This window comes from Epinephelus lanceolatus, chromosome 5 (assembly GCF_041903045.1).
Source record: "Epinephelus lanceolatus isolate andai-2023 chromosome 5, ASM4190304v1, whole genome shotgun sequence".
Classification (NCBI taxonomy): domain Eukaryota; kingdom Metazoa; phylum Chordata; class Actinopteri; order Perciformes; family Serranidae; genus Epinephelus; species Epinephelus lanceolatus.
Genome location: NC_135738.1, coordinates 36,628,469 through 36,750,364, shown reverse-complemented (window position 1 = coordinate 36,750,364; position 121,896 = coordinate 36,628,469). Strand labels below are relative to the sequence as shown.

General features: G+C 40.5%; 1 protein-coding gene across 1 annotated transcript; it reads right to left on the bottom strand.

Annotated features, from left to right (window-relative positions):
- Positions 1–15,342: 15,342 nt before the first annotated feature.
- On the bottom strand, positions 15,343–88,276 carry syt9b (synaptotagmin IXb). Its single transcript, XM_033635907.2, has 8 exons — positions 87,633–88,276; positions 55,526–55,701; positions 52,768–52,985; positions 51,874–52,414; positions 27,959–28,079; positions 27,614–27,785; positions 27,014–27,143; positions 15,343–19,247 (listed from the first exon to the last, which is right to left on the bottom strand). Exons 1-8 carry the CDS (start codon positions 87,778–87,780, stop codon positions 19,170–19,172), a joined length of 1,584 nt encoding a protein of 527 aa, XP_033491798.2. The 5' UTR covers positions 87,781–88,276; the 3' UTR covers positions 15,343–19,169.
- Between the last annotated feature and the right edge of the window lie 33,620 nt (positions 88,277–121,896).

Below are 121,896 nucleotides of genomic sequence, written 5' to 3'. Positions count from 1 at the left end.
ACATGTCTGCATAAGCAGAATTAACAACAAGCCTAACTGTAACTGACAGCATTTATGATGAGGGCATCCAATTATTTCTCTGCAGCCCTCTTTTCTCAATCAAACTCTAACACATTGGTACATCATAATTTGAGATACATTTGTAGTTTATGTTAGAAATATATTTCAGAGCAACGCTGGCTCAGACGTAGAGTGGATTGTCCAGAAATCGGCAGTTCGATCCCCGGCTCCTCCAGCCCGCATGTTAAAGTATCCTTGGGAAGATACTGAACCCTAAATTGCTCCTGATGACTGTTCCATCGGTGTGTGAAAGTGTGTGAATGGTTACTGAGTAGCAGGTGACACCATTAATTGTCGCCTTGGCTACCAGTGTGGGAATGGGTGAATGAGACATGTAGTGTAAAAAGCGCTATACAAGTCCAGTCCATTTTCCATTTATTTCGTTGTTCCTCACTCTTCATGAACATGTTATTTCCCCTTTTAATTTAGTCCAGTAGCCGGAGAAAACTGTTGCCACTGAATGTTTCTGCAAGCCATAAATACATTATATTTACTTTCAAACATTTCATAGGGATGTAACATAAAAAGCTGTGTCACTCAGGTGAGACACCTGCCAAGCTGCAGACCACAGTTACGTGGCTGTTGGTAACTCTGAACCTGTTGTGTTTTAGTGGGACATTGCGGCACGTCCCAGTGGCGTTTGTGGCACCAAACCCAGGTGTTTTTTATTGATATATTGCGGCGTTTCCCAGCAACGTTTGAGCCATGGAACCTGGGTGTATTTCATGGACACAGCACAGCCTTTCCCAGCAGCATTTGAGCCATCAAACCTGAATATGTTTTACCAACCTGTCCCTGCTTTTCCAGCTGCTTTTGTGCTGTCAAATGTGGTTATTTTAAGCAAAAACATGATCTTTTTCCAACTATAACAAAGTCATTCTTGTGTCTAAACCTAACCAAACCTTTGCCACAGCATTGTTTAGAAACATACATTTTTAACATATCTGCTATGAAATAATATACAAATGTAACATATTAATGGTTTGCAGAAACGTACATTGCGAAAAAAAATTCTGCCAATTGCATTTCATCTGTATCATGACTAATATTATAAACGCTGAGAGGAGGAGAGTCTGTTATCTATTTGCAATAAACATATTTTAATTATCCACTGTAACTATTCAGTAAAATGTGAAAATCTCTGAGCACCAGGAAGAAACATAGTTTGAAGTGAGATATACTTACGTAATGACACTTTGTCTAAAACATCTGGCCTAATAAATCATTTCTACAAAACATTATGAAACATTATAATCACAACCTGGATTACTGCATAATGAATTTACAAACAGAATATCAAATGATGCAGATGCCTGTAATTATCAAATTTAAATAATGATTCATGTGCATTTAGTGTCTGAGCAGTGAAGTCCATTTACCCTACTATGGAGGTTTTTAATAAATATGCAAATGTTTGGCAAACAGCTTAAACATATTCAAACATACAGATAAAAACCCACACAGTTAGATCGATGGTGGTAACGGTAGTATTAGTATTGGAGTGTGCATATACAGGTGTCCCAACTTTGTCTGGAGTGAGAGTAAAATTACCTCAGATTTTACATGATCAAGTCTGTGTCAAAAGCTGTAGAGAAGCAAAGGTGTGGATCTGACTCATAGACTAAGGTGATGCCTCACTGATAACCTGTCACTCCAAGCGGCCACACCCTATATGTAACTTTAAAATTTAAATGGGTGAAATGAATTATAAAAAAAATCACCCCATACAGTTCTTATGACTGTTGATATAGAGACCAAAACCATTTTTAACCAAGCTTTAAACATGGTGATTTCTGCTGTAAAATTGTTTTTGTTTTGCAGCCGGCCTCAAGTGGCCATTCAAGGGACTGCAGTTTTTGGCACTTCTGTGTTGGCTTCATTTATGAGCCCAGAGGATGCTTCTGGGTTTAAACATGAGTACATTTACTATTACAGTTTACCTTTTGAGGTGATCTCCCTTAATTTTGTATTTAGAAAAAACATTCAGTAAAATAACATATTTGAAAATGTAAGCAAACCTATTAAGACCGCAGTGTTTTACAGTGCTGCTGTTACACTGTGCTGCCCTGTCTTCTTGGTTTGTGCTGTCAGTGTCCCCTTTGGTTCTGCAACATTATCAATTATAAATTTGTTTTTCATTTCTTGAGAAAATAGATGTGTGAAGTGAGAGCTTCTGAAAGTGTCAATTGCTTGAGTCTCAAAGTCAAAGCATGAGAGTTGCATTTATATGCAAACACAAACTCTGAACTCTACTGAAACATCAAGAGTTATGTAACAAAGCTTACGGTCAGCTGATCCAGCTGTGCCATTGTCATTAGAGACCGACATCCTCTTAGATGATGATAGTGGAAAGCATGTCTACTTTATCTTTTCTCAATTCCTCTCTCCTCACTCCTTTAGGAGAAGGGGCTAAGATGCAAGGAAAAGATGCAGTAGAGGTAAGGTAAAACATGGATGCCATTATGAAAGTTAGTATGGACGCAATGAGTCTAGAGCCATGCCAATGGCTCTGTGAAGCTGTTTCAGGCTCAACAGTGCCTTGAGTTAAATGCTAACAGCAGCATTTAACTCAAAGAGACATTAGCATGGTTTTTATGAGGTATAATGATTACCATGTTTACTATCTTAGTTTAGCCTGTTAGCATGCTAATTACACTACTTACACTAATGCTGCATTAGCCTAATGTTGGCAGAGGGGAAAGAAAAGAAAAATTGAGATTGCTCATGCAATAAATGCTTATCCCCAGTGCTAGCCTTGTAGTCATGCCATAACATTTATCAATTACTCCATTAGGTTTTTCTTGCTAACTGGAAGTTGTTAGAGCTGTCAATAAAAACAATCTCCACCACCTCTAAATTATGACTAGGGAGGTTAACGTGAAGGTTTTTCTGAATTATATGACATAAACATGGCTTTAGCATTGAAATTCAGGTCAGAGGGAATGAAATTATTTATGGAGGTAAAACTGAGATTTTCAGAGCTTCCTCTTGGATGCGTCCTGCTTACCTGTAGCTCTAAAGTCCTCACCTGTGTGCTGTGCCCACAAACATCCTGAGCCAGGCTGTTTTTGTGCACTGTTTGTACTTTTCCTACAAAAAGTAATGCACCAGTGTTCTTACATATCATACATAACCATGAGCCAGTAACCCACATATTTAGGGGGGCTGCGGTCAGGTGACTAATTTGCTGACAGAAGTAAAGAATAAAGAAGGAAGTGGTCCCATAAGGTTGGAGGTTGTGGTGGTGGATGGTCAACAAAACATAGGACTTTCCCCCAAGACTATTTGCAGGACACCAGTGTTCAGAACTCTGATAGAACTCTGAGTTATTTTGAGATTCGTTGTCACCATGTTTCTTTACCTAAACCTAACCACAGTAACTGTACTTGCCTAAACCTGACCTCCGTAACTTTACATTAAGAACATTACATCATTCATGGGGCACTAATTTGTAGGTTATGATACGAACTGTTATGTGTGCATTTTCGTGAATATCATACAAACCATGTATAAAGATACGTGGCAGCAGCAAACTAAGCTGAAAATAAGAAAATCCAGGCAGTGGGGAGAGTCTCTGCAGATAAATACATCGCCACACACCTCTAGAAGGTCATGATTGATAGGGATGACTTTTATATGAGCATATATACATTGTTTTTTTCATTGTTCTCCTGCCTCGCTTTTGGCTCATCATTACTTTGCCACTTCTCCTGGTCTTAATACTATTTTATTGTGTTACAAGATGAAGATTCACATTATTTTTACATTAATCAAATCATTCAGTTACCCTTGTGCTTTATGTGTATGCACCTGCTTTTGTTCTGTTTTCTACACCCATGTTTTCCCTTTAATTTTTTATCAGTCTGTAGTTGTACTGTGTATCCTTCCGTGTTTTCATAAATTATGTAAAGCATATTTTCAGATAACTACTGGTGTTTTGCAGGAAAAAAAAGGTAAACATGCTCTCAGTTTTGATTTTAATTTTTAATGAGTATGAGCCAGTGGTGTAGTCTAGTTTATTCTAGTGGGCATACAGTGATCCTGCAACCCCCCCACAAAACTTAACCAGCCAAGGACATTTACAGCCAGGAGATTTGACCTCAATTCTTTTCAGCACTCCAATGACGCTGAGAAGCATCATCCATCCCATCATATGTTTTAATTTCTAGCCGTGGTACTGTGCTATGCTAGCTTTCTGTGTATTGTGGTGCACACGCTGATGCAATGAGGCAGTGAAATGTGATGTTTAAATGGGGCTCAGACATCGATCAAAGCAACACTTCAACAGCGACTCTGTGATAATGTAGCTGGTCAAGCTGTTGCTTGTAGTGTGAACACAGTATTAGAAATAAAGGTGCTACTTAGAACCACACAGAGCTCTTTGGCTTCATCATAGATGAGCCTTTTTTGGTTCCTGGTAGAGCCTTATTCCAATCAGGAGAGACTTGTTTTTATAGTAAAATGAACATTTATTAACATGTGTACATAAGAATGAAAAATGTGAAAAGTCTTTGGTGCTTAGACCTCATAGAGATGGTATGATTCAAGGAAGGTGATGAGTCCATAGTCAAATAGGGAACACCACGGTGTTCAGATGCTGGTGGTGGTAGAGGTTGTGAAGATGAGATGAGAAGAAGCTGTGGGGAAGATGGAGAAGTGCTGATGATCTGGATGAGTAGAGGAATGAGCCTTTGTTGAGCTTGTCCTGGACTTTGGATATGATAGCTTGAGGTGAACGGGGTGGAGCAGGGTGAGAGGAGAGAGAGTGGGAGGGAGAGCGTCTTCCTGATTAAACTTACGCTGAGCTTCGTATAAAGATTCCACCTGGAACCCTTTGAGAGGGTTCTACCTAGAACCCAACAAAAGGGCTTATGCCTACAACAATCTGTGAAGGTTCCACCCTGAACTCTCTCTGGGGGTTCTTTCCACCTTCTGAATGTCCTAACATGAACCCATCCAGGGGTTTTTACTGAGAACCCTTTTATATTCCAAGGGTTTCATCTTGAACACACCCAGAGGGGCTCTAAAAATAGTAATTGGTGACATTACCCATTGACCTTCCTCTAACCTAATAATGGTTTTGGTTTAACAGGTTAGTCTAAGGCCAAGGGAACCGTGTCCAGCAGCCTTTGGCCTCATGAGGCCCATAAACGGTCGGGGCTGATGTGGTCCAGTGTGACCCACAACACTCATGGTGGAGATTTGGGAACCAAACAAAATGCCAGGTCTTAGGTACCCGTTAAAATAAATAAATGAATAAAAATAACTGGCAGAACATGTGGTATTGTATAGTATGAAATGATAATAAAGATGTCAAATATGGCAGGAAAACATGGGTAAACATTTGAATATTTGAGGGTAAGAGGGTGAGGATCTTTTAACACCCATGCTTTCAACAATCCTCAAAGAACTCTTTCTTCCAAATAGGGCTCTTTCGATGAAAACAGTTAGAACCCTTAGTCTTACAAAGAATCCTTGAAAAAAAGGTCCTTTAGAAATAAAAGGTTCTTGGTAGAACCCCAGCCCTTCTGGAAGAACCCTTTGGGAACCCTTACTTCAAAGAGTGTACTGTTTAGTAAGGAATGGTTAGCAATATGACACAATTATCCTAGCAAGTTTAGTATTCTAACATCATGATAGCAGATACCAGTGAAAGTAGCTCCTTGTTTTTCTGTGTTTTCTGTGGTAGCAACATGAAAACGTATTCACCTATCAACAGCTCACACAGCAGTGGCACACAGCCATGTGAGTTCACCAGAGCAGCAGTCGCCCTCTCTTTTCTTGCCACTGCTGCTTCCACCAATTGGCTGCTGCTGTGCTTACACTGAAAACAATGGAAGCGCCAATACTGCTCAGTATTTTCAGTACGTTAACCTAAAAGTGAAGATGCCCAGATCAGTCCTTTGCAGCAGGTTATTGAGTAACAAAATTTCAACAGACAAAATACAGTATAGCCTGTGGCAAAGCTGTTCAACCTTTCCTGAGACATTTTTGGGCTTTAGATGTTTTCAGGATGCTCGCTCTGAGCGCCCACAGCAGCCATCACAAGAGGAGTGCAAAATATCCACAGAGCAATACACACCTCTCCAAAAGTGCTTTGCAGCAGCTTTCCACATATTGCCTTCGAGAGCTCAAGAGGGATAAATTAGGTGGACAAATTGGCACCATATGCAGCCTGAGGGCTCCTCTCTGTTGGATCATGTCTCGTGCCTGTTGATAAGTTGAATTACATGCAAGATGCACATCATCTTCACTAATGCCCCTTAATTTTTAAACAGGGCCCCGATTTTTCAGTGATCTGTGGGACCGTAATTCAAATGACTAATAATGATGTCACCATCAGCATAAATTCTGTCTCAGCATTCTGTCTCACTGGTTTTATCTACAGCAGAATCATCATGGAGGCACTTAGTTCCCCTGAAATTGAAGTGTCATCCCATTGTATTTGTACCACACACAGCCTCAGACAGAATATTATCCCAAACATCATTCAGACTCCACATCACTGCTGCTTTATAGTCTCACTGTTGGCTCAGCTATCTCATGCCATGAGAGTCTTGTTCCTGTCCTCTCTGCATTGTCGTACTTTAAGCCGCAAAACAACAAAGGAAATCTTGTTGAATGGCTTAATAAATGTTTTTTGGAACATTTTCTTCTCATTATGCTTCAGCAAGGGTATTCGACATGGGCAAAATAACAGACAATATGAGGGTTATGACAGGTCAAACTGCAAAGTGTCTCTTGCAGGCTGTGAAGATGAAGCCTGTTTTCGTCTTTGAACATCACGACCCATTACTGTAGATTGTGAAGATAATTCACACCAACAATAACTGAGATGACATATAGGCACCACATGTTTCAGTGCACTCATGTTCCTACGCTTACATCTGTGGTGTGATCATAACCTTTCCCCAGGCCAGTCACCAGAAGAAAATGTTGGCATTATACGTTTCTTAAAACCACAAATATTATGTTACATTGGCATGCTTCATAGATATCATATAGCTTATATATCATCATATCATTCCTTAAGTAATGTAAAAGCTGACTTTCTCACTGGGAGGTGGAGGGGGCGATGGATGGCATGTCATCAGCAGCAGACAGTGTTCATGACATTTTAGTCATTACTTTAAGTCAAAATGTTTTTTTTTCTCTTCAGGCTATTCCAATTAGGCTAATACAAACATCTGAAATTAAAATCAAGGTGACAGGTTGTATAAAGATTTCATTTAGACAACTATAAATTATTTATACACACGTACAAAGTTGCATTTCTCCAGCAGTTTTTGACAGGTTTAAAGGATAATTTACAAGCACATATTTACTGATAAGAAGAACTAAGAACTAAGAAAACCAATACACCGTTTTTTATGAGCTACTAGACAGCTGAATTTCCCTTTGGGGATGAATTAAGTTCTATCTATCTATCTATCTATCTATCTATCTAATTTGAAAAGCTCAAAATCTGTATTTAGGGTTTGAGACAACTAGACAACTTGGCTTTGTACCCAGTTCAGACAGTTAATTTATAGCCAAGCCCCATAGATAATACTATAAAACTTCTCGAGACAGTCCAAATGTAAGTGGAGTTCTGCAGGAACAAATGTGAAGACATGCCGGCTGCTGCTCTGCTGCCATTCACCAGCAAACAAGCGGAGGTAGCTGCTAACAGCCATTTTAAAATAGTCTACCTCTAACAGTTTGCTTCCATCTCATCTTTGTCATGGAAAAACAGGTTGGTTGATGAATAATATTTGTCGTAGTTTTCATTAACAAAATTAACACTGGCTGCAGACCACTGCAGACTGCTGTTTAAGAGCAACAAACAACAAACCTGGTTGTAATTTAGCGTTGTTGTTGTTTGTTTTTTTTTTCAGCTTTGTAGTTAGATTCCTTTCCTCTGGAATCTGCTGTCATGCAGCCACTTCTCTGCATGCTGTCTTTTAAGACTCGATAAAATAGATAAAGTGCTCACTAGTGTTCCTGTGTGCTTGTCTTTGTCATGATATCTTAGCAACAGAAGTCTTTGTGTGGTAATGATACAAATAACTTAACAGAATATGTCTGTGTTTATAAAACTGTAAGGTCACACATTGTATAAAGTATTCTTTGTGTTAGAGCTAAGATAATGATGTTTTTTCTGCTTTTGTCTCTCAGTTTCACTAAGTATTCACATAAACTTTGTTTTGACAGTGTCTACTGTGCCTCTAAACTCCAATCAACTATGCTGTTATGTATCATATTTATTACAGGGATCTCAGATCTTGGATTGTTGTTGTTGTTGTTTCCTGACCAGTTGACCATTTACGAAATTGTGTTCGGCCTTTCAGTCTTTCCCTTTTAAGCACAGTGTATATGCAGTGATAACAGTGAAAGATTTGTTTAGAACTTGTAGTGAGAGATTTTTCAGCTGAAATGAAGACTATCGCTAACAGATTTTATCAGATGTAGCTAGCTGGCTAATTAAAGCTACTTCTCTGATTTGGTTAGAAACTCTCAGAAAATCTCAGTGTTGCCAACTTGGCGACATTCTCACTAGATTTAACAACTTCATAAACTAGTGACAAACTTAGTGACTTATTTAGACCACCAGGGAAAAAGAGAGAAATATGTCCATTTCCATGCCTCGGAGGGTAATCACAGTCCATGGCTTCCGAGCCAACAGCACCGAGTCTCTCCCCCTCTCTCCTGCACCAGTCAGGGGCAAGCAGGAGGAGAGGAGATGCCATTGCAGCACTCAAGCAGCTTAGTTGTAGTGAGTTTAAATGGTTATGTTGACACGCTTGCTCCTTGAATTGGAGAAGCCAGAGAACTGTCATTGCATGCAAATGTTTTTTGAGGATTCTTCTATTGAATCTAGTTCAGCAAAGTTGTTTAATGCTTTCATTATGCAGCCCGTTCTCATTCCAAAATACTGCCACTTTGTTTGTGACGCCAAAAGCCACCTTTTGCCGCAGTATGATACACCGACGGGCGGCATTAGTTTGTAACATGGTTGGACCGAACCTTTCGCAGTGTTATGATACACCGCCAACTGCCCAGACAGCGTCTTGCAGCTGTATGATACGCCACTGGACAATGTCAGGTTGAAATGCTGCTGGTAGCGACATAATGTAAAGAGCTCAAATCCCTATAGGGTGAGTGAGAGGGCTGGTGGATGGGTCAAACAAACCTTGGACTTCCATCCAGGAGGCCGGTATTTGCTTCCCGTATGAATGTAGAGCCAAACTATGGTGTTTATCGTCTCAACCTAATCGTGTGCTTTTGTTGGCCTGCTTGGTGTTGGTTGCAGCATCAACAGCAGACACAGGAGGATACCTAGCGTGTAAAATGTAGATGTGAAAGGCCACTGACAAAGCGGCAATATGTCATGACTTGGGATGAGAATGTGTTGCACTATACCAAATGAATACACACCAATGTCACTAATATGCAAATGAACACATGATGATGACACATGACACATTTCATCTGGAAGGAGATAGCAACACTGCTCAATCTTCAAGTTACTTTTCAATGTTTCAAGAGCATCCCTCGTTCTTGTACTGCAGTGTCACACTGTCTCAGTTAGTTAGCTAAGGAAGCAGGAGTGTAAATTTACACAAAAAATCCAGTAAAGAGTAGAACACTATTGCTCACATAGTGGGGAAGTACTACACAGTGGATGTGATAGTTGTAGACGTGGCTTTCTTTTTTACCTAAACTGTAACTCTTCATACTAATGTAGTTGGTTAATGATATGCAAATGCTTGATTTATGCTTAATGCATCCATCAGGGTAATGAGTGACTGCACTGCCAAAGTGTTGAAACACATCCCTTCATTGGAGGAAGGTTCCTGTTTTGTGCATTTTTGCCTCTCTGCACATCCCATATTTTCCAACTATGGGGACGTGGTTGGGCAGAGAAAAAAAGAAAAGTGCTCAAGACTTGAGTGTTGAATACACTGCCTCCTATAGTTTGGAAGAATATAAGTTGCGGTGAGGAAAAACCTGCACGGAGTATAAACAATCCAAACATTTCCTCATCATGATTCTGCGTCAACTCCTGTCCGTGCAACCGTCCATGCAGAAAGCATAACTTAGGCTTTACCCTTAGCCTTGTTACCATTGTAGATAGTAAGTCAAGCCAAGTCCATTTTAATTAGTGCCAAGTCATAACAAAGGTTATCTTGGGACACTTTTCATGTAGTGCAGGGCCATACCCTTATATTTGATTTTCAAAGTCCCAACAGTTGCCCCACGAGCAAGCACTTGGCAACAGAAGCATGGAAAAACCTCCTTTTAAGAGGCAGAAACCTCAAACAAAACTAGGCTCTAGGTGGGCGGCCTTCTGCCTCAACTTATGAGAGAGGAAGAGAGAAGCACAGCAATAACAATAGTAACAACAACCACTACAACAATAGAAATATGTAATACAGTAATAGAAATATGACTAAGTGACTAAGACTAGTATATGATAGTATATGTATAATATTATATTCTCTTGAAGAGGATATTTTGGATCTTATGGGACTATGCCTGGTTAAATTAAATTAAAATATGTAAATATATATATAGCCTATATAACAATAGTAGAAATATGACTTATAAAAATAACAATAGCAGTTGGCGTCAAGCAATACCATTGCAGCAGACGCAACCATGATCCTGGGGAACCTGTGTGCCAAGAAAGCACTAAGAGTCCAGGTGACTTAGTGAGTCAGACATGCCAAGGGTTGCAGCTTATTTTAGAGCAGATAAAAACAGCTTTTTCCATCCTTTACTCTTTTTGTTGTATTTTTTTATTAAAAAAGGCTGCAAAAAAGACACAACCCTTCATATTATTTCTATATACAGTATTATTCTTATCACTTAGATCTGATCACCTTAGCATAATTTTCAGACAGTCGCTGTTCAGGGGAGGTATTTTAAATTTTGTATTTAGATCTGTCTAAGTGTTTTAATACACTGAAAGAAGGAAGGCCTTTCTCTTATGCTTTCTGCTTCTGGCCAATTTACTAGTTATAATAATAAATCCAATGTCCTTCGGTCTTAAATGTATCATGGTCTTCTACAATGCCACAAGATCAAATAAAGATAGATATTTTGGGGAAATCCAATCATCGCAGCAATAAGGCATTACAGTGAACTTGTGTTTTGCATTAATGAGCTGTCGGCTGCAGCTGTTATTGAAGCACAGTCCAGTGTTGCCAGATCAGTTTAATGTTTCCCATCCCAGTAACTGCTCAAAATCTGCACAAATTAATAAAAAGCCCAAATATTATCTATAATAAATAATATGATTGAATTCATAGCAAAATACTGTGGTTCATATCCATTTTTAAATTGACATAATAACATAAACTATTTAGTTAAAGAGAATAGTACACATGATCCCATGCTATCCAAAGGCCAAACAAATAATGATGTAATGTTGCAAGCATAGGCCACAAGCTTTCTGTTACAATGAAAACACAGAATTGCAAAAACACTCCAGCTTGTGTGTTCATAGGGTCATAAGGTAAGCTGCAGGTGAGTGATGGTATCTCATATCTCCTCTCAGCAGGGTGAATAAAAATGTTGTCATATGAAAATTGTGCTAGGTGACTGGATGTGTTTGCATAACTAAAGAATACAATTTATAAAAGTTTTTAAAATATACTGTAATGTTTTAATGTATTTAAAAACAGTCCAAATCCTTTCTAATTGCCTAAACCCATTTTACTGTGCACAACACAACCCAGAACCACCCAGCTGGGTAGAAAACTGTCCAATCTGGCAGCACTGGCACAGAAGGTTAATCAAATTGGGCTGAAATCATATGGGTGTCATTAGTGAGACTACACAGTGCCTGTGAGTAGGAAGTGTGTGGTTTGCTGCACAACAGCAGACAGTCTAAATGTGAAACTTCAAGTTTGCAAGATAAATTGTGATTACTATCACTATGTGATTAATTGTGCAGCCTAACTTGACTTGAACCTTTTAGAGTGACCTCACCAGGAAACATGTGACATAAAATTACTTGTTCACCTGACAGGGACCTCTTGTGGTGATTCTGACAGATCTGACATCAGAACCTGTGATTTGTCTCCTGTCTCCCACCAGTAGTCATGGTTTCTTTCAACCATAGCCCCTGATCATTCTTTGACCTAACCTGAGTCATTTACAAGTGTAGAATGTGTTGTCAAGGGTCAAAACAGGGAGTCGCCTACCCAAAGTGGAGTAGCGGGCAGCAGCACAAGTCAGCCTGGCACTGGAGAGAGGCACTCATCCATCTCCACCCAAAAGAAAAATATAGAAACTCACTTTGAGTAACTGTGGAAAGCAGGTTACCATCATAGAGCATGTAAACGCTACATGGAGTATCTTGATAATAGTATGACTGCAGCTGCCAGATTATGCTGGTATAACTGGAACTAAGAGACTGGAAATGAGACACCTGCAAAGTCACATGAATCTGAGAGTGACAGACAAAGCTGCAAAAAGTTGAGGACACATGAAGCACTGCAGAAAACAATATAACTAACCCCCAGCTAAATAAGTGGTTTCATGAGCACAAGCCTCCCGTCCATGAGTAGTAGCTGGAGCCTATCCCAGCTGACACTGGGCGAGAGGCAGCACCCTGGACCGGTCACCAGACTATTACAGGCCTGACACCTAGACAGACAACCATTCACACTCACAGTCACACCTATGGCCAATTTGGAGTCACCAATGTCTTTGGACTGTGGGTAGAAGCCGGAGTGCCTGGAGAAAACCCACGCTGACACAGGGAGAACATGCAAACTCAGCACAGAAGGGCTCCCCCACCCCTGCTTTGAACCCCCCAACCTGGGTTTGAACCAGAATCCCTCTTGCTGTGAGGCATCAATGCTAATTACTGTACCACTGTGCGAAAATATATTTTTTTGATTTTGGAGTGACCTCTCCCTTTAAAACTGCACGAGTCAATATTTTTGCAATCTGGAAATCCATTGGTAAAAAAAAAAAAAATAAAAATAAAGTTTCTTCCTTTACCTCTGGCACTGCCCGGTAGTTTTTCGACTAACAGAAGTGCAGGGGCCTTAGGGGATCGCTCACCCCCTTCACTTCCGGCGGTGCCCCCAGTGTTACACTCCTACCTGCAATTCGAACCAAATGGCGGTAGACAACATGGATCTTTCAGAAGAGCAGTTCGACAACATTTTCGCGGAAGTTGCAACTCTACTTAAAGTTGCAAATTTAAAACCTCTGCAGCGCCTTTGTTTAAGGTATTTATTAGAGGAACACAATGTTTTGGCATGTCTGCCAACTGGCTTTAGGAAAAGCTTGATTTATCAAGCTTGGCCAACTGCATGCTCGCTGTTAGCAAATATATACCCCGAAAAATGGCCCGAGGACGCTACTGTTTTGGTCATCATAACATTAAATTTAATGTTAACGGGATAACGTTAGAGTTGGGTAATATTATAAGGTGAATTACCGTTAACCAACGATGAAGTTAACTTAAGTGTTAAGACTTACCATTTCGAACTGCAGACATGTCTTGACTGGACTTCTTTCGGAGTATAAAAACGTTGCCGCTAATGCCCTTTTTTTCCTGTCGTGAGGCGTGGAAGGTGTGCTGGTGGATGCACAACGCTTGTAGGTTGCGCTGTTGTTCATGTTTTTCACGTTGACAAGACGGCGTTTTGGGTGGAGCGGTCGCTATGGACGCGGAGCTTGCTGTTTCTGTAGGTACACATTTCCTGGTGACACCTGCATGTCTCGGCCCTGCCCCTTCCATTGTGACTGGCTAAAGCGCAGCATCGTTCAACCTCAAAGCCCCCCACCCCTTCTGTAGTCATCTTTCACACAGGGCTGCCGACAGATTCTACAATGTAAATTGCAGAATCTGTCTTGAGAGATTAATATTTTTGTGAAACAATGGATCAAATGATTATGTGTAATGGGAAAGTGGTTACTTGTAGTGGCAAATCCACAGAGGGTAATGAGGGCCTGCAACTTTACTGTTTCTCCCTACTATCCTTTTTTTTTCCTTTAAGATATTTTTATGGGCATTTTTTGCCTTTAATTGATAGGATAGAGAAGTGTGAGGGGGAGAGAGAGCAGGAGAGACATGCAGCAAAGGGCCACAGGCTGGAGTCGAACCCGGACCGTTGCGGCAACAGCCTTGTACATGGGGCGCCTGCTCTACCACTAAGCCACCAATGTCCCCCCTACTATCCATCCTTGCCTCCAGCAGCAGCTGTTAAAGTGAAAAAGCTTTGATGAAACCCACGGTATGCTACCTGACGAGCATCAGCAGCAATGTTATGATCGCAACAGCTGATGCCAATTCAGCAGTGAATTCTGCACAACCCTAAAATTGTGTCCAGTCATTGCAACTTTACTGCATATTTGACTATTTGAAACGGATAAAATCTCAGTAGAGCTGTTGAGACAATGTTGAGCTAGTTCAGTGTTGGTGTGAGATTGTTGGGACTGTTTAACAGCTCAGTGTTGGATGTTAGCTGCTACTGCTGTGTTAGCTTGTGCTAACCAGGCAGAGAGAGCAGGAGGAGAGCAGCTCATGAAGATGGTCCTTCAGCGCTGCTTCAAACACAAACAGATTCTTATTTTGAAGAATGAGTGATGTTTATAATGGTGGGCTACGAACCCAAGACGGCATTGCAGTTGTGCTTGCAATTCTCCTTTGCTCCCACAATTTAATTGTAAACACACCTAAAAATATTGCAACATGCATCACAATTATTTAGAAAAGCTGCCGTGATGTCACACATTTCAAGCCAAAACAATGACGAAAATAGTCTGCAAAATATTAGTAGTAGTAGGTGAACATAAGGAAGCTTTTAGCAGTTCAGGAAGCCAGATATTTCCCCTAAGGAGTCAATGAATGCAGAGGTAAAAATAGGGCATATATTGGACTTACATTTGTTGGGTGTGCAAAAACACCCAAAGACAATGTTGCCACATGTCTCCTGGATATGTAAACAGGCAGCTGCCAAATATTTTCCATTGACAAACACGTTGCTTGTGACACTAGCTGGTCTGGAAAAAAACAGAGAGAAAGAAAAATCTGTCTTTCGATGAGTGCAGCTACAGTACTACAGTTGGTGATTTGGAAAAATCCAAAGAACATCATCAAACATACACCCACACACACAGACACGTGGACGTTATGCTTTTTGGCGTCTCAGCCCCCATGGGGTCTTATCTCTGTGCTGGCCTCATTGAAGGTGCGTGTGTTGTCAGAACTCTTCATAGGTCTTTCAATCACAGCGGTCTGATGTGAAAGCTCACAGCACAGGTGTGAGGTGGGAAAAAAGGCCTGAGGGGGGATCTGTGTGTGTGTTTATATCTACCTGCCTCATTCAATCTCTCTCTGAAACATTTGCTTGTATTTCACACTTCCCAGAAATCAATCCATGCTATATATATATAGAAATATTTATTAATAACATCTGAATGGACAATTTACACAGCCTGCCTTAAGTTCATAATACATCTTGTGTTTACAATTTGGTTAGTATCTCACAACAGAAGAGATTTAAAAATGACTCACAGAAAAATGATGCATGCACTGTACCTTAAAACACAGAGGAAATTGTCATTGTTATCTGTGACAGTGTCCAATACAAAGACATAAACAATACTGGTATTAATCTCAGTTTTGAAAAAAACAAACACTGACTTATCAAAACAACAGCAGGGTGTGGTCTAAATGGATAACATTAAGTCCCATTACAGTTGGATCGGGCTGCTGCAAGTTTTTTTCAGAATGGAAACAATTCAGTCACTTATTTCATGGCAAAGGAAAGACTAATCCCTACTGACAACATGATTCTGAGTGATCATTGTCATTATTTGTTGGATTTACAATGGCAAAGCCCCCCATCACAAAGGCAAAAATATTTACCCACTGGTTTGATAAAGTAAACCATAAAACAAGGCTTTTTAAAGAGTGTACACCCGCATCTGGAACCATAAGAGAATATTGTTGTTTTTACATTTTTGTCTCACTGTCTTGGATTTGTCCATCATTTCTATCAGCCACTATCACATTGTATTTACTTGCTGAGATCTGGGTACATGTCACCATTGTTAGGATGTCAGGTTGGGCAAAAATAATGTGCAGTCAGATTGGTCAACAGTTTATCCAGAATATCTAAACCACTTGATTCTGAGGTCAAAGCTCCTGAAGAAAGTGCATGATAAAAATTGGTAACAGTACCACATTCCACATGAAAATTACGCACAACTGAGTCAAGTACAGTAGGGGCAAAGTTAAACCAGGAAGTAAGTCTGTAAACTGTTTACAGCAGACAGTTCAGGTAACACATTGGGTTCATCTTTTCTTTCCAAGCCCCCAAGGACCCTACAGCTCTTCTTATGCCCTTTTTGCACCAAAATTAATGTGTATAGCGCATATATGTGTTTTTTTATAATGTGAGAAACCCTGATAAAAATAGGCGATAGACTCCTTTCCCGGTGCCAGTAGACCAGAGGGGTGTAAACAGCTCTGCATTAGAGGAGTATGCCTCTGCTTTTTTACTGGTGTGCCACGTCCTGTGCCATGAACACCCCAATAAACAGGGTTAGTAAACAATAGAAAGCAGCATGGAGGCCAGTGAAAATGATAAGGTGGTTACTCTTTTGTTACTTATTCAGTCTCTCTTTAAATCTTGGTGCAAACTTTGAAACTGAGTTTGGCCGCTACTTTGACTGAGATTGGCAGCATTTAGTGGTAGCGTGTCATTGAATCACACCAGATGAGGGGCAAAGATTAGCACGTCCACACGAGTGTAGTATTTCCATCACTGCCAATCTGAGCCTGTGACTACTGCTAAGTTATTTGTCCCGGGTAGAAATAGCAGTTGTAACCTTTCCCACTAAAGACATAAGCCAGATGTTAGTGGGTGTTAGTGGGGCCAGAAATTCCCTCAAGAGTTGGTGGAGACCAAAAATTGAACTAAGGAGTGCACCTGCTTTTGTCTGTCCCACTCACAGAATACAGTATGGTCAGACAGTTGAGAACAATAACAACTCTCTCTCCAGCTGAAAACGATAACAACCAGACTGTTGCCTCGGGAGCAACATGATCTAACAGAATTACAAGAAATGACCACAACTTCTTGGCGTGGCATTATGTGGTGGTGGCACAATTCGGTTTAGGCACAAAAACTACTTTGGTTAGGTTTAGAAAAAGAGTATGTTTTTGGTTAAAATAAGTGTTTGTTATGTATGTATGTCATAATGTGACGTCAGTACATCATGTAGCGAGAAGAATGTAAGTATGTTAAGTTAGAAGAAGTCAACGTTGACTTATTGTTTTTACACAGGACACAAACAGTGGTCTCCTTGGTGAAAGTCCTGCTTTGTTTGACCCATCCACCTCCTGGACCTCCTCCTTACTCTGACTTTTTCCACTCTTTTCACTATCTATGGGGTCGTAGCATTAACCACCGCTCACTGCATGACGCCGTTGAACTAGGGAATTCTTGTGTCCACCACAACAAAGGATCCTGATTGACTTTCCATTGGCACTGTTTCTTTGGTGCCAGCATGTCAACACATTATGTGCCGCCACCACCATGTTAAGTAATGAAAGCTGTTATGAGATTGTGGTCATTTCATGTATTTCTGTGAGACCAGACTGCGTTTTGTGTGTGCGCCACACAGTGTGCCAAAACTGTGCAGTTCTCTCTTTGCTTTTATATAAGTGTGCTTATAGGCTGCATTCACTGTTGAGTTTATGTTTTTATAATATCTGTATTGTCAGTCTTAGTGATGCTTTATTCTGCTGTTCATTTCATTAGAAGTGTTAGGCTGTTTAATATCTGTAACTTGTTTAATTGCTTGAGTTTTGCCCTCTTTTCTGGTTAATGCTAGTGAAGCTAAACGAGAGAAGGCAGTTGTTTTTGTTGTCTATTGAAAATCACTTGTATGCTTAGGCTGCAAATGTCTGACTACAGAAAATGAATTTATTGTTGGTGCGGACATGAGAGCTCTGTGGTGTTGAGACGGTGTGTTGTTTCACTAGTGGGTACTCTGACATGTTAATACATTTTATTTTGTAGCCTAAAGGTGTTTTTTAATTTTTTGTGTTTGTTGGTGTTATATCTTATATGGGTCATCATATATATACATTACATCATATATAATACTCAAGTTTTAAAAAAAACAGAATAATCCTTCAACTCAGAAGCCAAGAATATCACTGAGAATCATTAGCAGTCGTACTCAGAGATTATGCCCTTTTGCCAGAAAAACATGCCACTTTCTTTGGCACCCCCAACACCTGTGTTTTCTTTATTTTGACCACACCCTGTTAACAGAGTATGACGATTTAACATGCAGTAAATAAAACACTGTCTGATTCCTCTTTCAGCTGCTTTACACATTCTTGGAGCAAATTCTCTTCGGTTTACATCTCTGCAGGAAATGTCCTGTGAGAAAGTCGCCCATAAAGGTAAAACTAAGGCTTACACAAAGAAAATCTCCTTTGTCCATGTCTGCTATGGCTGCCACAGAGTCTAGGCAGCACTTTACCAATGCAAGAGTAGTTTGACTGTTCGACACAACAGCAAAACAAAAGAGCTGATTCAACTCTGTTGATTTGAACAGGAATGCCCTCTCTGTTGTTTCTAATTCTGTAACCTCAAATGTTTAACTCTTACTGTGTCTATGATAGCCTATCACTCACACAAATCACAAGTTACAGCTTCACACATTGGCCTAAAAATTAATTATTTTGGTCCACAAACTGCAATTTGTTAAAAAAGCTTGACCTGTTAGATAATCTCAACCTGTTAATACTGTCAGTAACAACTCAAAATGACAAATGAAAGTACTGTAGTAATTCAGTTGGAATGTAGTTAAGTGATTTTTTTGGTTGTGAAGACACAAGGGGAGGAAAGAAGTGGGCATTAGCTTTTGCAGCAGTCTTAGCACACTCAGTCTAATGACACACCAGTTTAATGGCTTTTAGCTGATGTTTCTACTGTAGTCACTTGTTAGTCAAACCTTGTACTGCATTTTTAAACATTTCAATAGGACTATCTGCATGTCCATCATCTATCGGTCTACCACCCTGAGGCTCTGTGTGTGTGTCTGTGTTTGTGTGAGTGTAGGTTGGGGTGTCTGTGTGGTCATGGCGATGGTGGTGTCTTCAGGGAATTGGTGGATCCTCCTTGGCTTCCACTCCCCGTCGCTCCCTGTCCAACCCACTGGACCACAACAGAAAAAGAGGAGGAAAGAGGGAGACAGAGAATACGATCAGGTTAGATGTAAACAGAAGCAAAACAAAACTAAAGGTTTATTTGGTTTTGAATCAATTTTTTATTTACATTGTATATATAAATAATTGTCTTATAATGAGAATCGATCTCTTCAGTTAATGGCACAACAAAATCACGCACCTCATGGAGGACTTACTAAACATAAATTGTTTACCAGGGCACTATCTATGGTCAGCTCTGTGAGGGGCCTGGCAGGGCCGTGTAAAGCTGGCAGGACAAGAAGAGTTTGAGGCTTTTCACTGCATCATCCATCAAGAGCACTTGGTTCCTGAAAAGCTGGTTTAGACCACATTTTGACGAAAGTGCTGGAGAGTGTCAATTTTATGTGAATGCAGGCTTGTGTGACACTTTAAAGATCTCATCGCGGAACTCCAATGTTAGAAGCAGTGAAAATGCTCTTGGAAAGGGAGTCAAGGACTATATTGAGCTCCATGATATGCAGTGGATTTTAGATGTAATTTTTGAGAGACAAACAAACTTAAGCACTTAAGAAAATATCTTCAAATATCTTTTTGCTATGTGTGCAATACAAGTAGACAAGTAGCTGATATGCTAAAAGTAAAGGCCATGATTTGAAAACTGTGGCAAAATGCAAGGTTAAATACATGTATGTTTTTTTTTTCCTTACACAATGTCTACACAGGTTATGTAGTGAAAGCACTGTATTGAGTATAGCTTATCAAATACATGGGATGTGCTCAGACACAGTTTTGAGTGTAGGTCACCTGCATTTTGGCAGCGCTCAGAGCCCAACACACAAACACTCTGGTTACATGCATAAAACTGAAGAAAATAGACTTGAAGTATCAAAAGATGTTTGTATTTTTTGCTCAGACATACCATGAATGTGCTCTGTAATTTCAATGGAAAGACCCTGATATTTTTTGCATGGCACTTATCATGGCACTTGAGGAAACGGTCAAGATGGGCATCCAAAACATAAGAATTCATAATCTTGAGACACAATCATGTATTTAATATTGACAAGCATTGATCAAGTGATTATTTTTACATTATGGTGGTGCGAGGGGAAAAAAGTTAGGGTGTCACAAAACCATAGGAATAATCCTTGAGTGATCATGAATACCGATACCAAATTTAATGCAGATCTGGAGAGTTGTTTAGAAGATGTGGCCAAAGTGGTGGGCAACCACTTTAATAACTGACTCACCAACCTACATCACCATCGTTAAAATCTAAATCATGTTCCAGAGTGAAATCAAAATGAACCTGGTTCGGACCTAGAAGAATATTCAAACTCAAAGTGAATATGTATGAGCAGCTTACTGTGACTGAAGATGGGTAAACCTGTCAGAGCAATTACACACATGGTCCAGGTGTCATGTCAGCCATTTAGAATTTCTCTAAACAGATCACTGTCAAAGCAAAAACTGGCAGCTTGCTGCACTGACTGTACACAAATGTATTCACAGTACAGTATATAAGCTTAAGTCAGCAGATCAGCAGGCCTGATGCACTGCCAGGCCAACAGGAGCCCACGCCAGGCCAAAAAACACAAAAAAACACCAAATGTCTGTTCTAGTCTTTCCCTTATATTTATTTTGCAGTGTCGCACTTTCATGAGCTGCAGCGTTGTGCCATTGTGAGTCCCTGAATGAAGCTCAGCATTTTGTACAGTACAGCTGTGGCTTAGTCAGCAATACATGATCTTCTGATTATGGATAATTCTGCCACCTACATGAACTGTTTGTAGCTGAATAGGGTAGGCCTGCTGTATTTTAATGTTTGTCATAGTGGTGGTACTTAGAGAGCCTAATATTCTCTGAGGTGGTACGCGATGTAAAAAGTTTGAGAACCACTGCCCTACAATGTTAGTTTTGTCAGGACGACTTGTTTTTGGTCAACAGTTTCCTGTCAGTGCAAATTCGTGGGGCAAAGTTGTGGCATGAGAAATTAAATCATTAATTTCACAGTTAAATTTGAGGTTGATTGAGCATGTTTCCATGGTGATTATGTTTTAGCTTTAGTCAGCCCTGTGAGACTGAAGAGACAGGGATATGAGCTCAAAGTTGACTTGCAAACACTAATCTTGCATCATGAGAGTGGCCCCTTGCAGTATGCCGGCTTTCTGTTATTCAACCAAACGTTTATGTGACAAAGTGGAGGCAACTGAGCTTTCTGCTTTCTTCATTTCTTTTGCTTTCTGCTCAATAGCATCAGAACTGGTTTGAAATGACTCTTGGGAATTCAAGAGCGTTTTGTTGTTGGTTGTCTTGGTCTTGTGTGTGTGTGTGTGTGTGTGTGTGTGTTTACAGTCTTGGCTGAAGAGATGAAATTGGTGAATTGATAACACTCTTAGACTGTGGCCAGAGGGCCAGTGAGGCTAACTCCAATACTTCAGAAAAGACATAAAAGCCTAAAGTGGATAAGAAAACTGAGTGTGCATGAGTACATGTGTGTGTTTCAGGAAGAGAGAACGATAGAAAGAGTAGAGTGTATGTGTGCACACGACGCAAATGTTGCATGTGTTTATGATTATTTGTTGAAATTACTGAAATTAGCTTTTATGTGTGAATACTTAATGTGTGCATATATCACTATACATGATATACCTTAGATACCTATGTGTGCATAAGTGTGTGTATGTGTGTGTGTGTGTGTGTGTGTGTGTGTGTGTGTGTGATATCCAGTGGGTCAGGTTCTCTCAGGACTTCTGTGTAGATCTTTTAAAGAAACACAAATAAGCCATTAGTCTGGGTCTCAGGCCCTGCTGCTGTAGTCTAGTGCTGCTAATGGCCTATAAAACACGGATGCTGTCTGACAGAACCTCAGTGTGTGTGTGTGTGTGTGTGTTGGTGCTATACAAATGGCCCTAGAGACAGCAAGAGAGCTCTTCTAGCTTCACCGTTGTTGGCAATATCAGGGTCACTGACCTCCCGCCAATACTGCAACTCCTCTATTAGACACAGTGTGACAGTTAATGCTTCATTTGCTCCTGCAGCTTTATGCAGCGCTTAGTAACACACTGAGTGGTTATTTGGGAGAAGAGGAAAGAATCCTGGTATCAGAATGCAACTAAATAAGATTATCATGTGGACTCAAGGTGTGACAAGAGCTCCCACTGCCTGTACCACCCTTACTGAAACACAACAAAATCCAGATTTTTTTTTTTGTTTCCAAATCTTATCAATTCATTCTTGAGTCAAAGTGGAAGTTTGTGCTAAATTTGAAGAAATGCCCTCCAGGTGATGCTGAGAAAATGGGATGTTCATACAAACAACCCAAAAACATAATGCATCCAACCACTACTGTTACCAACATGGCAGCAACATAAAGTCAATTTTTTACTGATCATTTTTGTGATACATTCATGATACTGTGATGCTATGGTATTCAAGTGCGCAGGAAGGTGGGTGCTGAGAGTGCTGCTGCACTCTCTATTGACCAGGGGTGGAAAATATGTCTGTGATTGGCTAGTTGTTTTATCATAACTCATGGCCTATCTGAACATTTGTTTTACATTTTGAACACTATATAAGGCGCCTGTCAGAAAATATATGAAAAAAAAAAAGATGTCTAAAACGTGTGAATTGAGTTAATTCGTCCAATCTGACAACATCATCACGTCAGGTCAAAGTGCAAGGGTCAGAGTCAGCTTATGGGGCAGCTAACATTAAACTTGGGGAGAGATTTGTGTTACTGGGAGCTACTCAATAGTGCAGTCAGGCTGAACAGCTTGAGAAAGATCAGAAAATAGCCTGGACAGTTTTGGAGCTGCTTTTTAGATCTATAAAATATATTGGACACAAGGGACTCCCACTGCAGGGGCAAATCTATCGGGATGGAGTTTCATAGCAGCTAATGATGGAGCGAAAGATGAGTGGATGAGCTGTTTTCCTGTAGCTTCTCAACCCAATCAAATGTAACATTTTTATTTTTTTTTACGTAAGGGATATGCTGAAACTAGATATGCTGTGGTTAACGTGTGGTTGGGGTTAGGCACAAAACCACTTGGTTATGGTCAGGAAAAGATGATGTTTTGGCTTAAATTACCAGTATTAGGTGGCACATTCACTGTTGGAAATGCCACTGATATCTCACTAAAAACACCTGGTTAGATGACACAATGGCACTGGAAGTTCTGAAGTTCTGGCAATGTCTTGCTAAAAAAAAGCACCCAGTTTGGGTGGCACAATACCCGCTGCAAATGCCACTGATGTCTCACTAAAAAACAACCAGTTTTGTTGTTTGCTGGTCTTCAACAGTGGTCTGCAGATGCCAACTGTCTCGTGCATGCACATAGTCACGTATGCAAATTTACACTGTGCAGTGCCCCTCAGCGAAAATGAGTACCAGAGCACACAGTTGTATTATTTTTTCCTCAATCATATATTGAATATTTGACATTAAACACTCCTAATGTACAAAAATTAGTCGTATATCAGACTCAGGTAAAGATATTGTGGAATAATGGCGTCCTGAGCTGAGAATGAAGTCACACTACTTCTAAGTGGGTTGTAATCTGAGCTTCTCTGTCCTTTGTTTTGGTAGCCGGCCCTGCCAAGTGTGCATGTCAGTGCATGTGAGTCCCACTGTGTCTCACTGGCTAGCTAATCTCGGCCACTTTGTCCTGCACCTATACAATAGTTACCACTGATGATGGCGACTCGAGCCGACGGGTGGGACAGCGTTGTTTAGAAGCATAACACCTACCCTACCCCATCCCCCCAAAATTAACACTTAGCTCTGTCAGCACTGTTACTGTTGATAGCATTGTTAGAACCATTAGTGCAGCCAGAAACAAGGTGTTATTCATCCTGTATGCCTAAATTTAGTGGATCATAAGCCATCAGGTATGGAACTAATCTGCAGATGCTCCGGTTCAAAATGAGAACAAACTTTTCCATGGATGTCAGTTTTTGAGCCATGACATAGGCCATGACAAGACTAGATATGAGACTTGGTAAGGCTTGTTTTCAGCCTGGCCACTTACCATAAATGCCTGTTACTATGTGATATGATCAATTGTGGTCCTTAACGAGCAGTTAGGAAAAGTCAGCAGTCAATGATGGTATGAAACAGTCTTCATCATGCCTCATCTTGTCTTGTTTTGTAAGGTTTTTGTAAGGTTGTAAGGAGCTCCTTCATCCAGCTATACATCTAATGATGATGAATTATATAAATGCAGATACATACATCCTTTAAAATGATAAATTCTGAAAGTTGACAGGAAAACTGGATTTTTTTTTACTTCAAATTTCTCTTGTAAGTAAAATACGTGTAACAGCCATCATTGTGAAGCATCAGTATTACAACGAGAAAGCAGCACACATATCTTAGGTAAGTCATCTGGATGGCAAAATAATCTAAAAAGATACTCATTACATGTTTGTTGGCCTGATTTCAGATGGAAATGTCATTAGGGTTGCTGAGGAAAATTAGACATGTTCATTAGAGATGGAATAATATTCCTGGGGTCCTCAGCTTCTTTCATAATGAGCATCGTCAGACCTCCTCCAGTGAAAATAACGATGTTTAGAGAGAATTTACGTCAACAGTCCTCATGACGACCTGTGTTAACAGCTAACGAGCTAGCCAGTGTCCATTACCTTCACTAAGGAAAACTAAAAATGCCAACAAATCTCTTAGTGAAGCTGACTAGATTTCATAATTCTTCAACAGAGGAGACACATAGAGCCGGCAGATGCTAATGCGTGTCATAGCTGGTGATAGGCGTTACATTGACCGGGACAGCAATCCTTTTTTAAGCGTTTTATCTTCCAGCTCCTTCAGCTGAATACCAATAGATTTAGCTTTGACAACTCAACATGAATCAGTTCAACATCTGTTTTAGCTTGCTCTGTTTTTTTAATGAGTGTGGGCAGGCAAGTCAGAAATAGAAACAGCTCAGTGAATGTAGCCACCTCTCTGTGTGTCTCTCTCTGTTAGCTAGGTGCCTCTGTTGTGACAAACCCTGTAAAACAAGCCAAGTATACAGAGGGTTGTGCAGTAATTTTGTTATGTAATTGTTTTATTTCTTTTTTTTTTTTTTTTTTTTTTTTTTTTACTGTGCCTGAAAATGAATTACACAACATTTACAGTCTCTTCATCTGTATCTCTGTTTCCTAAGTTATTTCTGTTCTGAATTAAGACTCTTTGGTAGCTGTTGAGAAGCTTGTGTGTATGTTGTGCAGATGAATGATAGTGCCTCATTAAAATGATAACTTCACTTTAACTTTTTGTGTATTTATTCTCTAAATATTCCTAAACATGTATGCTTTCACTTAAATAGTTTGCCTTCTTAGTCTGATAATCATTTCAAATGGACATTTTGTTTTGGTTCCAAGGTCGGGGACCAGGTAACTGTTTTTTTTATATATGAACTCACACCCATTAGCTACATAATATACATAAAAGGCTTTTAACCTCTACTGCATCAAAAAGTGATGGGTTTTTCATTTGTGCAGACATCAGCAGTGAACAGTCATTCTAATTTCTTGTTGATTATATACCTAATTTCCAGTTGTGCTAGTGGCTATTGGTTGATTTGGTCCACCACTTTAGTCTAGACTAGAAATTTTTAGGACTGGCCCAACTATTAGATGGATTATCATTACATTAGATATAGACTTATAAATTAAACATATCCATCCTCTCCAGAAGATGAAGGCTGACCACCATGTGACTGGGCGTTTTGGCTTTTAGTGAAATGTTTTGACAGCTATTGAATGGATTGGCACAAAACCTTTAACATACATTCATGGTCCTCAGAGGATGAAATGTATGACATTTGTGTGCATTGTCTAGATAACTTTTGGATGGACTGCTATGACATTATGCTAACATATTCAGGTCCAATTTTGTAATATAGCCAATACTTTTGTGACCATATGCTATAGTGACATACCAACCCAATCACCAGAAAAATGTTGGCATTGTACATTTTTGCAAACCATGGATATATTGGATATATATAAAACATACGTTATCATGTAGTGGATACATTGAAACCACAATGTGGTTAACATGTGGTTAGGTTTAGGTACAACAACCACTTGGTTAAGGTTATGTAACCCATGCTTGGGTTTAAAAAATCCAGTCTGGGTAGCAGAATCACGGCTGGAGAAGCCGCTGATGTCTCTGTAAAAATAGCTGCTTTTCGTGGCACTATCCCCAGTGGAAAAACAGTGACGGATTGCTACAAAACCAGTTTTGCTTTTTTTTGGTCTGCAGCTTGGCAGGCATCTTGTTTAGGTTACACGTGATCCACTATCTCCTCCTTCTCCTCCTGCTGACAAAGTCAACTCATAAACTATGTCTCTTTAGAAAGGTTGATATGACATGAATGAAATGTAAAAAAACGTAGAAAAGTGTAACATTTTCGTGGTAGAAATGTACAATGCCAACATTTTCTTTTGGCGACTGGCCTGGACATACCCATCGGCTTCAAATGTACCTTGCCATGTTAGCAAATGCTAGCATGCTGAAATGCTAAACTAAGATATTGAACATGATTAACATTTTGCTAAACAAAAGCATGCTCACATTGTCATTGTTACCAAGATGACATTAGCTTGTAGGTCAAAACACCACTGAGTCAAGTTAACACCTATCAAAGAGATTAGCATGGCTGAAGACTTCTTGGATGACTGCATGACATGACTGTTTCTTATAAACCCCAGTTTACAACATTCACAGGAATTTACTGTAACAATACACAAAGTGGTCCGTACCTCTATGAGTGGGTGCCAGTGTGCAATGGGCTTCCGTGGGTATGTCATCATCTCATTCCAGTGGTCTCGCCCCAGGCTCTCTGCCTCATTGCCCACCCTGCATACCCCGATGACTTCATTATGTCCAACCCTGCATGACAGAGAAAACAACACATGGAGACCCAAAAATGTTGCATTTGTAAATACACTCTAGATGAAACTGATATAGGTAGGTAGAGATGACAGGTGATTTGGGGCAGAAAATGTTTTACTGGGTGACTACATCAATATAATTCTGGATGAATGCATGACAAAAAACTCACTTGGTTGCTGCTGTTTTAATGATTTTACAATTTAAGGTCAGTGGCTGGATAGAATGGTTTTTAAATGATGTTTTAATTGTGTTTGGTTTAAGATGCCACTATGTGGAGATAGCCCCATGCTCGCAGTGTCAAAGTGCGGCAAAACAGCAATATGCATGCTCAAAACCTTTGGCAATCAAAGCAAATTGATTGACTGATTATGACAATTTTCCTGATTTTACATATTTCCTAAAGATCTGTTGCCCCACCTTTTTTTCCACCCAAAACACAGCACTTTTCGTATAGGTAACTCACTAACCGATCATAGTCCATGACAGCTATGAGCAGGCTGATCTGGTCGATGTTCTCAGGAGGAACATCAAACACAATGGCTTCATTGTACACTGGGTTCAAAGTGTTTCGCTTGGTTGATGTCTTCCTCTTCTTTAGCCTACGGCCATCACACATCAGGGACACTTTCACATATGGATCTGGAGAAGGGTTTCGTGACAGACTCCATTAGGGTGCAAAAATATCTTGATATGGCATGCCATTTAACAAAAATTCTATATCGACCAATAATTATAAAGCACTGGAACACCTTATGTGTATATTTGACTACAGCACCTCTCAGTGGAAACATTGCTTTGCAGTCAGCACCCACCTGAAGCCCCAGTGATGTCCATGGCTTTGAGATTTCTGGCTTTGATCATGGTGATGGTGAGCCTGCCAGCCGTAGGGAGATAGCACAATGAGAACATCAGTTCTCCTAGGTCCACATTGTCCTGTAAAGAAATATATTACATTTTTTTATATTAATAACGCCATTCTCCTGTTATCAACATTTTAAAGACAAGAATTAATGCCTCTTTTTTAATGTTGGTCTTTGGGGAAAATGGGATTCAGGGGATTTTATAGTTGAAGCATTGTTTGCCACTGGGGCATTAATGCTAAGGGGCAGTGCCACATCCAGCTCTCTTAATACATCCATTTAGCTTGCAAGTTAACAATGAGTGTTAGACGTTGGATTGGTATTGTTAAGCCTGAGAAAAACAACTTTAGTTATGAATTAAGGTTATTCAATTAAATCAAAATTGGCTAAAGCCCCCCTCTCTAGTGTATTTTGGCATTTTTTTAAGCATAATTCATATTTTTCTGAGTCATTTCCTGACAATGTTCATTAGCCTCTCTGTTCATCAAATATTCGATATTTAATATTTGGAACTTGTGTGATGTTTTTATGTTCTCCCCAAGTCAGCGTGGGTTTTCTCCGGATACTCCGGCTTCCTCCCACAGTCCAAAGACATGCAGGTTAACTGGTGACTCTAAATTGCCTGTCTGTGTGAATGTGAGTGTGAATGGTTGTCTGCCTCAGTCTGGCAACGTGGGTGTAGCCCGGCCAATGTCAGCTGGGCTAGGCTCCAGCCCCCCTCAGCAGGAAAGGTTACGGAAAATGAATGAATGGTCCGTCTGTTAGTTTGTCTTTCTAGTTAGTCCACTAACTTAGTTTGATGTTGCATTAGTTAGCTAGCTTAACATATTCCAATAGGGAACTGAGGGTCTTCCCTTTATTTTTTAGTTTCGGCCACATTAGTTAGGTGTGTTGTTTATTTTCATAATGGTGTTCATGTGCGGTGGACGGCGAGAGTGGCTACTGCTAATTGGCAGTGCACCTACTAAGCGTCCCATATCAGGCTGTTCTCATCAAAAGTAATGCACAATTCATATGTGATCCATGTAAGAATCAGACATTATATAAAACCCACATAACTGAGAAGGCTGCGATCATGTGACTGATGCGCTGACTGGAGTGTTGAAATAGTATAAAGACCAAAAGTCCATGGGGTGGAGGATGGGTCATAAAACACAGGATGTACCCCCAGCAGACTGGTGTTAAGAACTGTATTAAACTAAATGAAATTTTAGTTATTTCACCATGTTTCTTTTCCTAAACCTCACCAAAGTAACGTCATGCTAAGTATGTAATGTCATTAAATTCATCAGATATCATTCTAACCACTGTATGAGGATACGTTGCTCATAACTGCAACTGTACCTGTATTTAAAGGTACCATAGTTGCAATCAGGTTGCCATGGCAATTAATTTATTATTATCTGTTAACCACACCCCTATTGTCAGTTTGAGAAAGAATGTTAACCGTTAAACAGGAAGTAACACTGGCTGCAGGGGACTTTAACATTTGGTGAGGTAACAATTGAGTCAAATCCCTGATCTCTGATTCAACAGAAGGCACATTATAATATGTTACACAGTCTTTGCACCTCAGATATGGATCATGACTGTGACACCTCCACATGGAATCCTTTTAATCACATCTGCAACACGCAGATATGTAACCTGGCTTTGTATATTTGTTGCATCTTTAAAGCATTATGTTGTTAAACTTATGAAATCTGCAATCAGATTGGACTACTCCTGGTTTCCTGTGAGAATATCCCTCCTTTCACAACTCATCCACAGTCAACACATGCCAAGCTCTTCTCCCAATTAACACATCTGAAAATAATGTGTGAAGGTGTGAGAGTGAGTGGTGCGTTCATGAGACACAAGCACTAACAAGGTTTCTTACAAGGCTAACTCTGAATTCTAGTTTTAAGCTTTCTCCCACACATCGGGCCGACACAGAGGTCCCTGTTACAAAATTTTAAACAGGCAGTGAAAAAAGTAAAAATTCTACTAAATTTGAGATACTTAATCAAAATAAGATATTGTGATGACATTTGGCAGATGTGGTTTCAGCTTTTTCAACAACTGCAAATGCAAGTCATTAACCTTTGAACTCTGCAACAATAATGGTCTGCAAGTGCCTACACTGGTATGTTTGCTTATTGTGATGTCATTTCTTGGATTATCTTCAGACGCTTCATTTCCCTAAAATCTGTACAACATGAGCTAAAGGTTATGTAACTCAATAAATCAATTAATTAATTAAACACAATATATTTTTTACTAAAATCTGACACTTTTCTCATCAGATTTTACAAATAAAAAAACAAAACATCCAAAAATCCAAAAGATTTCTAGATGTACAGATAAGAACAAAATATTTCTTAACATGTAAGTTATTTATCTACATTATTTAGGTTTTGAGAGTGAAAAGGTGTTGTGATGGATTCATCATCGGTTCCTCACGCAGTTTTGCACCACATAATGTAGTGCGATGACATTAAGCATACAACATGATGACACGAAAGAAAGAACCCTGAGCTTTCTGCTGCAAATAGAATGAATGTTCTAGCTATCATGGTTTTTATTCAAGATCAGTACAAGATTATACAAACCGCAATCTCCTACTGCCATTACAGGAAATTCCCAGGGAGACTTTGGCGTAATTACAGCGAAATTCTACATTTGCACCACATGTTAAGTAAGGTAATGTAGAGTTGTAAGTTTTTATTTTAGATTCATATATTTGCAGGATTATGCAAACAGCCATCTCCCATGGCCGTTACAGGGAAAAGCCAGTGTAATCATGGCAAAATACCACATTTGCATTGCACATACTGTAAGGTAATGTTACGTGAGCTCATGATGTGATGACGGGGACAACAGAAGTCTTTGCTTGCTGTTGCTAAAAGAATAAATATTCTGGCTATAATGTTTCTTATTTTAGTTCTATCTAAACAGAACCATGGAAACAATAACTGCAGGAGGTCAGTTTTTAAAGGTAAAATGAGATTACAGCTCCTCTAACATGACAAAAACTCACTATTCTGAATTTGGCTGCTTTATGTTTTAATATACACAGCTATCTGATGTGTTTTAATGCAGTCTGTCCATTCAATGATCGATGCACAGGATGTTAGTGATTTGGTACTTAGTCTTTGTCAGAAGCAACAAATTAGATAGAAAGCCTAGTTAAAGGTCAGATGTACAGGTTATACTGGAAAATCAATGTTTGACTTGGACGTCAATATGTGCCCCTTCTGATGCTGATGAAGAATAACTGGATTTGTTCTTTATGGGCGCACACACACTCACACACAAATTAGGATGCTACTGCTCTTGGTCTTTGGCTCAAAAATCGCTGAAAATTAAATTGAACAAAATGAGCTGATTCATCTCTGATGTCAGCATCTGCATGCCTGCAAGCACATAAACACACATTCATTCACACATGTGCATACACACAAGCAGAGCTGTCTAGGATCTGTGACATTCTGACTGCATGATGAGACCTCTGACACGGCATCATCATTGTTACGATGAGCCTCGGGTGTTAATGATGTACAGCTTATGATATCCCCAAGGTGAAACATATGAATCCTGCCACATGAATTCACACATTGACATAAACAAATAGGCAGGTACTCCCACAAAGGGTTGCAAACAGCTCTCCACAGATAGTGATATCCTCTTCCCACACACACACACACACACAGACACACACACATGCGCACGCACTCACGCAGCACACTTTAGTTTTCAGACTACAGAGTACCGCTACTCTTCTGAGCACTCAAATCAAGCCTGCGGTCAGGATTATGGTCACTTGTGCTCAGCCAATGAAATTAGAAAGGTGCTCTAAAGCACTCCAATAAAGCATAAAGAGAGCGTGGACAGTCCATCTTCTCCAATTATAATACTAGCACCTTCTCTCCCTCAGGAGCAGCGAGCCTTTATCTACCAGCTTCTCTCTTGATGTGTCTTTAATAATCACTGACTCAATCTAACTTGATCCCTCTCCTCTGTCTTAATCTTTTTTGTCCTCCTTTCTGTAGCTTTCAGTGTGTGTGTGTGTGTGCAGAGCTTCTTTAAGGGCTTCTTGAAACCTTTAACAAATTAGACCATGGCAGACAGTGTGTGACAGTGTCTTTTCCAGTCTTCATAAATCCTGGTCCACCCTTGCACCCAGTCCCCTCCTGACAGAGAAGTCTAAGTATGTTGTTATGCTGTCGAAGGTAAGCAGCACAAACACCACAAAGCAGTTTGTAACACAGGCATTATACTGAAAATTTCTAGTCTCAAAGCTAGTGATGTCAATGGTTAACCGTCAACCAGTTACCTGCCGAGAATATTTTTTGACCGGTTACACTGCTCTTCAGATTACACACAAACACTGGGCACCAACCAGGTCTGGTGGGAACCAGTTAACAGCATGGCTCATTCCATGATACGACATCTGGACCCAACAAGGTTGCTGTGAAACATTTTGGGGTTTTTTTTTCTTCAAAATGAATCGGTTAGTTACTTGTTAATGTCGGTTCACCAGTTGGTTACTGGTTAATGGGTGTTGGGCTATCAAAAGCAAAATCAACCAAAACGGACATCCCTGTCCAAGTCCGAGCTGAAATAACCCTGATGACATCTCTACGACTTCATGGGGGTTATTTTTTAAAAGGAATTGGGACACATATATTTTATACAACTGTTGTTACAGGCTGAGTAGTATTTTTCATGACCAATTTTATGAACTTCATGGGTAAAATCTGTGTACTGCACCTTTATTTCACAGTACTACACATTGAATGTAAGCAAGACAGAATACTGTGCTTGCAGTATTCTCATTTTCTCAGTAATTTCTACATTCCTACAGCACAAAAGCAGGAATATTTAAAAAAAAAGAGGACTCATTTAAACCTTAGTCACCTACTGTAACACAATGCAAAACACATTTCCAGAATATAATCACTCATCAAGTCATTCACTGTCCAGTCAGATGTTTACCCACCATTATAAGTTTGTAGGTATAAAGTTTTTTTTTCTACTGTATACAATCTACACAGCAGTAAATGTTTTTAATTAAAACACAGTTAGGCTAACACATGCTTTACGGATTCTCAGGAAGTGTTTTTTGCTCTTGCACAAACTCATTGCCCATAATAATCATGTTTACGCAGTAATCCCTTTGTTCCTTATATTGAAAATAATTCTTCTGTCACTGAAAATGTAAATTACATGTTGTTTAGCCTATTTGTGTACTTCTGATAGTAATGTTCTCACTGCAGGGACTGTATACATGGCAAACTAGTGACAGGTTTGTGTTGTTTCAAAGTATATTTTAATTCACATAAATTAAGTGAATTACTGTATATACTATCCAGTTTAGTTTCTTTTTTCTTCAACCTGAGGGAGGTGCAGTCAGCCATAGGAGTTGGTTTAATTAATAAAAAAGGAAATATTTTTTTGGGCTGGTTGTGAATGATGTGAACAGAAGGAATACCCTTATATAGTGCGTTAATAATTAATATCACTTGTTTAACATGAATGTTGATACATTCATGTTAAACTTCCTTCCCACCCACAGCCTTGTGTACAAATATATGCACTGTACAAAGGGGTATAAAGAAATGTGTAAATAGTTGTAATTCCTTGTAATATTATATTCTATTTTTAACGATGCAGTTTGGACTACAAAAGAACTGAAATGTACAGTACTACAGTAGGAGGACCAAAAGCAGGCATGAGAGTTTGTTCCTCTGGCATTGAAGATCCCATTACACGAGCACCAATCAACAGTATAATATATCTGCCTGGCTGAACATGGTGGAAGTAAATAAATCACTGCCAAGGCTGAACTTTAGCTGTATAGATGAATATACCCTGGCAGAATCAGGTTAGGCTACAGGATCCCTCATTACTCTCTGTGAAGAACAGTGAGACAGTTACACACATAGCTGTGTGGGTAGCTGATTTGTTGTTTGTACAGTAAAAAGATGCAAGACTTTTAAAACAAATAAAAGTTGTATGTTACAAGGAGGAAGCCCTTCTGTACATGCGCGCAGATGGCACTGGGGATGGGGGGGACATGTCCCCCCCAGATTTATAGTGACCCCGATCTGTTCTCCCCACTGTCCCCCCCCACACATAGGTAAAAAAGAGGATCAATGTTCCGTTAGTTAGGCTAACTTACATTGCAGCACAAAATTGAAATGGCAGTGGCAGTAGCCTTGTCAGTGATCAATCCACATTACACCGATTCAAGAAGGGGAAAGGCTGGAGCAGATCCTTGCTGAGTTCGGAAAGCAAGGTGTTCAATTTTCCACGTAATTCTCGGTTAATAACACTGCACAGCTGATCCATTGATAGCGTGGTGTTTGTGCTACGACTAATGGTACATTCACTTGTACTCGTAAGTCGGAGTTTTGAAGTCAGAAAAGCATTGAAATCTAGCATCTACAAGCATAAACGTTGGGGTTTTTGTATCATTTCATGAACTGTCCATTTTTTTTCGAATTCCATGTTCCATGTCCCAGTTATTAAACTGGGAAGCGCTCAGTTCGGAGGTTACATTGTTCGGAGCTCTGAATTCCGACTTGCAATGTAAATGTAACGCACCATAAGGCACGATTCTCGACCCCGGGGTCCTAAGAGGAGCTGGTAGCTGTGTCTGTGCCTGTGGTGGTAACCATATCATATACAACTGTCTAATGACTGAGCTGGTGATTTTTCTGCCACATGAAGCCAGAGAATATTTGTTTTGTAATGTTGAGTAGGGTAAATTTGTTTGGCTGCAGAGGGAATTCTTGTTTTATTTTATCAATTTTAATTATTATTGGAAAAATCTACAAAGAAAACAGTCATACTTACAGAGGGAATTCCTAATATTTCATTTAAAGTGTGAATATCATTTCACATTTCATGCTATGTAGCCTATACTTACTTATTTTTATTTATGTGAATCTGTTGTTTAAGTGTTTATACTTCCGTTTTCTTACACATTGTTATGTTTATAATCATTTACATGAAGGAACGAGTGTGAATCATTTCAATTTTATTTTATTATTAATTTTTGCACATAGGTTCTTTGCTTTTTTGTCAGAATACAGTTGAAGTTTCTGTGCTGAGATTCTTCATCCTGCTGAGATCAGCAAATGTTTAAATAAAACATATGCAGAAGACATGAAGTTTTGGTGCGTGATTGACATACCAGACAAATAACAGTTTGATCATGTAAGGCTAGTGTTGATCAGGTAGGCCTTTGTTCACCGATGTTCATTCAGTCAGAAAACAAACTATTCTAATGTTTATGCAGCTTCAGTACATATATACATACATATATATATATATATATATATATATATATATATATATATATATATATATATACACACAAAATAACTAATTGAGTTGGAATCATTTGCTGATAGCTTGGTCCCCCCCAGTTCAAAAATCCCATCTGCGCCCCTGCTTCTGTACAGAGTTTGCATGTTCTCCCTGTGTCAGCGTGGGTTTTCTCTGGGTACTCCGGCTTCCTCCCACAGTTCAAAGACATACAGGTTAATTGGTGACTCCAAATTGTCTGTGGGTGTGAATGTGAGTGTGAATGGTGGTCCGTTTCTTTAGCCCTTTCTAAATAGGAATTGTGTGAATTTGCAGGAAAGCCCAATCAGTCTTCTTTCAGCATTGGCAGTATAAAAACAAAATCGGGGAGTGCGGCAAAATGCCGCTTACCTACTTTTGTTTATACAGAATGTGCCTTTTTCGGGGCAATGGGGGGCGTGAGCAAGTAACAAAACGTGTAGCTGAGCGTGTGACATAAAAAGTGACGTACTCCGAGGGAAGCCGCGGCTGGTTGGTACTTAGGCGATTCTCTCGTAAGTTGGCCTGTCCTTCACCGTTACCGTCATCTGACGGTTAATGGCCTCTTCGTTTGCGAGGGCAAGGAGGGCGCACAATTCCTTGTCTCCCCAGTTGCTCATCTTTATTGTGTCTTTCAGGTTTGCGTTTCCCTCTTGCTACTAGCTGCTCATTCCCGCTATCAGCTGTTTCCTCACCACCACCAGTGGGTTGCACGTGCGGCGTCATCAGCAGCTCCTCCCACAAGTCATCAACAGCCCCTCCTGTGGCAGAAGGGCACCTCATTCTTTTTAAACCAAAAAGGTTCCGCCAATATGTTTACACCTACAGTATGTGACGGAAAATTGGGCACCTCAGATCAACTCGCCAATCTGGCTCTGTGTGTCTAAACGCTTGCAGCTTGCCCGCAAAGCGGCCCAACATTCGCAGAAAATCTGGCAGTGTAAATGGGACATATGTGTCAGCCTGCGATAGTCTGGTGACCTGTCCGACTGCCTCTCACCCAGTGTCACCTGGGATAGGCTGCAGCCCCCCCGCGACCCTCAGGAGGATAAGCTGTTACAGAAATGAATGAATGAATGTTACAAGTGGCACTGTCACATGAATGGGCTTCTTATCAATTGAATTGTGAATCTATTGTTTCAAATGTTGTACATTCAACAGTCTGTATTTTATTTGAATTTACTGACATTATCCCACTGTATAATGTTGTGCATTTGTAACTTCACTCTGACACAGAAACACTTCACAGCACTACTAGTGACGGTGTACAGTGTTAACCTCATTTTGTACCCTTTTTTTTTTTAAATGTGGGTTAAACAAACAGAACCAATTCTGCCATACATTGTCACATGTAATCTATCTCATCATCTCCTGACAGATTTGAGCTTGCATTTTCTACAAATGGGTCTCCACAGTGTGGTGACATGATCTCCTGCACCCAAAAATGTCATCAAAACTTTCATTAATACTAGCCAATCCAGGAAAGAGGCAGGAAAAAAAGGTGCAGAGAAAGCCAAAAAACTAATTACGACCCCAAATCAACAAGATGCAGATTCTCACAGAACTACTATAATCACATGATCTGTGTTTGGCAAAATATGGTAGGTAATTTGCAGTGGAATTTTTACATGAAAAATGACAGACATGGCAGGTTCACATGGGATTAAGGTCCTGACACCATCTCTGCAATTACTACCAATTGTCAGAGGTTCCCCAGGTAATACTAGTCCCGTGTGAACAGGGCTTTTTTTTTTTTTGCTCTCTCATCAAACAATCTAAAACACTTGAATAAGTGAGGGCAAAACCAACATTCTAATAGTAAACATTCATAATACACCAGCAAAAACTCTAAACAAAACAGTATGCCTACCTCACCTGTGTATGTTCGTCCCTGTAATACGTTTAGGAGCTCCCACTGACTCAGTTGACCAGACATATCTAGAGTCATCGATCTCACTTAGTCCCTAAGGGCACATGAGGGGACAAGTGCTTGTTATAAGGCACCATTTGTCATTGTTGGGAAATGGGAATCTCCTTTACTGAATTAACTGCACACATACACACACTGCATATGCACATGCTGACCCCATTCATCAAGGCCCCAATTACAGGCCAAGCAGACTGCAGTCAATAGTATCGACTGAACCTTTAGGAGCTGCAGGTTACAGTGTCTCTGAGATCTTTAATGTCTTTGTCTCCAAATAATCTGCAGCTGAGGGGAAAGAAGGTGCGTTTGTGTAATAACATGATGTCCAAAAGCAAATTCAATTTATCCACAGCCAAGCTGGGGAGTCTCTTGACACTCCAGAACATTAGGTACAATATATATGCACCAATAGAGCAAGAAATGAGGGAACTATCTATTGGCATATATTCAATATACAAATGTAAACATCTCAGGAAACAAAACATTTAAGTGGGTGGCTGACAGCACATTGAGCCAGATGTTATTACTGGATGGTTCATAACAAGATAAGAACTGATTATTGACCTTCCTCTCTGAGAGTTTCCTCTAATTATGCTGCTTAATTTCTCCTTTGATTTTCAAATACAAACAGCCGCTAACTCTCTATAGCTTTATAAAGCAAAGTTCTTACGCTAGTTAGTTCTTAATACGTAGAAGAAATTAAACAAAAAACACTTCAGAAAAGTGTTAAAAGCCAGTTGTCACACCAGGGTGAAACTAATTTGCATGCCTTTGCTAAATATGTGATTCTAGACTCTTGGTGACGTAGTAATTATTCACAGGGCTAGTTGGTAAACTGCTGTAGCTGCACAAAGCTAACTTCAAACAATTGAGCAAGCCAAGTTAGTGCTAGTCAGTTAGCTCTCCTATTTTCTCTTTACCTTGTTGTATACTCTCCACTGGCATAACTTTATTCACTGAAGAGTTTTCAAATAAGGGAAAAGCTTGTCAGCTGCTAGAAAGTTTGCAGTTAGCAGGCTCATTAGCTTGGTTGCTAATAGAACAATAACTTCAATCAGTTTATTAAAAAGATGTATTTGTACCATTCAACATTCGAACCAGTTAATACAAATAGCACTGCATTAACGTCATGTAACATCATATAACGTCACGTAATGTCACAATGCTGGGTTTTGGTCCAGACTCCTGTCTATGATTTGGTTTAGGCAACAAACACACTTTGATTAAGGTTGGAGTAAGATCGTGATTTCAGTTAAATGTTAATCAAGAAATGTTAAAAAAAAATAAGGATGCTGTGGTCACTACAAGTGAACAGTGTATTGCAAGACTGTCTATTTCAGCAGAAAAAAAGAATACATGACTGTGAACATTTTGATGTGTTCAGTAGCAAAATTCCCTCATTATGGTAACAGAAAATGGAATTTGCTAGGTATTATATTTCACTTAAAAATGTACAGTATACGCTGTTTCCGATAAGTTGCATGTAATTTCTAGGAGACAGGGCTCACATTTGTGCGACAACCACGCAATGCTGTGTTAAGAGGTTGTTAATGTAAGCCTATTTCTGTCAGACCAGGCAGTATAAATGGACGGTACAACTCGGCTAATAAGGTGCGCTAGCTGCCTTGATCTTGGAATCTCTGGTTTTTCATTCCCTCAAAAGCACTGCCAAGACAGCTTGCTATTGGTCAATGGTGGAGAGAGTTGCATAACTTACTCTCCTGCATTGAATCCATTAATTGTGGCAATTCAATTGAAATCAATGTTTTAATTGCTAGTATAAACAGGCCTTAATTCTGTAATTTGTGATTACTTTTTGGGTACCCTTTAAATTCTTTTCTTATGAGTTTACAAAACTTGCTGTGGCAGTGGTGTTAGTAATTAACAATGGCAAGACAACACACACCCCATAGAAACAATAAAGGCAATGAGGAACCGGAAAACTAGGATCCCATTTATATAAAATAAACTGTTAATGTCACAGAAGCATCATGGGACCATAGAGCTAAGGAGAAATGTAGGGTAGAGTCGTGGAGGATTCGTTCCTGAGCCAGCAGAGGTAAATGTGGTTTCCAGAGAGGGATTTTAATTAGGCTACTGTTTCAGTAATTAATGCTGTGTAGATTAACAGTGAGGTGCTATGTTTTCAACATGAATCCACACAGATGTGGAGTCTTGGAATCTTGAATCTATTAAAATTAACAAAGGGGATTTGCCAATTTAAAAACAGTACACTAACAAAACTAAGAGAATAGAGTAACAAGTCCTGGCACTGCAGACCCTGTTAGGACTGGGTCAGTGCTCCAATGATTGACACTTCACAGGAGGAATACTTTATTTTTCTATAAGCATCCAGCCCAGGAGTCTGTGTACGGTACAGACCAGTACATATGGCCAGTGGTGGCTGGGGGCTCACTCTGTGCCAGGAGCCATGATTAATGCACGCAGACTGGACCAGCGAAGGGTCCCTGCTTGTTATCCCATGGGAGGTAACCTAGTTCTGCTGGGGACAGTGAGAGAGAGAAAGAAAGAGAGAAGAAACTTCACATTTCTTTAGACCTCCCTCACAGATGCAAAATGTTGGGACAAACCCACAAACAGAAACTTGCACACATGCACAAACAAAAACTGTGATTGTTTCGTTTTATATTGGCAAATACAGTAAATGCCTTATTCTGACATTGAAACCAAGTTAGGGTCAATATCACTGTGACTAAAATTCAAGTATCACATCTAGATTTTTGGTCAATCATTTAATATGTTTATTATGTAAAGGCATAATTTAAATAAAGCAGCTTTTTGTGACTACAAGAAGTAGAAGTTGACTTAAAGGGATTGTTCAGGTTTTTTGAAGTGAGGTCACATAGAGTATTTATCTATAGCCAGTGTGTTATATAAAGGAGATTTATGTCACTCAGTATGGAGAAGCAGCAGGAGTGCCACAACAGAAGCAAAGTAATGTACTGTGGATGGGGGCAGCAGCAACACTTATTTTAGCCACCTAGAAAAAAAGTCCCAAAAAAATCAATATCAGTTTTAGTGTACTCTATATTGAGAATATCTTTACTGCTTTACCCTGCTGTCAGACAGGCTTTTCCAATGGGGAGGCAGTTAAAAGCTTCAGTTTCCCATCCTCCGCCTTCTCTCAACAAAGCCACCAGACTCCATTGACAAAAACGGTAATTCTGGGTTGCTGAACAGTGGAGCCACTGGTCTACTGCTGCCTTGTTAGTTTTTGTTTTGTGTGACTTTGGTGAATCTGAAGTAACCATTTAAAGTGAAATTCACACAATAACACAAACAACTACACATAATAACGTAAAAGACTGATTGAGGCAGTGGTAGACCAGCAGCTTCTGTGTTCAGCGATGTTACATCACTGTTTTTCTCAATGGAGTCTGGTTTTAAAGGGAGACGTAATGGCTTCTGTTCCCTGTTGGAAAGTGCTGTCTGATGGTAAGCTAAAGCACTGAAAATATACTAAATATAGCGTACACTTAAACTGATATTGATGTTTTTGTAGGTGGTTAAACAACATCTGCCAACATCTGCTTTAGTAATACACTGACTATGGAAACATACCTCATACAACCCCACTTTAAAAGATCCAAACTATCCTTTAAGAAAAAATGCTATGGACACCAATGAGGTCCCTTCTTTTCCTCTTTGTATAAGTGTTTTCTTATTATCACATCATGAAAATTGCTCACTCAAACTATCATTTTTATGTGCACAGTAAAAATAAATGTATTGATGAAAGACTGTAGGGGAAGAGGACAGATGGAGAGTTGGGGCTCCAGGATTGAGGATTGGAGGGTTTCATTTTAAGAGCAAGTGCTTAACCAACACTGCCAGCATCATGACTGCAAATACTTGGGTGCTTGTGTGCGTGTTCCTTCTCTTACAGTAGAGTACTGATGTGCTAACCCTGGCCCTCCAGAGTGGGAGAGGAACCAGATAATGGCAGTTCTCTCTCCACTAAGACAGTGATGGCTACACAACTATCATAACCCTCCTTAATGCATGGATAACCCAGAGGTTACAGACACAAAAATTTGTATTGAAATTGATATTTGTTACCTCCTGTGTGGTTGTAATGTCTTCATGATGTGTTCATCAATTACATTACAAAATTATTTGTTCCAAATGACAAATAAACAGAACTTTAAATGCAGTGAAAGGAAATGATGTGCCTTTTCACATCATTCAGATACATTCTGAAAGAACGAAAGGTAGGGACAATATTTTGACGAAATACAGTACAGGCCAAAAGTTTGGACACACCTTCTCATTCAATGCGTTTTCTTTATTTTCATGACTATTTACATTGTAGATTCTCACTGAAGGCATCAAAACTATGAATGAACACATGTGGAGTTATGTACTTAACAAAAAAAGGTGAAATAACTGAAAACATGTTTTATATCCTAGTTTCTTCAAAATAGCCACCCTTTGCTCTGATTACTGCTTTGCACACTCTTGGCATTCTCTCGATGAGCTTCAAGAGGTAGTCACCTGAAATGGTTTCCACTTCACAGGTGTGCCTTATCAGGGTTAATTAGTGGAATTTCTTGCTTTATCAATGGGGTTAGGACCATCAGTTGTGTTGTGCAGAAGTCAGGTTAATACACAGCCGACAGCCCTATTGGACAACTGTTAAAATTCATATTATGGCAAGAACCAATCAGCTAACTAAAGAAAAACCAGTGGCCATCATTACTTTAAGAAATGAAGGTCAGTCAGTCCGGAAAATTGCAAAAACTTTAAATGTGTCCCCAAGTGGAGTCGCAAAAACCATCAAGCGCTACAATGAAACTGGCACACATGAGGACCGACCCAGGAAAGGAAGACCAAGAGTCACCTCTGCTTCTGAGGATAAGTTCATCCGAGTCACCAGCCTCAGAAATCGCAAGTTAACAGCAGCTCAGATCAGAGACCAGATGAATGCCACACAGAGTTCTAGCAGCAGACCCATCTCTAGAACAACTGTTAAGAGGAGACTGCGCGAATCAGGCCTTCATGGTCAAATAGCTGCTAGGAAACCACTGCTAAGGAGAGGCAACAAGCAGAAGAGATTTGTTTGGGCCAAGAAACACAAGTAATGGACATTAGACCAGTATAAATCTGTGCTTTGGTCTGATGAGTCCAAATTTGAGATCTTTGGTTCCAACCGCCGTGTCTTTGTGAGACGCAGAAAAGGTGAACGGATGGATTCCACATGCCTGGTTCCCGCTGTGAAGCATGGAGGAGGAGGTGTGATGGTGTGGGGGTGTTTTGCTGGTGACACTGTTGGGGATTTATTCAAAATTGAAGGCACACTGAACCAGCATGGCTACCACAGCATCCTGCAGCGACATGCCATCCCATCCGGTTTGCGTTTAGTTGGACGATCATTTATTTTTCAACAGGACAATGACCCCAAACACACCTCCAGGCTGTGTAAGGGCTATTTGACCAAGAAGGAGAGTGATGGAGTGCTGCGGCAGATGACCTGGCCTCCACAGTCACCGGACCTGAACCCAATCCAGATGGTTTGGGGTGAGCTGGACCGCAGAGTGAAGGCAAAGGGGCCAACAAGTGCTAAACACCTCTGGGAACTCCTTCAAGACTGTTGGAAAACCATTTCAGGTGACTACCTCTTGAAGCTCATGGAGAGAATGCCAAGAGTGTGCAAAGCAGTAATCAGAGCAAAGGGTGGCTATTTTGAAGAAACTAGAATATAAAACATGTTTTCAGTTATTTCACCTTTTTTTGTTAAGTACATAACTCCACATGTGTTCATTCATAGTTTTGATGCCTTCAGTGAGAATCTACAATGTAAATAGTCATGAAAATAAAGAAAACGCATTGAATGAGAAGGTGTGTCCAAACTTTTGGCCTGTACTGTATGTGTATCTTAAATTACAATATACAGTATGTTACTTAGGGCGGCACGGTGGTGTGGTGGTTAGCCTCACAGCAAGAGGGTTGCCGGTTCGATCCCGGGCATGGGAGCCCTTCTGTGTGGAGTTTGCATGTTCTCCCCATGTCAGCGTGGGTTCTCTCCGGGCACTCCAGCTTCCTCCCACAGTCCAAAGACATGCAGATTGGGGATTAGGTTAATTGATAACTCTAAATTGTCCGTAGGTGTGAATGTGACCGTGAATGGTTGTTTGTCTCTATGTGTCAGCCCTGCGATAGTCTGGCAACCGATGTCAGCTGGGATAGGCTCCAGCCCCCCCACGACCCTCAAGAGGATGAAGCCGTTACAAGATGAATGAATGAATGAGTATGTTACTTATTCATATTGCAAGAGTGAAGTGGTGATAACTGTTTATTGTCTTGCTTTGGAAGAGAAAATATGCCAAAGTTGCTCAAGGTGAACAAATGATATGCCAAATTGGGAAAATCCAGTAGTTTGCATTGCTGATTGCAGACTATGTTACGTAAATGGAAGATTGATAAGGGATTATATTTAGAAAGTGGACTCCTCAGACTTGGACACAGGAGACACGACAGCTATAGTTCACAAGTTGGATGCCTCAGAGGAGGTTCTAACCCATTTATACTGACCTTATTTAGCTGAGAATGCTGTTAGAGTCTGGAAGGTGTTCAAACAATATTTGTGAACCAACAAGTTTAGTGAGTGTGTGTGTGTGTGTGTGTGTGTGTGTGTTGAGAGTTGGGAGTGTCATCCCACAAGGGTCTTTGCATTACTGTAGTTAGCGATGCAATAACAGGTTAGAGCTGGTTTAGTGCTGACCCAGCTAACAATCATTTCCTGTCTTTGAACTTAATTACTTGATGAGGAGCAGCTGTGTTGTCAGCGTACGGTTCAAAGTCTCCCAAAAAATCAAGCTGAGCAGTGGCCACACTCCAGACAGCAGGGGTAGGTTCCCAAAACACTCTTTCTGATATGCCAAATTTGAGTCCTTTGATACAGTTTTCAAGGGTTTCTTAGCAAAAGGAAAGTGACATAAACTCATACAAATGATAAGATATATATGCATAGTAAATATCTTGAAGTAATGAGACATGTATTGGTTTAAAGGTATCTCAGATTTTAGTGTTGTAATGATTAAGTGGGTGGTAATGTTGAATGGAAAACAGAAAAATGTCCAACTGCTTTACCATTCATATTCATTTATATTTCGAAGGTTATGATATGTGACTGATGTACAGTAAGGTAATTTACAAGACATGTTAATACCAATGCGAGCTGCCTGGTTACAGTTTGTGCAGTAGCGGCACAGAAGCTCTCCAACAGTAACTAGTGGGACTAGCCTTAGTTTACCTGGAGTGGCAAAGTAGTCACTTAAGGCACTTTCATATAAGGTACAAGTCAGTCGAACTGTGCCTGAGTACGATCCCCCCCACCCCTCTTCCCAACTCCCAGCTGCTCATCTTTCACATTAGTAATGTTGTTCCGTACCCAAGTACACTTAGGTCATCAGCTACGTGACATCTGTGCTACAGTGTAGAAAAGGGCGCCGCAAACAGACACTATTCCCCCTGGGATCTTCATCAGTGGGGACCAGCTGAGCAGCGAGGCAAACCTCTGTTTCCCTCTGAGGAGAAGCTGCTGAATGACGTAGGTGTGGACGTTTCCTATCGCCTCTCTGTCAGCTAAATTTATTCTCTCAGGTCTATTTTGCAAGTGTTGGTGGTGCTTGTTGTGGTTGGCTTTGGACAATGGTCACATGTGTGAGTCAATCATCAAGATGGGAAAAACAACTCACCAGTCTGTAAACTCTGCGCCCCTGCAACTTTGCTACCTTGCCAGGTCTTAAAATGTAAACATCAGTAAGCATCGAAGAAGCCATTGCACAGTCAGTCAGTAGAAAATAAACTGTACGTCCTCCAGGATATCAGGAACTGTAATATCAATTTGAGGATTCAAAGGCTCTTTTTCTATATGCCAATCTGACAGAACAGAGGACTCTGGTGAGAGAAGAAGAGGCGTGTGCTTTACGGTGAATAAGGTCTGGTGTGACAGTGGAAATGTGAGGTGTTGTCCCGTTCCTGCTGTGGTTCACTACTATAGCCCTTTCAGAGGCGGCTACAGTGTGGTGCTGCTGGTATTCTGGAGAAGCAGAACATGGCTTAGGGTTGGGATGTGTGGACATTTAAATTATTCCAAAGTCATCTGGAAACATGAACAATTATAAAGCAGCAGTCAACAATGTAAGAAGACGCAAAAAAGGACTAAACTACAGTGCACAAGTTAAAGGAGCTGACGGGATCACATTTCACTGGAGTTGTACTTTGTATAATTCCATGTGACAAATGATGGATGGATGGATAGATGGATGGACTGATTGATTGACTGATTGATTGTTGGGTTTGGAGCTCTCTGCCTTCCTTCCAACTGCAGGTTTGGACAGCAGCAAAGCTGAACCTAGGACTGGCCGCTGCCATCTGATATAGAGGCATATGTATTAACTAGAGACTGTTCTATAACTTGTTAAAACGCCTTGTAGTTGCGTTTAAAAGCAATCCACATGTTCTGCTACAGTTGGTGTTCACACCTGATGCATACCCTACATACACACTGTATAATATCATCTCAGTAACAATACATCACTATAACTGAAATGAAAAATGTACAGCCTGTATTCAGGCCAGGAGTCTTTTTACAAGGACATATAATGTATAGCTGTTTTCATTCCTCTGTCCAAGCAGTTCAACAAAGAGAAAGCATATGAAACATTGATTAAATTAGCAGTCAAGCATGCTGGCCTCATTCTTTATGTAAATACTGCACAGCCTCAAAATTTAGCTGAACCTTGTATCGTCAGCCTCGACTCTCTTGTTCACTCAAAAGGTCTTATTGTGTTCTGGAGAACATTTTGTAATCAAAGGATTTGACACAAAGGAATTAGTGTTTTCCAAGGCTGAGCAATAAACACACAAGAAGACAGCAAAGTGTTCAGTACATTTCATTAGTAGTACAAAATATGAAACCAAAGGTGGAGAGAGTTCCAGTACTTCTGGGGGACTGGTGATCATCAGCAGGAGCCCAGTAAATGCTCTGAGGAAATTGCAGGTACAAGATAAACACTCCAGAAGTGCCTCAGAGACACATTACTGAATAAGAAGCCTTCTACTGACTTCAAGTAATACACTCAAAGACTCATGTTTTTATTGCTAAAAGCCTATTTGAATGTGTCATTGGCTCCATTACTGCACTTGCATAACTGCACAACTCCACAAACTACAAATTTAATAAGGACTAGGTTGCATGTTTTGTAAACATTTTGCCAGTATTTCTGCTGAACCTACTCTAAGTTAAGTACCACTACTAAGGTTTTAAACTTTGTCTTGTACACAATAGAGCAATGCTTGGATGTGGTAAAGGTGTCTTAAGCTCTGTTTCCACCGAGCAGTACAGTACGGTACAGTTAAGTTCTGTACGCTTTTTTTCCTGTTTTCACTGTAAAAAGTTGTGGATGGTTCCATTGGTTCTATACCAACCCCATTTTAGTCACCCCTCTGTTTGGGTATCTAGAACACAGATCTGGCACTAAAGGGTGACGCTGTGAGCAGTGCTGTCCATTGATTGGTCAATAGAGGACGGTCACTCTGCTCAGGGCCGAGGTGTGGCTGATTTGAGGCTTATGTAACCTCAGTAACCTTAGAGTTTTATATACATTAGTATATTACTATTAGTAACTGTACCTATAAAGTAAAAGGATGTTTTGCTGCCTCTTACAGCAGCTGTAGTCTGAGGAAAAAAACACTTAATTCACTGGGCCGACTGCTGGCGACTTTTAAGGTGGAACGTTGACTTATGTTACTGAATGTGTGAGTTGATGAAGTGAAACAGTCAGCACACCTTAAATTTCTATGTGACAACTTTGACCATTCCTTTAGTTTTTATTGTCTCTCTTGGATGACATACAATTTTAGTAATGAGTGGGTCTTCAAGCGTTTATGCATATTGGTTTCGATGGGATTATGTGAACTGCATTGACTGTACTCTAATCCTCACTTGTAGAAAAAAAAAGCATGGCTGTTCCTGCGGGCTCCGGCAACACTAAACCCCTGAGCTTGCCTTGGAAGAACTACATGCACAAACTCGCTATTTTTAAATATCCCATCGAGAGAGACCCTCAACCCAGCCTGTTCTGTTTTGTTCTGAATATGTTGGCATGCAGCCTCGTTCTGTGGACGATAAACGAAGCGCAGACAGATAAAGGAGGAAATACAGTGAGTGTTTGACTGAGTAGTGAGTGACAACAACTCGGCCCAAATGAGAGAGTACAAGTTGCGGTGGAAACACTAGGTGGACCAAGGGTCTAGGTAACTTGTCTGAAGGGTTACATTGGTTCCATACCGAAAGTGCTTGCTGGAAACGGGGCCTTAGTAGGCGGCTATCGGAAAACAATGAAAATCACCTAACCGGTATTGAGAGTTTAAAATCTGAGCAGCTGTTTAAGTAACTGTTGGTCTGACTGGGATTGGTCAGCAACACCTGTGAAAGTGTCATCAATTAATGTAATGCCTTACTCATTGACTACTCTCCCACTAGCTCATGTTGTTTGTGGCATTGTTGTATAGGTATTTTCAATTTTTTTTATTTTATTTTTTTAAATAATGGGTTTTGATGTGTTAGCTTTATATTTATAGTTGTAAGAGTGAGTGACTAAGCCATCCTCAAAGCCTGAAGCTCAAAGGTAAAAATGGAGACTTGTCGTCTTGGGATCCAGCACTTTGTAACCTAATAACAAATGCTGGCTAGGGGTATTAAGTAGGTGGGGCAATGGCCCCTTCCCTACTTTCTACCCCTCTCCCTCCAGCACCCTTACTCTGACCTCACCCATTTTCAAACTCAGCCTTCATTTTGATCTCATCTACATACCTGTTAAGTTTAGCGAGTGTATCTTGCACATTTGTGATGTTATCACGATAACAAAGATCTGTTGACAGGCAGACATACAGCTGCCAAGTAGACAAAACCACTTCTGTGGTAGTTCTTTTTACAATAGGTATCACCAGGACCGCATTTTGCCACAATGACACACATACACACAGATTCACAAGGTGAAAAAAAATACCAGATGATGTCCTGGGTGGTAAAAAAAAGAAAAACAGCAAGGGGATGGACATTTGTTGTTTTGACAGCACTGACATAGTGTTTATACTGTCTGTATAGCAAAACAGCACAATAGCAGAGCAGCAGTTTCAGTGCATCCTATGTGTTGACAGACGGTGCATTTGGGCACAGTATTGAGTGTAATTTACATGTGTTTTGGCAGCACTAGTGCCCAACACACAATCATGATGTAGTTCTACGCTTATAGCGTGAATGAAATACAAAAAATTGTATGGACTGAAATAAAAGTGCATCTGTTCCATGAGCTGGATGACTGAAAACATGGCGGAAATGTTGTTTTGTGTTGCCTCAAGACTTGATATCAGGGCTAGGGCTCCAACAAATAATCGATTAGTTAACAATATTAAATAAATCGCCATCTAGTTTGATAATCGGTTTGAGTATTTTTTTAAGAAAAAAAAAAAACCTTCTTAGATGTAAATATTTTCTGGTTTATCCACTCCTCTATCCACTCCACCTCTTGTGGACAAAACAAGACATTGCAGGCTTCATCTGAAAACCTGATCAACATTTTTTTTTTTATCATTTTCTGACATTTTATAGACCATACAACTAATTGATTTATTATGAAAATAATCAACAGATTAATCAACAATGAAAATCATTACTTGCAGTATGTTACTTCTTTATACAATAATGAGGAAAATAAAAAATTAAAGCATAAGACAGTGAACACAACAGAATTGCAATCAAGCAATTTATATAATAATAGGCTCCTAAGCTATTAAAAGGGAACAAAACCTAAATTAAGAATTTCAATATAATATGTCCATGGCCGAGGAAAGTTCAACCAATATTTGTGAACATGAGCTACTCTCTCTCAAAGTCAGAAACCAGAGAACAAGTCTCAAACTTGTGATGTCATAGGATATAAAGCCTGGGGCTGCTCCAAAGACAATGGATGAGAGACTGATTTGAAGACCCACAGAATTATTATTATTATTTTTATTATTCTCAAATGGGCTTTACTGTATTGTAGTGTTCTCAGGTCTGAAACAGAAAATGAGCCCATATACTCAGAACATTCCCCTGGGTGCTCTCAGTGTCATCTAGAACATCCTTTGTGATTTCTAAATTTCTTGAAAGTTTTCTGGGAAAAAGAATAAAGTCCTGTAACTGAAATTACTCCATTTAGACCTTGATAAATGTTTATTCATCATTCCATCATTACTGGAAACTTCATATTTGATTACATTTTGCACATTTTGAACATCCAGTTCACCTGCTATCCTCTTGACTAAAAGTCTCAAAGTTCCACAAGGTTACCAACTCATGACTCACTATTTTACCCATAATTAGTTCTAATTTATGGAGCAGCTCCAGACTCTATGACATCTGTACCCTATGACATCACACATTTGAGTGTAAGCACTCTAGTTTTTGAATTTGGAAGAAGGCTGTTCATTTTAACAAATATTTTTGGACTGTCTTAGACCACAGGAATAACATGGACGAACTTCAAAAATGTGTGTAGTTCCCCTTTAACCTCATGTGCAGTGCTTGGGTAGGTCAGTTTTGTACTGAGTTGAATGTGACAACTTGAACTAAAGTCAGACTGAGGTGATCCTAATCAGCAAAGTTATTCCTGATTTCAACCTCTAATTCACATCTCTGGTTATTTTTAGGTCAGCAAATCTCCATGCCCAGAGCGTGTACCAGCATATACAAACTAGTACACTGCTGATGGTCTCTTTTTTAAAATTAGATTTCCATTTAATTTCATTCTATTTCAGTGTGTGCAGGCTTTATAAAAGACTGTTACTGCATAGTGCTAAAAAAGTTCAAATGGAAATTGTGGGTGTGTGTGAGTGTAAAGAATTGTCTCTCTAAGTCGTGTATTTATGTCTAGTCCTGTTTTGACAGATACTGAAAGTGTTGTTCTGGGGTTAAAATCTTGCACAAAGCACCCATAAACTATTCTGCACTTTTAAACTGGAATCTTGCTTGTTTATGTATTCTCATTCCATAAACATTTTATAATGCTCAAAAGCGCAATATACTGTCCACTGATACTGTTTGACCATAAACTGAAAAAAATTCTATTCCAAATTGAGACATATCAGACTGCAATCAATTCAAACCATGAGGAATTCCCTCGTAGGAGGATCTAACTTTCTTACTGAGTTTCTCAGTGTACCAGTGCTGTAGATTTATCCAAGTGAATAATGTAATATAGACAGTGTCGCTGTGTCTCTGTCAAACCTACCCCAGTCTTATGTCAGTGTAGATCTGGGTCACTACCCCCAAGTGTTTCCTACTGCGTTCATTAAACATTAACTGTGTCTAAGTATATTTCTATGTCTCTGCCTCTTGAAACCACAGATGAGTTCCACTTGGAGGGGAAATGAGATACATGTCAATTGATATATATCGCCTGGTGTGAAGGATGGAGTTTCTTTTGCTCATTTTGAATGTTTGAGCCGATTCTGAACAGACTAAAGAAACTGTCCTTCTTTAGTAGGCTGGTATGGATACTGCTGCTCTATAACCTACCATAGAACTGACCAGAGGTCTAGATAACCAAATATCTTCTATCACTGACTGATATTCTTTTTGTTTACAATAGCTAAAAACTCTGAGGGCGTCCATCATTTTGATGGAGTAGAGCATTGAGAGCAATCTACCATAACTTTAAGTAATTCTTTTATCTCATATACATGACCTTGTTGCTTAGCTGGCTTTAGCCGAAGAGGTTACTTTTGGATTACCTCTTTGCTTTAGCCATCAGGTTGGTAGGCTATCACTACATACCTTGCAAAATATCACAGCAGCTGAGTTTCTGAAATTTCTTTTAAAAGCCCAATAATTATTATGGCATTGATGAATGAGGTGAAAATGTAGTGCTGGTCAGTCTAACATCTGCAGTGAGCACAAGCTAAAACAGCAGCAATGACTAACACATTATGGTCCCAACAAACTCGCACCAACACCATCAAGGTTCAACTGTGTTTGTGGGTAGACACTCAAAAACTGTCCCTGGTGCAGAGCTCACACTCCTGCATCAGTCCCATGATGAACAGAGTGAGAGCAGGGCAAAGACAGCCTGAGTGAATCAGTACACTGTATGCAGCTTTACAATGAAATAAGGGTTTTATGTATTTTAAATAGTAAAAAATTAGTTAAGTAATGTTCGACAATACCTCCACAGCCAAAGCATTAAACATTCGCTGTTGATTACTAACATTACTGAAGCTCCAGAGCCCCAAAAAACAGAAACAAAGAGAGACCGATGAGAGTGAAGATGAAGGTCAAGCAGGTAATAAGCTAATAATGATGTTTATCAGCATGCGGCAGGTAAAATTAAAATGAGGAGTAATTTAAGATAATGATGGAATTTTTACAATCCTGTCTGTCAAAATGACAGACAACAAGAAAGTCTAATGTAACCTCTGGTATTGACAGTAATAACTGGAAAGCTTTACTCAGAAATTTAGCATCAATGGTGTAAAGGGGAAGAAGAGAATATCATATATGGATGTAATATAAGGAAAAGGATAAAAGTTGGTATCTCACCGAGGTTACATATTGTATGTCCCGGCACAGTTTTGTCTCCCGGGGAAAGTCGGCCAGATCCAGGAAGTTGTCCACCACCACTTGGCCAATCAAGTCATGGCGAGAGAACCTGTCAAAGTCGTAGACGCTGAAGTGCAGCTTACGGCTCGTCAGCTCGGCGTACGCCACAGGAAAGAGAAACACCTCATCGAACACTGGGTTAAGTGTCTTGCGGTGCACCTTGGTCTGGTGCTTGGTTTTGCGGTCGGGCAGCAGATAGATCTTGACGTAAGGATCGGAGGTCCCTGAGAAGTCCTTGGCGGGAAGGTCCTGGGCCTTGTGGATCTTCACGATCAGCTGCTCCAGGTCAAAGTCAAACTTCAGGACAAAGAGGAGACGCCCACAGCTGTCAGTGCGACGACCATCTTCTACGTCCACCGAGCGCTGCTTGTAGAGTTCTGGTTTGATTCGGCCCAAACCAGAAAGAGACTCTTGGCGCTGAAACTGAGCTGGGTTGAAGTCCGGATTGGACAAGTTCATCTGACGACGGATGGAGTTGTGCCTGTAACAAATTGAAAAAGTTGGACAAATAAGATCAGTCAAACCATTTTGATTGACATATTCTTTGTTAAACCTTTGTTTCTGCAAGGTAACTGCTGAAGCCACTGTGTTCCCATTAGCCTGATGTTTTTCAAGGGTTTATCTGCAAATTGCATTATTGTGCACTCAAGAAAATATCAGTCAATCTGTTGTAAGTTTCTTAATTTTAGGAATTAAAAACAACTTTGTGAAAGAAGTATCTCTGAACCCAGAGGTCTAGATCTCTGTAACTGTGTGACTGTGTGTGTACAACTGTGTTTAATCTGCTAGCACCAAAAGTTGGATAGTAGCTTTGGGGGACTGATGTGTACCGACCGTACAGACGACGTAGGCTCCGTAATCTGTCTCTGGACCCTGTCCCTCGCCAGAGTGTGGACCTGGTTTTTCTCCACCTTGGTCTGGGTCTCCAGGGGAATGTCAGGCGATGTGTGGCTTATCTTTAAGCCTGTCTCTGGGACAGCCACTGCCGAGGGGGGTCCTGAGGGCTCCTTCACACAGCCATCTTCGCTGTACTCTCTGTCCTCCCCGTCCACCTGCACAGCAGACATCAGTGTTTACACTGTAAAACATCCTGTAGAAATGTTACCTTGGGATGGGGAAATTGAACCTTGAACCTGAAGAGTTGTAAGAAGAAAGTTTATTTGGAATGATTTATTAATGATATTTGGAAAGTGTCTAATATTTTAAAACTGGTGGCTTTTGCAGATGACACAAATATTTTATGTTTGGGGGAGGATTTGCAGCAGCTATTATTGGTGGTCAAAAGTGAATTGCAAAACATAAAGTGTTGGTTTGATGTAAACAAATTATCGTTAAACCTGAACAAAACTAAGTTTATGATATTTGGAAATCGTCAAATTAAGCAAGAGTACATTTGGAAATTGAAAATGTTGAAATCGAAAGAGTTTACGAAATTAGGTTTCTTGGTGTTTTAATTGATCATAAGCTCTGCTGGAAACCTCACATCAAATATTTGTGCTCCAAAGTATCCAGAAGCATTGGAATACTGGGTAAAATTAAACACATTTTAGATCTGAAATCACTTCAAATTCTGTACTATGCACTTATTGATCCACATCTGTCCTACTGTGTTGAGGTATGGGGAAATGCATACAAAAGCACTTTACAAAAGATTTGCACTTTACAAAAAAGAGTCATAAGGATGGTTCATCATGCTGGGTACCTTGATCATACTAATCCTTTGTTTTTAAAATCGGGTATTTTAAAATTCAGGGACCTAGTTAAATTCAAAACTGTTCAAATTTTGTTTAAAGCCTGTAATAAATTGTTACCACAATTTAAGAAGGAATCACAATTTTTAAACATCCTACCATCCATTCGACTCTGAAAAGTATGTGCATCTCTGTCTGTGGTGTAAAACTGTGGAATAAACTAGATGAGGACACAAAAATGTGCATTAACTTAAAACATTTTAAACACAACTACAAACAATCACTTTTGGTCAGCTATAAAGAACTGGACTGCTAATTTTGTACCTTATACTTTTTTAGAAAGGATTTTATTTAGCCTTGTATGTTTATAAGCAGGGCTCTATTTCATATTAAAGATTAAATGTTTTAAATTTTTAAGATTCTACAGATTTATCAATTATGTATGTGCTTATATGACAATGTAAGGGGGGCTGAAAATGATAAGCTCTGCTTCCTTCAGCCTCTTCTCGAACTTGCACGTTATCACGGTGTGCCTTTTTTTTTTATCACATTTACTGCCTGTTTTATGCTTGTGCTTGTTTGAGACAAATAAAAATCAAATCAAATCAAATTTCAATAAAGCCTGCTGCTTCTATGATAGTTAGAGCAATGCAAATGTGCAGTAGTTCACATAAAAAGTGGCAACAATTAGCAGTTTACCAAAGGATTGCTCCTTTTTTTGGGTGGACTGGTGATCTGCTGGACTGAACCAGTGGTGCTGGAAATGGCTAACATTGTGGTAATATGTAAGTATGTCCCATGAAGCTACTATACTACAGCTACAAGTAAAGAAGAAGAAGTTTAACAAAGCTGAACCTCAAAGTAACACAGTGGGTCACATTCCTATTGATAACACAAGTATTAGACCCAATTCAAGTGGTACGTTTTTATAAATAGCGTGGAATAGTAGCTTGATGTGTCTGCTTCTCTAACAATAAGATACAATTACAATACAAGATACAACAGCCTCCCTTTAATGGGTTCTTAATCGGCTACTCAGCCACATTTCCACCGTTTTATCAGTTTTACGGGCTCTGTCTACTGCGGTCTTTCTATATCAGTTTACTTCTATTTGACCAAAGCGTGGTCCGAGGGCTAATGGTGGACCTCAATTTATACACTACTCAGCTACTGCGTCAAACTGCACCCTTCTAACAAGGATCTGTCAGGTAAGAAATGACAACTAATAGAAAGTTGCTGCAACTAGTGGCACCTTATGAGTGTCGCTGTAATTGCATTCGGTCTTAAATGCTAGTGCTGTTAAAATTAGCTATTTCATGGACAACTCACTAAGATGGAAAAATGCTGTATGGTTGAGGAGAAAAGGAGGTTTCAGGAAATTAACTCTTACTTCATCAGACCTACTGATAAGTGATCTGCCTTATCTGCAAACAGGCATATTCAGTGCTCAAGGAATTTAATGTTAAACACCATTATGAGACAAATTACAAATCCTACACCAGTTCATGGGTGAAGAGTGCAAACATGAGGTTGAACAGAGACTTATCTGCCCAGCAGTTAGTAGTGAAGATGTAGCACAGGCAGGTTGTTCATGAAATTGCTGAGCATGGTTAGCAGTTCAGTGATGGAGAGTTACTGCAGCCCTCAGTGATATGCTGACTCCCTAAATTGGCACTCAGTCGTTAAAATTTTGAGCACCCCTGATGGAGATGGGATCAGGAGAAAGCAGGTGTTGAATTAGAGTGTACTGCATGGCTGGGACGACACGCTTTGGAAAGAAAGCATTTTTAACAGCATTTGCAGTATGCCCAGTTTACATTTGGAGATAAGTCACATAGCAAAATAACTGTTGCTCCCAGTACCAGTACTTTAACTTTTGAATGTAAGCCTTTCCCCCTTACTTCTGTGAGGACAGGCTGTTGGTCTCCTCCCAAGAAGTGGGCCCCCTTGAGGACATCTGGGAGGAAGCGGCCACTCAGTGGCACCCAGCACAACTTCCATGAGACAAAGAGGGAGACGCTGAAGAGAGCCAAACCACAGGTGGTCACCAGCAGGGACAACAGGCTTACCGATACATCTAGAGATGGAAGAGAGAGAGAGAGAGGGATGGGGGGGACTCAGTGAACAGTGAACACAGATTTGCCAGTAAAAAACGCTGGCACAGACAAAACTGGCTCCCCAGGGAGGACAGACTGTGTTTATTCAGAATGCTTAATGAGAAGGAATTAGAATTACCGCCGCATGGTTGTATGTCTCTGCTAACCAGTCAACTTGCTGTTTACATCCATTTCTATCTAGACCAGCGGTCAGCAACCTTTTTGATGGAGTGTCATTTTAAATTTTCCTGTTAATCAGTGTGCCATATTATTATTATGTCAATACCTCGCTCCACAAAACTTGTGGTCATGTCCTGTGTCATGACCTTTAAGTGTTTTAGGCACTGGATTTAGTACGCAGCGTTCACACGCTCATCAAGTGCAATGCTAAAGTTGCAAATTTTCAGTGTGTGTGTGTGTGTGTGTGTGCATTCCTTTGTAATATTCTGTGTTGTCTCTCTTAAGTCAGAAGTTTTTGTGGGTCCGTGAAACATTGCAAAACTCTTCTTTTTTTTCCCTGGCCAGTAGAGTTTGGTTCACAGGGTGGATAACCGATCAGTGATTCAGAGAGATCAGATCAAATAGATGGATGAGAGGAGCAGCTGTGTATGAGTGAAACCGAACTCCAACACAATTAACAGTAAAGTTTCACTTTCTGCTGCTCTGTTTGTGACCAGAGTACATGTACTATGAATGACCAAATGGTAGGCTTTACATACAGCGCTCCTCATGAATGGTCAAGCTCTAAAAGTAGAAAGTCAGTACATGGCGGTAGATGATATCATCACAGGTTGCCACAAATAAATGGGTGTAGGAAACCTGCACTTATACATTTCATGAAGCTCTCTTGCATATTTATTGCTAGCGTGCCATTAGATAATCTACGGCATGCTAATAGTGGCACCATATCTGGTGGTCTAGACTCATATAATATGTATAATGAAGACTTTCAAGGAACCATTTCCAGTGCGAAACATGCTGTCTTCACTTTGAGTTTTTTTTTTTTTTTTTACAAAGGAGTACAGAGAGAGAGCTTCTTCACATGGTGCAGTGACGATAATCTGAAGCTTAATATCAGCAAAACCAGTGATCTTGTAGTGGACTACCAGAGGAACAGGACAGCACACAAATTTGTAGCCATGACAGTAGACAGTACTTCATATATAAGTGTTGCTGCTAAGTGGCTACCAATTCTAAAATATGGATGCTTTACACACATCTTTAAACCAGCAGCTCAGAAGATTTATACAGTACAGGCCAAAAGTTTGGACACACCTTCTCATTCAATGCGTTTTCTTTATTTTCATGACTATTTACATTGTAGATTCTCACTGAAGGCATCAAAACTATGAATGAACACATGTGGAGTTATGTACTTAACAAAAAAAGGTGAAATAACTGAAAACATGTTTTATATTCTAGTTTCTTCAAAATAGCCACCCTTTGCTCTGATTACTGCTTTGCACACTCTTGGCATTCTCTCCATGAGCTTCAAGAGGTAGTCACCTGAAATGGTTTCCACTTCACAGGTGTGCCTTATCAGGGTTAATTAGTGGAATTTCTTGCTTTATCAATGGGGTTGGGACCATCAGTTGTGTTGTGCAGAAGTCAGGTTAATACACAGCCGACAGCCCTATTGGACAACTGTTAAAATTCATATTATGGCAAGAACCAATCAGCTAACTAAAGAAAAACCAGTGGCCATCATTACTTTAAGAAATGAAGGTCAGTCAGTCCGGAAAATTGCAAAAACTTTAAATGTGTCCCCAAGTGGAGTCGCAAAAATCATCAAGAGCTACAACCAAACTGGCACACATGAGGACCAACCCAGGAAAGGAAGACCAAGAGTCACCTCTGCTTCTGAGGATAAGTTCATCCAAGTCACCAGCCTCAGAAATCGCAAGTTAACAGCAGCTCAGATCAGAGACCAGATGAATGCCACACAGAGTTCTAGCAGGAGACCCATCTCTAGAACAACTGTTAAGAGGAGACTGCGCCAATCAGGCCTTCATGGTCAAATAGCTGCTAGGAAACCACTGCTAAGGAGAGGCAACAAGCAGAAGAGATTTGTTTGGGCCAAGAAACACAAGGAATGGACATTAGACCAGTGGAAATCTGTGCTTTGGTCTGATGAGTCCAAATTTGAGATCTTTGGTTCCAACCGCCGTGTCTTTGTGAGACGCAGAAAAGGTGAACGGATGGATTCCACATGCCTGGTTCCCACTGTGAAGCATGGAGGAGGAGGTGTGATGGTGTGGGGGTGTTTTGCTGGTGACACTGTTGGGGATTTATTCAAAATTGAAGGCACACTGAACCAGCATGGCTACCACAGCATCCTGCAGCGACATGCCATCCCATCCGGTTTGCGTTTAGTTGGACGATCATTTATTTTTCAACAGGACAATGACCCCAAACACACCTCCAGGCTGTGTAAGGGCTATTTGACCAAGAAGGAGAGTGATGGAGTGCTGCGGCAGATGACCTGGCCTCCACAGTCACCGGACCTGAACCCAATCCAGATGGTTTGGGGTGAGCTGGACCGCAGAGTGAAGGCAAAGGGGCCAACAAGTGCTAAACACCTCTGGGAACTCCTTCAAGACTGTTGGAAAACCATTTCAGGTGACTACCTCTTGAAGCTCATGGAGAGAATGCCAAGAGTGTGCAAAGCAGTAATCAGAGCAAAGGGTGGCTATTTTGAAGAAACTAGAATATAAAACATGTTTTCAGTTATTTCACCTTTTTTTGTTAAGTACATAACTCCACATGTGTTCATTCATAGTTTTGATGCCTTCAGTGAGAATCTACAATGTAAATAGTCATGAAAATAAAGAAAACGCATTGAATGAGAAGGTGTGTCCAAACTTTTGGCCTGTACTGTACATTGAGCACAGTTTCAAGGTGGACACCCAAGATTAGCGTCACCAATTCAGTGTCTGACCAAATGTCTCCCCTTCTGTTCCTGAGTTATTGCACTGAATAGAAAAGTGTTTCATAGATAATTATGATGTCACAGTTAAGTTGACCTTTGACCTTTGGGATATAAAATGTCATCACTTCATCATTTTATCCTATTAGTCATTTGAGTGAAATGTTCTCATAATTAGCGTATGAATTCTTAAGTTACGGCCAAAAACCATGTTTCGTGAAGTCACAGCATAGGCGTAATTTATGGGAGGTTGTAACCCACCCAATAATCCAAACCAGCCACCACAAACCCCCAAATTAAATATCATAATTATTGATAATGAATGTTAAGTATTATAAACACGACAACGTGGTAGATTTTCTCAATTTGGCAGTAAAAAATAGTGACGTTTGTCTGCGCCCCTGCTCCCGCTCTGAGATTTGGTTTCGCCCACCTCAGACCTGTGCGTCCCTCCAGTCTCTCCCCGTGTATGTATTGTAACGTCCCTCAATAACCACACGTCGAGACGTTAGCCGGTTTAGCTGGCGATTTATTTCTGGTTGTCACACAGGCTACCGTGGGCCGTAGCCACGCCAAAAACAACAAAAGCCTAACAGAAAAGTTCACTATCCACACGAGTGCCGCCGTCCTGTTTTTCCGAGAGAAACACACACCTACCCGCTCGCTGCAGCCGCGTCTCACTCACGAGACGCGTTCGCAGACACTCAGGAAAACCAGCCCTTAACTTAACATTTCACTAACACACGGAAGTATCAGTACTTGACTGCAAAAACTCAAAATCTTACCATGAATATTTGTCTTATTTCTAGTCAAAATGTCTCATTTCTAGTCAAAACAAATCTCATTACACTTAAAATAAGACTCATCACCAAAAAAGTAACTTGTTTTTAGACAATTTTCACATGTTTCAACAAGTTTTCACTTGGAATAAGTAGAAAAAAATTTTTTAAGTTTTTTTGCTTGTAATAAGAAAAAAAACACTTAATCAATGGACAAATTTTTCTTACAGTTACAGTATGAAGCATCCATGGTGGTATGAAGAGGGTCGAAGGGAAAAAGAAAGCCCAACCAACAATTTTAAGTTGTAGGTTGGGCAAAATAATGAAAATGTCTTCCCAACAGGAGATACGCTACTGCTAGGGCTCCAGCGCCACCACTGAAAGTTAGTCCTACTTTCTGCTGTGTTGTGTGTGTCTTAGCTGTTTGTTAGCTAGTTTGCTATCGTTCGTCTTTTTCGCCATACATATATATATATATATATATATATATATATATATACATATATATATATATATAGATATATATATATAGATATATGATTTTCTCATGCGGGGCATATCCTCAGACCTACTTCACAGGCGAAAATCTCAACCCTTCCCAATGTTCAACTCAAAGTTACACCCTTAGGTCACAGTGACCTTTGACCACCAACATTGTAAAAAATTTCATCCTTGAGTCCAAGAGGACGTTTGTGCCAGATGTAACAAAATTCCCTTAAGGCATTAATGAGCATGGGATGATGTAGTATCTGACGTGCCACATGTTATGTGATGACCGGGGTCTTATATGATCAGTTAGGGGCCCAGGTCAAGATTTTATTATGGCTCAGGTCAAGGATAGATAAGAAAGATGAAAGGTTGGATTCCAGCTAGATTGTCTCTTTGTCACTTGTCACATTTTGTTTCAAAGTTCATCAAAACAACCGACCTATATATGCAGGGTAAACTGAGCCGTTATTCAGAGTAGTTCATATTTGGCTTCGAACTCTCTCTCAGGCTTCCTAGGCGCTTGATTTGATGCTGTACTTCTTGTAATAAACCTTTCTATATACAAGCAAGACGGTGTCAGCGGAGTGTCCTTCATCATCTTCACATCATCGCTATTCAATAAACAACAATGGACAAGCAGATGGTTGGACCACCTGAAAACATAATGCCTTCGGCCACGTCTGGCCCTGGCACAGAGGCTTAAAGACAAAAGTTGATGGAAAAAATGTTTTTATTTGATTTATTTGATGCATCTGACCCAGTATGTTTATGCCATACGTGCCAGCGATTATGTTAGGCATTGTGTTTTTGGGTTGTGTGTCCTTCTGTACCTCTAAACGTGATATCTCAGGAACGCCTTGAGGGAATTTGTTCAAATTTGGCACAACCATCCATTATGACTCAAGGATGAACTGATTAAATTTTGGTGGTCAAAGGTCAAAGTAACTGTGACCTCATCTGTCTCATTTTCATAAATGTGATTTCTCAAGAATTCCTTGAAGGAATTTGAAACATCTATTTTGACTCGGGAATGAATTGATCAGAATTTGGTGGTCAAAGGTAAGTGTGACCTCATAGAACAAGTTTTTGGGCCATAATTCATACACAATGACGACGATAACGATGACAAAAAATCATACAAATCTCTAGTAGAATAAAATGATGAAGAAATAACATGTTGTACAAAAATGTCCATGGTCAGCTTCTCTGTGACATCATAATGTGGTGCGGAAATACTTTTCTGGCCATTATTCAGTTGCATAACTCAGGAACAAAAGGGGAGACATTTAGTCAGATTCTGAATTGGTGACAGTAACCTTGGATGTTTTGGCCGATTGAATAGATCTTCTGTGCTGCCGGGTTGAAGATGTGTTTGATGCATCCACATTTCAGAATATGTAGCTTTTTTGCAGCATCATCCATATTTAAAGCATTGTCATGGCTACATATAATTCTGGAGAGACCTGAATGTAAACTATAACCGCAATTCGAGTGGTTTACGAAGGCATACAACTGTGAGTAATTTTAGCTATACATACATATATACTGCATATGATTAAATTCAAACCATTAAAGCCGGAGACAATGTCCTTCATGTGGGAACCTCTAAATGCATTGTGCTATCACTGTTTCACCCTGTCTGCTTTCCCATTGCTCTTCCTACATAGATGCCCTCATTCTCCAACTTACTTTAGTACAGTCTTATCCATGGAATATGTATATGGCATGGTTGAATTGTTTTTCTTGACTGCATGTTTTAACATAAATGTGGTAACAAAGGACTGAAAGGCACTCCAAAGCCAATTCATTTCACTGTATTCATTCAGCCATACACTGTGTTAATGTTCTGCTAACGTTATTTTTAGTTTTCTTGACTGCTGAGGTAGTGGTCAGTAAAAGAAGTTTTTCACACCCGTCCAAAATATATGAGTTAATATTTTTTTAAGCTGTCTGGCAACAACTTGTACAGCTGCATCGATCTCATCCGTACATGTTGCCATTTTCTGTAACTATTTTTTTCTAGGTAGCTAGCTGTGTAGGAGGATGACATCCCCATTCTCCATCCTGAACAGAAAGAGTTACAGAGAAAGAGATGACTGTGCTCTCTGTGTCTTACTTCACCACCGCTTTCTTATTCAGTTCTCTTTTTCTTTGTAGCTAGTCCTTCTGAATCAGACTCAACAGAGAGAAAGCACGTCTCTGTGTTTTTTTAAGCCACCAGACTGAGTGTCCTTGTTTGGTACAATGTTCTACAGACTCCATGAAACACTGACAATATCAGTGATACACTGAGCATTATCCAACGTAGGATATTCACTCAGGGCATGGTGTCATATTATCAAAAATATGCTCTATGTTTTAACAGCTGTTAGATGTCATTTTTATATTGCATTGCATTTATTTAAAAGTGTTTTCCTTTGTTATTTGTTGCTAAAAGGGCTGAGAGCATCTCTTAATGGGACATCGAAGAGTGCTTAGGCGGAATGTGAGATGTGTGTATGAGCTCATTTATGGATGCAATTAGAGTCCAGTCCTTGAGTTCAAAGGAAAATCATTTTCCAGTCTTTATTATGAAACTACAGAGGACCCAGATTCACTTACAAACTTAATGAAGACGGAAACTATGCAAACAGTATTTTTCTAAAACTGTGTATTCTCTCTAAACTATCTCTGAGATTTGTTTTCTCAGCAACTGGACTCATTTATGGACGCATCCCTGTGCTGAAACTGGGACTTTATCTCCACTGTAACACTTCGGGACCTATTTAAATGATCTATAGTGCGTGGTCTAAAGTGCATGGCGCAAGTGCAATGTGTGTTTAGGGTGTATCCAGCCCCGCTCTCTGCCCCATAATCTGGACACAAAGTAAGGTGCAACACAGGTAAAGGGGTTGTATTTCGTCCCTTAATTAATCATAGCCATGTTTTGGGCATAATATAAATCCAACCATAGTGTCACCTTTTTTCTTTAACAGTCAGGTGTGTCAGCAGACAGTGTCTCTCTTAATGGGGAGTCAGACAGCACCTCTGCACTGCTCTCTGCTTTGTTCACATTTTAGAGAGATTAATTTATATTTTCCTCATTAATGATGTATTATTTCACCCACCCACAACCCATCCTTGCCCCCCTGTGTGTGTAACAAGCAGAGTGTATGCACCCTGTGAACCCACCTGTGTAGCAGCATCTTACTATCTGAATAATGTGAACTTTAAAAAGCAGGAAAATACAGCGCCATTCTGACTTTAGACCAGGTTTCTGTTGGTCAATGTCACATTCGCTTTTTACTGTCTCAAAAGAGCAACACCCCAGATAGCGCTGGACATAAATATGACACTAGAAAAACATTTGACTCTTTCATCAGAGAGATGTTAAGTTTTGGTTGGAATGAAAATTGGGTTGACAATATTTTAAATGTCTAACAACGTTAAAATTTGACATTGTGTGGACGTAAACATTATAATGTTTTGCAGAGGCTGGGTTTTTTCTGCATTCCTTACAACTAAATATCACTATTCCGTATCAAGATGACACTGGCATGAGAATTCTGAAAAATGTTGGATTTTTGTTACTTAACAACACAATTTAAAACCAACAGAATATCAACGTCATCTGTTGACATTAGCATAAGATGCTGTCCTGATATTGACTTTTGGTCACCCAATGTCACAACCTAAATTAGACCAAATATCAACATCTAACGACATTGGTGGCCAGCTGGGTCACCAACAATGTGCTGACCATGCCTCATTTTATGACCTTAAACCCAGTTTGTGCACAGATGGGCGCTGATGAGCCTAAAACTAGAAATAGTGCCAGGTGTAAGATAGGGCCCTTAAACTCACACACGCAAACACACAGAAAGGGAGGTGCTAAACTGGCAAATATTACTGTACCTAGTATGCTACACATATTGTAGTGGCTTTCAGGTGCCTTTACTTTTTGATTAAATTTACTTTTTGGCAATTCATTCTACACACAAACACCCATTATGACAAAGCAAAAGCCCATTTTTATTGTGTGGGCATATCAATTTATAAGAAAAAACAATGTAAATCCAGTCTATTTTATTTGATTTTAATTTGCTAAACAATGTAAAAATTAATCAATTTTAACTATCTTACTATAAAATGACGAAAACTCTGTGTGTGTGTCTGTGTGTCTGTTCCACGTTTTTCTCCTCACTGACTTGGTCAATCCATGTGAAATTTGGCACAGTGGTAGAGGGTCATGGGAGGATAAGAATGAAGCAATATTACATCAATTGGCCAAAGGGGGGCGCTATAGCAACAGATTGAAATTGCAAATTTTGAATGGGCATATCTCATGCCCCGTATGTAGTAGAGACATGAAACTTTGCACAGAGATGCCTCTCCTCATGAGGAACAAATTTGCCTCAAGAACCCATAACTTCCGGTTATATAGATTTTTCGCCATTTTTAATTTGTTGAAAAACACTTCAAATCGATCTCTTCCTAGGAAGTTTGACCGATCTGCATGAAACTCGGTGAACATAATCTAGGGACCAATATCTAAAGTTCCCTCTTGGCAAAAGTTGGAAGACTTACTAAAACTGAGCTTCTATAAGGCAATGAATATTGCGGAGGGCATGGCTCATCACATAAAGGTGTATAACATCTCAAGGGTTTCACCGATCACCACGCAACTTTGTAGGCATATGACCACAAATGGGGGCGCTAGAGAGCAAATTCCTTCATCTAGGCCTAACCACCATATCGATTTTTACTAAACTTGATAGATATGTAGAACAGGACGCCTCAAGGTGACTGGAGAAATTTAACTCTAATTGGCAACTGGGTGGCGCTATAACAACAGAAAAATGTTGTGCTGTAGATGGCTAAAATGCGACCGATTGCTGTGGCTCCCCCTGTGGCTGAATTGGCAGTGGTTAATTTACATTACATACAATGCTTTTTTTTTTTGCTCCAACAAGGGCTAGCTGCACCTTTCCATGTGAACTACCAGTATGCCCCGCTTTTAAGTCAATACAACATATTAACACTTTAACTATCTGCCTTTCAACGTGCTACCTCAACTACTAATGTACAGTTTTAGCCCACTAACTATCCCACTATTGGCAATGGTACTACTGTACTTTCAATAAAGCAGTTGTACCATCAAATTCACAAAAACTCTGTCTGAATACATTGCTCTTCTTAATGGGTTCAGTTGACTATTTAATCTGCAATTTCCTATGACCTGTATCCCAAACACACACCGTGTGAAACTGTACGTGGGCAATTGTGCACTCAATGGGTATGGACTAGTGTCTATAACACAAGAAAATGTGCCATAAGTGAACGGGTCTAAATATTTTGTGAAGCTAGTAATAGTATTATCACAACTGCTCATCATTTATGCTACACAGCCAATGTAAAGATATGCCACAGACATGCCACCTACACCAAGTCAAGGTAAAAGAGCATGTAATTAACTGGTACAAGATGTGGAGATTACAGTGTTGATTGGTATCCATAGCAACAACTATCACTAGCTCCCCCAGCAAAGCAGGTGGCTGTGAACATGCACGTGGGGTGCTCAGAATCTATTTTATGTCTGTTTCATTGATGTTTTTATTCATGTTGCACCTCTAGCCACGTTGCTGTTATGGCACAGCTTCCATCAGCTGTTACAGGCAAAAGACCTGCTGTGACATCACTGATCAGAGTGTAGCCAACATGACTAAACATGTCGGCCCACAGACAGCAGTGAAGCAACAGCGCTGCTCTTTGATTCACTGTTGATGTACCCTCTCAGTTTTCTACAGAGAGCCCTGTCCTACACCTGAAAATGCAAATACGTAGTTAATTGATCTGTTAGTTGGCTCTCCTCACTGTTTCCAAACATCAAAGGTCAATCTTGAAAACAGCTTGAAACTTGAAACGCTCTGGTGAAGTTGTTTTAAATACTGCTGTTGCTATTCTTCTCCACACACCATGAAAATAGCCCCTTCTACTCCTCACTGTTTCGCCAGATTTTAAATGTGATGAAAGATTACACTCTTTGAACTGTGAGGTGCCAGTTTAGGGTCTGAATCAGGTTCACATACCTATAGATAATCAAGCCGTTGTCATTCCCATACATAATACAGACATTTCGTCACACCCCTCAGCATCTGAAGGGCACCCTTTAGCATATCTAAGTGACACACAGCATAAACACACTGTAACACGTGTTTAATGTTGGGAATGGTTGTGATTAGGTTTGTGCAACAAAACTACTTGGTTACGTTTTTAAAAAAAAGATGTTGTGGTTTGGAGTAAGTACATTTTTTTCCGCAATGGTGACATCGGTGTGTGACAACCGTATGTAAATTACACAGTGTTACATCAAAACAGTGACAGTGACTTTTGTATTCACACAGGAAGTAGTAGTTCCAACCTGGGGGCTCTTTGCTGCATTTCGACCCCTCTCTCTTCTCCCCGAGATAATGGTCATAAATACAGCCTGCCAAAGAATTCAAAGCCGATTAGAGTAACTGCTCATGAGTGGTATGTTTGTTAAATTCCTTCTTTTTTTAAAGATTTTTTTTTTGCCTTTAATTGATAGGACAGCTAAGTGTGAAGGGGGGAGAGAGAGAGGGAGTGACATGCAGCAAAGGGCTACAGGCTGGAGTCGTACCGGGGCCGCTGCGGCAACAGCCTTGTATATGCTCTATCCACTAAGCCACCGACGCCCTGTTAATTTCTTTTTTTTTTTGTAAAAAAATGTTATCATCTTATAATCGATATGGAGAACATGTTTGCAAGAGTTGCTTATACATCCAGCAAAAACAGGGCAACCTTAACATGCATTAGGAATTGTGTGTCTGTCCACAAATGTAACTCCCAATATTCACTCTCTTTGTAGCTTTGTTTTGGTCTCCACCAACTTCAGAGAGAGATAACTGGCTCTTTGATTTGCAAAATGCTCTGCTATGTTCACCAGTTAGTCCCTTTTTGTGTGTCTGTCTACTGTTTGATGCTGGGCAGGGAGTGTAGTCTACAATTATTCTATACACCACATACGTTCTCAACAGTGTTTGTTTTATTTTTATCTGAATATGTTTGCAAAGCACTGTGTTATTAGAGCACAGTCAGCGGTAAGATTTGTGAAATGAGGCGGATAGAACACAGCCAGCCCTGTGCAGCTCCGCACTGGGCACCAGCTGGAGAGAGGTGAAAGCAGCGGAGAGATGATATACAGTGTGTGTCCCAACACAGTGCAGGGCTGGTGTTCTCAGCTGGCACAGATAGAGAGCATGCAGCGTGCTTCACCATGCTCTGGCTTTGATGTGCCAAACAGTTGATGCATTTGTTTCATGAAAAATAGAAACATTCCACACCCCAAATTCGGCTTTTCTGTATCTAAATGAAATTATGGCTCATATCAGTAATTTATTCCCATATAAACCTTTTTCCTGTTCAAGACTGACTACTGTCCATTCAAATCACCTAAATATTTGAGTCAAAAAAATAAATATTGAAAACACTGTTGCTCCTTCTTTGATAAGTTTGACTTTTGAAATGAATAAAACAGCCCGAGGCTTAGTTCAGTTACCTTTGCAAGAGCCTTTTCTAAAGCCACAGGGTATCTCCGCTTTTCAAGTCCCCTTGCAGGGTGCAATCAAGGCACCAAGGCCTAAACCCTGTACAGCTGGTGGCAGTTAATTGGATTCAGAAGCTCCAAAAATCAATAAGCTAAAGGAAGTCGACAATTATAATTAAAAAAAGGTTAGAGAGGTTTTGATTAGTGTAATTGTCTGTGGTGGGGTTGCTTGCGTTAATGTGAATATGCATGAAGGAATAACTGGTGCAAGTATAAAGTGTGTTATACTTAGTGAGGTGTTAGAGGTGGTTTACATCAGACTCTAAGTGGTTAATGAGGCAGTAAAATCACTTGCTGAGCTATTATTTGGTAGTTTTGATACAAAATGCATGTGTCCACCTTAACCGTAATTTAACAACTTTTATTCGTATTGTACATACATGCAGGTACACTCAACAAATATGTATTTATCATGGTTGAAAGACTTATTTTAAATTGCCTGTGAGCTACACCCTTCTCCTGTTGAAGCTAAGCGCATGGGGCTGTAGTAAGTATGACATACCGCGTTTAAAGACCTTGAAGTCCTTTCAGAATTTCCAAAGCCAAAAATGTGTGAGTAAAATTTTAAGGAATGGATTTAGAGTCTTTTCAAGTATTAACAATAAAGATAAAACCAATTGCTGTCCTGCATGTCATGTGTAAAATAAGTTGCCAAGAAGAGTTAGAATGAAATAACAGCCCGGCTAAACATTTTTCCTGGATATACTGATAAAACTAGGACCTACTAACTCTGCACTGCAACGACGATGCTGCTCCTTCCATGTCTTCTACGAGGACCATTAGCTGGTTAGGATGTTGCCTTTTGCCTGGGACAACTGGGACAACTGCAACTGTAGCCTCAATCTTTTACCCTTGTTCCCTTGTTCACAGTTCTCATTTTAGAAGAAATCAGCTGAAAACATTCAAAAGCTGGAGACCATTTTTCCAACTCATAGAGCTAAAGTTAGGGTAATGTAGCTAGCTACAGCCAATAACAGCTGATAACAAAGCTAAGAATAAACACTGGCAAATATGCCACTGATGTGGTAACCTGCCTATGTGCTATGCAAGAATTTAAAGGGAGAGTGCACCCAAAAATGAAAATTCAGCCATTATCTACTTACCCATATGCCGATGGAGGCTCAGGGGAAGTTTCAGAGTCCTCACAACACTTGCGGAGATCCCAGGGGAGAGGGGGTAGCAGCACAACTCCACCTAATGGAGGCTTATGTTGCCCCAGATTCAAACGTCCAAAAACACATAATTGAAACCACAAAATATCTCCATACTGCTCGTCTGTAGTGATCGACCGCATCTCTCTGTGCACCGCACTCACTTGTGCGCGCTTGCGCACACACGTAAGCCGTAAGCCTCCATTAGGTGGAGTTGTGTTGCTATCCCCTCTCCCCTTGGATCTCCGCAAGTGTTATGAGGACTCTAAAACTTCAAATGAGCCTCCATCGGCATATGGGTGAGTAGATAATGGCTGAATTTCATTTTTGGGTGCACTATCCCTTTAAGGCTTGACGCAGCAATAGCAACTAAGGGGAGCGGGCTAAGCAAATGGTCAATTGACTGATGTCAAGTCCTGCCATCCTTTGTTACTATTGCTAGGTCAAATATACTTGACAAAAATAAACACGATTTTCTAAACATGGCGGATCCTCTCAGACGATGCTGCAGTGTTTCTTTAACAAGATCCAGTTTCTGGCAGTCAGGCAACATAGCTTCTAAGAAGCCAACAGCAAGGACTACAGTATGCAATGGAAGGATATCATCACAATGCTAACTTTTATGAGCAAGGCAAAACAGTGTGAACTCTGAGGATGACAGGACTATCAGTCAATATTGCTCTTGCACTGCCCGGTATGTGTCCTCATTGCAAATTTGCAAATCCGAGGATAGCAAAGGAATGACCTGCCCTTCTCTTCTTTAGCTGGCCAGTACTCGTTGTCTTCCTTGGCTGGATTGGTTAGGTTTAGGCAAGAGGAGTGGAAATAGTTAAGGTTAAGGTAAAAATGTCAGGGTACCCAATTCGAGCCAGAATAAGGCAGAGTAAGGTGGGCCATTCCTTCGCTATCCTAGATCTTTCAAATTTCAAATCTCCTTTTTCCCTGTGGGAATCAGTTAAGTACTCTATGTCTCTGGTTCCCTACCTGGGGGTCCCAGCTCCCACTTGGGGTCATAAAATATTCACAGGCTGTCACAAGGCCTTCTTGATTTTAAGGGGTTTAAGAAAACTTTTGTTAAAAATATACAGTAGTATACAATATCTCAGCATTTCATTTATTCTGTGAGAAAAATGAAATGGTTATTTCTAAAGTTAAGATTATTATTCAAGATTTAATTGTCTCACACAGTAAAGGCATGGCCAAGACCTGAACACAAGATATACTCACAGAGCCTTCACTAAACAGTCTCAACCAGTAGCAGTTAAATCAACCAATGAGCTAGGGGACCAATCACCAAGCGTCAGGGAGAAGAAAACACTGAATTTGTCAAAAAATTTGAATATTAAATATGTGTGACTGTCAAAAATAAAATAAAAAAATCACTAATAATGCAGACACAACACTGTAAAAAAAAAAGGTTCCTAAAAATAACAAAAAATTAAAGAAGAAGCAATATTCACTGCTTAAACCTCATCCAAATTGCTTGTTTTCCACAGACTTCCTGCAGTTATTGTGTTCAGTATTTCAGGTAATTGTACAATTTATTAGTTGTTCTGTACTGTTATTGTTATGGATTGAATGTAATAATTGGGGATCTTCAGCAACAAACCTATCTGTCCTTTTCTACATCACTTTAAAGTCACCACAGATATAAGAAGGAAGCATTCCTGCTGACGTCGTTGACCTGAAATTAGGCTAACTCCTCCTGATGTAGTTATACATTAGCTAGCTAATTAGTTTATTTAGTTATTTTTCTAACATTAGCTAACTTAATACTATAAGACTATATACAACATACAGTAATGAGTCCATCAAGATTGTGACAGCCCTCAGGAAACATTGTTGAAACATCTTCATTTTGGTTTTCTTTTCGACATAGACGAGCCTAGCACACAGAATATCTATATAACAGGAAAGGGGAAAGTTGACTTAAGTTCTGCCGGGTACCACACTTGCTCAACTGTTGGAGCACAGAGCAAAAGGGATGGGGCTTAGGTTTTGAGTTTGGCTGCTGGAAGTTAAGGCTTTAGAACAACATTGCAGAGCATCTCGTTTCAATCACACATAAGACACATTTTCACAAATGTTATCAACAAATTGTTGCAAAGAAAATACATGATAAACGCAACAAATCTAAGCTTTGAAGCCACTTGGTTGGCAACAGAGAATGTTGCACCACCAGGACGCACATCAGCAGAGAGATCAGAGTCAGATTTTCATTGTCCATCAATGCGAATGGATTTTCCTGATAGAAGCCTTGGCAGAGGCATTCTCCTGCCTCTGAAGTAAATCAAGCTTAAAACCCCAAAGTGAACAGACAAACAGATGGCTGCCTTTATTGATTTGGACTAAATCTCCCTTTGATGAGGCGTTGTGTGAATCAACAACACGCTCTAGGATGGCTGATTATCCAGCTATGCTGTGGAAAGGCTTATTTTATTGAACCTCAGAACAGGTAGCAAATGAAGCCGAGAGAGAGCCAACAGCACTGACTATGAAACTTAAATGTTCCTGCCAGTTCTGCATGTTTAATTTAGCAAGTGGTATTGTGACATGCACTCACAGTTACACATGCAGACACACCATCCCATTTGCTACCAAGAGTGTTTTTAAGCAGGAATAAGGATTTATTAATTAACATCTGAGTGTATGTGTATCCAGGGGTCAAATTGGGCCGGGATCAATCCTGGCACAAAGGCTCTACCTGGGCGGCCCTCACAAATAGATAAAATCTGAATTCCAGTTTTCACAGTGGGCTGGGTAACAGCGGCAGTGTTGGATCTAACTTGTGCAACAGCAGAAACAGAAAGTTTGCTGGTCTGGCAGGGAGTCACTCTGGTCCTACAGCTGCATCCCGTGAACTGCCGCCCACTCTCCTCCCTGCAAAGTCAGGCTAAAATACATTGGTGCCAAAAGGCACCTGCCAAAACAGCAGCTCTTATTGTTTTTGATGTACAACCCCCTCACTAACAGCAACAGTGAGAACTGTTTTCAGCTGTAGCCTCCTAGTGGCAGGGAGTGTGGTAAAGAGAGCTCAAGTGCGCCCCCTTAAGTTGGTTGCACTGCACATTAAAACTGCTCACAGCTAATTTAGCATGACTTTTTCAGTGCTCTCTCTCTCTCTCTCTCTCTCTCTCTCTCTGTCACAACCTGGTCTCTCTCATTTTGCCTCCATTATCATTAGGAGTGAGTGAAAATGCTTTTCCCTGGGACACATGCCCGGTTCTGCAGATTGCTGTTCAAGGAATGTTGAATTCCAATCAAACACAACACACACAAACCCTCATTAATACTTTCAAATAATAGAATGCTACATGTCCATCTTTTTTTCCAGAACTTTTCCTAAAAGCAAAAGCCCACAGTTTTTCACTTTTCGCACAATAGATTAAACCAGTCAAAAGATTTCGAAAGGAAACAGTTTTACATTTAGCAGACTGCAACCTAATCAATTTAAAACTACCGGTTGCCGATGGAGAAAGGATGAAACAGGCCCACTCGTAATATAATCCTGCAGATGTGTGTCCAGTCTTTATTGATAACCTGGCAGCAGAGTTCTACACACACTGTCCCCATTCTCAGGCACAGACATTAAGCCTGGAAGTGATTCAAATGTATTGACAATTCTTCTGTCAGCTTTCCCAGTGGCTTATCAAGATACACAAGACAACTTCAATTATAAATGGAAGCAACAAGCAGCAATCTGCACAATAATGGTGATCATCCAGTTGGGCTGCAGAATGGCAGATGCTACACTACTGCTCCAACTAGCTCTGTGGGAGACAGATTTAAGGGTATAAATAATGGGAGAAACCAAAAACTTGAAAGATGTTATCAACATAATTTCTGGGCCATGATGGATGAGGCATTCCAAGTTCAGGCTCCAGGGAGGAGACCTAGAAAGGGGCTATGCTGATAACAAAGGACCACAGCAAATGCGATGCCCAGAAGCCAGTTGTTCTACAGAAACCCTTTTATTAAACTCCACAAGGATCTCTGAAACATCTCTCCAGAGCTTGGAGAAGGTTTGAATGTGAAGCACTGAGTTATCGAGGAACCTCCAAAACGGCAAACGTTCAGAGAAGGAAAACGCTGATTAGAATAATTTAAAGTCTATAATGGAAAATGAGGCCATGCAGCTTCACCCAAGGACTAAAAACTGTAGGACGGCTGGAATGATTTCCAGAGACTGGAACAGTCAAAGAACATTTTACACCAAAGAAAGACTATTTCAGAAAAAACTGATGAGGCAGGAAGCCTGTGAAGTGATATCTTTAATCAACCCACGCCCAGGTGCAAGAAGAATCATAAGACTAAAACATATAAAGGTCAAGGCCATGCAGACTTACCTTAAGTAGGACACCCAGCTAGATTAAAAACAAGAATCATAACCAACTAGTCCATACCCATTGGTAGCTTTGTCACCTTCTACCTATGCCTGAGTAGAAAAATGTGGGACAGACAGAATGACTGACTGACAGAATGACACACTGACAGTTTCTGTGATTATGTACAGCATACCATACCATGACTTAGTCATACCAAAAATTAGAAAAACAACCCAAACATTCGGCCACAGGAGGAGCCACAGCAATCGGTTGCATTTTAGCCATTTTTAAGCATTTTTCTGTTGTGATAGCGCCACCCAGTTGCCAATTAGAGTTAAATTTCTCCAGTCACCTTGAGGCGTCCTGTTCTACATATCTACCAAGTTTAGTAAAAATCAATATGGCGGTTAGACCTAGATAAGAAATTAGCTCTCTAGCGCCCCCATTTTGTTTGATGGGGTCAATAATGGAGGGGTCCCCTCAGATTATGTGTGGTCATATGCCTACAAAGTTGCGTGGTGATCGGTGAAACCCTTGAGATGTTATACACCTTTATGTGATGAGCCATGCCCTCCGCAATATTCATTGCCTTATAGAAGCTCAGTTTTAGTAAGTTTTCCAACTTTTGCCAAGAGGGAACTTTAGATATTGGTCCCTAGATTATGTTCACCCAGTTTCATGCAGATCGGTCAAACTTCCTAGGAAGAGATTGATTTTAAGTGTTTTTCAAAAAATTCAAAATGGCGGAAAATCTATATAACCGGAAGTTATGGGTTCTTGAGGCAAATTTGTTCTTCATGAGGAGAGGCATCTCTGTACAGAGTTTCATGTCTCTGTGACATACAGGGCATGAGATATGCCCATTCAAAGTTTGCAATTTCAATCTGTTGCTATAGCGCCCCCCTTTGGCCAATTGATGTAATATTGCTTCATTCTTATCCTCCCATGACCCTCTACCACTGTGCCAAATTTCACATGGATTGACCAAGTCAGTGAGGAGAAAAACAGGGAACAGACACACAGACACACACACACACAGACAGTTTTCGTCATTATAAAGTAAGATGATGTATTTGAATGATTTTACTTAATGAATCCTTGAAGTGTTTTTCAGTGACGGATTAATGAATAATGCTAAAAGACGACAAGATTAATTCGCTATTCATAGTCAATACTACATGATTTTCGGCATAATTGACATTAACAGAAATTAATTTATATGTTTAGCTGACTTATAAAATGCCAGTGCAGAGTGATTTTGTTATTGAGACAAATAAAATGAAATGAAAAACAACCATTCCCCTTATCAGCCCTAATGTGTGTTTGTTGTGCATGGAGGCCAGAAGAGTGAGGCCAGTGGCCTACTGCACTCAGAACAACTACAAGAGAGGTATGAATATCTCTTCACACATATATGACATATACTATCTCCACAGTCTTATTTTGCTACATAGAGACCACACTAATCCTTGCACTGCCTGTTAAAGTTTACGAATCATGTCCTGCAGGTTTGTCCAATATGAATTCCTCGGGATACACACACTGCCACACAATGCCTCTTTGTGCTTCTCTTTGTTTCCTTTATATTAACTCTATATGTCATAATAATAATAACGATGAACACCACTGACTTCAGGCAGTCAGGGAACCTACCAATCTGGCCTATTTTATTGGTGATTTTATTTTTGTTATTTCATCGCAGAATCATCTCTGTGGTTGCAAACATTAGTGGTGATGAGTGGATATAGGTCCCAGCACCTCTGAGGCAAGTTCATTATAGGCCCATCACTCCCTCTGTATAGTCCCTGAGCAGGGCGAACAACAATTTAGAGACACAGAATACTCACGATGATGCCCGTTTATTCCTGTTTACTATCCAGCACACCTACACAGATAATAACCCTCAATTAAACTACTGTACTGGTGTAAACATCACAGTTAAATGGCTGATTCATTCTGAAATTAGCATTATTTTTCCACAGATACACTTTGTATGTCTATTTTTACTATAATGGCCGACAAAATCTCTGGTATAAAACTGATGTAGGACACCAGTGAGAGGTGAGATGTCCACTTCTAAAGATGTTTAAACATTTTAGGGAGGGCAGTTGTAGGTTGGCCAGTGTGTCATTGTAGTCCAAACTGAAATATCTCAACAACCATTAAATGTTTTGTACAAAATTTAATGGCAAGCCATTCATGTTTCGCTAAGGAAAAATTTAAATTCCTTGAGATTTCATCTACTGTAGTACTACTATCAGGTCATTTTTTAATTTGTCCAATAATCTGTTAATGATCAAAGTGTCTTACAATTAGCCTTAGCTGTCCTTTGTTTTCAGTGCTCAGTAGCTAATATCATGCTCCAATGCTAAATTAAGATGGTAAACATGATAAACACTACCTGCTAATTAGCTTTGTCAAAATGAGCATGTTAGCATTTAGCTCAAAGCACCAGATCAGGTAATGTGACCATAGACTTTTGGTCTTGCTTTATTTTAACTTGTGTTGAAGTTTTTAAGGATGCATAGTTTTCTGAATTGTATCTCTTTTGGGCCACATGAGGAAACTCTTTCAAACCCCACTGGATAATTTAAAGGTACAAAGTGGTAAAAATATACATCATTTAACTTGTACAGCATTCAAAAAGCCAAAAGCACATACATATAATACAAAACCATAAACAACCATAGTGACGCCACATTCCTGAAAAATATATTTTAATATCTACAAAATGATGCAACCCTAAGGTTAATACAATTATTAAGAGCAGATTACGCAAAGCCTATGATTATGACCAATTCATTGTTCCGATGCCTGGGTCTGTCAGAGAGAGGACTTCTGGCTAAAGCCATCTCATTAAACTCTTAAGTGTACAGTCCATCCTCTGGGGAGCGCAGCACTGAGTACAGTTCAATAAGCTGCAGCAGCCAAGTCAGCAGTAGGTCAATAAGAGACAATAGCTGAGGTGAAAGGGCATGGCAGTGTGGTACTAAAGGGAAGGAATCGGGATAATGTCGTGGAAACAACTTTTACAGTTCCGAGTGGGGAAAACAGGGATAGCTGTGCATGGATAACAACTTGAGGAATGTAGCTGTATGTAGGGGATTCAAAAGAGTGTTGCAAATAGGTGGTTTTCAAATTAAGCAAAGAGAAGAGGAGATGAGAGCCATTAACTTTATTGAGCTCATTCAAGAATATCACCAGAGGCTCAAAGATTTCTAATCCGAATATCCAATAATGTTATGTTGCCTAGCAACAATACCTCAAAAATGCAATCAAGGGTGTAATGAAACCTAACCCATTTCCCCGAACATTTAATCAATTCCTCATCTTAGAGACCAAGAAATGAAAGTACTTTCTGCATTTCAACATTCCAGTGGCTCATTGTTGTTGTTGTTGACTTGGATCAATCTCTTCTGCTTTCCAGAGTAAGAACATGAGACTATCATGCTCCGTTCAAGGTTGCAAGGTTATGAGGTTCATGTATTGTCATTCTGCAACACATGGTTGCTCAACAAAATGTTAGCTGCAGTCCCTTTATGATATACACACAAAAAAACCTTGCTTGTACGACTCTGCACTGATGACAGCCATTGCCTGAGGCATATGTTTTCAGGTTGTGCATGTGTCCATCCTTTCGTCCTTGTGTGTGTTTGTTTGTGCATTCGTCCATGTGTCTGTCTGTCCCATTCTTGTGAGTGTGATATCTCCAGAAAGCCTTGAGGAAATTTCCTCAAATTTGGCACAAACCTCCACTAGAACCCAAGGATTGACTAATTAGATTTTGGTGGTCAAAAGTCAGAAGTTAAGGTCACTGCAACCTTGGGTCAATTTTGCTCTTGTGTGTGCAATATCTCAGGAATGCCTTGAAGGAATTTCTGCAAATTTGGCACAAACATCCACTTGGGTAGCTGTGGCTCAGGGTAGAGCAGTTGTATACCAATCGGAAGGTTAGTGGTTTCTTCCCCTAGCTTTTGCAGTCTACATGTCGAAGTGTCCTTGGGCTAGATACCAAACACCAAATAGCTGTGTGAATGTTTATCTGATGAGCAGGTGACACCTTGTATGACAGTGTCAGCCACCAGTTTATGAATGTGAATGTGGCTGAATGGTGCCTGCGTTGTGAAGCACCTTGAGTGGTTGCTAAGGTTAGAAAAATGCTATATGAATGCAGTCCATTTACTTGGACTCAAGGATGAACTGATTAGATTTTGGTGGTCAAAGGTTACTGTGACCTCATGAAACACGTTTTTGGCCATAACTCAAGAATTCATGCGTTAATTATAATAAAATTTCACATAAACACCCAACAGGATAAAGATATTTCACTGTGACATTATAATGCTCTGCAAAAACACCTTTCTGGCTATAATTCAACATCCTGACTCAGAAACAGAAGAGGAGACATTTGGTCAGAGACTGAATTGGTGACAGCAATCTCTGGAGCTCACCATGAAATTGCACTAATTCTACAGATCTTCTGTGCTGCCGGGTTGAAGATGTGTGTGAAGCATCCACATTTTAGAATTCGTTGCTTCTTTGCAGCAAGGTCCATATTTGAAGCATTGTCAAGTGTCTGGACAAAAATAATTGTAACTTGCAACTTGACAAGTTGGTATAGGCATCCAACCGCAAGGCAATAATTCTAGTTTACTATGGAGTTCATGAGTTGAGGAGTCTTACAGGGTGAGGAAAGAAGCTGCTGTCATCTGGTGGTACAACAGCGGATACTTCTGTATTGCTGGGAAGCAGGTTGAACAAGCCATCATTGGGGTGAGTATTGTGTTTTTATATCATTTGGGCTCTGCGCAGGCACCGCTCCTTACTGGTAATCACTGATTAGATTAGATTCAGCTTTATTGTCATTGCACAGAGTACAGGCGCTAAGACAACAAAATGCAGTTTAGCATCTAACCAGAGGTGCAAAAAAGCAGTGAAGTGCAGATTAATGTACAGGTTTTACAAAAAGACATAATTCACTTCATTGGCCAATCAAAACCCAGATCTTCTGCATGACAGACGGAGATACTGTCCACTCTGCCACTAAGCATCCTAAAAAAAACACCATCAACCGACATGGGGCACAAACCCACAACCCTAAGATTAGCAGTCTCATGCTCTACAGACTGAGCTAGGTAGGAATCCTATGCCACTTTGAAATGTTTCTAATTGGGATGCTTTATATTGCTCATCTGCAAAAGTTAACAAGCACTTGGCAGGGGAATGCCTTCCTAGGTTTCCTTAAGAAATACAGCCATTTCTGACCCTTTTCACCAGGATGGAGATATCTGATGACTCTGTCAGGTTCTCTGTGATGCAGTCCAATATCCAGTTACAGAGTGTAGTACTCTAGCCCAGAGTGCTCAGTTTCATGATTGTATTGAATGTCGAGCTGAAATCAACACACTGCATTCTGCTGTAGGTGTTGTTATTTTCAGGATGTGTGAGGACGGAGCGGAGGGCAGTGGAGATGGTATCCTCTGTGGATCTGTTGGCTCTGTATACAAACTGGTAAGGGTCCAGACTGGCTGGGATGTTGTGTTTGATGTGCTGGAGAACCAGTTTCTCAAAGCACTTCATCAGAATGTGCTTGAGTGCCTCCAGTCTCTCCTGATGCTTTTGCTTCAACTCCTCAATGCCAGCTTTCAGTCTGACTCTGTCTTTGCTGTATGTTTCCTTGTAACATGACTGAAAGGTAGCTTTTTTGGCTCTGGTTAAGGCTTTCACCTCTCAATTCATCAAGGCTTTCTTATTTTCTTTGTGATCACCACATCATCAAAACATTTGCAGATTGATGTGGTTCTCCTGGGTGGCAGCAACTCTGAACATGTGCCACTTTGTGCCCTTAAAACAGTCCTGTAGAGCTGCTGTAGCATCATCTGTACACACTAGGGCTGTCAAAAGATTAACCTTTTCAATCTCAATTAACTGCTGGATTTCATTAGTTAATCACGATTAATCACACTTCTTTTATTGCAGGTTTAAAATTCCATAATTTTGCATTTCAAAAGACTTTTAAAGTCCATATTAACAAGGTAAAGCAATTCCTACAAGAGTGTTTTGAATGGGAATCAAATAAATGCACAGATATTTACTTTATGACCTTGATTTTTAGATTGATTTCTTTCAGATCAGTGCTGCACTGCAACCACAGTATGGTCAAAGAGACAAAATGACAACACACAATTTATCCTTTGAGACCCACATACTGTAGACCCATTTCTGTCTTTTTTGGGGGGTTCAAATATGCCATATAGAAGTGGTATACATCATCTGAAAGCTGGAAACCTGAATATTAATTTGAGATGCAACTCAGCGCTGTGTGAGTCATCAGACAAGTGTCATGTCTGATGAAGGGCAGGAGCCCGAAACGTTACATCTAATAAATTCTTCAAGGAGCAGCTTCTGGTGTGCAGACTTTATCTTTTATTGAATATCAATATACTGACGGAATTATTGCAAGCATCGAGTATCGAGTTTTTCAAGCTAGCATGAGACTTGCGCCATGTTTCAATTCTCTTGCTCTCTAGTGTGGCTCTTCCCTTATTACAGACACAAACAGAAAGAAATACTCGCAAACATGATGCATCAAACACACACTCCTTCACCCATCCAAATCACTTTGTCCCAAGCAATAGCAAGCCAGGTGTGTTTCTCATCTGCAGGGCTCAAGAATGCTACTATTTAGTCACATTTTGCAACCATGGAGCACCACTGCCACTTGCAAATATTATTAATACACTGGAGAGCTGTTACTTGGTTTCCAACTTACGATGAAAAAATCATCACTTTTAACGGTGCCACTGTAACTGTTTAACTTAATGAAAATAACGATAGCATGAGTAAGAAGCATGTGTCTTTGTACCTTTGTACCGCAACTATTTTGTCAAATTTTGTGACCATGGAGCACCAGTGTGACTTGCAAATACTATTAATTTATTAACTGGAGAGCTGTTTATATGTTCCCAGCTCACAGTGAATAAATCCTTTGACTTTGAGCTAACTGCTAACAACAACTGTTGACCAGAAGCTTCAAGCTCACAACAAAAACATCAACACTTCCGGCCCGAGATAAAATGGGTGTTTTAGAATAAAAGCATCAGTGGCTCTGCTTTGATGTATCTAATTATAACAAGTATTTTTCAACTTTATTATAACAGTACTTTATTTAACTTTTTTACAACATTACTTTATTTAGCTTTATTATGACAATAGCTATAACTTAATTGTAACTTAGTAGTCTACAGTCCTTCAGAAGAAATTTCAAAATATTGCAATATAAATCTTGTGTATTGCAATGTAGCCTAAAATTTAGCAATATTATTTTTCAGCCATATTACCCAGGCCTACTTTGAATAAGACAAGCCTGTAGAGTAAGTCAGTACAACAGTTCTGGCACCCCATGGTCAAAAATAGTTACCCAGTTTGACACAGCACTTACATATAGACTCCTAAAAGCAATACAGTTTTGTATGAAAGCACTGAGGAGGCATTGCTGGAAAACACATTTTGAAGCACTGGTGCAAATGGAGAAGCTTTTGCATGACATTACAATAATTTTGCATTCCAGCAGCATGAAACAAAAGATGTTTTGCAGCTCTTTTTGTCTAAATTACCAAAATAAACTGTAAAATGGACATGTATGAAATATTCATATTTGATGTGTATATGCAGTACACATTTAAAAAACTAACAATATCCTCTCAGCCTGTTTTTCCCACAGAGGTAGGAAGGAGCAGTTTTGATGATACTGCAAACGAGGCCAAGGAAAAGGCTATGCAGTTGTGTCAACAATCTAGCACCCACAGCTGGTGCCATCATGGGGGTCCACTGAGGAGCAGGCTACAAACTCAAAAATAGAGGAACAGGAGGAGTACAATTTTTTTTTTCAAAGGAGTCCATTTTTCACAAAAGACCTATAACAGGCACAGGACGGGCTCTCCGGAGCAATTTAATAAAAAGTTACAAAGTAGTTTCTGATAATTTGGGGGTACGGATTAGAGCCATGATGTTCTTCAGTTTAGTCTCTGATTTTAAGAAAGTTCAGTCCGTTCCTGGTTTGAACTGTTTGGTGAAGAATTAGTAATATTTAACTATGTTTACAAAGTTAATAGCTCAGTAACAGTATCTACAAAAGACTTGTTAGAATGTGATTGTTGATGTACATTTTGCTGATTTCCTTAAAGCAGCTGTGTGGAACTTTTTACCATTAATAAAACTGTCCCTAGTTCGTATCACACCCCCTTGAAGATCTGCATATTTATTTGAACCCAACAGAGACAAAAAAGCCTTTCTCTATATGGCTATTTAGCATAGCCTCGCGCGGGTTGGAAGGATAGCGGAAGTCAGCAAACCAGTATACAGTACCCGAAGCGGAAGTGATTCTGCTCGCCCGCAGCGGCCCGCAGCCATTAAACCACAGAAGAAGAAGGAGCCGTGTTTACAGAGAGTGTTCTCCAAGTTAGCAGTACGCAACGGGCAGAACACATAACAGTTTTACCAGAGATGTATCTATAAGGACTTGGTTGTACTTTTGATGTCATGGCAGATAACGAAGGAGCACCATCTAAAAGGAAATGAAAAAGAACAGAAGAACAGAAGAAGGCTAAACGGGACAGTAACAGGGCCCAAGCCAAAACCTGTGTAAACCTCGGTCGGGCATTCACCAAGTGGAGAGAGCTGAGAGATTTGAAAGGTTTTAAAACTGATCCCAAGTTGGCCCTTTTCCTAATCGACAGGTATGTAATTTTAGTTTTTATTTAGAGAATATACCGCAACTTGTTAGACGCTGTTTCACTTCAATATATGATGACATGGAAGTTATAAGCAAGCTAAATGTAGCTGATATGAACCGCTTTTGTCTAGTACAACAAACGCCACAAAATTATCTGTGACTGTGACCATGAACACAAATATACAGCAGGCAGCTGTCTTCAGTTTATAAGAAATTCAGAGCTACACGAGAACATTTATGAACAGGTCTTACTTTACTACTAACTTGTGTGTAATGTTAGCATGTTAGCATGTTTCCACTAATTACTTGGACTGACCTAATGTTAGTAGCGTTAGCTTTGCAAGCGAAGGCTGCAGGTTACAGCTTTGCTGTGTTGGATTAGATCAGAACAGAAACACGACAGGAGAATTTACTGAGTCATTTTGCTGTTTCCACTAATTACTTGGACTGACCTGACGTTAGTTAATCCTCTCGCTCTCCAAAACAAATGCATGTGGTAATTGCCGGTTGCAGTCGAGATTTTATGACACCAGGCTGTGGGTGTCATACCGCTTCGACCAAAGGGGCGCTATAATCAACGAAAACGAAAAGTTCCACATAGCTGCTTTAAGATTTTAACCAGGAAGTGAAATTCTGTCAGCTACACTGCAAGAAGATTGTTAATGAGTCAATGAAATTTACAATATGATTAATTACACCCCCTTCAACTTCAAGTTAGTGTTAAAGATACTGAATGGCAGTACCAAGTCGTACAAAGCAGAAAACACTTCACCATCATCACAGAGATTCAAGTTCTGGCTGTGGTGCTTTTGGCTTAGCCCCATCAAACAAGCCAACAAGGGATCTGGTCCTTATCATGGTACTAGCAGCTCCTACATTATATGTCTATACCTTTCACCAACAGTGGAGGTGGCTATAGTGATTTGCTAACCCAGTTAAGCCCCCCTCCAAAGTATTTTTTGGCATTTTAATGATAATTGATATCATTTCTTGAAACAAAATATCTTTTTTTTATTATAGTTCTCATCATCCATTCATTTTCATCCGCTTATCTGGGGCCAGGTCGTAGGGGCAGCAGGCCAAGCAAAGCACCCTAGACATCCCTCTCCCCAGCAACGCTTTTCAGCTCCTCCTGTGGAACCCCAAGGTGTTCCCAGGCCAGATGAGATATGTGATCCCTCCAGCCTGGGTCTGCCCCGGGGCTTTCTACCAGTGGCATGTGCCCAGAACACCTCTAACAGGAGGCGCACAGGAGGCATCCTGATCAGGTGCACGAACCACCTCAACGGAACCCCTTTCGATACTAAGGAGCAGCGGCTCTACTCTGAGCTCCCTCCAGATGGCCGAGCTCATTACTCTATCTCTAACGCTGAGCCCAGCCACCCCACGGAGGAAACTCATTTCGGCTGCTTGTGTCTGCGATCTCGTTCTTTCAGTCACTACCCAGAGCTCATGACCATAGCTAAAGGTTGGGACATAGATGGATCAGTAAATCAAAAGCTTCAGCTTCCGGCTCAGCTCTCTCTTTACTATGACAGCGCCTGCATCACTACAAACGCCACACCAAACCGCCAATCCATCTCACGCTCCATTCTGCTAAATATCATATTGGTATTTGCATGTGCAGTAAATGGGTGCAATCAATGCAGAAATCACACCGGCAGAAATAGTACAACACACCAACTGTCTCTCTCACTGGCTCTCTTCTTTACTATCTCCTGGCCAAGGTCTGCCGTTTGAAATACACTTTGGGGGCAGTAGCTTTACACAGTCCACCAACACCAGCCTCTAACAGGACCAGACGCTGGTAAGCGCACAACTTTAAGCCCAGACATGCAGAACATCTCCATGCAGCAACAAGAGAAAAGTCACATAGAAACCAAAAAGGTAAAAAGAATCACAGTGCTGCTCAGTGTGGTTTCTGTGCTGGAAGCCAGTGCTGGTGGATGTTGCACCTCCAAAATGTCCCATAACTGCATTTCAAACAGCAGACCTCAGCAGCATGTCTATTCAGCCAGCATGTGGTGGTGCATCTCCTCGGTGCAGCAGCCAAACGGCGCCTCACATCTAAAACAATCAACAGCTGCAGCAGGAGGAGACAGTACAGAAGAGAGTGAGGGAGAGAGACAGAGTTGGTGCTTTTTGCTAATGCTTGCCTCATTTGTGGTCTGATAAACAGTAAATTCATTAAATTAAGTGCCATATCGCTGTTTTCTAAGGTACTGTAGTTGCAATCTGGTTGCCATGGCAATAGATTATGTCCAACTTTTACCCACAACCCCACTCTCAGTTTGAGAAAGAATGTTAGCCGTTGAGTAGGAAGTAACACTGGCTGGAGGGGGCCAGTAAAATACCAGTAAAGTTAATATGTAGCATTTAGAGTTAAGTTTTTTCAAGTGTTTTAAGGTCTGTATGAGCACATAGACTTGATAAGGGAGTTCAGCATGCAACTTTGCAACATGAGCTGTCATATCAAGTTGACTGTGAATTCACGTGTATGTATTTTTCATCGTTATTTATGTTTTATGCCTCTCTGTCAGTTTGGTTAAAGTGTACTGAGCCGTAGCTACTTGATGCTTGCTGCAAATCTTCAGGGATATGTTTTCTCCAGATAAAATCTTGTTACATATGTTTAATTCAAAATTGCTTCTTAATGCATTTGCTAAAGATTCTTGATAAATTTATCAGTGAAAAGACACCACCCTGCCAACATATTCTCAAGAAGATAGATATCTTACAAAAATTCAAATACAATGGTTTGTATTAAATCTTACAAATAAAGAGCCCATGAATGGCAATGCAAAGTTATATCACTTAGGTTTCGGAAAGTAAAGCTAAAGGTAAGGTTCAAGAAACATGGATGAGTGTCATCACGTTATGTACTTAATGTGCCGATCACACCAATGCAACTAGATGAGACAATGTATCATCTCTATGCAGCAACTCTCTGTACTTCTGTTCTGATTTCCAGCTCTTCAGGCTTATTTTGTGGCTGAATATAATTTGTAGCTACTTAAAATAAGAATGAAGGTAGTGATAGGGAGATGCTATAGTTGCATTTGTAGTAGTGATGAACGGCAAAAAACATAAAACGAGCATCAGATGGACTGTATTCATAATAAATTCGTCACAACAATATAAGTAGGCAGCATAAATTAATTAGTCAATGAGAATGTGTGTGAGGGGGCATAAGGACAGACAGCGACAGCAGTAGCAACCGACACGTGAGTACGTAAACAGAGGGCTCAGTGGGGACGGAGCACCTGCCACAGCAGGCAAACAGGCCATCTGCGGTCAAGCTGATTGGATGTAGCAACAAGCAACATGCCTTACGTTCTAAAATCAGCTGCTGGTGCTTTGACCAGCGGAGTTGCAGGTGACACCATCAGCCAGTTTGAGTCGAGCTCAGGCGGCCAGTTCACACCACTTTCCTTTGCAATGTACTAAAACGGTTTTGTCTCATCACGAATCTTTGGTCTGAACTGGGCTTTGAGTTCACTTGGTTTCACACAGAAAATGAACACAGGTCTCCTGGGGGAAAGTCATGTGTTTGTTTGATCCATCTACCAGCCTGCCTCATTACGAGGACTTTTCGTCTTTATACATTATATTCTTGCTTCTATGCCCTCGTCAGCACATTGGTCACGTGATCGCAGCCTTCCAAATAACATGGGTTATATTCAAACTCTGGTGCATTATTTTTCATAGGTTAACGTACAAAGAGTGCATTAGAACTGCCTGACCCTGTAACTGTCATGATTATTACGTGTTTTAAATGAATGTCACACAACAACCACTTGCAACTAGAGTTCCCTCTACTGGAGTGATCCCTCACCGGCATCCCTCCTGTAAACAAGTGTAACTCCATTCAATAGAATGTGAAACCAAACTGAAAGCATGACAAAGTCTTTATATCAAGTTTTCAAGGCAGATTTTTCGGTTGATAGACCGAACAGTATGCCAATATTGCTGTTGAACTTGGGCAAACCTCTCTGTTTTGCATCTGATCATTAAAATAAGAAACTCATTCACATATTTATTGGCAATAGCCTACTGTAGCACGTACTGCATGCTTGGAAGATTGCTACTGTACATTTAATTCAGGATGGATTGGTGGTAATTTTCACCTTCAATGACCAAGAACTACTTTGTACATTTGTGGTACGCAAAAAAGTACGCATCATGGTCTCATGTGGGCCCATTACGTGTCTGTTATGGTGCAAGTAGAGGAGCTGATTCCTCCTGTGGGTCTGTCTTTGAGCATGAAACCACTTGTTTAGATGGAGCCTATTTAAAACTGTTGCAAAAAAGTGAAACTCCAAAAACTTCCAGTACCAGAGACCAGTAGCCAGGCTCCAGTCTCTCCACTTAGAGATAGTTGTTTGTTGTGGATCACACTGTGTGCGTGTGTGTGTGTGTGTGTGTGTGTGTGTGTGTGGGTGTGTGGGTGTGTGGATGTGTGCATTTAGAGCAGTCTAATACAAGAGAAAGTGGGTCATAGCTCCTCAGGGGAACCACTCTGGTAGCTTGAACTTCCTCTTCATCATACATGTTTAATGATGGATTGTAACATGTTTAAAGGCAGCGGCCCAGCCACAGCTGCTATTGACAAAAGCCAACATACACGTAAACACTCACTCACAATCATGCACACACAAACACACACACACACACATTCACAGAAAGAGGAGAGTATAAAGGAACAAAGAAGCTCACACTGTATATACACTGTAGACCATATATGCATAGGAAATATAATCAAGTAGCCTACATGCTCTGATATGTATATGCACTCCCAAACCACACACACACACACTCACACACACACACACACACACACACGTGCAAACACTCTGTACTGAAGATTTATCACAGTACAGTAGAGATGACTGGTTTTTGACAAATTTTTCATAAAGAAAATAACTCACATTTCTGGTATTTAGGGACGGTCCCTGAGAGATATCCCTGTAATATTCCATCAGTTTTTCTAAGGATTGTTGCAATGTAATGTGCAATATAAATATAATGTCATAGTACAAACTGAGCCTTTTTAAAGTTTCAAAGTTCACCAGAATGTTTTTCAGACTGGTCTCCTCCTGGCTGATTAGATTTATAATGCCAATATTGAAGAAATCCCAGCCAACTTCTCCACGCAGGAACTAGTTGGATTAGATCACTGGTCTTCATTATTTTCCTAGACCCATGTCTGCAAAGTGCTGGGAGCTACGGGGAATATCGGGTGGGGCTCTTTCTCTCTCTCTCCAGCCAGCCACAGTAAAAGAGAAACCAACACTTACACACTTCAGTCGGTTCAGGAAAGGATGGAGGACATTGGTGGATTTGCAAAGAAACACACAGATGTGCTGTATATATGAAATGCTTTGTAGATTCTGCTGGTGCAAATGGATGCAAGCAACAAGTTCACAGATCACACTCTTCTCACCTTTAGTGAGCAGAGAATATTGTGAAACAGTGTGGTGTGTGTTATGCTGCTTTTTCTTTGCAGAAGAGAAGATTTTTCTCTTCTTTTCAGACCGGTGGACAAAGAAAAACCACATGCACACACCTGTTAATGTAAGGCTCCCTCAAATCTGCAAATCAGTGTGTCCATTTTCATTGCAAGGGGATACATTATCAGGACAGAATAAGGATAAAATTTCACATTTCATCATATTTCTCTTTAATCCTACTTTGTAAAGTTTAAGAGAAGTGGTGTGTGTTTGAGATTAAAGTGCTGAATGCTCTTATAAAAACAAAAATTCACTCTTATCAGCCCCTACAGCTCGCGATGAGATCATCAGTTTCACCATCCAACTCAGATTATTCTTAGGACAGCTGCAGGTTCCTGTAATAAAAATCCAGTCTACTTTAAAGTCTCAGAGAGAAGATTGTGGAGTCTGACCTGAGTCCGTGTAACGCGGTCTGGCCAGGTCCCTGAAGTAGTAAATGAAATCCAGGCAGTGGTCGTCCTGTACCTCTCCCTTGGAGCACAGGTCGGAGAGCAGTTCCAGCGCCTTTCGACAAATCTCATCCTCTCTTTCTGCAGGCATTGCCCTCCAGCATCCTTCTGACTGGTCGGCCACTCCGGCTGATCCTCCACCACCTCTCTCTCACACACACACACGCTCACACACACTCGCAGCCTCTACCAGCGCAAAGACGCACCAGAATCAGCACGGCTACACCCCTGGATAGCTCCGGTGCGCTCGACGTATCCGCAATATCCGATGAAGTCCAAAGTTTTGGTGGATTTGGAGTAAATGCTTGAGGTTTTGGCAAAGAGAAGAGAAGTTTTCATGGGTTGAAAATCCTCTTTCGCATAGTTTTGTTGTTCAGCAGTGAAATAAGGCGCCAATGGAGCGCGCAACTCACGCTCTCCTCCTCCTCCTCTTTTTTTTCCTGTTCTTCTATTCTCTCCTTTCTTTCGGTCTTACTTTCCCGTCTATCTCCTGCTCGCTGCTGAATCACTCCTGAGCCTCGAGGCTTCAGCAGCGCCAGTCAAGGTCCTTGAATGAATGCTCGGCTTTCACTGCGCTCAATTATCTCTCAGCGCACTGGGATGCAGAGAGACAGACAGGAAGCTCTGCCTCCATCAACCCCCCCCCCCCCCACCACCACCACCACCACCACCATCATCATCTCCCTGCCTTCCCACCTCAAAGAGAAGCCTTCTAAGGAGAAGCCAGTGGAGATTTCTGTGTGCTTTACCTCTTCACTGCAAATGTCATGAATTCCCCGTGTCCCTCCTTTTCTCCTTTGTCCAATAAGTAAAGTCAAAGATGCGATTCCTCTCACCATGAGTAATGAAGTAATGTCCCTGTGTGCTCCTGGGTATAGCATGTGGGGTAAGGGGCCCAAACACCTGAAAGGGCCCACATGCACGAGTCTGACCTTTACTGATAGAGGTAATGAACGACAGATAAATGTCACATTAAAGCCCTGGTGATGGAGCTAATAAAGGCCTTGCTGCCTCAGTCTCTGCGTCTCTTTCTGTGAGTGTTTGTGAAGAATTATAGGAGAGGACCTTTCAGTGTATCAACAGCTACAAGCAACATAAAAATAACTTGACTGTGAAGCTTTTGTTATATTAATTGGCAGAGTTTGAGCCGCATAAGGCTGATTATCAAACTGATGTCAAGTAACTGTGAAAGAGGGTCCTACTGCCAGGGACGGACAGGGAATGAAAATGGTCCTGGACTTTTTGAGTCAGGCTAACACAGTTATTTATATACGTATTTATATGGAGTCTCCCCTTGTCACAAAAAGTGTACAGATTTAATGTTACCTTTTCAGAGCACCTACTGGAGATCTCATCACCATTGATTTGATATACAGACAAGGGAGCATATTTAAAAAAAAAAAAAACAAGTGATGCTCTGGACATGTGTAAGATCCCCTTTCACTCCTCACTGACAACAATCCAACTCTCGACATTGTCCCACCATTCACTAGTTTGACCGGGCCTGATGATGCAAAACTGTTGTTTCATCGGACTGTAAACCACAGATGCTGAGGTAGACCGCTCGTCCATGAAGTGGTGCAGCAATACTACAGTTTTTCTCTATCGCTAAGACACGCTTAATGAAACTGGAATCCATTTGATCTTCATCATCACCTTCTCAGCATAGCAGAGGTCCTCTCTTACAATTGTCTTAACACGTTTTCATTGGTTTCACACTTTTTTCACACCTTTTTTCAAGACTGTCAACACAGATCTCATAAAAAAGACCCAAAAGTCTGTTGGATTAACTGTGTGAAACAAAATGAAAACATCTATTTACAGCTCATAGAAATTACTTGCATAATTATGAATCTCCGATGCACCTGTGTGAAACGTCTTTGTACAATTTGAGAAGTCAGTCCGCATCCACCTATAAAAGCTTCCACCTCTGTGTTGCTATTTGTAAGCATGGATCAAAGAGGGAAAATGCATGTAAAGAGAGGAAGAGACCATTATTCAGCATTTCTCAGTTTGAAAAGTACGAAAACGAGACAAGTATTTAAATTTATGAGTTTGGGTGGCATTTGTGAATAAAGAATGCAGCACAAAATCTGTTCTGTCTGTACTACAATGAATGCTTATTGTAGTGCAACATAGGTCATACTTTAGGTGCTTACTGTAGGCCTCAAAGGAAAAACCTGCACGAAAGAAATAAAAACGAATGAAGAAAACTGTTTTTTTTTTTTAACAGTATTTCATCTGGGCATCTCAAAATAGTGTAAAAAGTGCAGGTGCAGACTGCAGCAGGGTTTGTTCTCATAAAATCATCATTGGAGAGAGGAGTACAGTTTGTGCTGTGATATAGCCTACTTATACTATAGGCAAAGTATCAACAAATGGCACAGGCATATAGCGCAAATTAAGGTTAAACCGATTCATATTGATAGCTGTATTTTGTTCTCCATTGTGTAACAATTGATTGGAAGGATATATCAATTTGACGACAAGTTATGTTGTTTGATGGAAATATTTGCTTTTCTTACATGTTTTCTATGTTATGTGAATGTGAGAGCATTTTGCAAACAAAATGTGGCAGCGACTTTTAAGGTTAGCCCCGTGTGCGAACTGTTTTAAAACACTTCTGAACGGACAATGTTCAAGCAAATGACAAAAGTAGTAAATTTAAATGTAAGTTGTCATTCGATTAAAAAGTATTAGAAAAAGTATTATTAACAAACCAGTAGTCCACACTGCTGCATGTTCATTACACATACAAAGCAACACTGAACATGTGAAAATTTGCAAATTGAGGAAATTATATCATAGTTGGCCAAACAGTCCCTGTAACGTGGTTACATGTGATGATTCTGTTTTGGTTTTGGTTTTTGGGTGGATTTTTGTGTGTTCACCCTTCCCTTTCTGTTCCTGTTCCTGCCAGGCTTGTGTGTGGCAGGGGGCGTGGCTGGCTCAGCTGATGAGCCCCACCTGTTTCCACTCAGCTCATCAACCAGCCTACATATTCCTGGTCTTCACTCCACAACTCTGCCAGATAATTCTGTGTCACTTTTGTGTCATCTCCAGAGATCCATCTTTCTTCACTGGTGCACAACCTCCCAGCCAGTTAGTACCCTGCCTCCACTGCCTGCAAATTTTGTTTTTTCTTCCTTTGTCAATAAATTCTTGTTTCCATAAACCTGCATCCACCTCTGCTTTGGGGTCCAGCCAGAAACCAAAACCTAACACTTGCAGATACAATGATGCCAGATTTTTGAAAGATCTGCAGCTTAGAAGGCGTCTTCAGCAGTCTTCATCTAAGTGACCTAAAATTCTGTTTGCGTGTGGACGAGAGACCAAAACATAGAGGAAAAAAATCAACCATTGCACCAATACTGCTCTTTGTTTGATTGAATGAAATATAGATAGTAGAGCATAAAATGCAGGGGAGAAATGGGTCCGCAGAGTGAAAATGCCACAGGCGTCAAAGCATAAGCTTTACTTTCTCAAAAACTGCAGTGATATAGTATACATGCATTTTCATATTTATTTCCTCTATAATGTAAACCAATTGTTCCATTTCTTTACTGTCACCACACTGTTCTTTGAACTCTAAAGCTTTAGAAAAGCGATGAAGCAATCATCAGTGCTTTATGTAAAGCACTTTGGATAGCCTTCTTGTTGAAAGGTGCTATAGGACACTATAGGCAATACTTGCCTTGCCTCATATTTTCACTATTGATACATTTGTTCAAATTAACAGCAACTTCTGTAATGTCTGTGATTGAACCCAAATGCAGCACTCAGTGACAGTTAGCAAGGACTTTTATTTATACACAAGGTAACAGGCTCATGAGCTGAGAGTTCATTCTTGGGGCTCAGAGCCCACACAGGCTCTGGGTTCAGGGTCCAGGAAATGGACCAGGCCAAACTCGGAAGTGGGAACGAGAGCAAGGATGTGAGTCCTCGGATCTGAACAGTTTGTTCTGACAACAGGCAGTGATATCAAAGAGGGGCTTACTGATGGTGTGGATGAGAAGGGGAGGGGTCCAAAATCAGAAGAGTAGTCCAGCAAAGCAGCAGAGTCAACGTGGGATGAGTAGCAGGAAAGTAGCGGCCAGGCGATGGATTGAGGAGCTGAAAGGTTGGTAAAAGAAGTAAGGACACACACACACACACACACACACACAGGTGGGAACACTCACGCTGAAACGTCATGGCAGGAAAACACCACACAGCCACAGGCAGATGGAAACCAGAGATGCAGGGACAGAAGGCTGGTGAGTTTACCGTGAAACAGACGACGTAGACAGGTCAGGAGCCGGCAGGATCAGTAACAGGGAAAAGGGACTGGCACTGAGGGAAAGGCAGCAGCTGCTTATATGCAGGGAGTGCTGATGACAAGGCTGGCAAGGTGCAGGTGAATGGAAATTTATCAGGAGCAGACGAGAGAGAGAAGGGGAGCAGAATGTGTGTCTGCGACAACTTCAATTTAGGCCTTGTTTACACGGTCCAATACAAATAAAAACAGACTTTTATTTATCCCGTTTAAAAAAAAATCCAGGTTTACAAGATCAGTTGTGAAAACGATATCCCTGTGTACAAGAAAACGCAAAAACAGCAGCTTTTTGCTGCAATTAGCATGCCAGGCCAGTAGGTGGCGATACGCCATATGTCAAACACCATAGAAGAACATTCTGCGCATGCACAGTGATTTGTTTTCCTCTTGGCGCTAGTGATAAAAACAATGATTAACTACATTTTAACCTTATGTAGCATAGTTAGCTGCTATGCACTTCCTAATATTAGAGTTGTCACCCGTCCCGTTTTTCCCAGAATTGTTCTCTTTTTTCATCAGCTGTCCTGGGAAAAAAAAAATCTCTCCCGGGACACAATTTGTCCCGTTTTTTGGAGAAAATGCAGCAGCAGCAGGCCAAGGAGTCCATCCAGAATCAGTGCAACAGGCTCAAGAACATCTGTGTCAGAGAGACAGCAAAGAGGTAAGAGGAGCTGTGGGAAGTCCTAACAGTTCACTTAGTATATTTGCACATCCAATCATGTTTTAATTTGTATTTTTTCCATTTATATTTAACCCTACGGGCCCGAACGACGCATAGTGCGTCCAAATTCACACCTGTTCTTCTCTATGGTGTTTCTCCGCGACCGTGCGTCATAGCGAGAAGCCACGCATATCACGTGAAACAGCGGAATCGTAGCTTTCTGAATGTTTTTACAGCGAAAAAAAAAGATAAAGTTACACTAAAATTATGTATAACAGAGCTTTCATACAGCTTTGCACACACATTACTCTTGGATGGATTACTCGCGAATGCAGGCTCGCACAGAAATGCCACGCATATCACATGAAAGCGCAGGAGCAGAGCTTTCCAATGACACCACACACATCATTGTGCTGTCATCCCATCACGCTATAAATCCAGATCAAATGTCTACAAAATAAAAACCTGACGGATTTCTTTACAATCCATTATACAGATCTTGTTATCAGTCACTTCATATAGTGAGGAATATCGTATCTTACCACGTCTTAGGCTTGCGTGTGTTTCTCCCTGTCTATCCACATTTGTAGTCCGGTTTTCAAGATGCAAATATCTCCATATTGTCCAGTTGACACGATCAAACTTTGTATGACAAGACCAGCCACTTCACCTTTGCACACCCAGACAACTGAGGCCTAATTATGCATGCATGACAGGGCCGTAGTCACCATATACATTGAAGGGGACACGTGCCCCCCCCACCAATGCCCAATTTTTTTTTTTTTTACTGCAAACAAAGTGGCAAATATTATCTTGGAGGACATCATTGCACTTGGGTGACTATTTTTCTATTATCTTAGATGTAAATATTGCATGTTTCTTTCAGATAAAACACATTTTTGACTTGTGAATGAGTCAATGGACTTTCTCGCAATAATGAAAAAAATACTGGCAATCATGTCCGCCTGGCACAAACCACATGTTTTGGACAGCTGTGAAGTGACAGAATGTCCCACCATCATGGTTCTTATATTGCCAGATTCCAGAGAGTCTCCCCTCTTCATATATGGCAGAATATGTCTTCTTCCAACTTGCTATGGTGAGATACATGTAAAAATGTAAGAATTTAGTAACATGGATTTGTTTTTTTTTCATTGATATAAAAATTAATATAAAATACAGGCACATAGAAGGACATGGAATGATGGCAAATCTGGTCTCCTATGTCCAAATTTCATGTTCATTGGTCAGTCTGAACTGGTAATAATGGCCGAGCCCTCCGCATCAAACATTTGGTCGAGTGTCCCTTTTTTTAACAAATCCAAGGTGGCAACCCTACCTAATATTGGGCACAGCTTCGTTCGCCGATGTAGCGGTGATGCTTATGCAGCAGTGCTAAGTTCATTTGTAAGCTCGTAAGTAGTCCCAAAAGTGCTGACAAAACATAAACAACCCGGCATATATCCGCCATTGCTGTTGTGGTTCCCGGGTGCCTAATGGGCATGCATGAACTGGGTTGCAACATCATCGTTTTCCAAAATCTCTGTCTATCCTGTTTACATGTCTCCACAGAAACAGATATTTTTAAAAACTTTAACTTTGGAAGACGTTTCTGAAAACCTCTGTTTTCGTCGAGAACACTGGTTACATGTAAATGATAGGTGCAAACGCAAAGATAAATACCTGTTTTCAGAAATATATGGAACTGTATAAACAGGCGCTTATTTAGTTCTTATTTCATCCCTATTTGGCCGGCCCACTTGATAATCAGTTGTTTATCTATTATATACTTGTAAAAGTTTATGGACCAATCATGTAAAGCAATATTAGAAATCATCATCAACACCTAATGAATGTAAGTTCAGTACTGAAGAATGTAATGGGATCCCTCCAGCCATGATACAACAATCAGTGACTTTCTACTCACCTACCTTTGGCGCCTTTATGGACCACTCCCATTTTTGATGTCGACCTTCATTTTTTATTTCAACTACACACCTGTAGAGTTTTATTACTGCATATTGCACAATTGTGACGTTATTGTTGTGACAAAAATCTGTCCACAGACAGGAAGACAGATATATTAAGTGCCACCAGGACACACACACACAAACAGAGACTCACAGTGAAAAACAATACCAGCACTTGCAACATTGTCACAGTTGGCAATGAGTAGTTTTCTTTTAGCTCCGTTTTTGGTCTCTACCAACTCCAAGAGAAGTATCTGTCTCTTTAACTGCTGAATGCTCCTCCATGTTTACCAGCTACTTTCTTACTTTGTCTGCTGTCTGGAACTGAGCATCAGTGGGTTGCTGCTTGAAACAAAGTAAATGAGAGCTTTGAGACCAAACCTAAACATTTATGTTTGTGGGCCATAAAAGCAAAATGATGAACTTGCACAGTGAGGTTTTAGAGCTTTTTCTTTGACCAAAAAAAACACTGTGAGAGTGAACCAAAACAGTAAACTTTGCAGAATGAAGAGCAAAACAATGAGCTCAAACTCACCATCAAGCTATGTTTTCAGTCATTTCAGACATTCTTTACAGAAAAATATTGATTGTTGTCACTTTAAAAACAATCTGTCTGTTCAGATTCAGTATAAACTAGCATATATGCAATGGAAAGAAAAAATACAGCCACAAGGGTGAGGAGAAAGAAAAACATAAGAATATTATCTGCAGGATTTTCTGTGTAGACAACTCTGGTTTGATACAAATCCTTGAAGTGATTTGTTTTACACGACTTACCTCATCACAGCTGTCGGGGCATTTTCTAGCTCACGCAATTGATGTAATACTGAGAGGTCAAACACCACTGTTGGATCAGAAAAAGTACACCGAGCGGTTCTCCAGAGTCTAACGAAGACTGCCAGCTAAATTCGCTGATGTAATACTCATCAATACTCAAGACTCTTTAAGGTCAGGCAAGGGTCAGAGGTGGGCTCTGTTCAATTCCAGGTAACCATAACAACCAGATGAAGATGAACAGCAGTTTTTTTCTTTCTTTTCTTTTTAAGAATCAGTTCAGTTCAGCAAATGGGTTTTTTTTGACAGGGGTGAAAATCTCATAAAATGCTCAAATGCTTGATACCAGCAATCCCCACACCAACAAACCAGCAGCATCAAGCATCACTCAGCGTGATCCATAGGTGTATTTCCACTGGAGATGGGGGACTTAAACTTCTACAATTTCAGTCTGAAGTTCTGAGTCGACTGAAATGTTAAAATGCTCACCTGAGTCGCCTTCAGCTTTACCGTGTGTTTACAGCATTTGATTTACAAAAGCTTTACAAATAATAGCGAGTAATTTTCTATAGTTTGCCAAGGAGGAGGCCTTTGTGATGAATTAAACTGAATTATTTCATTTTTTACAATCTGGAAAAACACTTATTTTCAAGACAGATTGAAAAACAGGATATGCTATTACCTAGCTTTGTGTACAAATGTTGTTGATGCTGACATGTCACTGTAAAGAGGCAACAAGAGTGCAGCCGCTTTTTAAACTGCTCCCGTGGGATGTCACTCAACCTCTGAGTTTTTGCAAACAGACAGGGGTCATGGGGAGATTTTTCAATACTGAGTACCTCAGCATGAAGTCAGCATTCACACACACATACTGACAGTGCTGGTTGGATTTGATCAGGCGTTATGTGCAATATAACCGCTCCTCTGCTGAAGCGATCTCTCAAGATAATATCTGCTCATGAGCCAGATGATGCAATGCTGTCAGCTTTAGTGGTCAGCAGGTCCAAAATATCAGAAGATCATCAAAAAGCAAGTGCTGTGCATGATGATGCAGAGCTGTTGGTTTAAAACCATGTTCTGTTTAGCAGTTTCATTTGTGTGTGTGTGTGTGGGCGCCTCTGCCCCAGTGTTGGTTTGCATCTCTGTACACATGTGCATATTTATTTGTTCATTTCCAAATGTGTGTGACTGACGGTATTTGCATTTAAGCATGCACGTGGACTCACCGGTGCTTCTGTGTGTGTGTGTGTGTGTGTCACCCTGGTGTGTGTTTCATTTAGCATTATTTGGGAGGATTCAGCCAGGCTCAGAGCCAGCCCAGCTGCCTCAGAGGAACAGAGGGCATCTGTTCAGCCTCCACACTGGTTGCTCTGTTCTTAAATGCTTCTCAGAAAGCAGCATCCACATATAAACTCCTAACTGAGGTTAAAGGGCTAATCGCTGTGATTTTCACTATCCTGTGGCTTAAAATGGTAATCTTTATATATCTGCTTGGTTTTAATAATTGTTTTGTTTTTTTTCAATGCCACTGACTTCATAGTCACTTTATGTATGCTGAAGGTTTCTGGCTTTCAGTACTTGCACTGAAGGCTGTGCTTTGAACAAAAAGCCTCCCACCATTAAACTGCCAACGATCACTGAGGTGGTGGTGAACTGTAATTGAACTGTAACTGAGGCGATGGAATTCACATTGTACTTAAAGGTCCCATGTTATGCTCATTTTCTGGTTCATACTTGTATTGCGGGTGTCTACTGCATCTTCACAGGCTTTAATGTAAAAAAAACCCAACAACATTATTTTCTCATATTGTCTGCCTGACTATACCTGCTTTAACCCTCTGTCTGAAACTCTTCATTTTAGAGCCTGCCTCCCAAAAAAGTCCAGTCTGCTCGGATTGGTCAGTGTTTCCAGGTCTTCCACATCTGCACTCTGGGCGTCTCTGCAACAGCATTGCAGCCAAGGAATGACTGTCAAGGTTGCCTGGGTCCAGACCTTTGAATTTATCCTGTTTGGCTTCCTGTTTAAAATTAAAAAAAACAACCAATGAGTCCCACGGGGGACTAACGATTTACCAATCAGCACCATGGACGGGACTAATGCCGTCTCAGGTTGTTGTTGTTTTTGATCATTGACAAGCGGTGTGCAGGAGCCAATGAAGAGTAATAACAACAACAACAACTGCAGGCAAGATAAGATAGCTTGACACTGTTATCAAGGCTGTTCTAAGTTGACATGCCTTTACAATATCACCCAACATCGTACTTTGTATGTTGGCATGACGACGCATCTGGGTCTGCTCCATTTCAGTACGCCGGTGCACCAATAAACACATAACAGCAAGGGTCGGAAAAGCTGTTTACATGGAGTGCAATCTGTCAGCCAGCGGCAGCAACCACGTAACTGTCGGCTGAACAAACAGCAATGTTGGCCTGCGGGGTTAAAGCCATGGTAGTTCCTTGTTTCCAAATAACTGCCAGCATTGACAGTAATGTTCACAATATGATTTTTTATTAACCTTAATGACATTCATCAGTTCAGTCTTATCAGTCTCCCTTGACTTGTTTGCATTGGCCATGTGGTCTTGGTGTGTTAACGCAGCTTTCGCCGCTGACATTTAGTGGCGAATTTGGTGAATCTGCCTGCTACGCTAGCTGAGATATGGTGTGCAAGCTCTGCCTACTCAGTGCACCGCAGGAGTATGCCGATGTGGTAATGGTGTGGTCCCACTGTGGACTTAAAATGATTCGTTAGATTCAAGCCAATATGTGGGTATCTAATAACTGATTAAGGAAAATTAAATAATAATAATAATACTAATAATAATAATACATTGGCTTTATATATAGTGCTTTTCTGGATAAAAAGAACGACAAAAAAAAAAGAATACAAAGATAAAATAATCCAAAAGGAGGGAAACAATGCAGAGAGGGAGAAGAAGAACACAGATCGCCCTCCCCCATGGAATTCAGTTACGGCCAAAACACACCGGCAGTGATCGCTGCATGTCAAAAAATACACCCCTAGTATTTTCAATTTACAACCCTGGTGGCTAGATGCACGTCAGCACTTCTGGACGCACCGTCCTGTGGCACTTTAAGCCACTGTCCTATTTCCAGCCTCGCGTCACTCCATTTTCTCCCCAACTTGCACTCTGCTTATACATACCACCTCCCGTAGCAGCTCTTTTTCTCTGCTCCTATGGCAGCTCAACTCACCATGGATGTATAAAGAGAACTCCGTAGCTGTTGCTGTCTCGTGTGTAAAAAAAACTGGGTGAGGAGCGACTCGTTGATGTCGAGATATATTCCGAGCTAAACCACCCACTATGACGACCTCGTCATTATAATGACAATGGCCAAAAAACATGTTGCCTGGCAAGTTATAGCTCTGGAGATTGGCTCTTCAGGTGAGAAATCAAGTTTAATTAGGGGCTGGCCATACACGATCTTAAGCTAACGCAGAGGTGGAAGAGCTACAGATCTTTCAACAAAAGTAATTATAACTTTGTGTGGTTGTCTGTTAATGAGCTGCAGTGCAACATGTCCAGTGTGTGCTAGAGGTGGCACTTGATGTGCCTAACATGAAGCGCAGTGCCACGGCAGCGCATCTGTGTTTTCAGCTTTAGAGCGGACACAATGTTGGACTGAAAATGGAAGCCGAGTATAACAAGGTGACAATTCTGTCTGATGTCAAGCAGCTGCAACGACTCTGTAGTGGTGCTTTCTCCCCTTATATAGTATAGCTGTGACATTATAAATTTAAGTCGTGATGGCTCATTTAAAGGCACAGTTTCTGAATATGGACTGTGTGCATTTCTCTGTGGATTGAGTGTTTTGATACTTTCATATAGCATCTATAGCCTACCTACTTCATATTTTAAAAAAAAAACAGTCAGCTTACAGCTTTCTCTGTGTGCATGTGTGATTGCTTCATATTACCACCTATAAATAAAATCATTGAAACACATCTGAGGGCACAACTCTGTGGAATCTGCATACTCACTGACGCAAACAGTGCAGCACTGTAGTCAGTCTATATTTTCTTGTGATTTTTTTTCTGCATTTGCTTGTTTATTTGCAGATTTTCTTCATTTTATCTGTTCATCCAGTATTTACCTGTCAAGGATAGCAAAGGGAAAACATTTAGAACAGGTCAAAGGAAGAGGAAAAACAGGAAGATGTGGGGAATGGAGAGAGGAGAAAGGATTGAAGCAAACAGTGAGGCAGTATTCAAAAGAGGGTAGGAGTCGAGGCGCTCTGTGAACAAACAAGTGATTCTTTGAATGCCTTGGCATTTGACAGCAGGATGTGAGATAGCAGAGAGAAAGATGTGAGGGGAAAAAGTTAATTTGGTTTTTTACAATGGTGAGTCTGAGAGGACCTCTGCACCTTTTCTAACCATCCATCAGTCTGGAGCTTTTATCAGAGTCAGACCAAACACCAACAAATTCTTTTCTAAAATCAGTCCTGCCAAAGTATTTCTCAGCATGAAATAAAATAAAACATTTCAGTTTTTCATTGGATCATGGTCATGTAAATACACTTACATCAACACAAGTCGTTTTCATAGTTGTTTGGCTATTTCATTTCAACAACCAAGAAAACAATAAAGATTAAATCATGGCAACTTAATGCTGGGGTAGGCAGAAATCTGGAAAAAAAACAAAACAAAAAAAACAGCAGAATTTGAAAATACACCCTCCACCTGCAGTTCTTTCCTCGCCGTCCTAAGCCCCTTCCATCAGACGACCAAGGGCGAATGCTTCATAGAGTAACCCAGTGTTTCCCATACATTTATTTATTGAATCTTATGTCATTGTAGAGCCACATGCAGCTAATTTGTTTAGCCCCTTCTTGCCTCACTCTCTCTTCCTCTGTTTATCAGACCAAAAACAAGGCAAGAATTAGCTACAGTAGCTAACGTTAGCCACACCACTATCCCTTTGTCTTGCTTCCCACCACTGTGAACTGATTCCCCAGGAGGAGAGCAGGCACCAGCTCAAGACAGACTTTTGATCAGTGCCATAGAAACTTTGGCTAGCGCAAATCCCTGGGTGTCACAGCAGGCTGATAGCCAGCAGCAGTGCTGGGTCCAGCGTGTGTAACAGCAGCAACTGAGAGTTTGCATATCTTGGGGGGAGTCGGTTCGGGAGTCAAGTCAGCTCACCTGGTAATGAGGTTTGCTTTGGCTGGATTCAGGATGCTGCAGCAGCTGACTGGGGGTTCGTCTCTGGAGTATGACATTCTTATTTGTGAGTGCTGAAAACTTCATTTGCTGAATTACTGTTTGTCAGTGCAGTGTTACTGACTTTAAATCTTGCCAGCGAAACATTATCTTTTTAGTCCATAGCTGAGCCAAGAGATGAGCAGACAAGAAATGTCTCCCATTGCTAACCTGTGTGTTAGGTTCAATCTATTGACTGGAGTTTAGAAAAATATTTACACAGCATAAGAACCTGTATGATAATGATAGTTCTAGGTATTAGTCAAATAATTGTTTTTTTTCTCTTTGGCAAGTGATCATGACCACAATGGGGAGGCCAGAGCCACCAACACAAAGGCATTACTTAAGTGTAGTGTGTAGGATTTAGTGGCATCTAGTGGTAAGGTTGCAGACTGCAACCACCTGAAACTCAGGTCCCAATGCAAATACTCGTGTTTAGAGCCAGTGTTTGGTTTGTCTGTTTTGGACTACTGTAGAAAGACCCTGTGGAAGATGACCCGCTCCATATGTAGATATAAACGGCTCTTTCCAAGGTAACGAAAACACAACAATTCTTGGTTTCAGGTGATTATACATCAATGAATTATGAATGTTATATTTCATTCCTGCTAATATATTCCCCCAACTCTTACACACTGGACCTTTAAGAATTCTCGAGAGGAGCAGCAGCAGTCATTTACTTGGGACAAACAAACAAAAGAGAACTGGGTAGTTAGCATTAGCAGCAGCAGTAGCCGCTGTGGCTGAGCAGGCAATGAATAAATGAATGGAGTGCCAGGTTAAATTCTTATAAAGAAACAGCATTCTAAATGCATTTTGTTCTCATTGTGGTTTAAATATTTGAGGACGGAGGAATGAAAGCCACTACACAAGCTAAGCAGTCTTTTGGTGAGCTACATAGCTTTGATGAGACACAGAGAGACTTCAGAATAATTCCAATTCCCCACAATGGCATCCGAATCACTAAAATTTTGAAAGGCTGCCTTAGAGAGACAGGGGTGTGCTTGTGTCCAACAGGCAGACTGTGTTGTCGTCTGTTAAACGTAACTTGGCAGGGCAGCTTCTCGCAGGAACTCGTATGAACCGATCAGAGACAGAGCTGCCTGGTTTGGGTTTTTTTTCATCTCTACGTGGGAGTGCCTGCCTGTCGATTGTAACAACTTAAGGGCCTAAATAAGTTCCAGCACCAGTTGTGATGTTGTGCACCTTAACATGAGCATGAAAACAGGCATACAGAAATAGACCAGAGCTTTTAATGATCCTCTTTCTTGTTTTCTCAGTTTTTATGTGTTCAACAGATACAAATGCCTTTGGCTATTTAAAAAATGTAGTTTGATCTTCATAGCAAGTATACAGCTTTGGAACTGGAGTAATTTTAGAACAAAGCATTGCTTAACTGTTGGAGCCAATATGTAGGATTTTAAAACAAAGTAACGGCTTTTAACTCTTGTGTTGGTTCTGTGTTGTGACTGATCCCACCACGATGTGCCACAGAACACTACAGAGATGCTTTTCTCCTGTGGAAATTAAACTTAACCAATCATCTACCACATGTCGAGGGATGGACTGCAGAAACATGGGGTGCTAAGGTGGCTCCAGCTTCCATTTCAGCTCTGTTCTGCTCTGTTCGTTGAATCTCTCTGCTTCTCTCTGGATTACTGTCTCCCTGTGGTTCACAATCATTCCAGTTCTCTGGTTTACATGGCATAATGGGTCATGATGTGAAATAATGGGACATTAGGAGCAATATCACGGACATAATCACGAACATTCCGAATTAAACATATACATATATTTGTTTTCCACCAGCACCTGAGGGAAATATCTGGCTCTTCAGCTGTTAAAGGTGCCCTATGGAGTTATATTGTAAACAAATAAAAGTTATGTTCAGTGTTGCTCACCACTATGCATTGTGGCTGTCCTTGAAGACTGACCAATGTGTTGAATGCATTCCTTAAATCATCCATTGCTTAAACCCATGTTTACTAGCTAGAAGTCTCCTTCTTTCTCCCTGTATTTGCATTACAACATTTTCTTGCATGTTCCCACCACCAGGCAAAGGAATAATATGAAACTGGCAGCAGGAATGTGCATTGTGTTGCTCAGCTGCTTGTATGTGAATTCTAATGTGCGAACACCATACAAACAAACCAAGTGTTGTGATTTTAAGCTCAAACTGGGCTTGGTATTATTCACCTTAATGTCAGAAGTCTGCTTCCTAAACTGGATCAAGTGAAAGTCTGGGCAAAATCCACTGACACTGACATTTGTGTCTTGTCAGAGACTTGGCAAAGCAAATCTATTACAGACAAAGACATTGCAATTAAGGGTTATAATGTTTTCCTTTGTTACCATCCCAGAAAGGGTGGTGGCGTTGCCATATATATAAAAACAAATTTCATGCTACCATCATGCTATCATCAGTATCGCTCAGCAGGCAATTTGAATTTCTTGCTTTGAAATGTAAACTTCTTAAAGGTCATTTTATCACTATAGTAGGTTGTTATACTGTAGACCTCTGTCAGCAAGCAGTGGGGCTGTGTTATCAGTGTGTGAGCACCTATCATCCTTTGATTTTAATGAGATTCTCCTGACTGGAGATTTTAACCGACTGGCTGTCTCCTGTTTCTAACAGCTTTAAATCTACCTGTGACTCATTTAAATTCACACAACTAATTAATAGTTCAACCCGTCCAAATCTCAAATGCCCAGAGAAATCCTCTCTTCTAGTCAACTGCTCCTCATAAATATTCAGATATAGGTATCTTTGCAAATGATATTAGTGACCACTGTGACACTGCTGCTGTCAGACAAGCCAAGCTCCCTAAATCAAGACCTCAAATTGTTATTAAAAGAGATTTTAAGCACTTCTGTGAGCAAGCTTTTCTTCATGATCTGTGGACCTTTGACTGGAACAAAATTTCTCTCATTAATGATGTAGAATTGGCTTGGAATTGTTTTCATGATGCTTTTATTAAAATCGTAGATAAACATGCTCCTCTACACAAATTTAGAGTGAAAGGCTGAAACAATCCATGGTTTACTCCTCAGCTGTCCAATACAAAAGAAAAGGGATGTTGCCTGGGCTAAGGCAAGAAAATCTGAATCCCGGGATGAGTGGTTGATTTTTAAAGAGCTCCGAAATCATTTTATCTCTCTCACCAAAAGAGCCAAATCTGATTTTTACCTTTCTAAAACTGCTAGCAACCTTAATGACTTGATGTGATTGACGTTCATAGAGCTCTAAAGCATCCGGATCCCAGCAAATCGGCTGGTCCCGACTTGATGGATCCCAAATTTCTCGAGCTTGCAGCAGATTTTAAAGCAGAACCTCATATATTAAAAATTCTAATTGTAAGTTTAGATTTAAAAAAAGATCAACATATAGTAAAAATCTCCAAGGAATTTAATATTGTTATTATTTTCAAAATAACTACCTTTACCTATGACACATTCTCACTCCCAACTCATTAAATACTGAATACTACATGTCAAACTGTGATGCTCTGGGTACTCCTCTAGCATTAATTTTGGACGCTCATGTATTGTGTCATTTTACGCTTATGCATTGTTTCTTTTCAAATAAAACCTTCCATTTTCACAGGAAATGTACAGTTTGCTCCTTAGATGCACACAGTCTCATCAAAATAAACTTATAACATAGATAAACTCGAATTAGCACCTCATGGTTGTATACCTCTGCGAACCAGCCAAGTTGCAGTTACAGTTTATATCCATGTCTGTCCAGACTCATATGTAGTACACAATATGCTATTTGAAGCAGCAGACAATGCTTCAAATATGGATGTTGCTCCAATGCAGCTACATATTATAAAACATGAATGTTTCACACACATCTTCAACCTAGCAGCCAGGGGCGGACTGGGGCAAAAAAGAGGCCTGGGAATTTAGTACCTGACTGGCCCACTCAGGGGCCGGGGCGGCGAGTGATGGTGGCAAATGCTGGCGGCGGATGATGGTGGTGGATGATGACGGTGGATGATGGCAGTGAATGATGGCGGTGGATGCTGGTGGTGGATGCTGGTGGTGGATCATGGTGGTGGAACAAATATGTTCACATATATGTGGGAGACAAAAAAATATACATGTAAACATTATTGAAGGGATAATGACACATCATTTAACCTGAGGCCTTGATTAGGACAAATATGTAATATTTTTAATGTTAGTTAAAATAGTTAGTCTGCAATAGTCACTTAATAGTGTGAAGACTGGTGAACATGTAAGTCACACTTATAATGATCATAACATAATAATAAACATACATCACTTATGGTGCCTCAGATAAGCACAATTACATGCTCTTAAGTATATACTGAATAAGTACAGCTTAAGTTTTATAAACTGCAAATAATACACTCTAAGAACAACACATTAATACACATTTCCCCTTCACAGTGCATGTAGACTGTCTCAATTTCTATATTATCCAACAATACCCACACAAAAAGAATAAAACTGACATTCATTTTAATGTTGATGAATTAGCAAAGTAATATACAGCAGAGCAGCATTTAGCTCACCGGCTTAAGGGAAATACACAAGAGATAATGTTAGATCAGATGTTCAGCTATTTTATTAGTTACTTAGCCATGCTGATGTTGGCTAATGCCACTGAGCGCTGTCTGGCTCTAGTAACGTTACACAATAATGACGTTTTGACAGCCAAACAAGCCTACATGCGTTGTGCTAAAAGTTAACAAGCTAGCCAAGTAATGTTATCACATTAGCTTAAAGCCGCCTCACCTGACTAGTGTTGTTTCTTAAATAGCGATGATGTGAAGGTGATGAAGAAGTCTCCGATGACACCATCTTGCTTGCATAAAAAAAGGTTTATTACAAGAAATACAGCATCTATGAAGCATCTAGAATGCTTGGAGAGGTTCTCGGCCAATGTGAACTGCTCTGAAAAACAGCCCCAAATACCCTGCTTATATAGACCTGGTGGTGTTTGTGAAATGTGAGACAAAGTCAAACAGATGACAAAGAGACATTCCTGTTGGATTTCTCCAATCCTTGACCCTGGGCCATAAATATCTTCTTTGACCCTGACCATATATGTTTTTGACCCTGGGCCCCTTACTGGTCATTTGTTACAAACCTTCAGAGCAAATGATAATACACTACACTAGCATCCCCCTCCCGGTCACGTTGTCCTCCTCCTGCAGACAGCGACGCGAGAGCTGCAGGTGCTGCTGCGGATGCTGAAGGTCCTGCTTGAGATGCAGTAGCAGAAAATAAATGTGTCAACTTTTGACACTTGGCAGCATCTGCCTGTAGTGCCTGCCTTTTTTTGTCTCTCAACTTCTCCACTCCTCCTTTCCATTTCTTCTCCATTTTTGCATGTGTGTATGATTGATTGATTGATTGACAGATGCAGAGGGAGGAGGGACCGAGGCCCTCGGCCTTCGGCTGTGATTGGCCAACAGCCCCAGGACCGTGGTGAAAGGGCTGTGACACACCCATGTGGGCCAATGTTGATTAGCCAGACACTAGAGGAACTGTAAACATTGATTATCATATTATAGGCCAGCCCAACTGCGCCGAAAGTCGTTTTTTTTTTGTTTGTTTTTTTCTCAGTCCAGCCGTACCGGCCCACTGACACAGCGGCCCACCGGGAAAACTCCCGGTACTCCCGATGGCCAGTCCGCCTCTGCTAGCAGCTCATACAATCTATACATGCAGCACAGGTTTGAGATCAGTGTCACCAATTTAGTATCTGACCAAATGTCTTCACTTATGTTCCTGAGTTATGGCCTTGAATAATGGCCAGAAAAGTGTTTTTGAAGCCAGGTGTGGCTAATGTGATGTGTGTAAGTGTGTGTCTTATTGCCGTGGGGATGAAGGATCTCCTGAAACGCTCCGTGCTGCAACGCAGTGAGATGAGCCGACTGCTGCAGCTGCTCCTCTGTTGCTCCAGGAGGCTGTTGGGAGGGTGTCTGCTATTGTCCATTATAGCTTTCAGTTTCTTCAATGTGCCCTTCTCCACCACAGTTCTTAGTGGATCCAGTCAGGATCCTTTTTTAATCAGCCGGTCCAAACGCTTGGTGTTTTTGTCTGTCAAGCTGCTTCCCCAACACACAGCGTAGAAGAGTGCCACCACCTCAGCTTTGTAACTCTCATGACTGTTATGCAGTGTTTTTTTTCTATAACAGTAGATAGGCCATAAAGATGAATTAGCAGCACTTCCTCATAAAGGTATCAGCTCTACTTATCTTGCAATGCAGCAGACAAATACACTTTGCAGAAATCATTGAGCATGTGGAAAGACAGTCAATACATTGACCATACATGTAGTACATAAACACTACTGTTATGTGCCATCCTCCTCTTTAGTTCCTGGTTTACTATTACAGTAAAGTGATGTGTACCACATTAATGCTCTTGGTCAACAATGGAGCATTAAATTATTAAAGGGTCAATCAACAGCAAATGACATACAGGGATAATCTGTTGCACTGCTCTATGTAGATCAAGACTCTTAAACATGTTGTGTTGTCTATCATTCCATGCATGTTTTCTATGGGCTGTCAGTGGCAAAACACCTGCTGCAACATTACTGTTTGCAGTGTACAGCCTGAGTTGCCACATATAAACTGCAAACTGGAAATAAACAGCAAAGACAGAAAACGATAAACAGACACTTCATCAGACGCTGCATGCATAAGAAAAAGTCCATGTCAATGTTTTTCAGGCCAAGGACCCCTTAGCTGAAAGACAGATGGAGCAGGGACCCCCTACTACATATATTGTATGAAACTGAGTTGCACTTGAGATAATTCTCTGAATATTTTTGTGTCGAGCTCACTTTTTTTTTTTTTTAAATCTCTTCACTGTCCTATAGTCTATCTTGCTTGAACTAGGCTACACTACCCCCATGACCCCATGAGTGATGCTTCTCTGTTTTGTCCATATCCTTAAGCTTTAATAAAACATGCACAAACACGGACAAAATGAATGCAGAGTACACACAGAAGGCTCCATCAGTGTCCATATCTAATGTTTAGCATAAATGAGCCCTTAACCCTATGGGGCCCTAGGCATTTTGGGGGTATTTTTACTGCCTTTACTTTTAAGCTCATATCACAGTCATTATAAAGGCTACATACACATGCTATATCTTGGTTTTTTTTCAGGACAATCTGGGCTAACCAGATTTGCCATCATTGCATGTCCTTCTATGTGCCTGTATTTTATATTAATTTTTATATCAATGAAAAAAACAAATCCGTGTTACTAAATTCTTACATTTTTACATGTATCTCACCATAGCAAGTTGGAAAATGACATATTCTGCCATATATGAAGAGGGGAGACTCTCTGGAATCTGGCAATATAAGAACCATGATGGTGGGACATTCTGTCACTTCACAGCTGTCCAAAACATGTGGTTTGTGCCAGGCGGACATGACTGATTTGATGGATTTATAGCATGATGGGATGACAGCACGGTGATGTGTGTGGTATCATTGGAAAGCTCTAGTCCTGCGCTTTCATGGGATATGCGTGGCATTTCTGTGTGAGCCTGCATTCGCGAGTAATCCATCCAAGAGTAATGTGTGTGCAGAGCTGAAAGCTGTTATTCATGATTTTAGTGTAACTTTATCTTTTTTTATTTTCGCTGTGAAAACATTGGACTACTGACAAGTGGTCTTGTCGGAAAGCTACAATTTTGCTGTTTCACGTGATATGCGTGGCTTCTCACTATGACGCACGGTCGCGGAGATAATCAATAGAGAAGAACAGGTGTGAATTTGGATGCACTATGCGTCGTTCGGGCCTAAAGGGTTAAGGGAACTCTGGGTCTACACTCCACTGGAGTCTGAAAAAAGAAATTGGTCCAATAAGTCTTTTTTGACCTCTTCTGACCTTTGATAGAGATTTTGTTCCAATCAGTCTCTTCAAACTGAAAGTACAAACATCACCATATCCCTCGAGAATTTTCTTGCCAGTCTTGAACATCTTAACCCTTCTTTTCTTAGGAGTTGAACAAAAGAAAAACAGCAATTAAAATACCTTATTTATGTGCTGTCTCCTTAACTTTTTTTTGCATATTGCTATACAGTTTTAGATTTTTTTTTCAGCCACTGGTTTCCATTTATTTATGCACTGTGTGAAAATCAGTAAAAGCTGCTTGTCTTGTCTCAGTTGCATTTTCCAGGTTGCTTTGCTAATTTGCCATTTTCATTATGCCGCCTGTGCAGACATTGTGTTATTCATCACAGAGACAATTACATCTCCATTAATTTTTTTCAGTGTTACATAACATTGGAACATATATCATGAGAAGAAGCAAAATGAAATTAATGCAGATTTGATGTTCATTGCAGTAGATTACAGAGCAGTCTTAACTGTTTCTGCCAACTTACAGGAGGGCAGGAAATGCTGTAACCACATGATGGACATTGTAAAGATGTTAGCAAACTGTTGTCCATCAGCATTTATTTGAAGTCATGATAATGACCACCCAACGAATGTAAATCTAATATTTTCTCTCCATTTTGCTCTGTTTTGGTCTCCACCATCCCCTGAAAAAAATACCTGTCTCTTTAGCTGCTGAAAGGCCCTCTACATTTATCAGCTAGTCACTAACTTGATATATACGACTTCCAGGTGGCATACAGTGCAATTCAGGTTGAAGAGAGCAATAAGATTAAAGAGACAATAAAGGTGTGTGGGCCAGAAAACCAAAACAATAAGCTGAGAAATGTTAAAACACAGCCACAGAGCTGGGTGATAATTCTCTGTAGGGTTGTCACTATGTGTTTCCCCTTCAGTTTACATATAGTAATTTGATCCATGGTCAATATGAAAATATTGATTTGTGCAGCGTTAAATATTAGCTTATATTTTAGGTTTATGTGACTTGTAGTAATTGTGCTAAAACAAGCAAAACAACTGTAAAAGCCTTGGATAAATGTCTCTTCAGGAACATACTTTGATACATACTTCAGAAACATATTTTGAAAAAGCTTCATACACTAACTAACTAATTAATTTTTTGTTATCATTTAACAAAAAAATATATGCTTCGAACCAGTTACTGGAAGTCATTCTTCTGTTGTAATGATCTGTGTCCATATCGAACACAAAGCAAATCCTCACCTTGCATTACTCGCAAACACGGCCGCTGGAGTATTTTTTGGAGTTTTCCGCAACTGGCACATATTTGGTGGTGTAAGTGGTTAGCACTGTCGCCTCACAGCAAGGCGGTTCCTGGTTCAATCCCAGGGGGAAGCGCTTCTGTGTGCAGTTTGCATGTTCTCCCCGTGTCAGCGTGGGTTTTCACTGGGTACTCTGGCTTCCTCCCACAGTCCAAAGACATGCAGGTTGGGGATAGGTTAATTGGTGACACTAAATTGTCCATAGGTGTGAATGTGAGTGTGAATGGTTGTCTGTCTCTATGGGTCAGCCCTGCGATAGTCTGGCGACCTGTCCAGGGTGTACCCTGCCTCTCGCCCAATGTCAGCTCAGATAGGCTCCAGCAAAAGGATAAGCAGTTATGGAACGAAAATGAGCTTGAGTCAATGTGATGTGAATACAGTGCACATGTAGGCTCCACCTTCTGGATGAGTGTGAATCAAGACGGCAACCCTTTATTAATTTTCACATTGTCTACAGCAGCTAATTACCATTTTATGTTGTTTACCTTCTACAAAAAATACAACTTAAATTACTCAGAGCATTCTGCTAAAAAGCAACTCAACAAAATAGCTTACATACGTAACAATACAAATTTTCATGACTTACGATGTAGTCTCTGGCTTCACCTACTTTCCTCCATGCTCTTTCCGTTTTTGCTCTGTCTCTTCATACTGATGTTGATTTGTAGAGCTCTGGGTGCCCAAAGGCGGTGACAATAAGTTTGTCTTCCATTGCTGATTCTTGGTAAAGTCAGGACAGTCTCAACGCTGATAGGTTTTTGTGACACATTGTCATGCATCTCCCAGCATGAATATGTGTCTATTTGCATCTTTGCTTTGACTCTGTTTAATACTCCTGCAATGCAAAACATTTGGTTTTATGTGCACACACAGTAACTGTGGGGCTCCTATGCTGGAAGGCACAGGACTTGTGGAACTCGTAAAGATCATAGGGATCATTCAGAGTTCTCCTCCAAGAGGCAGATAGCCATTCTGACCAGATTAGATGACCTTCAGAGCGATCAAAAGCCATCAATGCCTCCCTTTATCCCCTATGTCCGCAGATTGATTTGGACAATAGCCAGGGCATAGCTATTCAATAGTTATTGAACCATCTCTATGCTTATGTCTGTGTCTTTGTCTGTGTGTGTATTTGTGTGTGAGTGTGATGCTGTTAATGCATGGCCCACTGGTCACTCTCAAAAACATTTTAACAAGCTTTGTATTCTTTTGCCTTTGTAGGGTGAAAATGCAATAAAATAATAATTTTGTCACTTATGATTCAGCTCCATAAACCAATACTACAGCATTCATTAGAATAAACTGGTTTGCTGTTTATAATTTTAGCATTTCTGGGAAAAGCTTTGGACCATCCGGACATTATCTCCACTGTCTAACACACCCCTGCGAATTGAAAGGTTCTTTTTTATGGCCTGGAGTGAATTTATAATGTAATCTGTGGAGGATTTGAATTAGATTTTCCTATTAGCCAGTCCCTGACTGAACCAAGACATCTGCTTTGAATCTCGCCTAATACAACAGAATTATCTCTGAGTCTGTTCAGTTGATGTCTTCCTGTCCTGTCTTTCTCTCAAGTACAGCTCTCCATCATGATCTTACACTCCTCCTCCTGCTGTCTGTATTTCTCTTTACAAAGTCTTTACGATGCAGCTGTTGTACTCATTCTGATATGTACTTGATTGGCTGGTAATAATGAGGTTGAGCATATTGTGTTGAGTGAGGATCTCCATGAATACTGATAAGGTCTTAGTTCTCTGCCTGTCTCTCATCTCAAAGAAATTGTCTCTTTGTCCTTTTCCTGACTTAATTCGCAGTATGAACTGTTCCTCCTCTAACATGTATATTTAATTGTTAAGTTAGGACTGCAACATATTTCCTGCCATTAATGATACCTCTCGTGTAAAACATGAGACTGCAACTCATGTGCTTTAAACAGCTGAAATGTATTTTTTTTTCACATCTTTGCATGTTTAAACAGCCATTTAATGGCCTCAAAATTTGGGGCTGAAATGAACAGATTTCTTTCCAAAGGGGCTTTAGGCAGAAAGCCCTGAATGCAAACGTCTCCCATGTGCATTTAATGGCCTGAAATGGCAACAGTTTCACAACATTAAATATGCAAACAGCCATTTAATGGGCTGATAACAGCCTCAGCACCTGACAGTAGGTGTAGCAGGCCACTTCAATCCCATATCTATGGAGCTTAAAACTAAACAGCCATTAATAGGCTGATAACATCTGAATCAGGCACGCAGTTTCATTAGGTTACACTTTTACTCTCATTTTTAATGCTCAAAAACATGTGGTTAGTTTCAGAAAAGGAGCCTTGTACGTCAATTAAAGTCAGTGAAAAACTTTAAACCAAACCATTAACGCTACATGTACACTGACAAAAGTTAGTTTCAGTCTTGAGCTTTTGTTGTACTAACCCTATGCTATGCCCAGTTAATACTGCATTGTGGCTGCGCCAGGCTGGGAAAAGTTGTGATTCTGAAGTCGAATGATACAGTCATTGCTGTGTTGTGTTCCCGTTTTGTAGATCTGAGGAAACCCGTCGCTCTGTCCATTGTTGTCCTTACAGAGTTAACAGCTTGGCACTAACTTGCTCCATTCTGTTGCTAAGTTAGCTTGCCAACTTTGTGTTGTAACTTAGCTGCTGGTTAGTGGTTTGTTCTCACCAACCAGGTCACTCAGGCAGGTTCTCGTGTCAGTGCCATTAATAAAAGAAGTCTGATGTGTGTGCTGTGTGAACAGGCCATGCATGAGGCTGTAGTAAAAGAGAGGAGCAAAGAGGAAGACACAACAGTGGACACTGGGTGTTTGTTGATAAGATGACATCATCCACTACGCTAATGGTAGCTGAAAACTGGGTCCATGAGCTAGAGCAGAGCTAAGGGTGACAACCTGCAGCTTGAGAGCCACATGAAGCTCTTTTGTGGTTCTTCAGTGGCTCACTGTGGCTTTGGCAAAGATATCACATGGAAATAAAAAAGTTTTTTTTACCATTTCAATTTTCATTTATCATTGTTGGAGGCCTAAAGAAATGATGCACCTATGCATCAATTAAAAAAAAAAAAAAACATCTTCAGCCAGGCACCCTTTCCTCCAAATTTTGCCAAACCTTAAGAGCAGTGGCTAAGTTACAAGTTAAGAGTAGCCAGCTTGTAGTTTAGACCCATTAGTAATGTTGATTGGTTAATTGGGCTGTGTTACCTTCATTATAGGATTCAAAAATGTTCTGTGGCTCCTGACAGATTTTTTTATTATCATTTTTGGTCAGAAATGGCTCTTTTGAGATTAAAGGTTGCCAACCCCTGGGCTAGAGTTTCACACATACAGTACAGGCCAAAAGTTTGGACACACCTTCTCATTCAATGCGTTTTCTTTATTTTCATGACTATTTACATTGTAGATTCTCACTGAAGGCATCAAAACTATGAATGAACACATGTGGAGTTATGTACTTAACAAAAAAAGGTGAAATAACTGAAAACATGTTTTATATTCTAGTTTCTTCAAAATAGCCACCCTTTGCTCTGATTACTGCTTTGCACACTCTTGGCATTCTCTCCATGAGCTTCAAGAGGTAGTCACCTGAAATGGTTTTCCAACAGTCTTGAAGGAGTTCCCAGAGGTGTTTAGCACTTGTTGGCCCCTTTGCCTTCACTCTGCGGTCCAGCTCACCCCAAACCATCTCGATTGGGTTCAGGTCCAGTGACTGTGGAGGCCAGGTCATCTGCCGCAGCACTCCATCACTCTCCTTCTTGGTCAAATAGCCCTTACACAGCCTGGAGGTGTGTTTGGGGTCATTGTCCTGTTGAAAAATAAATGATCGTCCAACTAAACGCAAACCGGATGGGATGGCATGTCGCTGCAGGATGCTGTGGTAGCCATGCTGGTTCAGTGTGCCTTCAATTTTGAATAAATCCCCAACAGTGTCACCAGCAAAACACCCCCACACCATCACACCTCCTCCTCCATGCTTCACAGTGGGAACCAGGCATGTGGAATCCATCCGTTCACCTTTTCTGCGTCTCACAAAGACACGGCGGTTGGAACCAAAGATCTCAAATTTGGACTCATCAGACCAAAGCACAGATTTCCACTGGTCTAATGTCCATTCCTTGTGTTTCTTGGCCCAAACAAATCTCTTCTGCTTGTTGCCTCTCCTTAGCAGTGGTTTCCTAGCAGCTATTTGACCATGAAGGCCTGATTCGCGCAGTCTCCTCTTAACAGTTGTTCTAGAGATGGGTCTGCTGCTAGAACTCTGTGTGGCATTCATCTGGTCTCTGATCTGAGCTGCTGTTAACTTGCGATTTCTGAGGCTGGTGACTCGGATGAACTTATCCTCAGAAGCAGAGGTGACTCTTGGTCTTCCTTTCCTGGGTCGGTCCTCATGTGTGCCAGTTTCGTTGTAGCGCTTGATGGTTTTTGCGACTCCACTTGGGGACACATTTAAAGTTTTTGCAATTTTCCGGACTGACTGACCTTCATTTCTTAAAGTAATGATGGCCACTCGTTTTTCTTTAGTTAGCTGATTGGTTCTTGCCATAATATGAATTTTAACAGTTGTCCAATAGGGCTGTTGGCTGTGTATTAACCTGACTTCTGCACAACACAACTGATGGTCCCAACCCCATTGATAAAGCAAGAAATTCCACTAATTAACCCTGATAAGGCACACCTGTGAAGTGGAAACCATTTCAGGTGACTACCTCTTGAAGCTCATGGAGAGAATGCCAAGAGTGTGCAAAGCAGTAATCAGAGCAAAGGGTGGCTATTTTGAAGAAACTAGAATATAAAACATGTTTTCAGTTATTTCACCTTTTTTTGTTAAGTACATAACTCCACATGTGTTCATTCATAGTTTTGATGCCTTCAGTGAGAATCTACAATGTAAATAGTCATGAAAATAAAGAAAACGCATTGAATGAGAAGGTGTGTCCAAACTTTTGGCCTGTACTGTAGGTGTGAAAATCTAAGGACTTCTGGGCAATTGAGTTCATTCATGTATTGACTGTTTACGTTTCCAAGTCACACAAATGGACAATTTTTATCTGTGGAGTTCCAGCGGTACCTACAAAAGTATAGGTGCACACAAGAATTTTAGGGCTTTTCTTAAAGCATGAACTAGTTTAGTACAAAGACCTTCTGACATCTGGAAAGTACTTCCTGAATTCAAAATGTATAGTCACTGAAGTTGGTTTCTCATAATAATGCCATCTACCTTTCTCATGGGCACCTTTTAAGCTTGTTAAGGAAATTAGAGATCATTTCTCATTCACTTTTTCTGCCCAATTCGTCCAAACATGGGGAGGGGGGGGGGGGGGGGGGGGGGGGTTGAACCTGTTCCCCTCCCTTATCATACTGTTTTCTTATTCTTAGGGTCAACATCTCTTGAGTCTGCCCAAATTGTTTATCATGATATGGATAATTAAGAACTATAATACTGTGAAGCATGATTAAGACACCAGTTTACAGGCACTCTGAAATGTCGCCAGAACTCCAGGAATGGATGATTATCACATTACATAACAATCATGCTGACACACTCATTGTGAGTATTTAGGGAGAGATGTGGGAAACACTGTTTTCTCTCTGAAAACAGTATCATTTCTCTCAGGACAGCTTTTATGTCTGCTTTGCACAACCTTAAGTGCAACAAACATAAACACTTTAAGTGTGAGGTAGGGGAGCGTGGTGTGTATTTATGCAAATAAAATCAGATCATCCTATTATGCTTATGCTATTTAAAGAGCTTTTCTGCATTAACATAATTAGAATATGGTCTTGACATGGTTTCCTCTTAATGAGCATTAGCAGCGAATGTGGCCACTCAGACAGGTGAAAATTTGTGTATAATATTGGTTTTCAATCATTACATAAATTCTAACCTGATAACCAGATGGAACATGTGGTGACATTTTCTTTTCATTAATCACAGGTTTGTTTGTCCTGTCCCACCTGTAAACACATTGGACTCTTACATCAGACAGACATAATAATGTTGTTGGAATAAAAAGTTCTGTTGACAATATTCTAAATGTCTAACAACATTAGATTTTCAAGTTCTGTGGACATTGTGATGTTTTGCAGACGCTGGGTTTTGTTTGCCATACCTTACGACTAAATACAATGTATCCTCCTTGTATGATATTCTACGAATAAGCAGCCCACAGATGATGTAATGTCCTTGACATAAAGTTATGTAATTAATGTGAAGTTATGTAGGTTACGTTAAGACAAGTGAAGTTTCATGATTAAGTTTAGGAAAAGAAACATGGTGAGGACATACCTTATAATGACTCAACATTCACTCAAAGTTCACACACAAGTTCTGAACACCTGCACCCGGAGAAAGTCCTAGATATAGGATAGAAGATATTGGATTTTGGTTACCTAACAGCGTCACTTAAATCCAACAACATATCAGTGTCATCTATCATCAGTATTCTATGTGATATCAATGTTGGAATTAGACATCCTGACATTTAATTTTGGTCACTCGCCATGACAACCTAAGCTCAACCCAACATCAACATCTAATATTGTTGATGGCCACCTGGGCTCTGACATCAAAATGTCTTCCACTGGGAAGGTCTGTTGACTTACGTAAACAATTGACCTATGACTAAGCCACGCCCCTTCCGCTCACTCGGACAAACTATCAACATTCAGTGATCGGGCGCTATGGCAGGTGTCATAGTACACGGCATTTTGCAGGAGGGAATTGATGATTTTTGGAGACATAATGATCAGATGTCATTGAGAAGTAACCAAAAGGGCCTAAACTACGTATTGTAGGGATATATTCATCATTTTCTTATTGAGAAGGTTGATGAAAAGTTTAAATTACAAGCCAAAATTTACAGGTGCCAGTGTAAGTGTGATAAACTGCATCTTGTTGCCGTCACCATCAAAGACAACAAGACTGAGGATCAACACTGTTCCACTGAAGTTAAAGGAGCAATAAGCAAATTTCTAGATTGAAGGAATTAAAAAATTGCTATGTGAAGAACTAGAGGTGTAATTTCATCTGGAGTATAGCATGACCTCACACACCCTCTCTCTGTGTTGATCTCCAGCCCATTGTTTACAAGCCAGTCCGGCTGCGCGTTCATGTACGTTCATGTGAATCCCCCCCCTCCTCTCGGAGCCTATGGCCCTCCCTCCCTATAAAAGGCTACAGCCAGTGAGCAATGGCAGCGCGTATTTTCGAAATGAAATGGCGGAGAGCGGAACGTCCACCTGAAGACGACCAGGATCTGACATTACCTCTAAAGAAACAATGGTTGTTGATGAAGAAGTTGTCGGATAAAGAAAGGGACAGAACTCGGATTAACATTGGCCTTGCATTTCCAAGGTGGAGAGCACTGCAAGAGCTAAAGGGGCTACAATCTGACTAGCTAGCTGCTCTTCTCCTGGACAGGTACAACATAAAGTCAAATGTCTGTTTTAATTAGTGTTACAGTAACGTTAGGCACATGTCGCTATGTCGATTAAATTAAATTTAATGTTACAATCGTAGCATGGGTTAATGTCCGGAGCTTGAGTTATTAGTGGCTCAGTCCCAGCAATGGGTCAGGCGTTACAGTTATGTTAGGTGAGTAGCCCGGCAGCCCAGCTAACATTTGCAATTAGCATTGTAAAACGTAGCCTGGCGGGCAGCCTGGCGGGCTGTGTTTAGCTATTCCCCTGCCTACTTCAATGATGATGGTACCTGTAATAGATGCAATATATTTGCTGAGATGGAGGCGAGGCTCAGTGACTGGTAGCTGGTAGAAGCGCTCCATAGCTGCAAGTTACTCCAGTAGCTGTAGTAGCTCTAGTGCTAACTCTGGGAGCTAACGCTAACATTCCTCTCTTCTCTGTGAACCGGAGCCGGGAGCCCATGAGCCCATGAGCCCGCCAGGCTCACTGTCTCACGGAGAAGAGTTGGAACGTTAGCATGGCAGCCGACTAGTGCTAACGCTAACGTCCCCACGCTTCTCGGCTCCGGCAAGCTGAGCCTGGCGGAGAAGCGTAGGGACGTTAGCACTAGTCGGCTGACATGCTAACGGTCCAACTCTTCTCCGTGAGACAGTGAGTCGGATTCCCAGCTCAGTTGGAGTTGGAGCGTTAGCGTGGCAGCCGAGTAGTGCTAACGCTAACAGGAAAGCAGGGAAATAGCTAAACACAGCAGGGGCAGAGAGTGAGTGAAAGACATCGCTAATTTCTAAACTAAGCCAAACTAAGGCTGGTTTAGGTTTTATTTCCTCGCCCCGCTCCATTTGGATCCAACCGGAGCACCGAGCCCTGGTTTGTTATTCAGGTTAATGTGGGAAGAAGCAGCGGGTATATCGGGCAGCTGAGTGAAGCTGAGTGAAGTGGAGCCTGCGGAAGAAACAACGGGACTGTCTGGATGAGGTCTGTTTTGGTCTACAGGCAGTGCACAACAGCAAACCTAGCGGTGAAAGGATTTCGCTTTTTGCCCCTTTAAGGTGTTTGGCTCAGAATATGAGAAAAGGATAACGGCCTTTTTACCATCTTTACCAAGGGTGTCTCTCTGTTAGTTTGGTGGTACAGTACCTTTGCTAGCAAAGGTACTGTACCACCAAACTAATGGAGCTTAGCTTCATTAACTTATCTGTAATGATCGCAGAGATATCTCTGCGATTATTACAGATAAGTTAATGAAGCTAAGCTCCAGAAGTTAACGTTAGCTTAACTAGAGCCCTTTGGACAACAGTTAACAACGATGTACGATCACCAAAGTACAAAACTAGAACAAAATAGGCTAATGAACTCCCAGCAAACAAGGTGACATGATGAACAGCGCAGCTAGGAGCTAACATTAGGGTAACTTTAGCTAACTTTAGGCTAACTTTAGCTAACGTTAGTTAGAGATGTTAAAGATAACTTTATACTTCTTTCCAGCAAAGTGACAATATGTTGCCTCAAATACAATGTTGACTTACCTTAAAACAGATGTAAACATCCTTGTTAATCTTATTCATGTTGAGTTGATGTTGTGGTCGGGAACTGCCCATTGGTTCGACATCCTATTGTTCCAACCATATTAAACCCATTGTTCCGAAGTCCGTTCTGAAATCATCATGATGCCCTGTGGTTAAGGTCTGGTTAGGTTTAGGCACAAAAACCACTTGGTTAGGGTCAGGAAAAGATCATGGTGTGGGTTAAAATGAAAAGGAAAGTGACAAACACATAAGCCGTGAGCCTGCTTCGCCTCAAGCCTTTCCCAGCTGACCCAGAGCCGGTCGCAGCGCACCATCAAGGTAGAAATACGCCCGCCGGGAGCTGTTCAGCACCACGGACAGTCGGACTAATGGGATGTCGGACCAATGACATGGACCCTTGTGGTCTACCGCACAACTTTATCCAAAGAAGACACTTTTAAAGTGTAAACAATACACCCCGTCGCCCAGCCTGTCAGGATACCTTGTGTCGGAGTTGCATGTACCCCATGCACACCCCAGGAGACAAATGTGTAATACGTGATATTGGGCTTTCTAAATAAAAATTTCTTGACTTGACAGTTTATCTTTTTATTACTGTCAACAAATTCCACAAAGAGACTGAAACTATAGACTAGACTATATTGTGTTTTTTTCCCCAGCAAACATCTCTGTTGCTACAGCTTGGAAAAAATGTATTTCTCTTCTGCAGAACTCCACTGTCGAACTAAATCCAATTAAACGTGCATAAAAGTGCTGTTCCTTGAACTTGGGTGACATATTTCTTCACCATGAGCAGATCTAACATAGTTTATTCCTCAGAGCTTGTTAAATCAGGAACTGCATATCGGACCATACGCAGGCACGTCTGCCAGATCGACACACGGAGCTGCTCTCCAGAGATCAATAATACTGTGGCAGAGGTTCTCTGAAAAAGCTATACTATACATGGAAGCAATGTTCATCATTGCATGGAGGTACATGTATGGCCACTGTATGTATTTTTAATTGGGTTTGGACAGAAAAAACTACAGCTTCCATTAAAGTTAAATACTTATAAGTGGTCCATTCACCTGGTAGAAGCGACACAGCCGATCATCTGATCATCATTTGCACCAGCTGTTCTTTTTCCTTATTTAAGATGTTCTGCTGTTTCCTTCTAAGAAGCAGTGCAGATTTAGGACAGGTTATATTTAGACTTTAAATATGTAATTACAGACAGGCACTGTGAAGGAGAGTGAAGCCAGGAGACAAACTTTTTTTCCCAGCCAAGGTTTGGACATTCAGGTCTCAGTTCTAATTAGTGTGTTACAGGCAAGATAATATCAACTATACAGCATACAGGAAGTGTAATGAAATATTAGATTGAACCTGCTGTTTCACTATGATAAATACCATTTAAGATCCAGTACAAAGGTTAGAGGGGTCAGAGGTGGTTGTTGCATAAACTGAAAGGAATAATGAGAGTCGCCTACAATACAAGCTTCAGTTTGCCTTTTGTGTCAAGATTAGAGAACGGACAGCAGCTCGCCCATTAAACAATGTAGCTCAAAATCTCCCATGGCTCCTGACATTCCAGTAAACTGTTCTTTTTTTAGATGCTGTAGTCAGTTTTTTTTTCATACATCCTCCTTTATAGGCAATATGCTATTTCATAGAACAGCTATTCTTATGTTTTACCAATTAGCTTAAGACAAACTTCCCTAAAAACAATACAAGAGAACATGGAACACAGTTTCAATCTTTGGTTTTTGTGTCACTTCTGAAAACTAAAAGAACATCTGTTCTGAGATATCCTCCCAGTGAAACTCTCAACAGGGATCAATGGACACACCTGGATGCACAGCACACTTCAGAGAGCTGCATTCCCTGCTGATTGTGTGTTTGTTTGTCCTTGAATGAACAAGAGCATTTGCTCATTAGCAGGGTGTGGTTTCCTGCATATCCACCATGGAAATGGGCTCCTAACAGTAGCACTTTACGGAGAGTGCTGTGATGGCCGAGATAGCAGCAGACCCTCATGGAGCTATGCATGCAAGAAACGTCAGTGTATCAGTACGGCTGTGTTCGCTATTTATACAGTGGCCAGCTAACTACAGTAATCCAACATTCAGCATAGACACTAGCTGCATAATTTCTCTGCACCATCAGGGGCAATTTGTCCTGAATTAAATTGTTGTGTAAGTTGATTGTCTACATTTTAATTTAATGTACAAGCTCTTAAATCAAGTGCAGGCAGTTAGAGGGGCGGGTTCAGTAGTGCATGTCTGCTCTGGCATAAAATGCAATGACTAAATATATTATGGCATTATCTTTTAAAAACGTATATTGTTGCTTGAAATATCTTAAAGGTCACGTATGATGGTAATCTCCAGGTACACCTTTTTATTTCGAGGTCTACTCGAAAAACCATGCACAGGTTCCAGTAGGAATGTGATTCAAAATCTGGGAGAAATAAACAACACTGGCAGGTAAATAATGGTATTGATATGTCTCTGTCACATATTGTCTTCTTATTATTTATGCATAAACTCTGTAAACACTGTAGACATACACATAGGTTTTTCTTTACATTACATTGTGAGAAATGAGCCCAGTGAAGAAGAAAGGCCTTGGAGTGAAAACATACTAGGTGATGTGTTCACAAGGAGCAGACCTTTATGTAATGATGTAATGTAATGTACAGTATTTGTCAGGATGTGTGTTGGGGGGAAGTAGGAAGTCAATGTGAAACAATAGCAGATGTGAAACAATAGTTAAGTAAAGATCCAGTGTGTAGGGATTTAGTGGCATCTAGTGGTGAAATTGCAAATTGCAACCAACTGAAACTTCTCCTGCATGCCAAGTGTCAACTACGACGGCTGGTGCAAAAACTGGAATGGCTCTATCGAGAGCCAGTGTTTGGTTTGTCTATTCTGGGCTACTGTAGAAGTAACATAGTGGACTCCATGGAGGTGGACCCGCTGGCTATGTATATATTAGGCTCAGGTGATTATAAACTACTGAAAACATGGTTATGAATATGATGTACCATCTCTGCCAACAGAAGCACCTAAATCCTACACACTGGACCTTTAAGTAATTATTTCTGGTAAAGAGGCGCCTAATAAACATACAAAAGCAA

What these genes read in the sequence shown, in the direction of transcription:
- syt9b (XM_033635907.2), bottom strand. Translation starts at nt 87,780, where the DNA reads ATGCCTGCAGAAAGAGAGGATGAGATTTGTCGAAAGGCGCTGGAACTG. An exon ending in ACCGCGTTACACGGACTCAG is followed by an intron (nt 55,702 to 87,632) that starts GTCAGACTCCAC and finishes TTCCATCTCTAG; the next exon opens with ATGTATCGGTAAGCCTGTTG. An exon ending in GCTGTCATGGACTATGATCG is followed by an intron (nt 27,144 to 27,613) that starts GTTAGTGAGTTA and finishes TCTGTCATGCAG; the next exon opens with GGTTGGACATAATGAAGTCA.